At 39.4% G+C, this 144,179-nt stretch overlaps 1 pseudogene; it reads right to left on the reverse strand.

The window, feature by feature from the left end:
- Window positions 1–18,009: 18,009 nt before the first annotated feature.
- LOC113927895 lies at window positions 18,010–74,142 on the reverse strand (annotated as a pseudogene).
- Between the last annotated feature and the right edge of the window lie 70,037 nt (window positions 74,143–144,179).

Below are 144,179 nucleotides of genomic sequence, written 5' to 3' on the forward strand. Positions count from 1 at the left end.
TGTTAATATCAGACAAGAGAGACAAATGACCTTCAAGACAGGCTGTAGAAATTATTCATTCCTTTATATAAGTCTGAAATACAAATATTACAAAGACTAAACTTTGTTCTGATCTCATTCAATAACGTGATTCTTCAACCATAGTTTTAAAAACTGTAGATGCATGCTCTTCCATGCATATCTTTCTTTTAAAATGCTCTTTTCAAGGCTGGAGAGAAAGAGAGAGAGAGCGTGCGTGCAAAGTTGTGTCAAAACAACCACATAAATGCAGGATGAATTCTTAACTCTCCAGCTGATTTGGGGTCAGAAGAAGGGACAGAGGAAGTTTTCTTTCTTTTCTGAGGAGGATCCTTCCACCCCCCCCCCCCCCCCATTTGGAATTGTTGTACCCATGCCTTGAGGTTTCCCTCAAACATATTTAGGCATTCTCATTCCACTTGACAGTAAGTTCACCTCTTCAGTTGCTTGAGGTTAGAGCCTTGGAATCATCTTGAATCTTTTCTTTCACATTCCACATCTTAGTGGTTAGTTTGTTTACTTTACCTTTGAATTACACCTGGACTCTGGTTTCTTATCATCTTCACTGCTATTACCTGGTTTGAGCCACCGGCTTCTCTTCCCTGAGTCACTGCGATAGTCTTTTATATGGATTCTCTGCTTTCACTCCTGCCTCTCAGCAATATGTTTTATCTGTTTAAAATCAAATCATGTCCTCTTCTCTTCAATAACCACCACACCCTACCTTCATCAGCATTCCCTCTTCCTGCAGTATAAAATGTGAGATCCTTACAATGGCCCTTAATGCCCAGAATGATGGGACCCCCCATTAGTTCTCTGCCTGCCTCTTCTGCTCTTCCCTTAGCTCACTCCCTCTGCTCCAAACCACTGGCAGGCTCTATGTTCTTTCAACATGGTGCACACTCCCTCTTTAGGGCTTTGTACTGACTGTACGCTCTCCCTGGGACACTTTCCCCTCAGATATCCTTACGCAGACCTCCTTCAGCTCATTCAGATCTTTGTTCAGGTGTTAACCTCTCCAGGAAGTCTACCCTGACTACCTTATTGAAGTCATAATCATCCTGGATTCAACCTGCCTCTCCACTCTCTGCCTACTCTCCTCTATCTTATTGTAGTTATTATTATTATTATTTTTTTAAGATTTTATTTATTTATTTGAGAGAGAGAGAACGAGAGGGAAGAATGAGAGGGAAGAGGCTCAGAGGGAGAAGCAGACTCCCTGCTGAGCAGGGAGCCCGATGTGGGACTCGATCCCAGGACTCCAGGATCATGACCTGAGCCGAAGGCAGTCACTTAACCAACTGAGCCACCCAGGCGCCCCTGTAGTTATTATTTTTTGAACTACTATATAATCTACTTATTTATTATGTTTATTCTTATTTTTGGTCTCTCTACACTAGCATAGAAGCTCTATGGGAACTGGAACTTTGTCTGCTTTTTTCACTGGTGTATATCCCAATGGCCTTAGAATAGTGCTTAGTAGTACAAAATAAGAGTTTGATATTTATTAGTGATCAAATGGCTATTTGCAGAAAAGCTGAAGAATCTTGTCTGAAGTAATTTCATCTTTTCCACCAAAATGTCTACCACAGTGCCACATGCATCTCAATTTATATTATTGGTTGGCAAACATCTAAAGCTGACATTTTTAACAGATGAGAGGATGACTGAAGATTTTGGCCATATCTGCAATTGTTTTATTTTTGTTACATTCCTGTGGTATAAAGATCTGATTGTTCCTATTTGGGTGTAATTGTTATATAACCCAGCCAAATGATTAACATTATTAGTTGTTAGGCCTGAGGGGGTAGAATTTTACCTGTTTAGTTTTGTCAGTTGTCAATCATGGAGGAAGGAGATATACCTTTCAGAATGGAAAATTTCTCTGGGTTTGTGGATTCTTGAGAATCACTCTTTGGCTTTAGTGGAAGATCTCAATATTTCTTTAGGATCTATATGGTGAGTCTAAAGATAGTACCCTTCACATGGAGAGAGATTTGAAGCAAGAAAATAGGGAGCCAAAGCTTTGATGTACCTGACTATGGGCCTGCTGGACACACACACACACACACACACACACACACACACACACACACACACGCATCCACCCTTCCCATCCCCACCCCTACTCCCTACTCAGGACAGTTGTAGAGCAGGACCAGCATGGTTGAGGATCAAGTCAGCCAAGGAAGGAAGTGACTACCTCCTTTCAAGGTAAATCCTTTCAGGGTTTGAGTTTGTTTAAATGTCTGGTTGACGTTTGCAGTTTGAATTTGCTATGCATTTGGCTAGTAGTCTGTACAAGGTGTTATGTTTAAAGTAGCCAAGATTTATATTTGCCATACCTTGCTGGTTGCTGAAATTGCCGTCCTCTGTTTGACATGGTTGTTATAGCATCCTCTGAGCTGATTGAGGACACGTGTTCTATTTCTTTCCCAGTTTTCCACGGTAATGATGTTACTTACAAATGACCTAGGCTATGACTGTGGTGGCCATAACATCAGGAACAACTAAGTCACCTTCCATTTATTGATCATCTGCTATATGGCAGGAAATACATTAGATATTTTACAAGCTTGTAAGTGTATATTGTTAGTATGCTGTCTTTCATTTTCTGTGGTTTTCTTAGGCCTCGTGACAATCTCTGGAGGAGATGTATTTATTTTTATCTGCCATGTTAATCAGTGTCATTAGAGAAAGGACTGGAAACAGGAATATGGTGATGGTGGTACGGATGTAGAATGTGTAGGGTCACTACCAGCTAATCCACAAGCAGACAGATTAAATCTGTGGCCCAAATAACAGTGAAAGCAATAAACCAAGAGTCCTGTGATGGAAATTCATGGGGGAACTCGCTGGCCAGAGTAAAAAAAAAAAGAAAGATGTAGGGATAGAGCCAAGCCTTATCAACTAACTTTTGATAATCAGCTCTGAATCAGAACTTTAATAAACTGAAAATACTTTTGAACGCTTTAATAAAAGTTTGTCTGTATTTTTTGCATATCTCTTCCTAAGATAAGAGTCAAAACAAAATTTGTCAGTTTTCTATTGTAGTTTCAATTTTATTCTAACAAATCATATATACATGATATATCATCTATCACACACACACACACACACACACACACACACTTAGGAGCAGAATTGTCAGGTTTAGAGTTTGTGGATGTTTAACTTTACAAGGTTATGTTACATTATTTTCTAATAAGTGGTGTTCATTAAAAATTTTTTTTTTAAACTACAGAATTACCCATGATTTATCCCTAACTCCTGCCTGATCACTGTATTCCTGGTTCTTCGCTGCTTATAGGAATCATTTTGATGCATTAATTTTTAACACCAACTAACCTCTCTTTATTGCTGTCTCTAATTATGAGGAAGATCATCTTTAATTTATTCCGGTAAAAAGATCTCAGGCCCTGTGTTGAGTAACTCAGAAGATGAAGGAACATCATAATTCTGAGCTCCTCCTAGGAGGTGGATGTACTGGGAAGCTAATGATGCTTAATCTTCAAGACCTTTGTTTGCCCAGGTTCCTACTCACATCATTGGAGAACATTCAGTTTTGTATACATTTTTCATTCATAATTTAAAATTATTTTTCTAAAAAAGGATTCCAACTCATATAAGCTTAAGGTCCCACAAAACCTGACTTTGTCCCTAGTTTCTTTTATGTTATAATCTTTTTACTTTAGGGTTTAATTTACATTTTATAACCTTTGTCTTCCCAGTTCTCTGCAATAGCTTTTAAGAGACTTTTTAAAAAGATTCAAAACATGTTTCCCCTGAATATTTAAAAAATTACCTCAACCAACAGACTCGTCATTTAACTCAGTAATGGGCTCTTCCTGGGGGACATCATGCCAGTTTTAGTGAAGTTGCTTGGAAATGAGTCAGAATTCTAATAGTTTTCAACACAATGGATTAATTTAATTGATTCAAGTCATTCAGTTTTGTTTGGTTATGCTGTGGCTCTATGTGCCAAATCAGATTTAAGGGTCAGTGTATGGTATTAGTGTTTCATAGACTTGCCCCAGAGTTTCCCTATAATCTCTGTTTGATTTCTCTGAATTAAAATAATGGACGATATAAGGTATAGTAAGTCAATTAACTATTTATGAGAAAGTAGTGTGCCTATGAATAGCTAACAATCTACTGGTGGTTATTAGTACATTTGGTCACTAATTTAAAGATATCTTCATTGACTTCTGACCATTGACATCAAGACACATGACTACAAAAAAGCACTCATTAAGAAAACAGCAAAGTTGAGTTGGAATTTCATCACTGAGTTTCTAAGCAGATTATTTCTTCTGAATGTAACTGTGTGTCAGAGTCCTCTGATTTTTGTTCCAGATCCATGCGGACAATTAGAAAAATCTTTGGTTTCTAACTAATGCCAGAACCTTCTCCTGGGCTTTTATTTTATGGCACTCTTTCCACACTGATAACCAAAATCCTCTATTGTTGTTCACTGAAGGCACCAAAGCTTCCAACCCTTCAACCATTTCTCTTATTTGTTCCCCACAGGGGGAGTGAATCAGGCCAGACCTCTACTGAGTGTTTTGCCCTTTCTGTCCCAATTTAACCAAATGTTATGCTTAACCTTCAAAGCCCCTTACATGCCTGGGCCCTATCTACCTTCATTAAAAAATACTTACTTTTGGGGCACTTGGCTGGTTCAGTAGGAAGAACATGTGACTCTTGATCTTGGGGTTGTAAGTTAGAGCCCCACGCTGGGTGCAGAGATGACTAAAAGAAAGAAATTACAAAAATACTTTTGTAAATAATTTTTGTTCATAGTGTTTTATTCTTTTTCGTAAAAGGGTTCCCAGATGCACACATTTCTTTTTAAAGAATTAGGTAATCTCGGAAGTGGTTTTAGTGTAAGATAATGTTTCTTGAATTTAAAAACTCTTAGGTTCCTTAGAATAGACCCACACGCCGGGCGCCTGGGTGGCTCAGTTGGTTAAGCGACTGCTTTCGGCTCAGGTCATGATCCTGGAGTCTCAGGATCGAGTCCCACATCAGGCTCCCCGCTCAGCAGGGAGTCTGCTTCTCCCTCTGACCCTTCCCCCTCTCATGTGCTCTCTCTCTCTCTCTCAAATAAATAAATAAATAAAATCTTAGAAAAAAAAAGAATATACCCACAGACCTCCATTAAAAAAGCTGGTATAGGGACGCTGGGTGGCTCAGTCCATTAAGCATCTGCCTTTGGTTCAGGTCATGGTTCCAGAGTCCTGAGAGTGGGCCCCACATTGGGGTCCCTCTCAGTGGGGAGCCTGCTTCTCCCTCTCCCCACTTTTCATGCTCTCTCTCTCTCTCAAATAAATAAATAAAATCTTAAGAAAACCCCCAAAACCAAAACTCTACCAAACTATACCAAAAACTGGTATAGAAAATTTGACATTTTAGTCAACTTGGATATCCTCAGACTCATCAGGTGAGGCCTTTTCCCATTTAAGCCTCTGCCATGAGCATCTCCTTTGGATGCTCCTTCCATCCAGACCTATCTTGCTCCCTTCCCCTAAGGACTTCCTGTCCAGGCCTAGCCTCCCTTCAAGTATATCTGCTCTACTCAACTTCTTCCCAGAGCAGGATTTGCCTTTGCATTTCTTAAAAACCCCAGCAGCACCTCAGTCTCCAACAGGGTGTGCTTTGATCTCGCCCCGCACCTCTGAAAGTAGCACTAATCCATCCCCTGACTATCTCAGACTAGATAATGGGATACTCAGCCAGAGGTAGGATGTTTTTAGCCACAGAATAGCAGCCCCAGTTAATTTGCACGGAATATCTTATTCCGATGTCTCTCTTAGGTAACACTTTCCTTCTGGTGAATGTAAGACTCCTCAAGCAATAATAACTTGCATTTATACAGCCTTATGAACATGAACTCACATAAATCACATTCATTAGTGCCTCTTCCCTTCAGAGGTCCCTTTCCCAGGTGACTAGCGCATCTCCAGCCTGCCTCCCAAGCTCTGCCTCGCCTCTATTATTGGTATAATCGTACTTGACTTTCCCAGGGGAGGCCCACCTGCCCAGTCCTTTGCTCACTGTTCCGTGACTCTCTCACCAAAGCAGCTGAGGCCCCTGACTCCCCCTGCCTGTTCTGATGAGCCCTCCCTACTGGCTACTCCACTTACCTGTGTCTCCTCCAGTTGGAGTTACTCTCTTCTGGGTTTTGTCCAGAGGACTGAGGCCCTCTGTCTCCTGCCCTTCCTATCACTCTCGCATCCTTCCTATAATATTGGCCACCTCATCAAATGAATCAATACAGCTTAGCATAGTAGTTAAAAGTACAAGCCGGGGTTGACTCTGGCTTGACTGCCAGTATTCTTAAGAAGTATCCTGTCCTTAAATATTTTAACTAGGGGACAATTAAAAAAATTCTGTAGGCTTTGGTTTTCTCATTTATAAAATGGATTTAATAATAGCACTTCAAGGAGAAAATAAATGGTAAAGTATTTATCGAAGTGCTTGACATACAGTCCACAGACTTAGTTTTCATTACAGACTTATTCAATAAGATTGCTATTTGATCTCTCTGTGCCAAGAAGAGTGAAATGTTTATACTCTGTACAACATATCCAAAAAGTTTCAAATCTGAAATGTTATGCTTTATGCAACATGTTTGATTTATTTTTCATTAGGGATTTTAGTATGACTGTCTCTTCTTTAAGTGTTTGAAAATAGAACATTGTTTGCCCCAATGCTGCGTGGGTAGTATTTTTCTACGTAGGCTGAAACTCATAATAAATAAATATTCATCCATTTTATTCATCTTATTAAAGAAATTCTAGGACAGGAACTGTATTTTATTTTATTTATTTATTTTTATTTATTTTTAAGATTTTATTTATTATTTGACAGAGAGAGAGAGACAGCGAGAGCAGGAACACAAGCAGGGGGAGAGGGAGAGGGAGAAGCAGGCTTCCCGCCGAGCAGGGAGCCCGATGTGGGACTCGATCCCAGGACCCTGGGATCATGACCTGAGCCAAAGGCAGCTGCTTAACGACTGAGCCACCCAGGCACCTCAGGAACTGCATTTTATGATTACCATCCCCATTTCAAAGGTGGGGCAATGAAGGCATTGAGAAAAAAGGTAATATGCCTGAGGTCACAGAATGACTAAGTGGGGAAGACAAGGTATAAGCCTAGACTTAGTTTGCTCTTTGTGTAATTTTGTATCAATATTTTTAAAAATGCACCAAAAAACCTAATCAGAATCTTCTGAATAGCAATCATGTGCTGAAAGATGGTGTATTCTTTTTGCATAAAAGATTTTCTGCATTACAGCAGGGGGCCCTACCCTGATGTGTCAGGAGGAAGAAGAAAATTCATTTCTTATACCAGCCTGTCAGCTGCCCTTTATGATTGAACCATATACCATTAGACAATCACAAACAGTGACAAGAGCTTTTGCTCTGTAGCGATTCTCATGTTTGAATTGGTTTGCTGAAATGCTGCACTATGCTGCATTACTGGAAAAACACCACAAAGAACAGATGTGCAGTACCATGCAGTATTTATCATTTAGATGTTTAATCTGGGTGTTTTAAATACTACTCTGATTTTGTTACACTTGAAGTGTTTTTTTTTTTTAAGAGCCATGTTAAAAGCACAATAAATGACATATTTTTATGGATTAAGTAAATCCTTTGTTGTTGGCATAATCACATCCTCAAAGCAACCAAAAATAAAAATATTCCCAATTTTCATATATACATAATTTTGATGGTGTATTTGTAGCAATTTTATCAGAGTAAATTCACATCCTCTGTAGCTGGTATAATTCTTATACCTACCTTAGGGGAGATTCCTGTAGAAACACAGAAGATCTGTGCTCTGGTATTAACTCCCAGTAGATTACAAAAAGTAATCAGAACCAAATGGAAGATATACTGTCCATCATATATTTTCAGGCTTGAAGTAGTATTTTTTTTTCCTGCATACTAAAGCAAGTAGGGACATTTTACATTATCTCTGGTCCCTTTATAACTCCTTGAGTAAGTGTATTGCAAATAAGCACATTTATCATTGAAGACTGTTAGTAAAGAATATGGTATTTATTCAGATGATTCAGAGACACAGCATTTGAAGAGTTTTTAAATTGCTTATTTGGTTTAGAGCCATATTCACTTCTTGACTAAGATATTGTTAAGTGATGAAAGTTAGAAAGCTTATCATTTCACTGATCTCTGTCATAGTCAATGAAAATATTAATTTTAAAGAATTAAAATGTAAGAATAGGCTATATGAATTTTAATGATGTTTCATGTTTAAATTATCAGAAAATTTAATAGAACATATACTCCTAAGGTTAATTTTAAAGACATTGCATTTCTTGAGTCAACATGAACGCTATGAAGAGATTTCAGGATGAAAAATTAGTACAGAACAAAGCCCACTGTGGAGAATCACTAAGCACCAGCTATGATAATAGCCTATTACAAGGCACCTGGTTATACCATGGATTTGATCACGGAGGTCAAATTGCGTTCTCTGTGTACATAGTGATGCGTGGTGCATCCCTTTTCTTATAACTTGGAAAGCATACAATGAGGGGGTTCTGTGTGTCCTCTGGCTCTTGCATTATAACAGGACTCTGCATAGTAAGGCCATTAAGACATTTATGAATGCATCAATGGAGACTTAGCTGGAGGTTGCAAAATGCATGTGGATGGAAAATTCATGCTTGCATATTTATTTATTTATTATTTATTTATTTATTTATTTAGGATTTTATCCTTACTGCCATAGGATATGGAGTGGCTTCCATACTTAGAGCAATGAAGTAAATATATCAAAACAAATAATAGCCTTTCAGACAAATATTTTCTCATTAGTCTTCTCTCTGTGAAGAGAATGAGGTTAAAAATGGTTTGAAGTTTCTTAAGTCATTATGTTCTGTGGCTTTTCTAAAATTAGAGTGTCATGTTTTCAGTAACTGTGTTTGTATTTACATAATTTTATTAATTTTTATTACAGTTCAAAGCATACAACCATTTTACCAATTGCCTTTTTGTAATTAGAATGTTATATCTTCACTTTGTTTTGGCTCTCAGTGAATACAGTAGCATCACATTTCATTAGCAAATACAGAACGGTATTTCCTGATGTAATTAGACAAGTGTATTTGGTGTTTAACATGATTTTCATCTTCATTAGAGAAAGATATGAAACTTATGAGTCTCTTTTATCACTTAGAAAATTCGTCTGCCTTGAAAGAAAATCTCTGTGTATTTTTTATTATTCCTGTTTGATTTTGTGAGGCAACAAGTCACCTGGATCTGTGGATGTAGCAAATTATCTTAGTTTGTCTGGTGGAAGAAGACAAGAGGGTGTGTGTGTGGAAGATAGAAAGTTACCACGCTTGGAAAAGGTAACATAAAAATGATTGTTTTGCTCAAATTGAGGAAGATTTGTCATTAGACTTGCATATTTGACTGAGACCTTTCTCTTGAATCAAAGAATATTTTTTTAAATTTTATTATGTTATGTTAATCACCATACATGACATCATTAGCTTTTGATGTAGTGTTCCATGATTCATTGTTTGCGTATAACTACCCAGTGCTCCACGCAGAACGTGCCCTCTTTAATACCCATCACCGGGCTAACCCATCCCCCCACCCCCCTCCCCTCTAGAACCCTCAGTTTGTTTCTCTCCTACACTGTTGGTGGGAATGCAAGCTGGTGCAGCCACTCTGGAAAACAGTATGAGGTTCCTCAAAAAGTTGAAAATAGAGCTACCATATGACCCAGCAATTGCACTACTGGGTATTTACCCCAAAGACACAGATGTAGGAATTAAAGACTATTTTTGAATGTGCCAGCATTCAAAGCATTAGGTACTTGGTTACCTACGGCCCACTCTGTGGAGATTGTTGGAGGTTTCCGGTTAAATAGAAGAACATGACGCACTAGTGGACAAACTATTATTTAAGGACACTGGAGAAGCAGCTTCTGTAACAGCCATTTGTCACTATATCTCCTTCTTCTACTAGAATCAGAAATTGTTTAATCATTCTATCTTACCATGCTATAGAATCAACAATGAAAATAGGGTTTTGAGGCATTGGAAGTCTTTTTTTTTCTTTCTTTTTTTTTAACAAAAAAGTCACCTAATCATGTTGATTCTTTCCCCCTCCCCTTTCACTGGCAAAAATACAATTTGTATATTTCTATTTATATCACCACTGCGTGGCCAGTTTTAATTTGGCTTTTATTTCTATACAATATTGTCCTTCATGAAAATGTCACTAACAATGGTGTGGACATACAAATTTTACAGGATTAGGTACTAGTTATGATAATATAAATTGGTATTTGGAAGTACAGAGAGGTTGAATACTTGTGACATTTTTCATCTAGAAAGTTATTTATGACACTTACTTGAATTTAGGATAGTTCTTTTTGGTGAGGTCTTCTCTGCAGTGGTTTTGAATTAAATTCTTAGTTCAGTGGAACAGGTAGATATCAGTGGACCTTTGTGACTCTCTCAGAATTTCAGCATGAAGGGATCAAATATTATACTTTTTCTGTTTGTCATATACATCTTTTAAAATATTATTCATTAGGGAGCCTGTGTGGCTCAGTCGTTAAGCATCTGCCTTCAGCTCAGGTGATGATCCCAGGGTCTTGGGATCGAGTCCCACATGGGGCTCCCTGCTCGGTGGGAAGCCTGCTTCTCCCTCTGCCCACTCTCCCTGCTTGTGTTCCTGCTCTCGCTCTCTCTCTCTCTGTCAAATAAATAAAAATAAAATATTAAAAAATATTATTCATTATACTGTATGTCCTTAAGGGATTTGAATTAATTTATCAAAAAAGGCAAAATATTAAATATTAAAAAAATAGGATTAAGGAAAATCAGAAGTAGAATGAGTGTCAAGATGAGAAACAAAACAGGACACAGGTGAGCTGGCTGTGCTCTGTAGTCCTAAAGGAAGTTTCTCCCACAGAGCTGCATATGAGAAGGTCCTGAAGAGCGTTCTCAACAATGTTCCTATCGTCAATACAAGGAAGCATTTCCAAAAACAAAGCTTTTTTTCCTTTCCATTAATTTGAATGAAAGCTAAAGGCAGGTGATGAAAGAAGAATTTCGTATAAGCAACTCTAAAAGGGGTCTTGACAATATGGTAGTAATGAGAGTGTTTGATATCTACCTCGGTCCCTCTAGAGGAATGGATCACAGCAAGCCCTTTAAATTCTTCTCCCATGGACGGTAAGCAGTTGGAGGCTACATCTCTGGTGAGCTACACGGTGTGGCGCATTGAGGTTATGGGCGCTCGTGGTGCTATGAGTGCACACCACATAACCACAGTCCCTTTATGAGCACGTAGTTCCTTGTATAAACATTTCCTGCTTTGTCGTGTGACCCGGCTCTTCCAGCCACAGCCAGAGTTGGGCCTGCAATAGGTGCTAAGACCCAGGTCAGCGTGTGAGTGCCCTGGGAAGATCTCTCTTTCCACTGTGGTGCTCGAATCTGGATATGCACTGATTATGGAAATAGCATCTTTGCTCCTAGGGAGCGGGACTTTCAAATAAAGAAAAAGATGGAGACCAACAGCATGGCCCTGGGGAAGTGACGACATACCCTGAATGGAGACAAGCAAAAGCCCTGAGCTAGAGAGAGAGGAGGAGAGGGAAACCGAGGCACACAAATGGCAGACTCCTGGCGCTGCCGTTGAGCTTCTGACATTGTAGTGGAATCATGAGTGCTGTTCAGCTTCTTCGAAAGTCTTGCTTGGGGGATTTTTTTCCCTGCTTCCTTGCTCACTTGGGTATCCTTATAATAGAGGCCATTATTCAAGGTAATCTGCATATTTTGTTCTTTGTAACTGAAAAGAGCCAAACACAAGGGTTGACCCATGTAATCTGGAGATTAAATGACAGGATAGTTTATTATTCTTTTATAAAAATTAAAGATTCTAAGAAAATGCTTACCAGGACGAGTCATATATATTTATGTCTTCTTGTCATTAGTGATAGAAACAAAGCATCTAAAATATCTTCTTGGCATAATTATAAGTAACACCTATTGAAGATTACTGAGGCTTATGTTTTTGTTAAATCCATAAAACATCTAAGAATTATACATAGAAACCTGGTAATGCATTTGTTTCAATAATAACTCTGGGATTAAAAGTTGTGATGTTGCACGAGATCTCTTAATACAGTGGTGTAAATGTTAAGAGAGCACTAACCAGACCTCTGGAAAGTAAGGTCTTCTGTGATTTAGCATGTATGGGGCTGATATCTTTGATTATAATCAGAACATACAGGTGGACTGCATTTACTGTGTTATATTTGTGTTTTGGAGAAACAATGTCATGGTCCAATTACCTATCCATTTCCAACAAGAAGAATATGAAATCTGGGACTTCTGAGCCCTCTTACTGTCTCTTCCTGCTGTAAAATCAGAATATTGAGTTACAGTGAGGTAATTCTAACGAAGCAAAGTACGTTCATTCTTTAGCCCCTTGAAGAGCACTCTGCTAACGTGGTCTCTTTTCTTTCACATTTCAACCCAAATAGGTGATGACCTTTCTAATGAAACATAAAGCCGACAATATGCAACCTTATTAATATATTCTAATGTAATTAGGTCACACAAAAAGCTTGTTAAGTTTGCAATGTCGACTTTTGCCTTTACTAGAATTTCTAGTTATACCAAAAGTGTGTCATCCCTCACTGCGTCACTGTAATCCTACTCCAAATAAATAGGAGTCTATTAAATAACACTTCTAAATATTATCACTCTGTAAAATATATTAGAGTGATGATTAAAAAAATCATGAAAGATAGTTAGGAGTAATAAATTAAGTTTTACACATTACTAATAGCCATGCTATATATTATCATTTATATATTTAAAGACTATTATATGTATTCTTTTCTTTTTTATTTATTTATTTTTATTTGAGAGAGAGTGAGAGCAAGAGAGATCACAGAGGGAGAGGAAGAAGCAGACTCGTTGCTGAGTGAGGAGCCCGATGCGGGGCTCGATCCCAGGACCCTGAGGGGATGACCTGAAGCTGAAGGCAGACGCTTAACCGACTGAGCCACCCAGGCGTCCCTATTATATATATTCTTAAAGAGACAGAATTTGATAAATGAATGAAATAGTTCCACATTTAATGGTGTTTTGTAGTTGTCCTCATTAAATGGTTTCCTTATGAGGAATAATTCTTTGTTTAGAGCTGCTTTAGGGATGTTGCCCTCCTAAATAAACATCCACAGGGCCAATGTCCTGTAGTGAACACACTTGTCTGTTTGTTGAGCTGCTTGTTGAAAACTGACATTTCAGAGTCGCCCCTGAGTTCTTCTGAAAAAGTACTAACCATCTGCACTATATAGGATTGTCATATACAGGTATGAAATCACCCAATGACCTCTTAACGTAGAGTTACTATTTTGCACGAGCAAGTATGGGGAGAAGGAAATCAAAGCCCTTTGAATTGCAAGCATATCACTTTTTTCTCTTCTCTGGCTACACATGGCCACTCCTAAGCCCAAGTTTCTGGAACTGCTGCACCCTCAGGACCCTGACTGGCCAATGGCTCTCTAGAGATAGGCGGTTGCTTACTCTCCGTGTGGAATTCACGTACCACAGCTAACTGTCTGCCAGAAGGAAACGGAGCCCACGAAAGTTATTGAAGGTGTGCGATGAGCTCCCGCCTGGTGAAGCGGGTGGCAGAGGGGATCCCGGAGGGGCCTCGGAGGAAGGCGGGGGTGGGGGTGGAGGTGGGGGGCTCGGCGGAGGCGGCACACTCGGCCGGGCTCCGGGCAGGCCAGTCTGGGCTGGCTTCGCTACAGTCGGCCACCTCCGGGGGACGTTGCTGCGGGCACATCAGGATCTCTCAATGCACTGAAGAAGAAGGGCGAGGCGGACAGCCGGAAAGGAAAACCAGAGGAAAAACGTATACAAAATTCGCCACATAAATTAGCTGAACCTCTTGTCGCCCAAACAGACGATTTCATCTGAACATGAATCCCGGGCTGCTGCTTCAAGTGCCTGGAGGAATCGCACCACGTCATCCACAAGGTAATCAGTAAGCATGCATAGATGGTCACGTAGGAACAAAACTCTGGAAACTTGTCTCCAGAAAAACATTAGAAGGTCCGCATATGTCAATGAATTAGAGTCTGTTTTCTTCTAACAGCTGCTATTTTGGGAATTCCTCGGAGGATGTTTAAAGAGCAAGTTTTGTATATTGAGGTGGCTGCTCCATTGTGGCGGACAGTTGAAACCAGAGTAGGCTATTGAGGGGAGCTAACGGTTTTGGCACTGGTTTTGGGTGTTAAGTATCAACTAACATGTTTATGCCCGCCCTTCAGATGTCCACATACAAAGACCCCTTTCTCTCCCTTCTGGCAAGAATCCAGGCCAATCTTGGAATGCTTAGTCCCCCGCCCATCATTAAGGGCACCGTGTTAATCGTGGGGCTTCGTCTGAGAAGCACCCTGGAAAAGAATGCTCACTGACCCACAACATCCACATTTCCGCTGCTGTGGAAATTGCATGCACATGAACATGGGGTTCTGAAGCAGAACTAAGAAACAATCAAGTTCAAGTTCACTTAAAACTACCTAGAGATTTAATATTTTATCCAGGCTAATGGATAGGTCATTGAATTGTTGCAACCAGTTAAAAAAAATTTTGTGTTCTATTAAGGATGTATGATATATGTATATCCATGATAAATATATATCAGATTCTTTCTCACTGTTACTTTCACGAAGAACATAGATACCACATATTTTATTCAGTGAGTTGTAGACCAGTCTTAGGCTGCTCAAAAGATGTTCGCTTGATCTAAAATAATATCTTCAAATTGGGTTTGTTAAATAGGATGATACGCAGGTAGGCAGAGGAAACATTTCATCCTTCCTTATAGCTTTAAGTCCAGCACTAGAACTGTGCCGGTGTAACTAAAACAAAACAAAACAAAACAAAACAAAACAAAACAAAACAAAACATTTTTTTTCTGTGATCTATTTGGCATTAAAATTATCCTGATATGCTGTAGGCTTTGCTGAGACTGAAGATTTTAATGAGTTGTCCATTTCTGAATTTATTAATATAAAATCTATTATCAATGGAGAAGAGAAACTTGAATCATTCTCCTAGTAAACAATTTGCAAGGTATTTTTTGGAAAATATAGAAGAAAGGAGTAAATAGTATCTTTTGTGAATATTGCAAGTTGGGACTTTCAACTTGTTGTTTGGGGGAAGGAGTTAAACACAATCTCACATCTAAATTTTTATGGATTTTTATATTATATAAATGATTACTTATTTACTCAAAATTGTGACTTATCTAGGTTACATATAATTTTTCTCAGATGCTTAATTGTTTTTGATTCAAAACTGAGTCTTGACAACTACCATTCTGTTCTGTCTCTATGAGTTTTGTTTTCTTTTGTTTGTTCATTTGTTTTGTTTTTTAGATTGCACACGTAAGTGAAATCATATGACCTTTGTCTTTCTCTGTCTGACTTCTTTCACTTAGTATAGTATACTCAAGTTTCATCCATGTTGTTGAAAATGGCGGGATTTTGTTTTTTTATGGCTGAGTAGTATTCCATTGTGTATATATAATAATAAATTTAATTTATTATAAATTACAATAATTACAATAATTATAATATTACATTATATAATATATCTTACATATTATTATATATTACATCTTTATCCATTCATCCATCACAGATGGTATCTAGACTTATTGTACTAATCAATCACATTGTATGCAAATATCAAATCATTATGCTGTATACCTGAAGCTAATATAATATTAAATGTCAATTTTACCTCATTAAAAAATATGAGTCTTGAATCTTTAGAAAAGCAGAGAAATTCTCCCCTACATGCCAGATATTTTGCATATTTATGCTGTCCAATTTACATTCTTTCTTTCAAGATATTAGTGCAAGCAAAGAATAGTGAGAACTAGAATAATTTGTTTACTTCTTTAAAAAACCCTCACACATTAGTTTTATTTATTACTTCCCCAGTTACTTTGCCAGCATATTGTCTGGTGTCTTTTTCAGGCTAGCCCAGGCATGATTCTTCACCCTTCAGGCTGGAACTGTGGTTATAAAAATCCTTGGCGACAAGGCCTGAGATCCTTGCCGGGGGGACATCTGTCCTGCTTAGTACCGTATGCCTGGCACATAGCTGGCACCCAGTAAATAATTTTTGAATAAATAATTGGATAAAGACCCAAAGACCTTAGTGATTTATGTGAGTGCAGGAGGGAACATCAGGCCCCGCCCCTGGTCCCCTGTGTGCTCTGCAGACACCACAGCATTTGACAGGCTTACAGCCTGGATGAGGGTCACTTAGGTTTCATGACAACAGGCTACAGCTGCTGGGTCCTTGGAGACCAGACCACTGTCACTCTTTGTGCCATTGTTGGGAGTAGTCAAACTCACCCAGCCTCACGTCCCTGCTCTCCCTGTGGAAGGTAAATGATTTCTACTGGAGAGAACAGGAGAGCAGGGGAGGGGAAGGAGGGTAGATGTTTCCATTGTTTGTTTTCAGTACCCTCTTCCCCATTCACCTCCGTGTCCCCTCTCTGACCCCCCCATTGACTCTAAAGTGACACGCCACCTTTCTTTGATATTTCTCTCCCTTCTACTTCAGTCGCTCTTCACTACTTAATCCTGTTTCCATAGTCTTGTTACTCCTTTGGCATTACTTTAGATTTTTTGCTTCAACTCTGATATTTCAACATCCCATTTTCTGACAGTACGTAATCCATCATTTTTCCTTCCTCACTGACTGCATTTCTTCTGCAGCCAGAGAAGGATCTTCAGTTCCTTGAACCCCTTACGTTCTAACTTCTCTCTCTCTTCTTCCTTACTTAACTTAGATTCTATACTCTATCCCTTTAATTATTCTCTTGCCTACAGCCTTTATCCCCTCGCCGCATTGCCCCCCACACCTGCAGAACCCAGCCCTGGTTCAATCTAGCTCTTGGTCTCGTCCAATCCTACACCAGGCTGCCATGCCCTACGAGAGGAAGACCACTTGACAAACCAGAAATTTAGCCATCGACCTTGACCGCTCGTTTCCCACTCTCGCCTCCTTCCCACCCCCGCCCACCCCAGGTTCTGTGCTTCTTCCCTAAATACCTCTGAAATTTGTCCTAGTCTCATTTTGCTCACTGCCATGCCCCTAGACCAGGCTGCTATTACTTTTCCCCCACATAGCTGAGCTAGTTACCTGGTCTTGCTGTCCTCACTCTTGTCTTCCTACTAGCCAGGCTCCACACAGCAGTTAGAATGTTCTTTACACGTTTCGAATATGATCAAGAAATTTCACTTCTAATACCATTTAATGGCTCCTTGGTTAAAGGCAGAATCCAAAGTTTTAAAGACGGTGTGTCCTTGTGTGATCTCTCGCCTATCCATAGCTCCAATTTGCCCTCTTTCCTCTTGCCTCCCTTCCCTCCAACTCCAGAAGTGCTTTTTTTCTTTTTTCTTTTTAATGTTGTCTATTCCTTTACGGTTATCTTCTCCACTACCACCACCAAAACCAAGTAGGGTCTTGGTTTCCTTTCCCCAAAACTGTGCTACCTCATTCCCAAGCAGATGAGGGAGGATGGGTTCTCGCTCCCCCAGCTTGGAGCCAGGGAGGGGAAGTGACACGTGGTGATGGACGGATGGACGGCAGCACAGACGACAAGAAGGGCCCGAGAAAGTGGGATCAGGAAGGGGCTACTCCAAGCAAAGCCCCACTCCTTCCAGTCTTGCCCCTGGGGGTAGGCGAGGACTGACTGAGCATCAGGGCCAGGGCGGTGCCTAGCAGGCCACAACCCTTCGTGGGGTGGTCCGCCGCTGGTGCCTAGAGTTTCGAGGCTGCTGTGGCCACAGACGCCTCTTGGTCTGCTTGGCCTTGGCTCCCCAGCCAGCCAGTGGTGGCAGGAAGGGGTAGACCGGGAAAGTGGCCCCTGCCCTGGGAGCCTCACAGGCTGTTCAGGAGAGTAGCCAGCCTGGGGTGGAGGCAGCTGGATCTGAGGTGTGGCTGACGCATATGTCACAGATGCTCTTATTGGGTGGCACTCCCTGGAAGAGGGCATCTAGACCCCAGAGCAGTCCAGGGGGCTCATGGGTTTCAGGGGTCACCCCCCAGTAGGTTGGGCTGGTTGAAGGTGGGCACTGGGGACAGAATGTGGGTGGTAGCAGAGCCAAGGGCATTACCACAGTGTAGTAGGTAGGTGGGCAGGAGGAGCTGGGCACCGGTGGGCAGTGTATGTGGGCAGGAGGAGGTGGGCACCGGAGGGCAGTGTATGTGGGCAGGAGGAGGTGGGCACCAGAGGGCAGTGTAGGTGGGCAGGAGGAGCTGGGCACCGGTGGGCAGTGTAGGTGGGCAGGAGGAGCTGGGCACCGGTGGGCAGTGTAGGTGGGCAGGAGGAGCTGGGCACCGGTGGGCAGTGTAGGTGGGCAGGAGGAGCTGGGCACCGGTGGGCAGTGAAGGTGGGCAGGAGGAGCTGGGCACTGGTGGGCAGTGTAGGTGGGCAGGAGGAGCTGGGCACCGGTGGGCAGTGTAGGTGGGCAGGAGGAGCTGGGCACCGGTGGGCAGTGTAGGTGGGCAGGAGGAGCTGGGCACCGGTGGGCAGTGTAGGTGGGCAGGAGGAGCTGGGCACCGGTGGGCAGTGAAGGTGGGCAGGAGGAGCTGGGCACCGGTGGGCAGTGTAGGTGGGCAGGAGGAGCTGGGCACCGGTGGGCAGTGTAGGTGGGCAGGAGGAGCTGGGCACCGGTGGGCAGTGTAGGTGGGCAGGAGGAGCTGGGCACCGGTGGGCAGTGTAGGTGGGTAGGAGGAGCTGGGCACCGGTGGGCAGTGTAGGTGGGCAGGAGGAGCTGGGCACCGGTGGGCAGTGTAGGTGGGCAGGAGGAGCTGGGCACCGGCCCCTGAGGTGAGGCCCTGTGACTCCTGCTAGACAATCGTCCAGGCTCTGCAGTGTCCTGCGGTAAGTAGAGGGGCCAGGCTCTGTGCTCAGGGGAGAGGGGTGGGGGTGAGGGCCTGCTGGTTCTCCCCGAGAAGTCTCCCCCTCTGCTCTCCTGCCCCAGGGAGAGACAGAGGGGCCACAAAGTCCTCTCAGAGGGCAGGGGTGGAGTGGGCACCACCTCCTCCGTACCGTGCCCAGAGCCTGCCCGACCTGGGCTGCTCCTGGTGCCCCCATCCTAAGGTCCCCTAGCAGAGACTTTAGGCTGAGGCCCTCACTGGGCGGCGGCTGGGGACTGGGCCGCCAGTGGGGCCAGCCGGGCAGCACGCAGGGGCCCAGGTCCTTGGCGAAGGCTCCTCTCACGCCCCTGCCCTGCCAGCACTGGCACAGGGCCATGTTCTGCAGCCGCGGCGCGTAGCCAGGGATCCAGCTCACGGCGACCGGCCGCCCACAAGTTGCCCTTGGCCTGGGGCTTCGCAGGGTTTTTTGGCACCCGTGGCAGCATCAGAAGCAGAGGTTGGAGAGGTTGTGGCAGATGGAATCCTTCCAACCCTCGTGGTCGTCCCTGAAATTGGGGACAGGGGCCTGGACCCTACAGATGACCTGGGCCAGTCTTAGCCTACGGGAGGGTGCAGCCCGGATCACCAAGGCAATCATGGCCAAGTAGGTGTGGGGGTCTTTGCATTCCGCAGGTATCTCTTTCCTACTCGCTGGAGGCCGGGAGGACGATTCTGACAGACCCGGAAGCCCCAGGCGTGGGTTGCTGCAGGGCCCCCTGCAGGGGAGGCAAGCAAGGTGCACAGGGGCTGGCCTCCGAGGGCAGGGGGCAAGGCCATGGAGCAGGGCCACGGAGCACTGTGGGGATGCAGGACTGGGGGCCTGAGGGCGCCTCAAGTGCTTTTCAGTTCTGCAAATGCGCCATGCACTCTCTCCCCTTTGGGAATTCTCTTTCACCCTCCTCGTTACCCTCTCACGTCCAGCTTGATTTCTCCGGGTGACCTCCTGCTCATCCTTCCAGGGTTTGCTTACTGCTTCAGGGAATTCTTCTCTGAGATTCCCTCTCCCTCCAAAAATGTCTGACTTGTGCACACTATAGTTCCTCTAGGCTGACTTAGAATACTGTATTTTAATTGCTTATTCATCTATATCTCCCACTATTTCATGAAATCCTCGAGGGCAAAGGCTCTATCTGCCTTGTTCATTGTTGTGCTCCCAGTGCTTAGGACAACGCTTAGACTAGACTAAGTGTTAATCATTATTTGTAGCAGAGAGTGTAGAGTGATGGTAAGGAAATGAACACGAACCAAACTACCTGGGTTCAAATTCTGAGGCTGCCAATTACTTGCTGTATAACCTTGGATAAGTTAGTCAACTCTCTATATTCAGCTTTCTTATCTATAAGACAGAGATTGTAATAGTGCTCACCCGATGTGGTGGTTGTGAGCACTGAATTAATACACGGAAAGTATTCAGAACAACACCTGGCAGTAAACACCCAACTGACTCCTTATTTGTCAACATATTGGATGTGGCCATTAGTAAATAATAGGAGCCTAATCTACCTGTCTGTCACCTATCCATCTGTATCTAGAGATGTATCTTTAGCTGGAAATGGCCATGTCTTTACCCACTTTTATGAACCAGTTGTGCATGTTAAATTGAAACCATGACTCAATTTGTCGAACACTTTCCCCATTTGAATAATATAAACATGCCCTTCTATACGTTGCCCTGTGTTGTTTCATCTTTTTTTCCTGTCTGTTCTTACAGTGATCTCACCCAGCACCACCAGCAGTGAATTCAGCTATCATGCTGACCATGTCTGCCTTTATATCCATCTCTAAAACCTGGCATTATCAGACTCACTGAATTTTCAAATTAGAGCTTTCCTTAATTTTTAGAGGCTTGAAATTGTCCTTCATCTACACAGTGTGACCTGAGACAGAGGTGGTCACATCCCTTTTTCCAAAGAGAAGGAGATTTCCAACCATCTTTTATAAGTAGGAAAATAGAAGCTTAGAAAGGCCTAGTTATTTGTCTGGAGACACATCTCAGTTAATACTAAAACCAGGATAGAGAACCAGCATTCTGTGGCTCTCCTGAGTTCACAATAAAACATTACAATATATTATTAGGAAAAAAAACCCTCAAGTGTGAAAACAGGAAATGTGGTATTCTTTTTGAAACTTTAACCATGAATTCATGGTACACTGTTCCAATTTTCTCATACGGTGAAAAGAATTGCTAAACAGAGGTCCTTCAGTGTGCGTATGTATGTCTGTACGTACATATACGTCTCCCTGTTCCTCTCTCTCTCTTTCCCTACCCCCATTTATCTAGAGATATGTATAGTCTATTGCCCGTGCAGATAAAATGAAGCATTGGGTTAGATAACAGTTGCTAGTTCTTCTAGTTGCTTTGGGGCCAGACTTGTGCCCAGTTTTTACTTTATCTCTTTGGAGAGTGAGGTGAAAATCTTTCATCTGTGTCCTCAATGGCCTGCAGTCTTAAATCCTAGGTTCTGCTATGTGAGCAGCGCTCATTTCCTTCTTTCCTTTTTACCCTGTCAATCTTCTGCTATGATGCGTCCCCCATCCCAGAGGACGCTGCTTCCTAACTGCTTTCTTATTAGTCTTTGGCAATCTAGCTTCTGGTCTTTTCACTGGACATAGAAATAACGAAGGCCACCTGTGGTCTTCTGACATTTTCTTAGCTGTGATTCACCTTGAAATTTCTTTCTAGGTAATGCTGTCCATCAACTCTACACTCTGGAGACACACTGCTGCTGTGGTGGTAAGGAGCCTGAGCTTGTCCAGGTCATGTTACCCTGGTTCTCTCCTGCCTTTTCCTTCTCAGCTTCCTCCATTGGCTCTACTTCCTTCTTGCATGTTCCACCAAGGACTCACCAAATTGAAACCTCTTCCTTTTCTTCTCTAATTTCTGCCCTTGGAGCATTTTATTCTCTTCCACAGTTTGTGCTGAGCCTCATGAAAGGAGGAACTCTCTCTTTGTCATTTTTTTTTTTTTTTTAAGATTTTGTTTATTTGACAGAGAGAGACACAGCGAGAGAGGGAACACAAGCAGGGGGGGTGGGAGAGGGAGAAAACAGGCTTCCCGTGGATTGGGGAGCCCGATGTGGGGCTCGATCCCAGGACCCTGGGATCAAGACCTGAGCTGAAGGCAGACGCTTAATGACTGAGCCACCCAGGTGCCCCTCTCTTTGTCATTCTTATATATCTATTCCTCATATGTGGCACAACGCCTGGGTTCTGGTAGGTGTTCAAAGAGGTCTGTTGCCTTGAACTGGAGCTGTGCAGATGATTCCAGAATTTACATCAATAACTGACTTTTTCAACCTCTAGTTCCAATAACATTACCTACTTTCTGTGCATTTCCAATAACAGTAAAGATAGTTACTGCTATTAAGCACCCATTGTGGATTAGTCAGTCTGCTAGGTGATTGCAATACATTATTTGTACTCTATGCAACCCTCCAAGGTACACATTGTCACCAGTACTTAATGCAAGACAGAATCAACATCCACATGGATATCTGGTAAGCATCTGGTAAGAACCCTTGCCCCAGATCTGCTCAGATCCAGTTTTCCCCATCCCAGCCCTCTATTCATGGTTATTCTCCACTCAGTGCTTTGCTTTCCAACACCCAATCCACTAACATGTCCTGTTGACTACAAAAAAATACTTCTAACCTATCTGATTTTCTTCATTTCCCAGTTTGGGCCATCGTCATCTTTCCCAGACCAGTGCAAGAGCCTCCTAAGTGGGCTTTCCTTTGATTCCCCTGCACGCCGTTCTCCACACAGCAGCCTGTGGTCCTTTAATCAGATCATGTTACAGGAGTCATTACATCCTGCTGCGGCTGCAAAGACTATTTACTGGTTTGATTTGATGGTATCGGCAGTGTGGCCGCACTCGTGCTCTACTTTAGGGCGGATGTTTGAAAGCTTAAGTTAGCTAAAAATATAAACTGAGGATTGATTCATCTATGAAGGGATTAACATCTACATCCATAAGCAAGCCTAAAAAATGATTATTTTATTAGAGAATGCTATACTTTATAGAAACATAGTATTCCTTTACATAGCAGGCACTTAAAATATTAGCTCATTTAGCATAATTTATTTATAAAACACTTGGAAGGAATATATTGAATACATAATGTGAGGGACATTTGTACCCACGTATGGATAATGTATGCTTCTTAAATTTTATTATCCTATTCAAACAAATGCAAAATAATATCTCTTATAATATTTGTATTGCTTATAATTTTGATTTTCACTGAAATCTAACTAGTGGAAGAACAAACAACCAAAGATAGAAGTAAAATAGCCAAAGGAGCTGTCATTCATAGTTCATGGTTCTGGCTTTTAAACCACTATTATTATGCATTTGGGATCAAATAAGCTGGTGCTGGCTGTGAGACTCATCGATGTCACCTGCTCTGGTTGTTTCTGGACTCAAGTACTCTTGTCCAGAAGACAAATGCTTGGATACTAAATATAGGTCCTACTTTTCTTTTTTCTTAAGTAGGCTCCACATCCAGCATGGAACCCACTGTGGGTCTTGAACTCATGACTGTGAGGTCAAGACCTGAGCTGAGATCAAGAGAAGGACGCTCAACCTACTGAGCCATGCAGGGCCCCCAAGTCCTGCTTATCTTGATACAGTGTTACAGTATGTAAAAATTTCTCATACACGTAGATTCATGTTCATATTTTTGAACAAGTATTTCTAAAAAAAATCATTTTTTATTAGAAAAATGTGACTTTTAATGATTATCAGCGATTTATCAGTAATGCAAACATTCATCTCTCTTTTAATTTGTGGAGACAAGTTGCAAGCTGAGAACTGTTGTGTTAATGTCTGCTTAACTGGTGCAGTTTTCACTAAAAATTTTTTACCTATTTGTTAAATGGTCTGAACTTGCTCTCATGGAAAGACAAGGGTGGAAAACGTCAAAACTTTTTCTACATAAAAGCATTTTTTGAGAGGTTTTTTAATGCTCTTGGGTCTTTCCTGAACTTTTGTAAGTTTAAGAAATTATTGACTTGGTGGAGAATTTGTTGCCCAGAAGATTTCCTTGTTGATTATTTGCAAATAATGTAGTTACTATTCATCTATAAAAAAATAATCAAGTTAAAGGAAGGGAAAATGAAATATGAGGAGATTTTAATCCCAATCTCCATTTAGATGGTCAGATTCTAAATTTTTCTCATTTATTCTCCTTTTTGTTTCCCTTCTTCCCTCCTTTGTGGACTGTTCTTCCTCACGTCCGCTCTTACAGCCAAGGTTTACATCCTGGGTGATCTCTTCTTCCCCCCGCATGAAATTTTGCATCACTGCTAGGTTCACTCACTTCCTTGGCTTCAGCTGTGCCTATGGCAATGACAAGCAAATTTATATCTTCATGCTTTACCTCTCCTCAACACCTGAGCTGTTTTTCCAGGAGTAACTCAAACTCAAAATGTCCCAAAGTGAACTTACTAACATCCTAAATCAAACTTCCTTTTCTCACATTTCCATGTTGGTTAATGCTTGACCAAGGGAATCACCATCTCCTCTGTGGCTCAGGCTGGAAACTATGTCATCCCACACTCTAATCTCCATCTCACTCTCTACCTTGTGTTCCCAGAGTCACATTAACCTTGTTAATGCTGCTGCCAAATATCTTTTTGTTCTATTTCTTCCTGTGCAGACCTATCATAATGACTAAAATCCTCACCACCTTTTGCCTGTGGTTTTGCAACAAAATCTTAACAGATCTATTGCCTCCAGTTTTCTTGGCATCCAACCCATTCTTTAGGCTGACATTATGGTAACATTTCCATAGTCAAAATCTGATTGTGTTATTTCTCTGCCTTGAAACCTCTGATGATCATATTCTACCAAGTTCAAACTCTATCGTAGGACATATGAAGCCTGATGGCGGGACTCGATCCCGGGACTCCAGGATCATGACCTGAGCCGAAGGCAGTCGCTTAACCAACTGAGCCACCCAGGCGCCCCATATGAAGTTCTTTACAACTTGTCCTTCCATCCTCATGGGATGCTATGTAATGGTTAGGACCTGTGCTATCACATTGTGATCAGAGACAACAATTTTCTATTATTATTATTATTATTACTTTTTAAAATTGAAGTCAAATTGGTATATAACATTATATTAGTTTCAGATATGCAACCTAAAAATTTGATATTTGCACATAGTACAAAGTGATCACCCCAATACCTTTAGTTACCATTCAACACCATACAAATTTACCTTTTTACCTGCCCCCCAAACCCCTTCCCTTTTGATAACCACCAGAGATATTCTTCTCTGTATCTATGAGTTTTCTTTCTTTTTGTTCATGTGTCTTGTTTTTTAGACTCCATGTATAAGTAAAATCTCAAGGTACTTGTCTTTCTGTCTGACTTATTTCACTTAGCATTATTATTATTTTCAATTCATGAACACCAAATGTCTTTCCATTTATTTGTGTCTTCTTCAATTTCTTTCATTAATGTCTTATAGTTTTCAGCATGTCTGTTGGTCTTTCACCTCCTTGGTTAAATTTATTCCAAGATTTTTTTTGATGCAATTGTGAATGAGGTTGTTTTCTTAATTTCTCTTTCTGATAGTTTGTTATTAGTGTTTGGAAACACAAAGGATCTATGTATATTGATTTTGTATCCTGCAGCTTTACTGAATTCATTTGTAAGTGCTAATCGTTTTTGGTGGAGTCCTTAGGGTTTTCTGTATATAGTAACATGGCATCTGTGAATAGTGACAGTTTTATTTTTTCCTTTCCAGTTTGGATGCCTTTTATTTCTTTTTCTTGACTAATTGACATGGGTAGGACTTCCAATACTATGCTGAATAAAAGTGGCAAGAGTGGACATCCATGTTTTGTTGCTGATCTTTTGTTCCATTGAATATGATGTTAGCCGTGAGCTTGTTATATGTGGCTTTGATTATGTTGATTATGTTCCTCTATACTCACTTGTTGAGTGTTTTTATCATGAATGGATGTTGAATTTTGTCAAATGCTTTTTAGGTATTTATTGAGATGAGATGATCATATAATTTTTAACTTTCATTTTGTCAATGTGGTGTATCACAACAATTAATTTGCAGATATTGAACAATCCTTGTATTCCTGGCATAAATCCCACTTGATCATGTTGTATTGTCTTTTTAATGTATTGTTGAATAATTAGTTTCTTAACATTGTGTTGAGGATTTTTCTTTATGTTCATCAGGATATTGGCCTGTAATTTCCTTCCTTCCTTCTTCCTTCCTACTTCCTTCCTTCCTTTCCTTTCTTTCTTTCTTTCTTTCTTTCTTTCTTTCTTTCTTTCTTTCTTTCTTTCTTTCTTTCTTTCTTTTTTTCTTTCTTTCTTTTCTTTCTTTCTTTCTTTCTTTCTTTCTTTCTTTCTTTCTTTCTTTCTTTCTTTCTTTCTTTCTTTCTTTCTTCTTTTCTTTTCTTTCTTTCTTTCTCCCTTCCTTCCTTCCTCTCTCTCTCTTCCTTCCTTCCTTCCTCTTTCTCTGTCTTCCTTCCTTCCTTCCTTTCTCTCTCTCTCCTTCCTTCCTTCCTTCCTTCCTTCCTTCCTTCCTTCCTTCCTCTCTCTCTCTTCCTCCCTCCCTCCCTCCCTCCCTTCCTTCCTTCCTTCCTTCCTTCCTTCCTTCCTTCCTTCCTTCCTTCCTTCCTTCCTTCCTTCCTTCCTTTTTGTATTGTCCTTATCTGGTTTTGGTGTTAGCGTAAATGCTGACCTTGTAAAAATGAATTTGGAACCATTCCCACCTCTTCAGTTTTTTGGAAGAGTTTGATAAGGACAGCTATTACATCTTTGAATGTTTGGTAGAATTACCCAAGTGAAGCTGTCTGGTCCTAGACTATTATTTATTAAGGTACGTTTTTGATTACTGATCAGTCTTTTTACTAGTAATCAGTTTATTCAGATTTTCTCTTTCTTCATGATTCAGTCTTAGAAGATCGTATGTTTCTAGGAATTTATCCATTTCTTCTGTGTTGTCCAGTTTGTTGGTGTATAATTGTTCCCAGTAGTCTCTTATGATCCTTTGTATTTTTGTGGTATCTGTTGTAACTCCTTCTCTTTCATCCCTGATTTTATTTATTTGAGACTTCTTTTTTTTTTCTTGGTGAGTCTAGCTACAGGTTTGTCAATTTTGTTTATCCTTTTGAAGAACCAGCTCTTAGTTTCATTTATCTTTTCTATTGTCTTTTGTCTTTTTTTCATACATTTCTGCTCTGATCTTTGTTATTTCCTTCCTTCTGCTAACTTGGGCTTCATTTGTTCTTTTCCTAGTTCTTTTGGTTGTGAAGTTGTTAACTTGAAATTTTTCTTGTTTCTTGAGGAAGGATTGTATTTCTTCATTGACCCACCTGTTCTTCAGTAGCCTGTTGTTTAATCTCCCCATAATTGTGTTTTTCCAGGTTTCTTATGATTGAGTTCTGGTTTCATACCACTATGGTTGGGAAGGCTGCTTGATATGATTTCAATCCTCTTAAATTTATTGAGACTTATTTTTGTGGTCTAATATGTGATAGATCCTGGAGAATGCTGCTTGTGCGCTTGAGAAGAATGTGTATTCTGCTGCTTTTGGATGGAATGTTCTATATTTATCTGTTAAGTCCATCTGGTCATGTCATTGAAGGCTGATGTTTCCTTGTTGTTTTTTTGTCTGGATGATCTATCCAGTGATGTAGGTGTTGAGGTGCTAGGGTCCCGTACTATTATTGTATTGCTCTCTACGCTTCCCCTTAGTTCTGTTAATATTTGCTTTATACATTTATGTGCTAACAATTTTGCATTAAGAACTTCAAAGTTGCTAAGAGACTGGATCTTAATTTTTCCCACCACAAAAAAAGAACTGATAAATATGTTATGTGATAGAGGTGTTAGCTAATACTATGGTGGTAATCATGTTGTGATACATAAGTGTATGAAATCAACACATTTTCCTTAAATTTGCACAATGTAATATGTCTATTATATATTAATAACAACAACAACAACAACAAAAAACCATGCTGGAATCTGGCTATCTGAGTTTGTATGTTAGTCTTGCCCAAACGAAAACTTTGGACCTATTATTTAATTTATGTAAATCTCAATTTTCTCATCTGTAAAATTTGGGTTATTTTGAAAGGTATTTTGAGGATCAAATGAGTTAATGCATGTTAAGTGCTTTGAAGAGTTAATGTTGGCTAAATAATGTTAAATAAATAAAATACCCTTCTTCCGTGTGCATATGGAATTTCACTGTTTCCCAAACAGGCCACATATTTTTTTGTCTTGCCTTTGGAAATTTGCATGTGGGGTTGTTCCATTCAAGAAGCAACTTAAATGTCCTTTCTCTGGTGAAATTTCTTTGAGACAGGCTAAATGCATGACTCCTTTCTCTATGTTCCAGTGGGGCCTCATAAAAACCTTTATTACAGCCCCTGTTGAATTGTTTTGCAATTGTTTATGTATGTGTGTCCTCAAATAGACTGTTGGGGTAGATGATCTTATTCATCTTTTTATTTCCCTCAGTGCCTATCACATAAAAAGTGTTCAATAAACATTTGTTAAAGGAATGGATTAATTGTGGCACTCTCTTTTCTTGGACTCATGTTGTTTCAGTACCATAAAAGGTTTTTTTTTTTTCTAAAAGACAGTAGTATTCCAAAGGAGATTTAATAATTTGTGACTTGAAAAAAGTCCACAGTTTGTTTAGGATGAACATTTTTCTTCTCTGGGAACTTTTATCCTGCTGATGTGAGCAAAATGAATACAGTGTTACCCTGATTAAAATGAGCTTAGATTAGGCTTTATTTGATTTTTATTTGAAAAAGAGGAAATATCTAGACAAAAAATGTTAAAGGAGAATTCATTCTCTTCTCTTGCATAATTCTTTTGATGCATTATTGCCTTTTGCACTCAAACCTTGTTCATTACCAGGAAAGTTGTTCAGCACCACAGTTAGATATTGTGAGAATTTTTGAGTTTAATCTTGCAAATATTAGCAGTTTTGCTGAGCCTTTTGCTGAGCAAAAGGTCAAAGTAGGTGAAGTCTGGAGTTCAAAACCTCCACTCCCAGACTCTCCTTTCCTTCTGGGATCCTCTGCTCTCCTGATGACCTCTGCTTTTTCCAGCCTCAACTGCCAACCATCTTCCTCAGGACTCCTTCTACATGCCTTTCCTAGCTCCTCCTGTCTCTGGAAATTCAGTGATTATTGCATTCAATCCAAGATAAACCTCAGTTCTTCTGGTCCCATCTCAGGTAAAGAGTCTGCACTGCAGCATCTAGAATGCAAGTCTTTGACCCAGAGGAGAGACTTCGGTGCCGGTAATAACATAGCCTTTACCAAGACCCTGTAAGAGACACTTTGTTAATGAAGAGCTCCTCCACCTCACTCTGTTATGGGTAAAGGAGCCCTTGAGTGTCAGTGCTCTTAAATGCCACTGGAAACCAGAATGAAAAAGCAACTATTCCTTCATTCATCGTAGTGTTGTAAATGGGGCAGAGACTATGAAGTCAGGAAGACTTGGGTTTGAACCTTCTCCCAAAAAGTCTGGTTATGGTTGTCATTGCATGATTTCTTTCCCAGTTTCAGCTTAAAACGGGAATGTAAGATGGGAATGATGGGAATGATTCCCAGCTGTAAAATGGGAATGATGCCACTATCTAGGAGGAGTTTTTGTAAAGGTTAAATGAGATAACATCAGTCAACTGCTTAGAAATGGGCCTGGCACAAAGAGTATGTCATCAATAAAAGGTATAACTATTAGTATTTTCACCCATTCAAGCTTTAATTGATGGTGGACTTCATCCTAGCTCTTGTCTTAATAACTGAGGCTTCCGGTAACCTCATATCTTTATGGTAGCCTAAACTTTTGTGCTTATCTGTACTCAGACCTTTTAGACACTTTCCCCAAATAGTTTTCCACCTTATGGTTAGGATCAATCCCCCTTGGAAAGAGAGTAAATGTTGAGAATGGAAAAGGACAAGACAGTTATTAGGACACAGAATGGATAACCTGTCCCAGAATGCAGTGTGCCACCATGAAAATGATTTGGAGAGTGGAGAATCTGCCAAAGTTAATCAAGGAGTATTAACAGCTTGTTGAAACCCCTTATAGTTAAGGGGAGAAGAGGAGAAGAAGAGATAGGGGATTAAAAGGATGCCATTTAGTAGGCAAATGTGAAAAGCCCATAATATTTAGTTTGGATTATCAGTTCCAAAATAGTGTGACTTGTGTCTAGGTTCCATTGCTGATCTCTTTTCCTCTTGGACTAGCTTACCTGAATCACTTTTTTTAAAAAAGTAGTAAAGGTTCAAAATGAAGACTAAGATTTTTTTAACCTAGACGACTAACAGTTATTGTGCAACCACACTGGAGAGCGTACTCTTTTTTTTTTTTTTTTAAAGAGTTATTTGAAAGAGAGAGAGAATGAGAGAGAGAGAGAGAGAGAGAGAGCACATGAGAGGGGGGAGGGTCAGAGGGAGAAGCCGACTCCCCGCTGAGCAGGGAGCCTGATGCGGGACTCGATCCCGGGACTCCAGGATCATGACCTGAGCTGAAGGCAGTCGCTTAACCAACTGAGCCACCCAGGCGCCCAGGAGAGCGTACTCTTTTGGAAATACAAAATCAAGATCATTAACATACCACCTTTAAGCACCTTCTCTATAAATTAAGAATATTTGATAACTGAAATTCACTGGAAGAACATTTGCTCCTTTTCCTACACAATTTCAATGGTTTATTCTGCTGTACATGTTAATAGCACATGTTGCTTATATCTCTGCAAGTAGAATCTGTATGATACCCTTTGATAGACCTTTGATTAGTTCTCAGTTGCTTGAAGGCTATACTTCAGGGATCATTCAGGGACATAGTCACCCTTAGAAACCTGAGCAGACTCCTCAAGGGGAATACTGCCAAGTTTCTTTTTTGGGTGAATTTCTTCAGCAAAGATTTCAGTAGTCATATTTATGGAAAATTGCATTACCCTTCTCCATTTATTTCGTTATTGAACCAGTAAGTATCTTTTCCTGAAATGGACTCCGTAATGTAGCTTTTGCTACATCCTTTTACTTTTATAAGTAAATGTGTGCACTAAAGGCTGATATTAATGTTGATGAGATCAGATAAAGTGTAAGTGCAATTTTTAATTTATCACAGTTACTTCATTCAAGTTTAACTGTAACTAGAAAGTTGTAACAAAATGCTAAATAGTATTATGTAAAGCAAAAAGTTGACATCCTTGCACAAACAGAATTTATGTGACAATGTAACAAACTGATGAATAATGAGTTGGTAATGAATATATACAAATTTTCAGGTAAGATTTTAACTTCAATTTAGGCAATTTTGTACTACATGAAATAAACTGTGTATGGCTTAAATCAATTTTTAAATTATTCATCTTTTTTTTAAAAAACAGATTACCTAAAGTAGTGCTTCTCAGACCTAAGTGTGCCTTAGCATTGTTTGGAAGGCTTGTCAGAACATCCCTGGCCCTCCCTTCTAACCCCTACCTCCCTGGGGCCCCCCTGGGGTTTGATTCTGCTGGTTTGGGGTGGGGTCTGAGAATTTACATTTAGAACACGGTCGAGGTGAAGCTGGTGCTGCTAGTTGCGAAGAACCACAATTTGAGAACCACTGATCCAGGGATTGTGGTGTAAGAGAAAGAAAAAAGTCTTAGGAAACAGATTCTAGTATCACTGGCTTCTCCACATACAAGCCGTGTAACTTTAAATGGATCTTCTTTTTGGGGGGCTTATATTTTCATTGATGAAATAGGGATAAGACTGTTTGTCTTGCCCACTTCCCATGGATAGGAGGATCAAAGACCACACTCTGAATAAATACAGGACAGTATTAGCATTGACACAGAGTAGGAATTGCTTGATGGAAGCCTTGGCGCTTCTCAGGCTATTATTTACAAAAGGGTACTTTGAATTAATTGAGAAGACCTGTATTACAGAGTGGGAATTCAAACCTCTCAGTTTTCTAAGAGTTGTCTTAATTTACATGCTGCATAAATAGTAATATTTGTAGAGAACCTCAGGACTCCAATACATAATCAGGTCAGAGGAGCTGATTACAGAGACAGTAAATTAATCTTCTTTTAGTACTAATTAGCATAGAAACTTGGTTCTGAGTCTGCATTTACTTAAGAAGACCTACATCTTTTTCTTCTCATTTTTTTTTTTTACTCATCCAGAAAGCATTTATTGGGGGCCCACTGTGTGTTGGGCACCGTGTTAGAAGTGCCGTTTCAGAGATGCATTCATTGTATTCACAGTCTGTAAAAATACTTATAATTCAAAGTAGTAACTGTTGCATAGCGGACTGTGCTAAGCAGTGCAGGAGCACAGAGCAGGGAAGACCCGATTCTGCCTGAAGGGGTCAGGGAAGGCTTCCAGTTAATGTTGCTTTCTTTCTAAAAAGCAAGTGTACAGATATCTTGGAGGCTGCTCCAAAGTCAGTCAAATATATCACCCTCACAATCTGAAGGAAAGAGGGGAGAAGACAAGAGAGGAATGTAGTATTTATTTAAGGAAAACAAACACCTAAAAGTGATATATGACTCCTTCCGTTTTAAAAATTCTTGTTCCCAAGGATCAAGTAGTTGGAATCATTCATTCACTCATCCACTCATTCACCCAATCTCTAGATCTGAACATTTCAGGGGCTTTTCAAAGCACTTGAAAGAAAATCCCATTGGTTATCATGGCTGGTAAGGTCATGCACAAGTTGGCCATGATACGGCCAAAGACGGTCATTGCCTCCCTCACCTCCTGCCACTTAGCTCCATGCTCTCTTGAGCTACACTGATTGGCTCTCCATTCTTTACCAAACCATACTCTCTGCCATCTCAATGCCTTGACATTTGTTGTTTCTTCCATCTGGCTCTCTGCATGGCAAACTCTTCTCATCCTTCTGTTCTCAAGGTATATGTCTCCTCCTCAAGATGTCTTTCCAGGTCGTCGAATCTGAGATCCATCCCTCCCCTGCCTTCCTATAATCCCTCATCAGACCACTCTGTCCTGCTCCACTGGAGCATTTCACAGGTTTAAATGATATGTTGGTTTGCTACTAATTTGTTATCTACCTTCCCTATTCTGTTTTGTCTCCACTGTCAATCACAATGCTTTCTGTACAAAAGAGGTTTTTAATACCCATTGGTAGAGTGAACAAATATTTTTAGAATGCTTGCCAGGGTTAGAAAAATGATCACCTCAGATAAAGCTGAGAACTTTTTTTGGGCTGGACTGCACAATTAAGAGTAAGCTAACTGGGGTCCACAAACAAGGGTTCTGTTTTCTGAATAGTGAGATTGGGGTTTCCGGGCTTCTTCCCATGTAGCTCCCAGTAGGAGCAAAGGGGAATCTACCTGCTAGGAGCACAGCCATGGAATTTGTGGTCACTCCTTTGCCTCAGTGAGCAACCACTGGCTCTCTTGTAAGGGTTGCTGCTATAGATTTGGGAAAATAGTCTGGAAGGATCATGAGGATTCTACCCAGATTGGGACTTTCGGGTTAGCCAACTAGCAAGAAATTTTTGCACCCACAGGGCATAGTGTTAGAATAAATAGGGAGATAGGCTACGTTACATTTTAATTCATTTCAAGAAGGTTTGTTTTTTTTTTTAAAGAAAATGTCTTGCACTTAGTACTAACCTGGGAGACAAGGAAAAGGAATAAAGGTTTTTGATATGTAGTCCCTGTCCTTAAGAAGCTTCCAGCTTAGTGAGGAGACAGGAAGTGTGGTTAAGTTAACTGTTAAATCAAAATGTGGAGGAATTTGCAACTGCAAAATGAAAGGAACACATTGGACTTTGAATGCTTTAGGACTAAATGTTCTATTCTCATAAAATTGCTTTATCTCTATTGAAAAATAACCATGGTCTCTAACATAAAAGACCTCACGGTTGAAACTAACGCCGTGTTGTCCAGTAGAACTGTCTGCAGTAATGGAAATGTTCTATAATCTGTACTGTCCAATAAGGTAGCCACCAACCACATGTGGCTTTTGAGCACTTGAAATGTGGCTAGTATGACAGAGGAACTGGATTTTTAATTTAACTTATGTTAAATTTATTTATTTATTTATCCAGTTGTATGTCTTTTTTTAAAAATTTTATTATGTTATGTTAATCACCATATATTACATCATTAGTTTTTGATGTAGTGTTCCATGATTCATTGTGTTCATATAACACCCAGTGCTACATTCAGTATGTGCCCTCTTTAAGAGGTGCATATGACTAGTGGCCACTGTATTAAGTAATAGTGCAGATCTATGGGGAAAGACAGAATTTGTGTCCACTGGAAGGTTCAGGAGAACCAATACTAGATATGCCTTCATATAAAACATTTTTTTTTATTATCAGAAAGTAATTTATCAGGGATAGCACTGTGGCACAATATGTGTTTGTTATTATCATAAAATAATAATTCTAAATAATATATTTGGATCATCTCTATCACCTTTAAAATGAGACGGCTTAAAGGAATGTTTGTTTCTATTTTTAAAGCATGTGTACTTGAAAATACTCTATTTCTTGAGTTTGCAAACTTTGGTGCTGAGACTTCTATAATTTTCAAATGATTGTGATGACAGAAGGAAAAAAGTAATTGGAATTGTAGTTGAAGTGGGTTCTCTGCAGAATTTTCTTTCACTAATTTAAATAAATCAACATCTTTCCTTGTATGTAAAATTTTTGAAGTAAATGCAAAATTGTCTTAAGAAAGGGCTCATAAATATCCATGTACTTTTTGGATATCATTTAGTTAAAGGGCATGAGAGAGAGAGAGGGAGAGAAAGAAAAAGAAAGGAAGAGAGAGAGGGAGGGAGAAGGAAGCTGTATAAAGCAAAGCTTTCCGGCAAAATCTGGAAATAGTCTCCAAAGTTAGAGGACTGTCAAAGACATAATTTGCATAATCCATTCATCACAACTCATCCAACAAGTATAATCCAGATCAATCAACCACTAGAATCTAATCAGTCACCGGAAAGACATAATTATTCACCAACTCTGCCCACCTCAAACACCAGTATCTCCTTACCAATCCTGCCTCGACTCTCTCAAAAGAATGAGCAGCCCTGATTCATTCCTGCAAAATATTCCTACCAACCAGCATTGACTCACAACACCAAGGATCTTAGAGTATTAAAAGTTTTCTGCAAATAAAAAACCCAGCCAACCCACCAAACAAAACCTTCCTGGCGTCCCAATTCGAAATAGCCATTTGAGAAAATGGAGGCAGATTTATATGGACAGATAGGAATAACTTTCCTTCTGTTTTGCAAAAAAGAGCAATGGGATTTTGAAGACTGACCCCAATTGTGATAATAACAAATGGTGTGCCTTGCTTGACTTCTCCTGATTGCTGGCTTTTAGATGCTTTTTTGAGATTTGCCTGCGACAAGGGCCTTCATCTGGTCTCATTGCATCAGCTTTGGAAGGAAAACACAGTGAGATTTCATGATCTTGGCAGGATTATTTTGTTTTGGGGTGGAATGGTCTTTCAGTATTCCCTTAAGATTTGCTCCAGAGCATTTATTTAATTTTTAACACTTGTATGGAGTAAGTAGAAGAACTTCATGATTCTGGTGCAGGTGAAAGCCGGCTCTGCCACAACCAGTCAGGACACAATCCCGAAGAAATTAAACATGAACGTTGCTGTAAGCTCCAAAACAGAAGCAGTGCTGAGCATGTCTCTGAGTTCCAAGAGTGTGTCTCAGGGCCTGAGAGATGGGCCCCGTGGCCATGTACCCTGGCTGTCGAGTGCAGGCTGGGCGGTCTGAGAGGGGACACACATAACCAGAACCACCCACATGCCTACTGAATGGACACACTGGGGTTCTAGAAGAAACGTCTCTCCAGAGAACATGCTTATCGGAAAGATGCGTGGGTTTTTTCTTTAATAAAGAACTGGGACCCCAAATAACTTGGATCTGCTTGTCTTTTGTTCCCTACTTATTAGAGTAGAAGTTTCTTAACTTGTGTGCTTGTGTGAGTGCGTTTTTACGGCTGGTGATGGGGAGGGTCAGAATGTGTTCCGAAGCTGTTTAGTGAAGGCTGTTTTCAGGTGGTGATTTTTAAGTGCTTTAGTGGGTATAATAGGGACCAGTTTAGGTGTTTAATTGGGGCCTCTGGACAGCGGTCACAATCCTGCCTGCAACTAGGGAGGAAGAAAATGTAAATAATGAAATTCACATAGAAAATTAAACTAGCCTGTGTGCTGGAGATCATTACTTATATAAATTACAAAATGAATATTTTATGTTTGACAGCTAAATTGGTTCATTTTTTTTTTTTAAATAAAGGGTTTGGATGAGTTAGAGAAGTGTAAATTTCGTCAAAATTTGTCCAGGAGCTTGTTAATACTTCTCACCCTAAATGTATGCAACTCTCATATGTTACAGAAACACTCGGCTATTATTGATGAAGTATAAATGGCCAACTAACCCAGACTTCAATTTTAACTCATCTTTTGGATATTGAATTCACTTATTTTCCCCCAGCCTGAATTGGTGTCCGAAATAAAGATGCTCTTCTAAACACTCCTCAGAGGCTTCTGAAGTTCTTTGATTGTTAAATCAGACTTACACTGTGGTGGGTGGTGGTGGTGTTTAGAGTGTATCTCTCTGGAGACCTCAGGGGGAGGGAAAGGTGAGCCAACTGTTGGAGCAGAATGCCTGAGTGGGCCACTTTGCATGTTGCCAACACATCTGCTGGGTCTCTCTCACGGGAATATAATCAAGGTGCTGCATATGGATGCCAGTGGCAGTTTGTAACAGGGGGTGTAAATGCCTTTTCATGGTTGTTGATATATTTTCAGAGTTTACTTGGGTTGAGGGTCTACCAGATAAAGCAGATGAAAGGACTGTCCAGGATATTGACTTAGTCCTCAGCTCAGGCAGGGCGAGCCAGAAACTTCAGACCAGCAGGTGAAGGACACTTTGAATATGCCTACAACGAAACACTTGGAGGATTATAATGGTCTCCATTTTTGTCATCAAAGCCCCGTGACATGGAGGGCTGTCCAGTGCTGCAACTAGACGTTGGAATTAAAAGTGGGAAGTTGCATGTCATGTCTGTGTCCTTCAGAGTATTACAGCAGTTTAAATAATCTCCCCTGTGGGAAGGTCTGTGGAAGACTTAGGTGGCACAGTGACAAATGTTTTACTAGTTTCGGAGGCCCTGCTTGCTGGTGGCCATTTGTGTTTATCTTAGGTGAAGGGAACATTTGGAAAAGGGAAGGAACAAGAAGCATTCTGTGGGAGACATTTAGAGCTATATATATATATATATATATATATATACACTGAGGGGGGAGCAGTGTCTAGTTTACAAAAGGAAAGGTTGGGATGTGCAGAGACCAGTGTAGTTGTTTATCTTGGAGATTTCTACAGAATACTCCAGCACAGGATCCTTCAGCCAAGGGCAGGGCTAGTAGGGTCCAAAGCACCCAGGGTTTGCAGCCAGACGCCCAAGTTTGAGTTCCCGCACAGCCGGTAGACAGTTACCTAGCATCTCTGTGCCTTAGTTTCCTTGTACTTGGATGGGAGTTTCCTTGTCTGTAAATGGGGATCATAACCGTATCTGACTCATTAGGTTATTATGAAGATGGAATGACCTACTATTAGTAAAATACTTCCAGTAGTACCTGCACATATTAAGTACTGTACATGTTCATTAAATAAAAACATCAATACTTGGGGTGGCAAGACATTCTTAAGAGGTGGACCAAGATTGATGCCAAGGACAGAAGTGAAGAAGATGGATGAAAATCAGTTTTGTATCATGCTGCCTAACATTGCTTGTACACATACCTTTCTCCGGAGCACGGAGACAAGTATAATCAGCTCCTTGTCCCTGGAGCTCCCCCAGGTGGGGGTTGTGGAGATATAGGTCCTCAGAACCTGGTATAGGCTTCCTGAAGAAGCTGCCTTTTGAAATCGGAGAAGAGAGCTGAAAGGCCCTCAGGTTTACATTTGACAAGTGTGACTATAGGACAATTAAGTAACTAGCAGAGTCTGAGTCTAAGAACATTAAGTTCAGGCCAGACATGTAAAGCAAAGTGAAGCCATTCTCTATCTCTGAAATGAAAGTCAATGCTATTTAGAATGGTTGCCATTTTATTATTACACCCTAGCCCTATTTCTAGGAGCACCATGAGAGTCAAGGTGTTGATGAGTCAAGCTCCATTTCCTTCTGATAAACTAGCCAAGTTTAATTCTGTATTCATAGGCTTGGTGAGGATAAATCACCAACCCATCAGAACCATTCTATTCTGATGTTGAGATCTAGCTTTGCCCGAGGGAGAAGGTTTGGACTGGAAGGGTATTATTTTGACAGACTATGTAAAATATCTCTGACTCAGCAACATTTTAGGGCCATGGTGACCATAATGTAGATGGACTAGGGCAGACTTTTACATTTTCACTTTGAGAAAGTAATCCTTAAGTTGCACCTTTGTTCCTAGACAAGAGGAAATCCTTAAAGAAAAAGTATCTTGTGCCCTGAAGCTGTTCAGGGCACACTGTGAGGCCAGGCAGAGCAGAGGTTAACAGGATGTGAGAGTGTCCCCTCAGGATGTGGGGCTGTTTGTGGGGCTGTTTGCTTATGAAGGAGTCTTAGGACTGCGAAGCATCATGGGGTAGCACCATTTTTAAAAATGCCATTGGTGATGGGTGGAGGTCCTGAATGCTATGTTTGGTGAATAACTGGAATGGAAAGGAGTTGGTCCATGGTGTAAAAAAGAGACCATAAAATGGGGATTTCAGGCTTCCTCTAGATCATTTCTCGTGAGCAAACAAAGGAATGGTAAATCAGAAACTGGGCCCCTAGAGATGGTGTGTGTGTGTGTATGAGGCGCTGCTTACCCAGCAGGCGCTGAAACACTGTGTGGTCCACGTGCCCCCTCACGGGCAGCTCGCAGAGCCCCTTCCTCCCCCTCTGTTTGTACTTTACCAGGCATGGAGATGGTCAGAACCAAACTAGCACCCCGCTCTGTGTGTGCTGCAAAGTGGGAGAAAGAATTGGTTTGGGGCCTTGGCAGAAAATCCCGAGAGTTCATCAATTATCCTGTAGTTTTCCTTTACTGCCAGCTTGCTCCGATTCTCTTGTTCTCTCGTTCTGCCGGAGCAGAAAACACGTGGGCCCTCTTCATGGCGACCTTTTAACTTGTTTACAAGACGGCCTGCTCTTTAGCAGCGCCGATGTCTAAATCAAGTTGAAAGTACTCAGGGATGCCTCCTGTGTTCTGGTTTGGTGGATCCCCAGGCCAGGGTGAACTTTCTGCCCTCAGCGTCCCACCTGGGACACTGAGGCAGGTCTCGGTGAATGCTAAGCGCTCTGAGGCCCATATGGGTATAAAAGTGGTCGGTATTACTGGTGTTTAGGGGGTCTTATAAGTGGCTCCCATTCTCCACCACATTCATAAATAACCGAGAGAAAGGCAAAAGAGTCAGGCAGATGAAGATGAAGACTCCAGCTTTATTCCTGTTGGAGATGTTGCAGAGCAACAGGTGAGATAGGCTACCAATGAGGCATGCTTCCTAAACCAAGCTCAGAGTGGGGCCTCTCCAGTCCAGGCAGCAGGAGAGAACCATCCATTGGATGGAGAGGAGGAGCTGAAAGAAAAGTTCTCGAGATGAAGGCAGATCCCAAAAGAAGTGGACCAAGTGGCCAAGCCACGGATACCAGTGTAGGTTTCTCAGAGTATGGTCACCAGTTCCTTGAGGTCAAAAGTATTTGCATTTTCCCTCTCTTTCTCTCAAGGGCGTATGGCAGAGTTTTCCGGAGGCCACATAGGTGTAATATTACAAAAGATTGATAAAAAAAATTCATGTGCTTTCTCTTAAGTCAGACATTAAAGAGATTTGCAAAAGTGTAAAGCAATGGCACTCTTCTCACTACAATCTTGTTTGGCAGATACATTCTTTCATAAAATGTTATTTATGTTGACATATGGGGAATTTATTCTTGTTATTTTAAAATAATCTTTTAAGTTCTCAGTTTTAATTTCGAATGCAGTGAATATTGATAAATATAACCCCCCTAACTAAAAGTTCTTGGGGGTTATTTATGAATTTTTTAAAAAAGATTTTGTTTATTTATTTGACAGAGAGAGACACAGCGAGAGAGAGAACACAAGCAGGGGGATCGGGAGAGGGAGAAGCAGGCTTCCCGCCAAGCAGGGAGCCCGAAGCGGGGCTTGATCCCAGGACCCTGGGATCATGACCTGAGCCGAAGGCAGACGCTTAACGACTGAGCCACCCAGGCGCCCCAGGTTATTTATGAATTTTTTTAAAGATTTTATTTATTTGACAGAGACAGAAACAGCGAGAGAGGGAACACAAGCAGGGAGAGGGAGAGGCAGGCTTCCCGCGGAGCAGGGAGCCCGATGCGGGGCTCGATCCCAGGACCCTGGGACCATGACCTGAGCCGAAGGCAGACGCTTAATGAATGAGCCACCCAGGCGCCCCTTATTTATGAATTTTAAGAGTGCACAGGGATCCTGAGACCTTGAGGATCACTATCTTAAATTAACAATCCCACATACATCCTGCCTCGTTCCCTGAGTAAGAATGAATGAGGGGAGAAGAGACGCCAGAAGGCGTTAGCTTAGTCCATTTCCCTGTGCAGGAGAAGTGCACTAACCGCCCCCCCCCCCCCCCCCCCCCCCCCCCCCGTCCCCTGCCTCCCTAGTAACCCTAGAACAATCAGGGTAGCAGCTGTTGAAGTTCATTGCTCTGATGTTTGTGAATAATGATGCCAGTGGAAAGTAGGGCAAAACCCTTTCAACTTCAAACGTAGTGATATTAAGTTCTTTGGCCTTTCTGTGGATGGGGATAGGCACCACTTAAAAATCTTAAACTGGATTTCAAGACTGGGAATTGTCTCAGAGTTTAGAGAACGTATGGACTCTAGCAGGAAGTTTAAGAAGGAAATGGTAGACCAAGAGAACAGCTGACAGTCTGCAACTTATCTCCTGCTCAAGAATGGCTTAGATGCCCTCAAATGCGTTGTGGCTTTTTATGCATACTTTGATTTGTTACCTATGAAGAGAAGGCCACCTTTAGAGGCAGGAGGGAATAGTGATCAATATCTACTCTTACACCAACTTTGAGAAATTTTTTTTTTTCCACACTGGTTTTCTATTCTCATTTACTATTTCTTTTTAATCTAAGGAGGGTTGAGATAGGGAAAGAACATGCTTTAAACATAGTAAACTAATGCGTATGCTTTGATTAAATATAGATTGGGAGTTGGGACTCACTTGCTGGAGATACGAAGAAAGGTCAAGTTTTATTATATCCAAATAGCCTGATCCTGGAGGTAAGAGCATGCAGACATTGTAAGACTCAGTATTTGTTGAATAAATGATACATTCCAAGCTTTGGTCTCAAAATTTAAATATTTAAGGTGATTTCAAGCTCCCATTCTCCTCAAACATGGATTTACAAGCTGTGAATAGTTGAGTAAGAATGGTTAATTAAATAAATAATAATAATTGAAGGAAATATTTTAAATTAAGTCTTTATTATTATGCTCTCTTAAATGACAAGCTCACAGGATAGTCGCTAACATACTGACCACTTACACTGAGGCAGGGACGATTTTCAGGGTGGTATATTGAGGTTTAATTCTCCCAGCTCTCTCGTATACTAGGTTATATGGTTATGCCTGATCCATGGGTGAAGAAACTGGGAAGAGGATCTGAACCTGGCAACCCATTCAGGCCCATGGTCAGTGGCTGAGCATGTTGGCAACAATTCTCCCACCTACACTGGAGAAAGAAAAATCCAGTCCCTTTACAATTACTAGCTTCACTTAGGAGGTTGTGCTAGCATCGGCTGGTTTTGCCAACAGGAAAGTTTGGAAGAGTTCTTGCCGCTGTTCTGCTTTCTGACATGTCCAAGCCTCACACAAAGCACGTGGGTCCAACTTTCTGCATCAGTCAGTTCCTCTCTAGGCTGGCTACACCTCCACCAGAGGGTCTTGACACAGAGGGATGAGAGTGTTTCAGAGCCAGAACAGAATTGCCGTGATCACAGGAAAGTCGTCTACGTCTTTCTTCTTTTTCATCCACAATGGAAACAGCTGTATTTTGCCCTCTCGATCATTTAGTGGATACCTACCCGCTGAAAAAAAAAAAAATTCAAACTTTATAAAAAAAGCAGTCATCGAGAAAATAGAGATCAACCTGAAACTTACTTCCCTGAGGTGGTAGCAATAACATTTGGGTGAACGTTCTTACATGCACCTCTTTATATATACCTACAAACACTTAATACATCATCTTACACAAAGGAGATCATATCACAGGCTATCTTTTAATCTTGGACTTTAAATCATTTTTTATTTTTTCTTATCTCTCCCTCCTCCTCTTATATTTCTCGCCTACTACACATCATTCTCCTTTACCTAAAGGAACCCATGCTATTAATCTTTTGTATTTTTCCATGTTTTCTTCAAGCTTTTTAAAGAATTCAAAATATAGTTAATATGTAATAAATATATGATCATTGTTTTTGATATATATGCACATATAAAGATTCTTTCAATTTTTTACAAACAGTAAGATCAAATACTTTTTTGGCTGTCTCTTATTTTTCTCACTTAATAAAACCTTGTGACTATTTCTCAAATTGATTGGTATATATCTAATTCATTCTTTTAATTACATTACAGCATTACAGTCCATAAACTGGAGGTAGCTAATACCTTTTCAGCTATACCCTACTGATGGACTTTCATTGTGTTTCTTCTTTTCTAAATTAAAAATTTAAGGTTCTTTTCAGCAACCTAGGGATCTTGAAAATCTTGTCTCTGGTGAAAAACTAGAGGAAGCTATTTCACATCTTACAGTTTTGATGTGGATTGAAAGGATCTTCAATATTATCAATTTAGAGATAAATAATGCAAAATGATTAATATATAGTATTGCATCTAACAAAAAAAATCTTTTTCTTTGACCCTAAAACTATGCAATTTCACAGGAAAGTTTAGTACAATTATTTACTGGAATCCTTTATAAGTCCCACAATTAGAAAAAGCACTCGAATAAAGAAATTACTGCAATAGTAAAAAAAAAAAAAAAGTATGCAAACATCCAAGGGGCCAGTAGTGGTCAGCAGAATTGAATTTCTTATTTCTTAACAGACTGTGTGTTACGAAGCAGACCAGATAAGACAGGCCACGTGCTTGTAGGCTGTGATATAGGATTGCTTTCTCATTCATGGCGGGCGATGGCCAATAAGCAAGAGAAACAATACGAGCCCGGGCATTGTGTGTGATGCATGGGGTCTGATTGCAGGCAGAATGGTTCTGAGGAATCTGGGAAATAGCGATCCCAATCTCACTGTGTATGGGATCAGGATGAAAATGACAGTGAAACAAGACAGAGCGGAATCAAGTGAACTCTGGAATGGCCAGTTTTAACAGAATGCAGAAATTGTTGAGAATAGGTTGGGAACTGATGGAAGAAAAATAAGACATGGCAATAACATTTCTTGGAAAGTCATGACAATGCCTATGTGAATTAGCCAACTAGTAATTTAAGAATTATAGCTGAAACAAGATACAGGGCATAAAGAATAATATGTTAGAGAAAGTAAGATTAAAGGAGACCTAATAAAATTATTAGTGGTCGAAGGCTGCTAGAGGGAGAAATGAAAACATAGTAAAACAAAGCTTAGCTACAAAGGCACCTGGACTTTTCCTGGACACAAAAAGGCAGCTGGGAATAGATGCTGTGTGTCCTTGAGGCTTTCAGTGAGCTTTTTGCTTTGGAAATTGCAGGGGTAGGTGAAGGTTGCATTTTGGAAACTGGGATCTTTTTTTCTCAAAGGAAAGAAGGGGGCAAGCAAAGTACTAAAGATTCTGAGATCAGACTCAAGGAAATTGACCAGAGGGAGAAAAACTGACTTTTTGGATAAGAAAGACAGTGTGTCTTAGGTGTTTTATCAAGAGTAACCTGAGGTCTAACAGAGGAAAGAAATCTGTCTCAAAAGAAGGTCTCCGTCGATGGACATTGAGGCTGCTTCTGTGAATAGTGTTGTAATGAACATAGTGCTAGTATCCCTTTGAGATTCTGATTTCAGTTCTTTTGGATAAATACCTGAAAGTGGGATTGCTGGATCTTTTGGTAGTTCCCTTTTAATTTTTAAAGGAAACTCCATACGGTTTTCTAGTGGCTGCACCGTTTTGCATTCCCACCAGCAGTGTGCAGAAGTTCCTATCTCTCCACATCCTCACCAACACTTATTGTGCTTTGTTTTTCTGATAATAGCCATCTTGACAGGTGTGAGATGATATCTCATGATCATGGGAAACTTACTATTCAGCCTTAAAAAAGAGAAGGAAGTTCGCACCATGGAACAACATGTGAATCTTGAGGCTATTATGTCAAGTGCAATAAGCCAGTCATAGAGAATAAATACTGCATGATTCCACTTATAGGAGGAATCTGAAATAATCAAGCTCATAGAATCAAAGAGAAGGACGGTTGTTGCCTGGGGCTGGGTGGAGGGGAAATGAGGAGTTGCTAATCAACGGATATACAGGGTCTGTGAAGCAAGATGAATACGCTCTAGAAATCTGCTATACAACATTGTACCGATAGTCAACAGTAATATATTGTATACTTAACAGTTTGTTGAGAGGGTAGATATCGTGTTCAGGGTTCTTCCCACAATAAAAAAAAAAAAAAAAGAAATTGTCTGTGTAATGAGAAGGTCATCTAAAGTTTTAGTAGGACTTTCCATCACAAATCTAGAGTTTTGGGCACGAAATTCTAGGTGCTTAAGAGGAACTGGCCTGTCAACAATGCCAATTTGGTTTTGCCAATTCTGAGCCCAAAATACTAGCAAAGTTATCATTTAATAAGTATCAGTTGGTGAAACATTTGCTTTTCAAAATTATGGTGGCTACTTAATGCAGACAAAGACATAACTATTGAAAAAGCTTAATTATGGCAACCTAATTTATATTATAAAATCTGCTTTAATAAATGAACTTATGAATACTTTTCCTTTATGGGACATTAATTATGGTGTTAGTTTCTTAAGGAATGAAAAGATACAGACATAAAAATTTTTAAAAATTGATGTGATATGGATATCTTAGATTCTCTGGCTTTCATTAAGCTAAATAAATAAATAAATAAATACATACATACATAAATAAAATTGAGAGCTATAGCCACACATATAAAATGCAACATTCATAGTCGGTTTTGTTTTACTTGTATGAAATCTGCCTTTATTCCTATTGAAAGTTGAGAAAGGCCTGTAACCGTTTTTAAAGCATTTTAGGAACAGGTAAACAAGGATATACATCTTAAATATAAAACCTGAGGTAGCATTAAAGATGACAGTTGTAGAAAGAAAATGACATAGCTTTTGTGGAGATATTTTAGCGTGTAATTTTCAGCACACAATGCATATAATCAAAAGGCTTGAGATGACCTTGAGAGGCCATCAGGCTCATCCTTCTGCTGGTACAGGGAACAGCTAACATGAAGCACTGTGCAGTGAGCGGCACAAGCCGGTGAGTAAGGGTGATGACAGCCTTATCTAAAAGTAACATTATTTCCAACTGAGTTTCAAAATAATGAATGGTCTTCTAGCAAATACATGACTCTTTTGGAACTTGTCTAAATCCCATATGGTAAATATTTTTTCTCAAATTACACTTGGCTTTATAAATAGCAATCACATCATCACATGGTACAAAGAAATAGTTTAATGTAGCCATCAAGGATATATATTGAAACAAAACCACTTTTTAATGACAAAACTTTCAGAATTCGTGCTATGGTTTAGAAAAGGCTTGCATATAGTTCTCGGTTCCAAATTTGATTATCTTCTGTCCTAACTTTTATTTTAGATCAGGTTGTGAGTCTGTTTTGCAATTTGGGGCAACCTTTCTTCTGACATATTTTTACAGAAGAGTTTCCCTCTGGATACAATAGGTCAGAATTTAGGGATATAGATGGCATAATAGAGAAGGATTACAGAATGTCCCTCCTCCCAAAACTTAAAAACATTGTAAAAAGGCTGGCCCTAAGTTCCCAACATTAGCCAAGTAAGGAAAAGGGTATGCTTTTTATTAATAAACCTTAAAAAGTAGGGGCAAAAGAAAAAAATGGAAGATTATGGTGGAGAGAGGTGTTACTTCTTACTTTGCTCCTGGTTTTCAAGAAACAATGCAGAGGGAAAGAAGGTGAATGGGGAAAAAAAGAAGAAGGAAGGAAGGAAGGGAGAGAGGGAGGGAGGAAGGAAGGAAGGAAAGAAGGAAGGAAGGAAGAGAGAGAGAGAGAAAGAAAGAAAAAGAAAAAGAAAGAAAGAAAAAGAAAGAAAGAAAGAAAGGAAAGAAAAGAAAAGAAAAGAAAGAAAAAGAAAGAAAGAAAGGAAAGAAAGAAAGAAAGAAAGAAAGAAAGAAAGAACAAAGAAAACAAAAACCAATTCTCCCTAATATCCTATTTTGGAGAAAAGTGAACTGAGGGCAGTCTTTTTACATAAAGTTAAGGAAAACCCTCTAGAGCAGAAATCTTATATACCCAGTAGTGATAAGAAGGGTAGTAAGACAATGTTGCCATTTTCCAGGGCACTGAGAGGGCTGGACATTCTCATAACTAAATAGAATGACTATCATACTGGATGTTTAATGGGATTTATCAGAAAATTCCCAGAACCTAGATTCCTCAGCACAAATTACATTCAATCCCAGCCAAGTACTGACCATTCCCCTATGTGATAATTCATTTCATGTCAACTTGGCTAAGCCATGGTATCTAGATATTTGGTCAAATATTCTAGATGTGTCTATGAAGGTATTTTCTTAGCCTGACTATAGCCTGCCAGCCTACCTGCAGATTTTGGACGTGCCACCTTTCACAGTTGTGTGGGCCAATTCCTTAGAATCTCCCCCCACCCCCACCCCACTCTCTCTTTCTGTATATACACTCACATACACATATCCTATTGTTCTGTTTCTCTGGAGAACTCTGACTAATACAGCTTAGTAAGGTAAATCTTATTTCTTGCTCTTGTAAATGCCAACAAAGATGTTTTTGGTTAGCACATGGCCTTCTACTAAGTTAATTAGGGATCCAAGTGCCTTCCATCTGTGGCTTTAGCTAATTCTAGGGCCTTGAAGTTCTCTTCTTAAAGTTCAGGTGAAAACCCCCAGTACCTTGCCAGCAGGCATGGAAAGAGTGAAGAAAGATCATTTGTGGGAGGCTTCTATGGGTTGGGCCCAGCACCAGCACACATCACTTTGCTCACAGTCCATTAGGCTGAACTTAGTTGTGGGCTCACCCACCTGCCAGGGAGGCTGCTGGGGAGGCTGCAAAATATCGTGCATCTGTCTGCCAGGCAAGAAAAGAAAATGCACTTTTGTGAACTTTCAGGGGTCTCTGCCATCCTCTCTTACCTAATTCATATATATGCTCAGATTACCAAATGGGTAAATGCATGAAAACAATCAAGTCTTATCCAAATGTGTGCTATTATGATCATTATCTCAAATATTGAGGTTCTGCAAAAAAGACTAAGTTTTCAATTCCGTGGTGAGCTCAGTATACTATCTGATATAAATAATCAAGAAATATATTCAACGTCGGGCATTTGAATAGACTACTCAAAATAATATTTATTGTTCTTACTGATGATAAAATAACAGGTGTGTTGTAGAAAATATGCCAACTAGAGAAAAATATAAAAAGCAAATCCCAGGCACTCCCAATCTTTGTACACAGTCTGTACAATTAAAACTCTTCAAGTTGTAGCAGCTTTCACCAAAACTGGCTTAAACAGAAGAGAGTTAATTGGCTTGCGGAACCGAACAGGTCAGGGATGGGTCTCTGGCTGTAGGCAGTTGAAGCCAGGCATTCCTGCCTGCCTCGGGACTTTGACTCCGCTGCTGTGGGGTCCTCCCAGCTTGGCCCCCGCTGGGCACTGATTCTGGCCTCAGGCTGCTCTCTCCTGAGAGTAGAAATGGCTGAAGCAGTTCTGGTCATGCGCTTACACTGTACTAACCAGAGGAAGGCAGGATAGCTCTTTCAGTTGCTTTCTCTGAAGAACTAAAAATCTTGTTTTTCCTTCCATCCAGAAGCTTCCTCAAAAATCTTGTGTCTCATGGGTCTGAATTAAGTTGTGTGCCCATCCCTGATCCAAATATGGATGTGGGGGTTTGCTCACGTCAGACAAGACTCAGCCTGTAGCGGAGTGAGAGGGCAACTTCTCTCTCAGCACATGGGCTGCATGGGGGAAGCATGGGTACCTGATGAAAGTGGGAGAATTGTTATCAAAAAGGAAAGGGGGTGGATAGTGGGTATTCTAAAGCAGCGAATGCCTCCCCATGCTCAGGAGCGTGCGCACGGACACACACACACACACTCACACCACTTAACAGAATCCGTACTGCACATACTCTTTTTTTCACAGCCTGTTTTATTCTTTCACTTAAGGACGACGCATCATAACCGTGCACACACAACGTGGAGGACCTCCCATTATAACGTTGAACAAGAGAAGCCAGACACAAAAGATGTACCTATTGTATGACTCTATATGAAGTTCGAATCCAGGCAAAATTAATCCATGGTGGTAGTGGTTGGATTAGTACTTACCTATGGGGGGTATTAACTGGGAGAGGCTACTAGGGAGCTTTCTGGGACACTGGAAATGTCCTATATTTCTATCTGAGTGGTGGTTATACAGATGTATATTTATGAGAAAAATAATTGCACCTTGTACTTAGGATTTATACCCTTTTCTGTTTCAAAGTGATACTTTAACACAAAGTTAAAAATTTAAATTAAGAATATTAAATGAAACTGTAAACATGTAAATATGCAATGCTAAAAAGGAATTTAAGGAGATATAAATAAAAGTTTTGGTGAAGTTGGAAAAACCTAAGTCATCTTCAGAAAACATACCTGTAACGTCATAAAACTTTACTGAAATACAGAAAAAAATAATAGAATATCCATGTTGTAGTTATCAGAATAGAGGCTTAGTATAACTCAATGAGACATCTCATGAGGTACTGGATATAAAGATGTGTTTTAAAATATCATATGCTATATATTTATTAGTTTAAAAATGATTTTGGAGGTAGTGAGTCTGGGCAATGATCATCCACGGCTGCTGAAAATCTGATGTGGAAGCCTAACAGGAAACTTCATCACCCATGCAAAGGCTCTGACAACAGCTGAACTCACCGACTAAGCTTAAATCACAAAAAGAGAAAAGCATTCATTATGAGCTTCCTGATGTGATGTGTGGAACATACATAGCACCTCCTATGAAGTATTCTTTTACTCTAAAGGTTTTATTTATTTATTTGAAGGAGAGAGAGTACATCAGTGGGGGAGGGGCAAAGGGAGAGGGAGGAGCTCCATCCCAGGACCCTGGGATCAGGACCTGAGCCAAAGTCAGACCCTTAACTGACTGAGCCACCCAGGTGCCCCCTCCTATGAAGTATCCTTGCCACAAAACTGAACCTGAGCCTGACCTAGCCTCTGGCTCTACTAGTTTTCAGGAATTATGAAGGAAAAAGGACCATGTTAACAACATGTGGGATGTAATTGGTTAAAATCAGGATGTGGGAAACTATAGGACAAGTGACCTTATTTTTAAACTAATAAACGGCAAGGAAGAAAAAAGAATGGAGAGAGATTGTGCTATCACAAACGGCCTAAGGGATAACTCAACTAAATGCAATATATCAACCTCATTTAGATTCTGATTCCAAGTAAAGCAAAACACATTTATGAGACAATCAAGGATATCAACTCTAATTAAATGTCAGATGATATCAAGAAGCTATTATGACTTTTTAGGTGTGATGATATTGTTGAAGTCATGTGTAAAAAAAAAGAGTCAAAGCCTTATCTTTTCGACATACATATGTAAGTATTTATGAAGGAAATGAGATGAAAACGCAATGTGTGTTGGGAAGGGCACAGGTGAAGCAAGTTTATCCATATGTTGATATCTTTTGAAACTGGATAACAGGTGTATGAGGGCTTATTATGTTGTTCACTATAATCTGAGTTTGTTTAAAAAATTTCAGTAAAAACATTAAAATCATTTGCATCGAATTTAATAATTGAGACTACAATTATTAGGGAATAAATTGGGATGGGAAAGATTTTTGGTTTGATCTTTATTTACTAAAACATGATACATCCAGTGTTTACACTTTTATCTTCATAGGCTATGTACATTATTATGCATTTATATACATATATTATACACCAATATCTTTTATGACATTAGGTATCCTTCAAATTATTCTTACCTTTAACGAATTGGCACCATATAATTTATCAGAGAAAATAAAAATAGGTTCAAATAACATTTTTAAAAAATACTGAATTTCTTTATTACACTCAGAGGGTTATTGCCTCTCTTCATTTGTTTTTATTTTTATAAGCTTCCTTAGTAAGTCAGACATTGATTTGGCCTTTCCTATAGGTACATTCCAAAGGAAAAAATTCTTGTCTTAAATATTCTAATAGAATCCTGTGGCGATTTGTATGGTGGCTTCTCAGTATACAGATGCCAACCTGCTCAATAACATTTCAGTAGGTCCTGGTCTTCGATTTGAAAAATCAATCAATATATCTACAAGGCAAGAAATTAGCTTGACGATTGGATGTGTGCTACGCAGTAACTTTGGTAGGCGCTGGGCAGGAACCTGTTTGGGGCTGGACAGTGTTTATCTGCTTAAGAGAGGTGCTTGGTCTGAGGTGTTGAAATTGAGCCTGTTGACCAGAATGCACCTGCTACCATTGTCTTTCCAACATCCACCCAGCAAAGCTGGGCTAGTGTAGTAGCAGACTTAGCGGTTTCAGGGAGGATGGCGGAGAAATGTTCTTACTTGCCTTCTCCTCCCACCCAGCCACTGGCTCAGGGCTAGAATCTTGCATCTTGTTGTGGAGATGGCCCTATGCCGGGCTGACGCTGATGGGTATGTCGATAAGTAACATAAAACAGTTGCATGCTTCCTTTTGCTGAGAAATGAAATCTTTATTTATATTAATAACAGCTCACTAAACTCTTTCAGGCAGGTGTAAATTTTAAAATGTTCTTTTGCCTCGGGATGCATGACATTCACATGGAAATTTGCGTTTCAGCCCAAATGGTCTATTTTTAGAAATATTTTCTCAAAATTTACATTTTTGGTTTAGTTTTCAGATCACCCAAATATTCAGGAGGAAAATATCATGAACGATATTTCTTTGCTTAATGGATAATTACAGATTGGAATTGTTAGTGAAATTGCATTATTAAATTTATTCTCAAATTACTCTTAAAATATGCAGGACTGGAAGACTAAAGACATAAATAGCTTTGATTATAGGCCAAATTCTGCATAATTTTGTTATTTTGTAACTTGGTATCTTGAAGGGGATAAAATCTTAAGTTCAATGGACCAGGCCAAAAATAATGAGAGTGGTATTTTTTTTATAAGCATGTAAGTTCTTAAATGTTTACCCAAGCATTACTTTCTTCTAAAAAGCCATTTTTGGAAGTTCATGTATTTAATAATGTTTGCTCAAAATATGACTTTTAAAATAGTCATTTTCAAGTCACACACAAAAATTAGTCTAATTCTATATTATTTTTGAACAAAACAGGATTAGTCAGCTCATTCAAGCTTCTTATTCACAAGATTCAGCACTGAATACATTTTAATTCCAAAAATGAAATCCTCTCTTTAACAATAAAGATTTTCCATAGTTGAAAAATACTCAAATGAATGTGCTACTGGCTTTCCACGTCCAAATACTGGGCAGTTTTGCTATATAGTATTGCCTTTGGAGGGGGCAGTGCATAGTTGGATGGAAAACTTTTGATGAGCTTGTTAAAATCCATCTTGTAACTCTGAAGTGACATGTTCTTTGAATTTTATATGAATTAATTTTTTATGCCAAGTTTACTGATTTTTGTAGACTATGTCATACCTCCCTAAAATTCTAGGTTTTAGACTTGAAGGAATCAGCCCTGCACTCACCTTTGTTTTCCTTACATTAGTCCTGTCTGCATTTTTGAAATAATTCCATGCAGTTAGAGACAGAGGTGGTATTTATTTATATGTCTGAGGAAGGAGAGTGTAAAGTCAGAAGACACAGCCAATATGAACAATTAAGCCCGTCACTCTGCCCGTATAGGTGCCAAGTACCAATAAGACAAGTAATAATCAGGAATTTGGATGCTGTGGGGCAATCACATCATTGCCAGGTTTATATAGGTTTGTTGGGTTCCTGGGAGCGAAAGAGAGGACATACACAACATTTCACTTAGGACTCTAGATTGCAAGTGACAGAGAAGTGAGTCTAAGCTGGATTAAACCAAAAAGCTGTCTTACTGACTCATGTAACAAAATCGTCCAAGAACACTGTTTTTTAATCATGGCTCAGAGAAGGTGATCATTATCTGGTTTCTTTCTATTTGTTGGCTTTGCTTTCCTTCTCAGAATTCATGTGAGTAAAGATGACAGTAACGGTTCTATCCCATGCCTCAAGGTGCAGGTGCATCTGGGAAGAATCCTTGCATCTGTCCCCAAAGTCTCAGCAAAAGTTTTATTGGCTCTGATGGATCACGTGCCTGTCCCTAATGTCTTTGAGAGGAATGAGATGTGTGAATTGGTTTAGCCAACTGGGACCTATTCTTGGAGTTGCGGTGGGGCTAATCCTGCCCAAATGCATGGGTTGAGAGCAGAGTTAGGGTGGTTTCTCAAGGCCAGGTTGGAGTATGGATGCTGGCTGGCAAAAACAACAGATGTCCCCCCATGGGCACTTTGGTGATTCTGTCTTAGCTGCAGGATAGTGAAAGAAATGGTGGTGGGGGAGGGGTAGAGAGAAAGGAAGGGATCTTGGCGTGAAGTGGGAAAATCTACTCCTTGGGGAGACCCGGATATGGAGCTCCCAATCTTACCTTATGCTGATTCTCTTTTATAAAATATATATATATATTTTAAAGTTTATTTGTGTGAGTTTGATCCTTAACACTTTGCTTTGTTTTATTTTTTTTAAAGATTTTATTTATTTATTCGAAAGAGCAAGAAAGAGCACATGAGAGGGGGGAGGGTCAGAGGGAGAAGCAGACTCCCCGCCGAGCAGGGAGCCCGATGCGGGACTCGATCCCGGGACTCCAGGATCATGACCTGAGCTGAAGGCAGTCGCCCAACCAACTGAGCCACCTAGGTTCCCCTATAAAATATATTTTTAAAATTTATTTGAGACAGAGAGAGAGAGAGAGAGAGAACAAGAGGGGAGGAGTGTCAGAGAGAGAGGGAGAAGCAGACTCTCTGCTGAGCAGGGAGCTTGATGTGGGGCTCGATCCCAGGACCCTGAGATCAGGACCTGAGCCAAAGGCACACGCTTAACAACTGAGCCACCCAGACGCCTCCACCTTATGCTGATTCTTGATTGTGTTTTCTAATGGAGACGTTTTTGCTTTATAGTAGGATTGTGTGAATTAATGCCAAATAAAACTAAGTAACGTTTGATGTAGGTAAAACTAGACAGCTGACAACTTCTGTACCCTGCCCCTCCTCATCGGTTTCTTGGTACTGCACAGGATGGGTGACACAATTTTGAAGCTATGCATATGTAATATACTATTTCAACGTAAGAGAAAATAGTCATTTTTTGTCCCACCTACTGTCTAACACAGAGCCAGGTACCCGATAGCATGATAATTGTTGATCAATGTTTCAAAATGTAGGTGTAAAATTTTCTGATGCATAAACAAAGTAAAATTCCTCTGACTTCAGGCTGCTACCTAACAGCCTAAATAGAGCTTGTAAGGGATAAAGGAAAGAAGATCTCTGAAGATATGGCCCTTCATGGCTGAGTCAGTCATGGGAGAGGAGAGAGAAAACCAGTTATTGAGTAAAGCCCTTTCCCTTGTAATCTTGACCTTGAAAAACCTGCACTTCCCTCTCCTTCATGTTGGTCTCCATAGGACAGTCAGAAGGAAGTGGGAGAGATGCAAGGGTGTCCCAGTATCTGTAAAGGATTAACCAATAGAATATGAAATTGGGGCTACGGGGGAGTTATATTTTGTTGGACTAAAAAAATCCATTCTATTAAAAACCCATTAGAATATTTTTTATCATCTTGTATCTGCACTCAGGTAAGCTACCTGTTACAGAAAATATTATAGTTTTCACATTTCTACAGTTTTTAATAAAGTTCCACGGTCTCAAAATTATTCTAATGATGCCTGTGCTGTGGTTGGGATGTGGCTTCTGTGAAATCAAGCTCTCTCGGGCACCTGGACACACATTCAATCCAAGAGGTAGTCTCCGAGAGGGGGGAAGTTTTCTTTTGGGGCCATAAACCAGTCAAAATTCACAAAAAGGAAGCTTTAAATTTCCACATTGGGAAGGGAGCTGTGAAAGCTGGCTTTTAGAGGGATGCAACTGTGATTTGGTATTCTGAATACATTCTCTGTTGTCCCCGCCCCTCCCTCCACTCCCTCTGTTGGAGGGCTTGCATTTAGAAACTGGTAGAACTGTTGTCCACATTAACATTGCCTCCTTTCTCCATTGATTTCTGCTGTGAATAGGCTTCCTTGAATTCATGGTCATCTGCATCTTTAGGGTTCCCCTAAGGGATATTGGATTTCCTGCTTGGAGGACTGATCAGAACCATTAATCAGCCATGAAAATAAGCACTGGCCTATAAGCCGAAGGCCTGAAGGAAATCAGGGCTGGCTTATTGAAAATTAGGCAGAAGGTATAGAAGAAATATATTTATTTACGAACACTGTGTAGGCTTATAAGGAATTTGAAGTGACAAAAGTAAAAGATTTTCAATGCTTGTGTGCACCAAGGAGGGTTCAGCGCCTTCTTCCGGGCCAAGTAGAGGCTGCCAGGAGGCCCTCACAGTCCCACAGTCTGAACGGGGCCACAGGGCACAGATGACAGAGCTTGGACCCTGGCCTTAGGCGGCCTGAGTGAGAATCTGTGCATACCATTGACTTGCTGACCTTCATTTCCACATCTGTAATTAAATGATATACTATATAATTCTAATCTTTACCATAGATTTCCTTAGAGAGTTGTTATGGAGATTAAATGATGGACTATAATATGTCACAAAACAGGAACTCAAAGCTGCTTGTTGCTGATTTCATTTGGGTTTTCCCTGAAGCAGGGAACCTACAGACAATGCAGTTATGATTATGATAGACCTAATTATGATATCACAATGCAACGTAAGTATTACCAGCAAAGGTAAAAGTTGGAGAGTGAAAGAAAGCTAAAGGGAAGCATAAGATTATTAATACTGTCCCCTTCCAAAGTGAGGAGTCAAAAGATATCTATGGATGTTGGAACAAGAAAATGAAGACTGTAAATATTTCTCTCTCTCATCTCTTTCTCTTTCTCTGTCTCTGCCTCTATCTATCTCTAGATATACAATGGAGGCCAAAACAATAAATTAAGTCTCAATGGAATTTTGCGAAGTAAATGACTTTTGAAAATATTTTTATGAGGAGGTTAATTATTATTTTATTTGATATAAACGTATGAAATAGATTCACAAAATTTTACTCCCTTAAGAGTCTTAGAGATGATCTAATACAGCCTTCTCACTTTATCACGATGGCAGCCCAGATCGCGAGAGTTGAACTAACCTGCCCACATTTGCATGGCCAGCTAGTCTGTAGAAAAGACAAGCCTGGGGCACAGCTGTGTCTGCTAGTCCTCTGCTCTTTCCCTACCTTGCTGTAGAGTTAGAATCTTGGATGAAGAGCTACTGGGGTATTTAGCAATAAGAAATGACAAAAGCTATTGTGGGAGAGTAATTAACCCCCACCAATATCACATTCTTTTCTGGAATCAAGATAAAAGATACTTCTCAGCTCTCTTGCAGGTAAGCAAGGCCATGTGGCTAGTTTTCCCATTGGGATGAGGCATTTGATGGCTGAGCTATTCTCTTTCTCTCTCCTCCACTTTCCTTGCCAGTGACCCAGGAGGTGGTGTTTCCAACTGATATGGTTATGCCATTGCCAGCCCAGATCTCTAAGCGACTTCAGACCCCACTGTTGAAGTGCTTTGGACATCTAGTGTGAACAAGAAATAGCCCTTGTGATGTTAAGTAACTGAGTTTTGGGGGTTGGTTTTTTTTTGTTTTTACCGTAGCATAGACTTTCCTATCTTAATGCAGACATCAATACTATTTTCACTGGAATTAATTTATAATATTCCATAAAACTGAAATTGGCCTTGAAATAATCCTACAGTATAATGGTTTAGTCCATGTATAATAAGGCAAGAACTACATCTATTTTACTTTAATGTATTCTACGTAGAACATTCCATTTGAAATTGAAAATATACATATTTTTCCAGTGGTCTCAATTAAATTACTACATAATGTCTAAAATGAATTTCTTGTCCTAAACCTTTGTTGGAAATCTAATTTAAAATTTTTGTGTGTTTTTAATTAAAAATAACCTTTCTTTAATATGTGTGTTGACAATATCTTTTTATTGTCTAATAATACATTTATAATTTTCATAACATTGATAGCTAAAAACCCCTGAAGAAAAATAAAGATGACTTTTAATTCATCACTGTTAATAAGAAGTAATATATTTGTTCCTCAATACTTTTAAAACGTACAGAAAAATAGTAACAGTAGAACATTTATAGTTCTATGACCTTAATTTATGTGGACCGTATTTTTTGTACATGTTACTAGGATTTATAAGTTTTACAATTTTCCATTTTCTTCCACAGTATTTGTTTAAAAGTTGACTTACCTAACTATTAATGTCTTGTTCTTGGTGCTGTATCTTATTCCAGCCAGCAGGCAAGAATCGTCCTGGAATCGTCGAAGTGGAGGTAGATTTCATTGCAGCGTTCCCTTTTCCTTGAGGAGACCCTGGAGGTCACATGGGAGGAAAAATCACTGGAAGACATAAGGGCAAGAACTTGCCAACAAACCAGATTTTTTTACTTTCGGGAATTTTGGTGTCACGTATCATTGAATACTTTTCATTTGCCTTTTAAGAGTAATGCATAACCGATATGACAGTCTGTGTCTGATCAAGTGAATGAAAGTAAATTCACAGAGCTACTTTTCATGAGTAACTGACTGAGTCTCTGATATGAATGCTTCTACGCATTAGGAAAATGGGGTCTGGCTTACATTATGTTTATGAGGGCATGTGCGCACGCGCACACCTCTCCCTTTCTCCAGCATCTGCAGTGCTTTTTCATCTGATGATGAACTGTGTCACTGACTTGCCGGTTTGTCCACCATCTCTCCTACGATGCAGTCTCATGGAAAGCCAACATCATGTCTCGCTTTACCTGTCTCAGCTTTCGGGATAATTTTAAGGATTACGGGGGTCAACATACCTTTTTGAATGACTAAATACATTTCTCTTAGCCTGTGCATTGTCCTTTATGCCTATCAACCCAATCCAATATATCCAATTTTCTTTTTGCAATTTATTTATAAACAAAACGCTTCTTCATCCCCAGGGCTTACTTTTTAACGTGGTTTCCTACGCTGCTTCTCCCTGTCTGAGTCCCAAAGGGCTCACCCCGTGGTCACTTCACATGCATTTACACTCCTCCTCCAAGACTCCCTTGTCTGTCTCAATTCTCTCTTTTGCTTCCTGGCAATTTCCTCTGCCTGCTGTAGATTACACTAGTGTCCACTGATTCTGGTTCTTGGGGTTGGTATTGGTGGCCTTGATCTTCAGGGCCATTTCATGTGACATCATTTCTGTGTTACTTTCCATTTGAAGTTCATGACCTCTCACTCTACTTCTGTTGTTGACTGCTCTTTCTTACTCTCTTGTCCTAAGGAGCCTTACTCCAGCCATGGATTTGCGCACCCTTTCTCACCTACCCCCAACCCACATATTTCCTGCCACTATCTTTAGCTTCATCTTCAGCTTTGTCCTTAGCTATGTCTCTACTCTTATTTATCACCCCTTGGATTCTTCTGCCTCGTAGTTGTTTCTCTCCATGATGCTGCACTGTCCTTTGCCACCTGACATCGGCTACTTAGCAGCATATCCAACCTGGATCTCTAGATTCCAAGGCAGTGTTCCACTTCTGCTGTAAGACAACTTCAGCCTGGCAGGCTGAATCTAAGTCTAGAAATTCAACTTTTTCATTAGTCTCGTTCCTGAGCTTAATTTCTATTTTAAGTTCTTATTTCCTAGGTGGTAGAGCCTAATCTTGGTCAGCTCAAGATTCCACCTTTCTCCCTGTTGCGTCTAAGTTCTGGGTTGGGGGAGGACACACTTGTGCAGAGTGATGGGGAGGGTCTGGTCTTCATTGTTAATTGTCCATGTTGCATAGATTGGGTGTTCTTGCTTCTGTTCGATTCAGTAACCAGCCCAAGTTGCTACTGTGCCATCTTTTGCTCCCAGTGACAAGTTCTTTCTGTCCGTAGTGTATCTTATTTCACCTGGCACTATAGATTACTCCATGAGGCTGTCTACACCTCTTTCTGCTTGGGCACAACCCATGGTCTTCCTCTTGGTCTTCCCATGCAACTCAGATATTTACCCTAAAAGGGCCATAGGTTCCTCTCCTCTCAGATTTCCCAAACCCATCTGGGAATTCCACCATCCCTACCCATCTCTCCCTACCCAACAGCACTTTCTCTGTGTAGGGGAATCTTTTCTCTAGCCCCAGGCTGGGATAGTCTAGTTCTTTCTCTTCACGTCTTCTCTCCCAATGTGTATTTATATCCTGAGTTCCATTAGAATCCAGTCTTTTGAAATGCAAAGCCCTTTTCTCTGCTTTCCCTAATGCAATGAACACGCGACAAGGTTGTGTATGTTAGGTGAGGGAAATATAAGAGAGGGCGAAAATTCTAGAAAGAAAAATATAGTTAATATGTAAAAAATTTTTGCTCATCACTCTGGCTTTTATCTCTTTGATCATATCCACCTATCTTTCTCTTCTTTCCCCTCCAACACCCTTGCTCTTTGTTCTTAGCTTCCAGAGGGAACTACAGACACTCACCCCTGCAATTGCACTGAGAGCCTCAAACCCCCAAGGCTACATACACTGAATTCCCCGAGCCTTCCAGTTTTCCAGGAGTCAGCCCCTTCAGTGCCGTGGTAAGGGTGTGGGATTGGAATCGCAAGACCCGTTCCAGTCATGGCTTCAACCCTCACTGACTCTGAGATACTGTGTTAGTGGGCTCGTCCCACTTTCTCTCTTATCATATAAATTCCTTATCTGTAAAATAGCAATAATAGTACCTCTTTCATAGCTTTATTCTGGGAATTTGTTGTTAAAATGTATGTAAAAGTGCTTTATAAATGGAAATATTTACATGAATTATTATTCTTTTCCTATCTCCTTGACTTTTTGCAATTGCCTGACACCCCACTCCCGACTCTGACTCTTAGGATATAAACAATCAAAAATAAGTCGTTAATGAAAAACTTCTAATATTTTCTTGATACAGATAGAAGAATTGAAACCTTGACTCACCTTCAGCTGTGTTCTTTACTCTCAATCCTGAACTGGTAGAGATTTAATAAGCAGGATACAGAATTATGGTGATTGGGTATGCTCCAAGTTCAGGTTATAGTAATTTTTTTTGTCTCCTTCTGACTTCCCAGTAGATCCCCTCTGAATATCTGATTGGTATTCAACTATTTAACTCTCAGCTTCCTTTCCATTTCCAATTGATGACTAAACTACACAGCACCTAGCATACAGTAGATATTCAAGTCTTATTGGTGAATACACGTGTGATATCATTCATTTTCTTGATTTTCCTCCTTTTCTTTTTTTCCTTAAGATTTTATTTATTCATTTGAGACAGAGTGAGAGAGTGAGAGAGGGAGCGAGCATGAGCAGGGGGGAGAGGCAGAAGGAGAGGGAGAAGCAGACTCCCTGAGCCCGACATGGGACTCCATCCCAGGACCCTGGGATCATGGCCTGAGTGGAAGGCAGATGCTTAACCGACTGAGCCCCCCAGGCGCCCCTTTTCCTCCTTTTCTGAATCATCCTGTCCCCTTTCTTTCCAAGTCCAGAGCTTTTAGTTTTTCTGGCTCTTTCATCTTACTCTTGTCGTTTCTCCAGTAGAGAAAATTCCTGAATTTACATATTCAAAGTTAAGTCTTTCTCTTGAGCCCTCAATCTATTGTTCCAACTTTCTACTGAACATCTTGAATGGCCTTCCTTCAATATGTCCCAGACGGATGTTGTGACATTTCCCAGCTCAACTTCCAACAGAGTTGACTCTCTGTTGAACTGGACCACCATGATACCCATGTCACAGACTCGTTTGGTTAGATAGAAATGAGATGTTCACTTTAAAGTCCTCGACACAGTGCCCAACACATTGTACATGCTCAGTAAATGTTTGTTGTTCCTGTTATTATGTAAATGGGTTGAGCGGCTTCTAAACACCTAGATTTGTGAGGTTAAAATTTTTTCCTTTTAATGTATCTTTCATTTTGATTTTTCAAGAACAGTTGTTAATAATAGCACTATTATTATTTAAAATGGAAAGCTGAGGGAAGAAAAAAAGAAAGAAAAGAATGTTTAGGCTAAAGCACAAAATACAACAAGTATACACTATTTTTCTAAAGGTCACTGGAAAATTTTCAGATCTTTGCATTAAGCAAGGCAAATCCTGTTGACTGAGCACACTAGATGAAAGGTAAAAAATCAGGGCATTCATGAGTATCTGAAAGTGTAGAAGGAAGGGATTTTCTTAGGTTGCATCAGTGATTCACTGACAATTAAAACTAGTTGATATTCTGGGATTAAATGAGTGTGGAATATATATAGGGAAATACTAAAAAATTGTTAAAAAGATTTTGGAAATAACATAAAGACTTCAAAATTTTTTCAGTTTTTCCAGATGATTATTGGTTTGGAAAAGATTGGCACCTATTTGGTTGTCTGTTCTAAATAACAAGTAATGAATGAATGAATGAATGAATGAATGAATGAATGTGGGAATGTATGAATAGATAAATAAAGTTGGAAGTTTAAAGGCTAATGATATTGAATTCTGTTGGCATCATTATTGTAACTACTTACTTATTCTAGCCTTGGCAGTTCAATACAGACACATTTTGGTAAAAAAAAAAAAATCTCAAACCATCCCTTTAGTCAATATACTGCAGATTAAATCTAGCATAGGGTAAAGTTACCAGCATTAATTTGAATTTTTAAAGTAAAAATTAGAAAGATGGAAAGCTAGAGCATTCTTCGAATCTTTCATTTGAGATTTGAATCTTGATCTTAAGTTTGCAGAGTGCAGAGAGCATTCTCTAACGCTACTGTCAAGGTCCCTCTTCTCACTCAATTTTATTTATGTAGAATCTTTCATCAAAAGATCACAAAGAGCTGTCTAACCAGCTATAAAGAAACATAAATCAAAAAGAAAATGAAATGCTCAAACAATAAAATTATACATTAGAGGCCCATTTAAAGCAGAGCATTTTAAGATGAGAGAAAAGTCTTGGCTGGAGTATACAGAACATAAGTTATAATGGGAAGCTATTTCATAATTTGGTGAAAAATGAAAAAGGCCCACTTCTAGTAGTGGAGAGCCTATTATTAGGAATGATCACTTGCATACCAGTGCTTTAATGAAGGGGGTGAAGAGCATAATAATTTGAAGTGGATTTGACAAAGTATGGAGGCACTCTTCTTGCTGCTCCAGGGAGAAAAAAATTTTTTTTATTCCATAAACGGGCATTGTGCTCAACTCTCATGCTCTTTGGCATGCCTATTGCTGATTGCTATTGTGTCTTTCTCAGAAGGCTCTATGCTAAAGTCCCACAGTTACATATATACTATACATATCGTATTTATGATATATATCCACCACAGGGGCCTCAAGGAAGCCAAGGTGATCCTTCAATCTCTACTGTCATCTTTACTTCTTCTTCAGCACAGATTAATTCAGTGTCCCCCAAGTCCCAGGATTTCCAATTTACAGTAGGAAAATATTCATTTTAATGTCTCCAAGCATAGGGAAAATATAAGAACGTTGTAATACTATTGCTTTAACAAAAACCAGCAGAAGTCCTTTTAAGCTTGCTTATATAGAGAAGCTAAAGAATCCAGAGACATCAGTCTTTTGTTTTATTGGCATTAAAATAAATATCAAGAAAATGTTCTTTGGCATAAAGTTTATAACATTCAGATTAAAGTCTACATTCTGAGTTTTAGAATTTCAAATATCTCTAAGTTTCCAGTCTCCTTTTGTTCAAACCTGACTCTTCAGATAATTTATCTTATGGCTTGAGGATTATGCCTGACAACTTGTAGTAAGAAAATTTACACAAAGTGTGATATTTATACCTTTGTTAACATTAAATTTCATGTTCAAAATGATGTACACTCTGCATGCAACATATAGTGATTATAAATGATAGTGAAAATGGATATACAATTTTATCTTTTATTCATTTATGATCTCAAGAATATGCAGTCTATTGTTTGTGTGCTTCCCAGAAATTAAGAATTGGCAAGTAATGGACTAATACACATGCAAAGGAAGAAGAAAGAGGCAGAGAAAAAAAGGAGGCAACATGAGCATAGGATCATCTCTACCACATGGGAAGGTATGTTTAGTACCTGAATTCGTGATGTTCAAAGTAAGACCTGGAAGAAGAAAAAGGAAAAAAAAAAAAAAAAGAGCTCTCAGCAGAAGGGAAGGAAAAGATTCAAATATTTGAGGAAATGAAAAAAAGTCCAGTCAGCCTGAATGCAGTCAGCGCTGGAAAAAGTTGGGTAAAAAGGAAGATTCACAGGCCAGGTGTCAGTCAGGTCCTTGGCTGCAAACAAGGGAAGGCAGCCATGGCTATCCTAAACAGAAAGGAAATTATTGTAATATAGTGGAGAGCATCCATGATGGATGGAAAAGATGAACAAACGGGCTTGGAGAATGAGCCAGGAACTAAGGGAGGGTAGGGGGAGAAACTCTCTCTTTAGGATAATGCCAGTGTTTGTGCCTCCATTGGATAGTTCATGCTGCTAATTGACCTCAACAAGGAAGAATTTCCCACCTATCTGTATAGCTTTTTGGCCTTCTCTCAGGATGCAGAATCCCAGCTGGAGGGGTCCAACTGGCCAAACATAGAAATTTGGCTGTGTGCCCCAGCCGGCCAGGGATGCAGTAGTAATGCTTGGACCCTTGGCTTCAGGAAGACTCACCAAATGGGATCTCTTTCCACATAGGTAGGGAATTCTGTTGCTGGGCAGTCAGATGGCCACCAATGTGCAGTAAGAAATTTAGGTTTTATTTAGGTTCTATTTAGGCCAATAACAGTTTTTGGCAGGGAGATCGTATAGTTCTATGTCTCATATAAAGATCACTTCAGTGGCTGCTCTTGAATGTGTCTTGGGATAAATGAAATAACACTGTAATCTTTGACATAAGAAAAATATCAACCCCAGATAGTTGAAATATAATGTCTATAATAGGATAATCCCTTCTTTCAGATAGTGACTAGAATTGAAAACCTGATCAAGTAAGGTATAAGTGCTTTGAATATTTTCTCTCTTACATTTTAACTGCCTCTATCTTCTCATCCTTTAAAGTCAGGAATTGAGGAGGGTTTATTTCGACCTCTACTTTGACTCTGGAGGACTAAAGCAGGAGATCAAAGAACAAAACAGGGACTGTATAAAGCGCTGGACCCTACACCAAAAACTTGGTTAGGTTTCAGTAAAACTCAGAAATGAAACTGGACAGATTTTTCTTTTTTTTTAAACAAAGAATACAAAGCTACAAACAAAACATTTGGCCCTGTGAACGCTGGTATGTTAAAAATTGCTGCTCTTTTCATTGTATCTTCTTTGAAAGCAATTTTGGAAAAGTAGACCTGTTACAAATTCTTAGTGGATGTGTAAAAAACAGGAAAATTCCATTTGAGAAAGGAGTGAAACTTGCTGCCCATTCGTTTCTCAATGTGAGCAATCAGGATCACCTGAAAAGATAACATCCCCGGTGTCATATAGTTAAATGCAAGTACCTAATATATTTTATATATTTAACCTCATAATCTAATGAATTTGCTAAATGATTACTAATTCATAAAACAGTCTTTTCATAACAAGAAAATGAAAAATTTCCTGAATTTACATTTGAGATAAAAATAAGTGGGAGGCATTTCATAAGATCAACTCTTGCCAGAAAGCCAAATTAAATTAGTGTCACATGTAGCTCATCTCAGTGGGCATGCACGCACGTGCACACGCATGCATACACACACGCACACACACCTGATTCATACAACAAATTAGAGACACTTATTTGATCAATTTGTCATTTGCCCTTTGCACTACAGTTTTTAGAGCCAATTTGATTTCCATTTTTTTTAAAAAGAAGAAAGAGGAAAAACAAAATACTCTGTGAATATTTTCTTTTAGGCACTGTGCTTGGTGCTTTGTATGTGTTTTTTATTTAATTCTCATGATAACCTTCCAGGTGGTAATTACTATTTGATACGTGAGGAAATTCAGGGCTCAGAGAAGTTAAGAAGATTTACAAGGTCACAGAGTTAGTATGTATGAAGAATCGAGATTCAAAACAAGGTTGACTAACTTCCTTGTTCATATTCTTTGTGCTGTACTATGCATCCTCCCAGAATTTAAACAAATTAGCAGCTGCAGTTTAAGGCTAGAATGTGTATTTGTATTAGATAGAGCCATATGAAATTCTACATTAGATTGTTTTGACCTACAAAAATGGCAGTATTCATATTTTTATTGAAAGTACAAAACCCTGCAAATGATGGTAAATACTCCATTGCAAATATTGGTGAAATTAATTTTGGCTTCAATCATTATCTGGTGGTAACATGATTTTCATGCAAATAACATAGTGTATACATTCTTAAATGTTAGCATGGCTTTGTACAAACAAGAATGTAAAAAAATGACATAAAAGTCAAAGAAAAACCAGAATCAAAACACCAAAAGAGAGATTAAAACAGATAAATTAAATCTCCCTGATTTACCCATTAAGTGTACTTGTATGAAATTGGTAACTAAATTTCATTCAGACATAAAATATCAAACCCATTAAGTTATTAAAATGATTATTTTAAACACATTTCTCTGGAACTACAAAGGTTGAAAACAAAGGTATTAGATAAATTTTTAAGGTGGAGCTGATTAAAAATTCTAATATAAAAGTACCGGATGATAAACTGGTGAAGTACATTCACTTTTCTGATCAGGTGCATTAACTACAGCAGCTTTGAGTAAATCATTCATCACAACAAGCATGCACTGTATAAAAATTGATGGACAACTCAAATTTTAAAATGCATATTTTATACATATTAAAATCTTTGAACTAATGAACTACATAAGTTATTGGTATCACATTGAAAATTATTGTAATAGAGAAGAAATGGTTTGAATGGTGTGTGAACTAACTCCCCGGTTTATTTGAAAGCATATTGCTTTGATTGTAAATCTCAGTGACTCTAAGTGGGAAATATTGATACATATTTGATTGGGACATCAAGTTTTGAAGAGCTCAGAGAAGATTATTATACTAATTTAAAAAATTAGTTTATCAAAAGCTTATTCAAACCTACTACGTGTCATCAGGGATTCAGGGATTAACAAGGCATTTCAAGGAAGTTTCAAGCTGCTTGATCAAGAAAATGTGAATCCCTTCGTCCTTTAAAGGACACTTGGTTTATACCTTAGTGAGGAAGAGAGCAAAACTATTAGAGGCATTTTCTTGCCACTTAGTAGGAGCTCAGGAAATGATAGCTCTCTGTAATTATAGTGATCAGTTATTATATACGTGTGCGTGCGCACACACACACACATAATCATTTATAAAAGAAAACTCTTTTTTGGTGTTTGGATTCCAGCAAGAATCTCAACATCACCCCCTCCCAAATGACCAGGAAAAACTAGCATTGGGAGGGGCCTTACAATGGAAATAGTTCTCCAGATTTCTGGTTTTTTTCTATGATCAAAGCTCGTGAAAGCATTATTTAAATTGTGAAGTGTTGTGCAAAACAAAGCATTATGACTGTTGTTTTCAGCAAAAGATGTTTTTTTTAAAGATTTTATTTATTTATTTGAGAGAGACAGAGAGAGAGAGAGAGCGAGAGCACATGAGAGTGGGAAGGGTCAGAGGGAGAAGTCCCTCTGGGGCTCCAGGATCATGACCTGAGCCGAAGGCAGTCGCTTAACCAACTGAGCCACCCAGGCGCTCCTCAGCAAAAGATGTTTTTGCATATAGTGAGCCTGAGGCAGGAAGTACTACATTAATTACCTGTTTGGTGGTGGGATAACTTGACGGAGGGCTCATTTAAGGAGACCTGAAGGAAGTCAGAGTTTGGCTTTGAATCAGTGCTCCAGTGATTCTGTCTGGTAAAATTCTTCCATCTGTTATACAAGTCTTAACATTACTGTCTTCAAGTCCACAGCTATGGATACAATTTGCGCACATACTTAAAAAAATATTTGACATGTGGGTAGTTAGGGAGCCACTGCCTGAATTTGTCTCCTCCACGAATGACTTGAAGAATCAGACAGGGCTGGGGATTTGGAGGATACAGCTTTCACTGTGAGCACACGGGTGCCAGGGAGCCCACAGACTCAAAGACTGGGAGGATCAGACCTCCAAGCGTAGCGGTGTGTGTTGAGTGTTCCTATGGGGATCCCAGCCAGGCTCGGGGTGAGTTCTGTTATCCTGAGAATGGAAAAGTGTCCCCGCAGCGAGTATCCCTTTGTCAGAAACTGTCCATAATTCCCAGTTCAGGAACCGCTGTGGAAAATGTTCAGGTCAGTGCTTAAGAAATTCTGGCATCCTCTGTTCTGTCTTCTAGTATGATCCTCTGCCCTGTGAAAGATTTCTCAGAAACCTGGGTCAGAAGTTAATGGCCTTAATGTGGTGGAAAATTGGTTGAGTCCATCCTCTCTTGCTGTTTCAACTTTAGTGGAACAAGATTTCTTTCTTTCTCTTCCTTTTTTTTTTTGATCATAGTCTCTATAGGAAATTTTGAGGGAGTGCTTTCCTGCTTTGTCACACTGTGGCACATAGAATAATGATAATATTTGTATATGACTTTGGGGAGAAGTTCCTGAGGCTGCTCGTGGCAGGAGGTGACTGAAGGCCTTGCCCAGCCTCTCTGAGGACTGAGAGTCTATATTTTCAGTATATCCATTTATAGCTCAGAGGTTGGCAATTTCTGTTCTAGGGGAACTACGTCTATTACACAGTGAACAAATGGGGTACCCTACCTTATAATTTTGATGGCAAATACTATGTACCAAACCCCACTCTATGTGCTCCGTATGTATTAATGTTTAATGCTTCCACAGTCCATGAGGCAGATATTATTGTTATTCCCATAATATGAGAGGAAACTGAGGCGTATGAAGACCAGCGATTGGCTAAGGTCACATAGACTTGTCAGAGGAATTGACCGAGACAACATTTGGGACCTATGCAGTCTGGCTTCAGGATTGTGCTCTTAAACACTCTTATATTGCCTGAAGGAAGCAGTGGCAAGAAGGGTGAACTAATCCAATAATCCATATAATATCAGCACCAAGCCTTTTGGGTCCTGAATCCTTTGAGAAGATTCTAGGCCGCAGAAAAATCCCACCAAAAGCAACCATTGGACCAAGGCCAGGGTTAGGATCTGGAGAAGACGAATTCTTACAACACAAAAGTCACAACTGACTTTGGGTGGTAGGAATATGGGAACTGAATCCTTCAATTTTTGAGCATAAAACCAGTAACCTTCAACAAGTAGGGATATATATATTTTTTAATCTCTAGATAGGAAGGAGGTCCTTAGGAGGTAATTAGGAGATCCAGACCCGGAGGGAGACACGGTAAGGGGCTCCTTGACCACGGAGAGATGGTTCTGTTCCTGGCCCTGCAAAACAGACGCTGCTTAAATTCCACTTGACAATCCAATGTAGAGCTGAAGAGTGAGCGGCAGGAATCCTCAGTGAGGGGCCGGGCTGGGATTTGGGAGATGCAGTAATTATGTGGAGTCCTGGGGCCATTTCCCAGTACTGTATGCAGCTACAACTCAGCCTCAGAGGGCCAGGCCAGACTTGGTTTAGTGCCTCCTATTTTTGTACAGTTCCCTATGACAGAAACACTCAACCTGGAAGTCTAAGGCTCTCTCTCCCTCCCTGCTCCCTGACCCCGAAATCATCCAGCTAGAAGACTTCATTGCTTCATGGTGATACGGATAAGGAAATGAGAGGGAGGACAGCTTATGGCTGATAGGAGATAATATCAACAGTTGATAACTCAAAGTGAGTTAATTAGTGTCTAAATTACTTCAATCTTAAGTTAGCCCTGAGGTTTGTTCAGGAACAATTTCCCTTGAGGGACATGAGGTGGTTGTGGGAGAAACTAAACTCACATAGGATCACCGAAGATTTCTTCCTCCTGGGCACACAGCCAGACTACAGCTCCCCCTCCATTCCATGAGGCCATGTGACTTGAGTGCTAGCCAATGGGATGTACAAGGGGTAGGGCACGTCCTTTCCAGGCCAGGTCCTTCAGCACTGCCCTCACAACCCTCCTTGCACCCTGCCCTCTTTCTTTGCTGATCTGCTGGCCAGAGAAGTTCCAACAGATGGCCAGGGGATGGCACGGACGCAAGATGGAGGGTGCCTGTGCCGTTGAGTCACCACAACTGGACTTTGTGAAGCTAAGAAAGGAATTTCTGTTTTGTTAAACATGCAGGTTTCAATGTTGGCTTATTGCAGTTGCCAGCATTGTCTAATCCAGTGCTGGTAATAGCAGAAACAACCAATGTGGTGGTAGTGCTTCGACGGACCACATAGGCTTTACTTATATCAATTAATCCAAATAAAAAAAAATATAAGGCAAGTATTTTTATTATCTATGCTTACAGTATTTTATTATCTATGCACAGTCAATGTTGACTTGCCCAAGGTCACACAACCTATAGAATACACAGTATTAGAACTCCAGAGACGGTACCGTAGTTTAGCATTTAGAGTTCCCTCTGATGATGTAAGGTTCTTTGAGAAGACAAAATATGTTCCCTTTAATGAAGAGAACATGGTTTGATTTAGGCCCATGCATGAGTTCCCTGATTGCCACGGGTCTCTGACCCACGAACAAAAATGAGAGGGTAGAGGAACGGGTCCGGGGGAGGGAAGCGGATGGTCACAGTGTGGGGAAAAGAGAAAATGAATTAAGGTCTGAGCTTCTGGAGCTTTGAAAGAACTGGAAGTAGGGGCCAGAGGGGTTGGGTGAGCAGTGTGCAGCACCCCAGATGAAGCTTGCTGGAAGAGGGGAAGAGGCTCTTGCACTTACAGGGTCACTGTGGCCCCAGACTGATCGCTTGGAGAGCCTCCCCTGCAGAGAAGAGCAAGGTGCAGAGGGGAGGGAGAGGTGGGGCTGGACAGTCATTGTATCCGGCTGCCCTGCACCCCTACCTATTCCTGACCTTAAAAATGCTGTGTGTCAGGTGTCAAGGTGACCCACGACCCCAGCTCACAGAAAGCATTTCTGAAAAAGCCAAGGGGAGAAGAAAGCATGTTCTTCTCCTTTCCTTTCTGGCCACTATCAAGCAGGTATGGACATCGAGAATCTTGTCAGTACTGGCCCCTCGTTCCAAGAGGACAACGTATGACTTGCTCTTAAGGGATGCCTTGGAAGAACGTCCCAGGGCAACAACCAATGATGGCAAGTTCTGCTTTTCAGGCCATTCCAGCAGAGCCAACTTGTTGCGCACCCGAAAGAACTTGACAGAAATTTTGATAAGGAGTATCTGGATATTACCGAGTACATGGGTTGTTGGAAAGGCTCGTTTCTTTGCACTAACATTAAAAAAAGAAAAGAAAACTCATTCTTGTAATGATCTAGATACAGGTTCTAACAGAACCAAAGATGCAAAATGTAACATTCTTCCTTTTGATGCCTATGTCTTGGAATATGTTTGCTGGATTTATTTAGTCAGCTCTTAGGAGAGCCTGTTACCGGGGTGCACCTAGCCCCGCACAGCTTGGGTAGGTGCTGGAATCCCAGGGCGGCGGTGGAAAGTGGCGGCTATGAAAGCAACAAGACAGGATTTCTTACTATTAACTTGATGTGGAAGACACGCACAGTTCATGAAATGAAATGAATGATAAGAAAATGAGGGCAGGGCAAATGCTGAGTGTGAGCTTAGTACTAAAGCACTCTGGTTGTTCGAAACTGATATTGAGGGGTGTTTGTGTGTCGGGAGGGGCTGGGGACAGTAGGTCAAGCGGTTGTAACGAGTCCTATAGAAAGCCGACCCAGCGGCAATCAGTGGGGCTAGTAAATTTCACCAAGTACACTGATTTCACTTGAGTCATCATCTCACCCCGCGGGAAGTTCCCATGCTAGTTACTGTATCAATGCTTTAAATGAGGAATTTTCTCTTTCTTTACATTAAGTGTGAGTGGAGTTCTGTGACTGACAGCAAGCTGCATATGCAGACACTGTGGTGGGAGGGCCCGCTGGGGACGATCTACTGTATACTTTGTGACATTTCAAGGAGGTGTCTGTGTGAGTTATAGCTGAGCACTCAATGGCTGCCATGTTTGTTTACACCATCCCAGTGTCGAATTCATTGTTTTTAAAGCTCTTTGGGATCATTTGTATATGTAGGGTTCCATATAAAACCAGTGTTTACTTCTTTTTGTGTTACGCGTTTGGAGCCTGACACATAAGGGTGCTTTTAGATGCAGCATGCAGCAAAGTAAGCACTCAACTCTTACAAACACTACCAGGCACTGGGCTCTGGGTGGTCTACCTGGGGGCAGTGGAAAGGGGCTCACAGGTATCCAAGTAAATGGAAACAAAGACAGGGCAAAACCCAGGTATTTATTCAGCTGTTGAAAATTTTATGGGCAACCAGACTACAAATAATGCGAGTTATTTTACTGAGAGTTTGCTGAAGAAATGGAGCTTTAACTACCTCCATTTTATTTGTGAGTGGTGTGTGTGTGTGTGTGTGTGTGTGTGTGTGTGTGTGTGAATATTAAAATGTCTATTCTCAGCATCTTGTTACCTGGAAATTTCCATTAATTGACATAATTGCGGTTCATTGAAGAAATGATGCTATTAATCTATATTATAAGCCTGAGACATGGCAAAATCCTTAAATTGAGTCTTATTGAGACTTGATGTTTATTGCTTTTGAATTCTTTGAGCAGAAATAATTTCTGTGACATGTATGGTGACTTCCTAAGCAAAATATGGAACTACTCAAAAATATTTCACATTTAGAACATGTTGAATAAAAGAGATTGTACTAAAAGGCACACAATAAATCTCTCATGTTCTTTAAAGACACGCAAACTAATAAATTATTCTAGCCTTTATATATATATATAATGTAATATGATCTGTATTATACTCACACACACTCATACAGCTGACCATTGAACAACAGGGGTTTGAATTGCACAGATCCATTTATATGCAGATTTTTTCTATGAATATGATACATACTGTAAATGTATTTTCTCTTCCTTATGATTTTCTTTTTTCTAGCTTTATTGTAAGAATGTAGTATATAATACATATACAAAATATGCGTTAACTGACTATGTTATTGGTAAGTCTTCTGGTCAATGGTAGGCTTAGTAGTTAATTTTTGGGAAAGTCCAAGTTATACTCAAATTTTTGACTGTGTGGGGTGGGAGTCAGTGCCCCTAATCCCCCTTGTTCAAGGGTCAACTGCATATGACAGTTTTGTGGTTCATTTATGACACAGCACATCAAAAGGGTGTTGGTTGAAGCTTGTAAATTGTGGTTGGTCTTTCTTACCTGTAGTCTAATTGTTAGGAAACCCCTTGGTTATAATAAAAAATATTAATACAACAGCTAGATGGTGTCAATGAACTGAACATAGAGACCAAGAGTTATTTAAACTCTGATGTACATGTTGTGATTCCAGAAAAGTCTTCCCGGGCACTCTACCCACTATGGTGGATACTGAAGAATGCACACAGTGTGAGGTTCCCATTTCTCAGTGATTTTAAGGTAATAGATTTTGATTTTTCCATGATGACCTTGGGAAGTGCTGTTTAACTCATATAACCCAAAAGTTCACAGACCTCATCAGCATGTGGATTCGAATGAGGTCACTTATTGATGTTATAATCACAGTACTTGTGTGACTTTGGGAAGTCACTTAACCTTTTAAAGACCTGTTAGCTTATCTGTAAAATGAAGATAATAATAGGAACAACATTATTTTGAATATGGATCAAAGAGGCTGATCCATGTGAAGAATTTAGCAGAGTATCCAGCATATAGGAACTTAAATATTACTAATAAAAATATTATTTTATTTATTGATTGGCTTACATTCTATTTTTAAAAAATGATTTGAGGTGATAAAATAAAAAACAAAGGAAAAGTAGGGATTATATGCCAATTTTATTTTTTTCCAATGAAGTTTCTTCAGAGCAAAATATTTAAAAAGAAAACAGGGGTCATTGGAAGGGCAAGAGTTTTTGGCATTTCAAAAACTCATTTCAAATACATCTTAAAAAGTTGAATCTTAAAAGGTGAACCATTTAATGTATCTTTAAAGTCAGTCGATTTCTAAAATTTGAGGATGATAGATTCAGTTTCATAGTTCTTTCTTGCCTGCAACACAGCTAAAATATAGAGTTTTCATTTTTTTTCTATCTGACTGAATTGCTATCAGATTTTTGTAAACCATTCACTCTGGAAGAATGCTTTGTTCTGGAAAAGGCAAGTGCTGGGAGAAACTCAGCAAGACTGCATAGCTTATTCTTTGAAAACTAGCACTTGATAAGGGTGTTAACTCGACATGTAATTCCACTTAGTAAAGGGATCATTGAACAGAATGGATGCAATGATTAAACCATAATTATACACTGTAGCTATAATTATTTTGCAAAGAAAAGGTACATGTAACAAATAAAGGAAATATTTAAACATAGGCATACAGGAAAAGAAAAATCCATTATTTAGGATGAGAAAGTGTAAATCTGTGTGAAAATCAATGGAAATAAAAAGCAGGTTGGAAATGTTTGCATTGAAATAATCAGAAGAATAAAAAGCATCAGTTACGATTCCCCGATCACAGCAAAACTCTCTTAGACAAGGTATTTTATAATGCAAACATTGAGAAAATGGGAGGGATAAATGTTTGTTGAATGAATGAATCAATGATTGAATGAATCCATGAATTGAAGAGGGGACCTTTAATAAAGTCTGTGCTATCAAGAGAAAATAACCAAATTAAGACATGAAATTTTGTATAAAGCTCATTTTACATTTTACCACATTGAGGGTGTTGAGCTAATTGCTTACATCTTTACTTTAAGAACCAAAAATAGAGGGAATAGTAAGTAATATTGACATTTGGGAAAAAAAAAAAGAACTAGCAAGGAAGACTTTACAAAAATAGCTGTTAGATTGCAGTGAATAAGGGGAAAAGGTAGTTTTCTAGAAGTGGTGATTGCTGTAGTTATCAGGTGCAGCAGGCTTTACGGCAAGAGGCTGGGGCTGTCTTACAGGACTTGGGGACCAGGTAGGGACAGGGCTGGGGTGTGAAGGAGAAGCAGAAGTGCCAACTCTGCAAACACAGTGAAGAGACTACATTAGGGGTCAGGAAGGTACAATATGGAAAAGCGGGGTGTGGGTCTTTGGGGCTGCGACTCAGCACCTGTGGCGGGGTGGGGAAGGATGACCTGCCCAACCAGCTCACTGGTGGGAGGTCGATCTGATCTGAACAAGAAGGTCACGGTTTTTTTAGAATCTTTAATGGTCCAATTCTTTCACGACTATGACCGAGAAATACCAAATACTTTTCAAAATTTGGGGGAGGGGTGGGTCTAAATGGATCTACAAAGTACCTATGACATTTGAGTACTTCCTGGTTTCATCGCTAGGGCTTTGTTTGCACTTAGTTTCATTTTTTTAAAAGATAAGGAATATTAAGCCGGGACAGAATTTTGGTCCAGAGGTGTGAAGGGGTTTTACCAACAGATGATTATTAGCTTCCAGATCCCTCCGGAGTCTTACCCCAGTTTGAAGTTCCACTCTGTAAACAAGCATCACCTTGCCTGATTCACGGCGTAAGCTTGTTCCCCAGGGAGCCATCTAGTCGACGGCGGAGGTCACTTTGGCAGACCCTGTTAATGTTCATAACATGCTGACAGTTACCACATTCGATAAAGCCAACAGGATTTTGTGTCCCTAAAGCAATGACAGAAACGAGTTTACAGACCTCTCCCCCGCCCTGTGCTCTGCGGCCATCACCCTTTAACACGCTGCGACCGAGACCACGCAGCCGACCTCTCGCATCCTATGGTCTGGAAGGTCTGGCCACCCTGGAAGGAGGAAGAGCATCCCTGCTGCCGCTTCTCCTCTTTCTGCTGAGGCTGGAGAGCCCGCAAAATTAGAGTTTCACTGTGACTCCTTCTGCTCGTTTTACAATTTGCCAATTTCTTGCAGTGCTCCGGATTGCTACAATCTTATCATTTTCAAAACCTCATCATTACTTGTTCTCTCGGGGTAGATCATTTGTAGTTATGAGGAAAACCTCCCTCTGCTTTTAATCTCACACTGGGGTAGGGCTTCACGTTTTCCTTTTCAAGTGCACTTCCACAAAAGAGAAGTAAATAGGCATTCTGAGTCTTTCAAGACCAGAATACTATCATAACTTTGTATCTTTTACTGCTCTACACTCAAGGGTGGGTAGAGAGGCATTTTCTTGCTCTCACGTGGAATTACTATTAAATATGAGTGTTAAATTTGGATTGACCAGGGAAAGACGCAAAGAAGCTAAAAAGAGCTCCTGAACAGTCTTTGTCGTTAATAAAGGCTTATATGAAACAGAAATATTTCTGAAAATGTAAAGTTACATTTTCAAAAATCATGTATATCATATATATATACATATCATGTAATCATATATGCATATATATGTTTGTGGGCACATATATATGCAATATATACACACACATATATAATAATGCATATATATGCAATACACACATTATATAAAATATGTAATAACTATTATATATTATATATTATATGTAAGTGTGTGTGTGTATATATATATATATATATATATATATATATACACAGATTATTTTGCAAAGGAAAAAATAGATGTTTTTCTTATTAAACTGAAGGCCTCCTGAGCAGGTAGACATTGTGGAATAAACTATCACAGTTCAGGGAACAACAATGGTGGAGTTAAGGTAAGGCCGACGTGAAGGACTTCACGTATTTGGCACTCTGTTGGAAGTTTCACTCCAGCAAAGCATAGCATGTAACCTGGTGCATTCTTTAGTGGGCTTGCAAAAATTGGGTTCTATTTGTGAGGTTATAACTATTGAGAACCTGAGTGACCTTTTCTTTTCTTGACTATGATCCCAAATATTTGGCCCTACTCAAGAAAATTTGTTTTGGGGTAGTCTAGGGATATCCTGAGAAATGTGTGTGTGTTTGTGTGTGTGTGTGTGTCTGTGTTTGGAGACACCTTTTGCAGGGGGTTGAGGTGGGTGGGTTTAGGAGGAGTCATCTAGGCCTGTTATTTGGAGTAATAAAGAAGAGTAGTCAAGAAGGTGAAAATTAATGGAATTGTAGGAGAAATTACTGTTCATCCTAGAAATTTATTATGACAAAGGGCTGGAAAACTGGACATCATCAGATAAAATTTAGACTTTGGGAAGGTAAATTTCTTAAAGCTCAGAGATAATGTAGGTACGATTCTCTGACCAAAGACTCCAAAGAGTAGCAACTTAGGTAAGATGAGAGATTCTGTTTTTTGTTTGTTTGTCTGTTTGTTTTAAGATTTTATTTATTTATTTGACACAGAGAGGGAAAGAACAGCAGGGGGAGCAGCAGGGGGAGCAGCAGAGGGAGAGGGAGAAGCAGGCTCCCCGCTGAGCAGGGAGCCCGACGTGGGACTCGATCTCAGGACCCTGGAACCATGACCTGAGCTGAAGGCAGACACTTAACTGACTGAGCCACCCAGGTGCCCCAAGAGATTCTGTTAAGGAAAATCTGATGTGATATTAAAAAATTATTTCAATTGAATAAAGGGTGGAGGCCAAATAACTAATGAGGTGGCCCTCAGAGGAGCTCCAGATATGTCCTAAAGATGGGGAGGGGGCCATGTTACTAATGTGAGAATGACATGGTCTTACCCACTATAGCAGCAACTTGTGGAAAACACAAAACAGCAACATAACACACTTGAAGGATAATTGTTTATCTTTTTATGAACATTTGAAGAATGAACAAAGGCAAAATTCCCTTTGCCATCTTCTGCTTTGCATCTCCATTCAGAGGAATAAGTTCCAAAGCAGAGTGGGTGGGAGGTGAGAAGTGGTGGTGGGGGGGTAGGAGATAACCATTCGTCCTTGTGGATAGCTGGTAATTTGGTGTTAAATTGTTAAATCAAGCACTGGCTGCTTTTCCCTCTACAATTCCTCAGTCTTTCTGGTAATAAATTGCATACATCTTTGTATCTGCATTGTTTAGTATATTTCTTTCAAAGGGAGGGTTTTCTATTTTTGTAATCAACAGCCATTTTGTTCAAGCACATCCTGCGATGGACATGGTTTTGAAGACTCTGATTTTCCTTCTGTTCTCACTTCTGTTTGGACAGAAAAGTCTGAAGTTTAATCTTCAAGAATCTGAGATAAAAAGAAATCCGAGACTGGCCATTGAATTGATTTCCTCATCGTAGAGAAGAATTACCCAAGAAGCAAATGAAACTTGGGAAATGATATTCTTCAATTCCTCAGTTTGATAACTAATTGGCTAGGAAGAGCTCCATGTCCAGTTTGACTAAGAAGGGTTGCATGAGTGTACAAAACAATGAACAAAACGGTCCAGAAGATCAGAGGTGATGGAACTTTATGTCCCTGCCCAACTGCGGTATTACTCAGAATTTACGGTTATACTAGCCTTTGCACCCTCAAAACATTTTCCTAAGTATTTTAGGATTCTCACATAAACATTGCTGCAGTAAGTATCATCAACATTTAGTAGCTGTTTTTCAAGAATAGCCAAGTGACATTATTATGGTCTGCCATCAAACCAGGGGAGGTGTGGAGGAGGCAAAAGCTGATCATTGCAGAGAAAGATGATATTTATACAGATGCACAAAGCAGAGTTTATGCCAAAGAATCTGTGTATATTTCCACACATTAGCAGCATACTAGAGTCTTCTGTCTGCTTTTGATACAGTGCTACTCATATGTTTCCAACCAAAATTTTTTTTAGAGAGCGAGAGCGAGAGTGGGGCCAGGGGTGGGGAGGGGGAGGGGGGCAGAAGAGGAGAGAGAGAATCTTAAGCAGGCTCCACACCCAAGATCACACCCTGAGATCGTGACCAGAGCTGAAATCAAGGGTTGGACGCTTAACTAACTTGAGTCAGCCAGGCGCACCTCCATCCAAATAATTTTAATGAGAGAGGAGAGTGAATGTGTATCTACTCACAGTTACATTTCTTGAGGTCTTTATTTTTAAAAGCTTGTGTGGATTTTGAATTAAATTAAAAAGGATTATAAAATACTATTTTGTCCTTGTACATTTCCTAACGGTCTCAGGAAAATTATCAGTGGTTCTCACAGTATAGTGTAAGTAAGGATCACCTGGAGTGTTTGTTAAAAATGTGAATTCCTGGTCTCTACATTCACCTCCTGCTCCCAGATCCTGATTAGGTGAGTGTATGGTAGGCCTGGAAATAAGGACCTCAGGAGACTGGTTCTGTTTTGGTGACCCAAGTAGCACACTAAGAGAAATTTGGCTCTACTAACAGCCTTGGGGTGTCTTGTTACCTCACTTTGAGAAGCACATCTCTAAATGTTCCAGGAGTGTTCACCACAGAAATGGATAATCCAGTCCCAGCTTTGTTGCCTATCCCTACTCTTCACTCATCCTGTGGTCAACCAGCTTTCTTACAAGATCCACATTTCTCTATCTTCAGTATTTTCACTAGAGGGATTCTCCCAGCCAGTCCCCATGCCTGACTGGTGTATCTTCAAATTTTGCTGGTGCTTCCAGGCTCTCAAATGCTGCTGTCCCCTCAGAGCCCATCCTTCTCTACCCACTCAACTTGCCATGACTTTTCTCCTGAGCTCTCTTCACTCCTTGTCTTACTATTTTAAACATGCTTTATTCCTCCTAATTGAGCCCAGGTTCCAGAGAGGGTGTCCATGTCAGATATAGCCCTGAGTCCAGCAGTACCTACCAAGGTCCTCTGAAAGCAACAGATGCTCAATAAATATTGGTTGAATGGATGACTTGATGAGAAAAGGCTGATCTATAGAGTTGAGAAGAACATAAAAACAGAAGAAACCACAGCTGTTCCTTAGCTCTGGTAATGTGGTGATCAATTGGAACATGCCCCTTTTTTGTATGGGTATTTCTCTTAATTAGGTGGAAAGACAATCCAAAAATCATTACAGCAGCGATGCAATGAAAAAAATGGATATTTGGACCCATAGAATGTACAACACGAAGAGTGAACTTTACACTATGGAATTTAGTTAATTATGTGTCACCATTGCAACCAGTAATGGTCCAACACGGATGCAAGATGTTAATGACAGGGAAAACTCAGTGGAAGGGGCTTGAGGGGATATATAAGTCTGTCCTTCAATTTTTCTCTTAACCTGAAACTGCTCCCCAGATAAAGTCTAGTAATTAAAAAAAATAAAAAAAAATGTGTATTTGGTAATGAGAGAAAGAAAGAAACTGGGTAAGGTGAAATGATAAGAAATTAACCTAATCAGTAGATTTCACCCAGTGTTTGTTATGAGTGGCATTTCAAGAGGAGGAAAACAAGGCCTATCTTGATATGGGTTGGGGACACTCTTTCCTGGTTGTTTATATGTAACACTTCTAAAGAATTTTTTGAACTTAGCTTTTTCATTAGTGAAATAAGATTTTTATGTTGAGAAACATATGGTAAAAAAAAAAAGTACCAATAAACAAGCATGAATAATAAACACTGCCTAATAATTCACCTTGTTACAAATTAGAGTAGAATTGGTGAAGTAAGTGTATTTATATAAGGGCAGAGGTGGAACTGAGCTGTAGGGAGGCTGCATTTTACCAAGGAGTTTAAAGAATACTTTCGGTGAAGTGAAAGGACATACTAAACATCAGCCATTCATGGTTTGATATCAAGAGTGATAAGGGGGAGAGAGAGAGAGTGAGAGAGAGAGAAAGCAAGTAAGCTTTATAGAGCTGGACTCACACATATTCAGCAGGTCATTTCAGAAGAAAAAATAACAATTTTCAATTTATGTACATTGTAAGTATCTAAATGATTCAATGTAGAATATCATATTGCAAACTCCTTTAGAATAATACAGTCAGCACAACCTGCAAATTTGAATTGTTTTGTTTTACCCTTTATCAGGTTTCTCCATCCTCTGTTTAGTGTTATAGCAGCCCAGGATCTGTCGCTTTTTTGTTGCTAAGCCATTTTCATGTGCATTAATATATATAAAATTATAGATACTTCATACGCATTTCTCCATAAATAGAAAAGAGATATTTGCACCTAGTAAGTGTTTTTATTTAGCCTTCTCTTCCTCTGTTGATATGAAGAATACCATTTGTAGTTTATGAGGGTGCTTTGTACCTCCAGCAGGCAAGGTGGTTTGCTCTCAGGGCAAAAGTTCTAGATGCAGTTGGCTCTAGCTACATCTTTTCGGAAATATGTACCACAGCACAGTGCAGTGCAGAGCTTCTCAATCTTTCATGTGTAAGCAAACCATCTGGAGATCTTGTCAAAATGCAGATTCTGAATTGGTAGGTGTGGGGAGGAGTCTGAGAGCCCGCATTTCTAACAAATCCCCCGTAAAGCAGGGGTGTGGAAGAGCTGCCTCTTAGCCCCATGATCTGTTCTTTTCTTTTTCTTTCTTTCTTTCTTTCTTTCTTTCTTTCTTTCTTTCTTTCTTTCTTTCTTTCTTTCTTTCTTTCTTTCTTTCTTTCTTTCTTTCTTTCTTTCTTTCTTTCTTTTTCTTTCTTTCTTTCTACGCTTAATTGTAAGCTGTGGACACTCCCGAGAGGAAGTCTGATATATTTCATTGATCCTCTCAGATGCCCTAAGGATTAACATGTTGTTTGTCTCTTTCCTTCTGTCTACGAGGCAGGTGGGTATAGGAAGTTTGCATGAACACCTCCAAACACCATACATGCTACAGCATGTGGCGTGTGTAAGAGAGATTGTATGTAGTCAGATAATAAATGCAATCATCAGGGAAAAGGCTTCTTTCCTTTCTCAGAAAGGCAGATTAAGGGCAGCCAAATTTGTGTTTGGCTATTTTACATAGCAAAAGAGGAATTCTTCACGGTAATTTTTAAAAAAGGTACAGTGATAATGAACTGGTAATTAAAAATAGACATTTTCATGAGTTTAGAGATGATTTCTCAGTGGCCTTTTCCTGAGGGAAACTTCTGCCCTCTGCCAATTTTCACACAGACTCATGACTAAGCTCTACAGAGACAATATGGAACACCATATATCGTATTTCTTGTGTAAATATATTTAGCATAAACAGACTGATCAATGAAACTCCCAAAGATTGTCTGCAACTCCAAGTTTTCCTGCCAGATGAGTGCTTTAACCTGCAGAAGGCACTTTGCAGAGCCGCTGAAGTCAGAGTAGGGGAGGGGTGTGCAGAGGGAAAATAATGGCAAGGAAGAGACAGCTTCAGCCGAGGGAATTCACCCCAGAGGAGGAAAATGTGTTCTGCTCCCCAACCTTGCAGGTAGCATGTTTGGCTGCCACAGGAGCACATTATTTGTTCTTTTTCCCTGACACTGAACTAAAGAATGCATTGTGGGAAAACCCATCGTGACATATGACACAGTGCAAAGGAAGATCACAGCGTGTGGCAGCATCAAGGGGTTGACATGGCCTTGATGCACTCGGGCACAGCACGGGGTCGCTGGGATGAGTGGCTCTTCCAACGGAAGCCCGGGTGCAATTTGCACAATTCTCCTGAGAGCTCCCGGTGAAGCCCCAAGCCCCCGTAAACCGGGCCAAAGAGGAGAGCAAAGACCCTGCCCCCCGCCTGGAGACACACAAAGGGAGGCATTTCAAAAGGAGCTTAGTTAAAAGGAGGAAAAATTATACACAAATATTAGAGGAAAATTGAAATGGATTTAAAAAGAAAGAATCTAACCGTAAGAACGGGAGCAAAGGGGCTGGGAAGAAAATGGGAAAGTACAGGGAACTGGCGGGCAAAGCACATATCAAAGTGATGTGTTAAACTTTCTTCTTTTTCTTCTCTTCAGAGAAAGACGCTTGGGAAAGCTACAAGTGAACCTCATTTGTTTTGGTTAAAGAGTCTTCCCTCCCCTCACTCTCTCCTAACTTTTCTGCGCTGTCTTCCTCCAGATGAAAGTTTGTGGGGAAAGAAAGGGAAACCCACCAGCCCCATCAGTCCTGCTTTCTGTTCCTTTCCCAGCAAAAGACCCTCCTCCACTCATTCTCCCTTGTTGCTCCTGCTTGTCATAATCTGCCACTTTTTGTTCATCAGATTTACATTTCAAAATTTCTGTATGGCTGCCATACATTAATTATTAATCTTCCACCAGCCCCTTCTGTAGAAGCATTTTAAACTTTGATTTTGCTATCCATTCTGAGGAGAATAAGCTTTAATCATGACCCCTTTCTACTGGGTATTTTCGTGTTCTTATCCTATGAAGAATTTACTCTATTGCTAGATAAGTAGGTACTTAGAAAAACCTCATGGATTTCTTTAATTGATTTTTTTAACTAATTTTTTTTTAAAGGAGCATGGAGCCAAGCCGGGGCTGGAACTCACCACCCCGAGATCAAGCTGAGACCAAGAGTGGGAAGCTCAACTGACTGAGCCACGCAGGCACCCCTCTCATCGATTTTTTAAAGCAGCCTAAAAATGCTTGAGATTGAGAATAACCGTTGTTTTCCAGAATCATTGAAAGCTGTTTTGAACAATTTCAGACAAGGATTTTACTAAGATTTAATTGGAATTAGGATAGTAAAAAAATTAACGGATTTTGTTTTAACCAGCTGTCTACTGTTCAAGCCACCACAAACTGTCAGACCAATTGTCTTTGTGGCCCCTGCCTTTGATGGGGTCTTCCCTCTGCTTGTAACCCTAGAGGTTGCTTTAGTGTTGCTTATCGATTTCATTTCACATTTAATCAAAGGAACCAGATCAAACTTAACTGTTTCAAGTTATCTTTCAATATGACTTTTTTTTTTTTTTAAAGATTTTATTTATTGATTTGACACAGGAAGGGAGAGTACAAGCAGGGGGAGTGGCAGGTGGAGGGAGAAGGAGAAGCAGACTCCCTATGGAGCAGGGAGCCCGATGAGGGGCTCAATGAGGGGCTCGAACCCAGGACCTGAGATCATGACCTGAGCTGAAGGCAGATGCACAACCGACTGAGCCACCCAGGCGCCTCTCAATATGACTTCATGATGGTTATGAATTTTTGTAACATTTCTGTCTGTAAAATCAGCTTATTGCCTATAATAGCTATTCTTAATATTTTAAGAGGATCCCTTACCTTTAAGAGTTTTATAAAAGCTATAAAGATGAAGTATGTATGTATAGGAATATATATGTGTGTGTGTATGCATATACTTTTTCCATACTACTTCAAGAGGTCCATAGGGCCCTGAAAGATCACTCATGAACCCTTTAAGTTTCTTTTTTTTTTTTAAGATTTTATTTATTTATTTGAGAGAGAGGATGAGATAGAGAGAGCATGAGAGGGGGGAGGGTCAGAGGGAGAAGCAGACTTCCCACTGAGCAGGGCGCCTGATGCGGGACTCGATCCCGGGACTCCAGTATCGTGACCTGAGCCGAAGGCAGTTGCTTAACCAACTGAGCCACCCAGGCGCCCCCCCCCCCCTTTAAGTTTCTTGAAACTTAGATCAAGAATTCATGATGCGACATAGAAGTTCCTGAGTTTTACTGCCCCACTTTCTGACCTCTACCCACCAAAAATCCCAGCTGAAAGCTGGGTTGTATTTAGTATCACATATAAATGGTCCTAACATGATGTGTGTCAGTTGCATGGGTTTAGTGGTTGTGCAGAATTTTGGATATCAACTCTATTAGTCTTTGGCATTGCAGCTGGGTTTTTACTTGGTGTTATATTCTACTGGTGGTCCTCTTGATGTCACTTTTGCTTTCGAGCAATATGTTTGATGTTGCAAAATACCAGTTGAAGGATCACAGCTCATGGAGGAACAGCCATGTGACAGGAGGCAAGTGAGATGGCTTTAGGGTTCTTGCTATGACATAACTGTGTGACTTTGGATAAGTCACTTCATCTTCCTGGGCTTTAGGTTCCTAATAATAGCTACAGATTATAGGGTACATGCTATGTGTTGGTTAATTGGTTTACATATATTATCAAGTTTCATACTCACAGGGACCATAAGAGACAACTTCTGTTAGCCTCAGTTGAGAGTTGAGAAAACTTGGGTTTGGAAAGGTGGAAACAGCAGAGCCTGGATTTGAACTGAAATGAGTCTGATTGAAGTCCAAGCTTAGTGACTTTTGTCCTCTGTTTTGCACACAGCTTACTCTGTAAAATGAGGCACTGGGACTAAACCAACTCAAATGTCCTATAGTTCTAAAAGAGGCCACCGGGGAGCCATACTGACTAGTATATATTCTAGTCCTTTTTTTTTTTTTTAGATTATTTATTTATTTATTTGAGAGAGAGAAAGCATGCTCGCGAGCAGGAGTGGGGGAGGGGCCGAGGTACAAGCAGACTCCCCCTTCCCCCCACAACATGGAGCCTGATGCCAGGTTGGATCCCATGACCCTGAGATCAAGACCTGAGCTGAAATCAAGAGTTGGCTGCTTAACCGACTGAACCACCCAGGTGTCCCTCTAATCCTTTAAAAAAAAAGATTTTAAAAACAGCTTTGCTAAAAAAAAGATATTAAAAACAACTGGCAAACAATAAACTGTTTATATTAAAGGTGTATCTTTTGTTGAGTTTTAACCTACATATCCATCTGTGAAACCATCATCACAATCAAGATAAGGAACGTATCCATTTCTCCTTAAAGTTTCACTTGCCCTTTGGTAATCTCTCTTTCCCAAACTTCCCTCTACCTCCTCCCACAGGCTAATCTACCTTCTGTAACTATAAACTAGTTTCCATTTTCTAGAAATTTTTTAAAAATAAATCTAAGCCTTTTGTGATTTAATATTCATTTCCCCAGTGAATAGTGATGCTCAGCATATTTTTATGTGCTTATTTGCCATTGTGTATTTTCCTTGACATTCCTTGGTGAAATGTCTGTTCCAATCTTTTGCCCTATTTTTGAATTGAATTGTTTCTTGAATTTTGAAAGATCTTTACATATTCCGGCTCTAAGTCCTCTATTAGCTCTATGATTTGAAAATATTTTATCCCAGTCTGGTTCTTAGAGTCTTTCGTAGAGCAGATGTTTTAAACTTTTTGGAGTCCATTTATCAATTTGTTCTTCTATGGATCATGTAATAGTTGTATCTAAGAACTCTCTACCTAAGCTAAGGATGCAAAAGTTTTCTTCTAGAAGTTTTATAACTTTAATTTTTACATTTAGGTCTGTGGTCCTTTTGAGTCAATTTTTGTGTATGATGTGAAGTATGGATCAAAGTTAGTTTTTTTTTTTTTTTTTGCACACGATATCCAATTTTTCCAACAATATTTGTTGAAGGGTCTATCAGTTCTTTACTGAATTACCTTTTTACATTTGTCAAAAATCAGTGGTATATAAATATGTAGGGGTTTATTTCTGGACTCTCTTTTTTACCAATCTATTGTATCTATACCACATTGTCTTAATTATAAGAGCTATAAAACAAATTTTGAGATGAAATAATGTTACCTTGGTTGTTAAAAATAATAATAGTAAATAAATAAATAAGGGGAAATTATACCAATCTACTCAAGCTCTTCTAGCATATTGAGGAGGAGCAAATACTTCCCAAATTTTTCTTATTCAAAGTTGTTTTGGTTATTTTTAGGTCCACAGAATTTCCGTATGAGTTTTATAACCATTTCATCAATTTCTATAAAAATGCGTGCGGAGATTTTGATTGGGAATGTGTTGAATCCTTAGATCAATTTGGGAAAAATTGACCTCTTAACAATATTGAGTCTTCTGACCCATGAACATGGTCTATTTCTGCATTTACTTAGCTGTTCCTTACTTTTCTCAGCCATGTTTCATGTTTCCTAATTTTTAGTGTATAAAATGTCACACATCTTTTGTGAGATTTATCTTTAAGTATTTCAAAATTTTGTTGCTGTTGTAACAGTTACTGATATTTATTTATTTATTTAAAGATTTTATTTATTTATTTGAGAGAGTGAGTGAGAGGGAGAGAGAGAGGGAGAGAGAATCTGAAGTAGACTCTGCACTGAGTGCAGAGCCTAGACATAGGGCTTGATCCCACAGCCCCGAGATCATGACCTGAACTGAAACCAAGAGTCGGATGCTTAACTGACTAAGCCACCCAGGCACCCCGTATATGTTACTGATTTTTAATTTTGATTTCTGATTATTTAATGCTAGTGTATAGAAACAATTGATTTTTCTATATTGATCTTGTATCTGCAATCTTGCTAGACCCACTTTTTAGTATTTATGTGTTTTTTTGTAAATTCCATCGTTTATTTAGACATCTCTTATATAGGCAATTATGCTGTATATGAATAAAGATGGTTTTATGACTTCCTTTCCAATACCATGTCTTTATTTCTTTTTCTTACTTTATTGCACTGGGTGGACTCTACTACAATTTTGAATAGAAGTGGTAAGATCAAAGTTTTGCCTTGTTTCTGACCTTAGGGGAAAGATCATTTGGTCTTTCACCATCAAGTATGATATTGCTATAGTTTATATATATATATATCTATATATATATATATCAGATAATAGTCTTTAGACCTTTTATCAGATTAAGGAAGTCTCTCAATAGATTTCTAGTTTGTTAAGAGTTTCTATAAGAAACTATATAATGAGAGTTTTCAAATACCTATTTTGTTGTTTTCTAATATTAAAAAATCTTTTTTGCATGGGGCCTGGGTGGCTTAGTTGGTCAAGTGTCTGGCTCTTGATTTCAGCTCCGGTCATGATCTCAGGGTCCTGGGATTGAGCCCCTAGTCAGGCTCCCTGCTTAGCTGGGAGTTTGCTTGTCTAAAATAAAGAAATAAATCCTTAAAGATCTTTTCTGTTGCTTTATAATATTAAAATGAAAACCACTAAAAACAAAAGTATTTTTAATAATATTAATATTATGCTTTGTTTTTTAATTGCATTAGCTGATTGTTGATTGTTCAAGCAACCTTGCATCGTAAGGGGAATTACTTCTTGGTCATGATGTATTCTTTTTATATATTGTTGGATTTGATTTTATAAAATTTCATTTAGAATTTTTGAATCCATTGTTCATGAGGGATATTGTTGATATTGTTCTGTAGTTTTTTTTTTTTTTTATTGTGGATATCTTTGGTTTTGCTGTCAGGATATTAATGTTGGCTCCATAGAATGAATTGGGAAGTATTTGCTGCTCCTCTTCAATATTCTGGAAGAGTTTGTGTAGATTTGGTATAGTTTCTCTTTATTTATTTACATGGTATGTGTTTAAGGTGAACAATGTGTTGATTTGAAATACTTATCTATTATAATTTGATTCCCACCATAGCATTAACCAACACCTCTGTCACATCACATAATTAGTATTTCTTTTTAATGGTGACATTTAGAATCTAGTCTCTTAACATCTTTGAAGTATCTAATATAGCATTGTTGACTATGATCACAGTGCTGTGCATTAGTTCCCCAGAACTTACTCATCTTCTAACTGCAAGTTTGTACCCTTTGACCAATATTTCCCTGACACCCTCCTCCCCTGACACATACCTAGCCACGATTCTACTCTCTGTTTCTATGAGTTCAGCTTTTTTAGATCCCACATTCAAGTGATATCATACATTATTTCTCTCTGTGTGTGACTTATCTCACTTAGCATGATACCCTCAGGGCCCACCCATGTTGTAGCAAATGGCAGAATTTCTTTCTTCTCATGGCTGACTAATATTCTATTGTATATATACCACATCTTCTTTATCCATGCATCCATTGATGGCCAGTTATGTTGTTTCCAAATCTTGGCCATTGTAAGTGTTTTTAAGTAATTTGTTTATGACATGTTTTGGTGAAATTATCTTTCTGTTTCTTGTACTTGGAGTTCTGTGAGTTGCTTTGATCTGTGGGCTTACAATTTTCATCAAGTGCATAAAAATTTTGGCCATTATTTCTCTAAAAAAATTTTTTTTTGCTCTTTTTCAATTATACTATGTATATAGTGCTCTGCTCATTGTTTTTTCTCTCTGCATTTCATTTTGGGTAGTTTTAATTACTATTTCTTCAAGTTCATCTATCTTTTCTTCTGCAATGTCTAATCTAGCTAATACTACTCCCAGTGTATTTTTTATTGAACACATCCTAGTTTCTGTTTTCTGAGTTCAACTTAAATCTTTTCATTTCCAATGTCTTTGTATATTAATCCTAATATCTGTATCAGATTTATTGATTTATGGGTCATATTTTTCTGCTGCTTTGCATACCTGCTGATTTTTTATTAGATATATGATCTTGTGAATTTAAACTTATTCAGTGTTAGATATTTTTCTATTCCTGAAAATAGCCTTATGTTTATATTCTGGGATGCAGTTATATTATGTGGAAACAGTTTGATCCTTTTGAATTTTGCTTTTTTTCTTTTCACTTGTTAGATGGGTCTGGAGCAGTGTTCACTCCAGGGCTAATCATTCTCCACTACTGAGGCAAGACCTCTACCAAACATAGACTCTACCAAACACACTGTGAGCTGTAAGGTTTTCCAGGCTGGCTGTGGGAACAGGCATTGTTCCTAGCCCCATATGAGCTCTGGGCACTATTAATTCTAATTCTTCCATGTCATTCTTTCCTGGACAGGATGTAGTTTTCTCATACACATTCATGGACAGGAACTCAGGTGAATACTTGGGGGGAGCCCCCTGCCAATCTCAGAAGCTCTTGCTCTGCTTTGATTCAGAGGCTGTAATTACTCAGGAAGGTGGGACTTGAAGGATGGGTATGCTGTCTATGGGTGGAGAGGATATTGCAAGGCATCTAAGCAGGAGAATTCCCAGAAAACAGGAATGTAGAGGCCTAGAAGAACCATCTCAATAAAAATTCTTGAGGAGGTAGGGAGAAGATGCATTCAGTTTAAACTGAAATTTCTTGTGTGAAAGAATGCGGTCCTTTTGGAAAGGTGGGTTCCTTCCTCTTCTAAGGACATTTAGTTTAAAGCAATGAAGGCAGAGACCAGGTGTATCTCTTTAACTAGAGTATCTCAAGGGCCTAACTGTGCTGGAGAGTGCTAGACAGTGGGTAGACACCAGAACCTGGGTTTCTGTCCCAAGGAGCTCATCTGTCCCAAGGAGTGTGGGCACTATAGGTGGAGCAAAACCCAAATTGAGGAGTTTTTACTCTATTCCTTAGAGACTGGGGATCTAATGACTGACTTTGCAACAGACCTGATGAAATGAAAGCCATGTTCAGTGAGGAGCTGGCAGTTGTGTGTTATATGTCCAGGCCACGGAAGAGCCTAGGGAAATCAGCAAGAAGATTTCACAATTGGACGCGAAAGGCTTGGATGGAGGCAGAGAGGTTGAGCAAGGAAGGGGCAAGGGTGGAAAAAGAAGAGTTGTCGTCATTCAGAAACCAGCTTGTTATGCGAGGTAGGGGCAGGAGGCTGCCCAGGATGACTTGTAGGCTTTGAGGAGGCTTGATTGATAGAAGGCTGGTACCAGGAATAGAAGTAGGCATGACAGAAGAGGAACTTGTTTCAGAGTGAAAATGACAAATTTATTTTTAGGTGTTTGAATTTTGAGGTGACAGTGGGATACCAAAGTAGATATGTACAGCTTTTGGTTGAAAATATAGGACTGTAAGGGGAGTTCAGGGCTCAGGATATAGATTTGGAGGGTCATTTGATGAGATTGTAGGTCAATTCATTCACTTATTTATTCATTTACCAAGTGATCGGCATCAGCGGTTTGCCAGATGCTGGGCTTGGAATTGGGAGGCAAAGACACAGAAGTGTGGTCTCTGTCCTTGAAGAGCAGGTAGGGAGATGATGTAATGCAGTTTGCTAAGGGCGCAGAGACTCATGTCTGTGGTAGACTGTCAGCACAGTGGAGTGACACTCAAGTCAGAGTAGGGGCGCTGGAAGAGCCTCCTGGAGGTGGTGTCACCTGAGCTGTGTCTTAGAACAAGTAAAGGTTAATCAAGAAGAGGAGGTAAAGGGTATGAAAGACCAAGGAAATCACACATGAAAAAATACAGAGGCAAAAGGGAGCATAGACTATTTGGGATCTGGTTGGAGAAATGGATACATGTGAGGGAGAAGAAAAAGATAAGCCGGGAGAGGCGGGCAGAGGTTAAGCTATGGAGGGCCTTGCAGGGCTCTTGCTGACTTGGAGCTGCTTTGCAGAACATCCAAATGGCATGTCCAAAAGCACCGGACTCCATCCTGTGGGTTATGGGTTTCTCTGACTAATTTAGGCTTGGAAGCAATGTGCTAAGATTAACAATTTATGCACCTGGGAAGACATTATGTTAAGTGACATAAGCCAGACACAGAAGGGAAAAACCTGCGTGATTTTCCTTATATGTGGAATCAAACAAAAAGTCAAATACATCGAGGCAGAGTAAACCAATGGTTACCAGGGCGAAGAGGTGGGGAAAATGGGGAGATATTGGGTACAAAGTTGCAGGTATGTAGGATAAATAAATCTAGAGATTTAAGGTACAGAAGGATGACCATATTGAATAATACTGTATTGAGTATTGGAAATATGCTAGGACAGTAGATTTCAGGTGCTCTCGTTTGAGGAGAAGATCTATTCATTAGTTTGACTGTAATCACCATTTCACTATATTTGTTTATCAAATAATCATATTGTATGTCTTAAATATATACAATTCTTGTTTTAAAAATGAAAGAAATAGGAAGACTGCTCTGCAGCAGTGTGATGAATTGATTGGAAGGACCAAAGGCTGAAGTCAGGGGTGCTCCTTCTTCTACTACTTCAGTTAGGAAGGAGAAATGAAGAGGGTCCATTTTAAGACAGTGTCAGCGAGAATATGGGGACAAAGGGATAGTCAAAAAGATTGAAGAGGTATAATAGGCAGGATTTCATGACAGATTGGAGAGAAGAGTTTCGAATATGGGGTTTACTAGCATACAAGAGATGTTCAAGGCATTTGAAGGGAAGCACTACCAAGGAGTGTAGTGAAAAAAAAAAAAGAGGAGTCTAGTTTGAAACCTCAGATACCCCGCAAATCCTGGGATTCCTGTGACTTGATGGGTTTTCTGAGGAAGATGGGATGAAGAAAGACCTGAAGATAGAGAAAGGACACTGGCTGAGTATCACCACCTATGGGAACAGAAAGAAGACAGGAATTAGCAGAAGAAGAGAGAGGGGGAAGGAGGGTGTCATGTTGAAAGCTCAGCGAGTGGCTCAGGAGAGCAAGTGTGGTCAGCAGCACTCTCAAAGGGAAGAGGAGCACCTTTTGGAAGTTAGGAGGTCCCAGGTGGCCTCAAGCAAAGCTGTTTCAGTAGAATGGTGAGGGAAGAAGTCAAATAACTGCACGTGGGACTCAGGAGATTTTGAGGAAGTGGATTTGGTTAAGTGATCGAGATGACACCAGTTCCTGGATGCGGGGCCTCCAGCCTACCTCGTCATGTGAATTATAACAGAATCTCACATTTTAAATTTAGTTCCAATAGTCTGTGAGAAATAGGCAAAATCTGAAATAGAACCAATTATGAGTACTCCAGTAGAAGATGAGCATAATGGTGTTTCCCGAAGTAGGTGTCTTCTGCAGTATTAAGCATATATGCCAAAACACTTTTATGGGAAATAATCATAGAAAATAAGAATAAACTTCTTTGAGGAACTGAATAGAGTTTAACTCAGACTTTGCATCAGCAGCCTTAGTTTTTGAACTATTGATGGTCCACTGTTCCTAGTTTCTTTTAATACTACATTTTAGCTTCTCATCGCCTTTCCAACAGAGACTTTCCTAGACTGAAAAAAAAAAAAAAAACCCTTCTGTGCTCTTTATCACTTTGGTTTATTTCCTGACTTGTTGGAAAGCCTGTTCCTTCTGTGTGAAGCAGCAGATGGCAGAGTCCCAGACTGGAGAGAGGCAGGTGGGATGGGTGGCCATGTGGTGTCAAGGCTATGGCCCCGTGTTGTAGCTGGGGGGGACCTGGCAGCCATGCAGGCTGTGCCAGCCCAAACACCTGAAGAAACTCTCTCTGTCCACCGTTAGGTCCAAGGGGTGTCTGTTCTGATATCTACTGTCATGTAGAAAATCTTTTTTTCCCCCACTTTTCTTTCCTCCTTCCAACCTTATATTCTGAGATCTGCAGTGATAAGAATTCGCTGATGATATTGATGATAAAAAATTATGTACGTGGACCATTTTGTAATTTAAAGTAGTCTCTAACATACCTGATCTCATTTGATCTTCAAACAAAAAATAACCTGCGAAGAAATCACTTCATGTTGCATAATGAGTGGAAAATACATCTTTTTTTTTTTTTTAAGCTATTGGTTTTTATCAAGACGACTCAGTTAAGAAATATCTGACCAAAAGTGCATCGTCTGATTCCAGTGATGGTGATTAGGAAAGATACAGAACAAATTTTTATACTGCAAACTCTTGAGAAATTATTTTGGAGAAATCAAGGCTTTGTGGCAAAAGGTAAACACAATCGACTGCTTTTAAGACATTTTTATACTGTAAAAATATTTAAGAATTTACACAAGTATAGGAAAAAAAGCAAATATTTCAAAACTTAATTTTTCTCACTCCGGTTTTTGGTTTAGAATTTAATTTTTTAGTGGTGGTAACAAGTTTAGATATTCACTCTTTCTCAGTCCTTATAATCAGGACTAAATTTTCATACCTAAAATAAATCGGGATATATGTCTGGCAAGTTCAGACATTTACAGGAGTTGTGGAGCAGCTATTGGAAAGCACATTTAGAACATGATTTAAGTGGAGTGTATGTTTGGGGAACCCAGTTTTTCTCCTTGGACAAAATGAGCATAATGGGAACTGGGGTCTTGCTGATGTTATTAGTTAAAAGGCGTTCCACTTAAGGGGTAGAATGGCTTAAAAATGGTGCTAAATTAGAAAAAGTAGAGTTAATGCATTATGGCCATTAACAAGCAGAAAACCAGCTGAACCAAAAGGTAAGAGGCATTGGTGGATGGCATTTTTGTTCCATCATCAAAATATCATATATCTTTTTAAAAAATCATCATATCATTAGCTTGTTATTGTGATAAGTCTAACCTCTACCCAACTGCAATGGGTCTGTGTTAAATAGATGTATTATTTCTTTTTTCTTTGTTTTCTTCTTTTTTGGAATTCCAAGTGTGGTCACAATTTGCTAATAGTTTAAGAATACCAAATTCAAATCCAATGTTTACTGCTTTTCTGGTATAGATATCTTTGTCGTTTTTTCCTATCGATTACAAAAATATAAATGAGTTGTTTTAGACACGAATTACAAACATACATAATATTCCTGGAATGTGTTTCAGTCTCTAGTTTATGTGCTCTTATAATTAACTAGATATCTTCAAAAGAAAGAATTCTAGTTCAGGGCTCAAATTAAGAGCAAGTTACTATAAACAGAGTGCTTGATTCATAAAAATAAACAGCACATATGGGCTTCTGATGCAGATGTTATACCCTAGAGTGTGCCCTGATTTCCTTCTAGCTAAATAAGAATAGCAAAATCACATAGATGTGTAGAAATATATGAGTGTCGGTTACATTAGAATGCACTCCATATATAAATCAGACAAGAGCATTTGTAAGTAGACTTCTCTAACCTCTGAAGCTACAAAATGTTGGTCCTATTACATTCGGCTTTATAGAGAGCAGCCTCCCCCAAACCTGCTGGTTCCCTTTCTCTCCCACCACTCGGTCCGCGGGTTGTTCCGTGTTTGTATAGAGCACCCACATGTATAAGCCCTTTCTGGTAGGAAAGATAAAGAAGGAACATTTTATTGAATACCTAATATGTGCTGCTTTCATTTTGCCTACATTCAACTACTATTTTTAAGAGATTCCCTGAAGCCCCAAGATTGGCATCGTTTCTAAGATAGACAGCTTTGCTCTGTCCAGATTTCAGTGACTAATTTGCAAAGTTAATTTAACCCGTACTACAGCCCTTCCTTCTACAAACCCTCATTGAACGCCCACTCTGTGCCGGATGAGTGAGTATCATTACCTTTATTGTTCCAGAGGAGCGGACCCCAAGAGGCCGGTTGGTACGCTTGGCAGCATGGTGAAGATTTAAATCCAGGCCTGTCTGACCACCAAGCCTAATCTCTTTGCTGAGCACAAATGATGGGATGACCGCATACGCCCATCAAGCTGCCCCTGCCTGCACCACCGCTGTCCTCTCCTCCTCCCACACTCCACCACAAACTAGGGGGTAAAAGGAGATCATGCGGAGTAAAGTGATGCAGGAGTTCTCATCACTGACACTGTTTCTAACCTGTGATTGGCCTCATAGGTCTAATTCTCCACAGAAGTATTCACATTTTAAAAAAGGAACTCTGTTAGCTATAAATGTGCGGGGGATACCTTTGGCCTTTAAAAGATGGTTTTGTCTGAAAAAGGTTGTTTGACCATTAGGGCCACACAGGATGGAAATGGACTCCCTGGCTGTGGCTGTATGGGTCTAGATTTGGTGGGCATCCCGAGGACATTATCAACAGTCAGGGGCCCAGAAATGTACATCTAGCACTGGTCCTGGTACACACACTGTCAACATTTTTAGGTGGTTCAGTTTTGCTGATGAGTTGGTAGCTACAGCCTACTGAATTTATTAAACATTGGACATTGTCCTACTTTTGAAAATGCTTGAGATAATTTACAGGTTAAACTTGGTATGATGTTTCAGGATAAAATCAACTCTCTGAAGGAAGGAGAAGCCATCAGGGGTTTCGGGCATCACATCGATTCTGTTTTCTAGAAGCAAAGGCAAACAAAGACATTGGTTTATAGAAGTCTCACTTTCTGACAACTCACAATATACACATTTATTCACAGAGATAATTACTATATGAAAAATATCTTCTTTTTTACAATTAGATTTGAGCAAGAATTTATGCAGTCCTGGGTGTAGAGCACACTACAAAGATGCTGTTTAGAAATAGTATCTTTAATCAGGTCATCTTAGATTTCTTTCCTCCCTGCAGATCTCCTTTCACTCCCTACTACAAGTGGGATTAGAAGATATATTCAACCTGCTTTATCAAGGACACCTGGAGGGTTCACAACTTGACCCTCTATGAGGGCAGAAGGTCCAAAATGGTGAATGACTTGCAGTTATCAGCTGTCCCAAATGAACATCTGTCATTCCATTCCTGATGATAATGCATTCGGAAAGCAATCTCGAGTGTGGGTGCAAATGAGAGTTATAAATCCTGGATTGAGAAAAGTTTGGGTATCGTGAATGCTCTCTATTGCTCTGTTTTTCTCAAATTCTTTCACTTACTTTTTGAAATTTTGATATATACTCTTTCTCAGGCTCCTGGTTTAGACCCTGGTTAAAGAAAATAAGGATCACACCAGTGAGGCCACTTACTATCTTACAACTGTCCTCTTTGGACCTTTTATGTCTCTTGCTATAGAGCAGTTCTATAGGGCTCTTTCTTACTGCTCAGTGTGGAACTTGATATGCTATGAATCCTCTGGAGATTGAAAGGAGATCTTGGGGATTATTTATTATTATCTCTCACGGTTCTTTAGATGGACTGGGCTCGGCGTCTCATGCAAGTACAACTGGACGGAGGCTGGGACTGAGTCACCTGAAGGCTCTGGATGTCTAAGACGGCATCTTCACTTACATGTCTGGCACCTCCAGGGCCAGAACAGGTAGGACTGGCTGGGCATGCCTCTCTCACCACAGAGCCTCGCCATCTGGGTAGCCTGTGGTGATCTGAGTAGTCAGCTTTCTTACCTAGTGGCTGGCCTTCCTCAGAATGAGAATTCCAAGAGACCCAGATGAAGCTGCAAGTTCTTCTATGACCTGATTGCTGAGGCCACGTGGCATCACTTCTGCTGCATCCTACTGGCCAAAGTGAGTCTCAGCAGCCAGTCCAGATTCAAGGGGAGGGGATGGACAGATTATACATGGCAGGAGGTGTGGGTCACTGGGTAACCAACTTTAAAGACTAAAACCATAGCAGGACAAGGATTTATTTTTTTTAAAGAATTTCTGACTAACCTGTGTTCTTGGCCTTTACTAAATAGCCACAATGATCGTGAGGGGATCGCCAGCCTGAAAACAGTCATGGTGAACCCATCCTACAGGCACAAACCACTAATTATCCCTGAAGTACCTGTAAAAAAAAAGGCATAGAAGTCTGGTTCTGTGAAGAGGAAAGGTTTGGTTCTTTCTCAGAATTTATTATTTAAAAACTGGCCAAGGCAATCATCTAGGGGCATAATCCCAGACATACTTTGAAGCCCGGACCTATAAACAAGGGAATTGGGCTTCTGAGGTCCTACACATGCATAAATTCCTGTCCTCACGGACACTCTTACTTGGCATTACTTAATAAAGCCAAGTAGAATACGGAGGACTGAGGGCTATTTCTCTGCCCCACGCTCCCTTTGTGACATTCATTCCTATCTCAACGTGGAGGAGTTTATTTATGAAATCAGCTTGTTGGCGCCTTGGATCACCCTTCATGCTCTGAGTGTGTGGGGTGTCGGACAGCTGGCTCGTGTGTGGGGCAGGGGATAGTGAGCAAAGCCAAGGCCATGCAGTGCTGCCTGAGAGACTGTCCTCCCCACCCCCCAACATTCACTGAATCTCATCTCTTCATAAACCTCCTCCTCATTTCCCCTCCCTCTTTCCAATTTGAATTATAATAATAATTATGAGAAGAAAAACAAACATAACAACAAAAATAACAGCAATGGAGAAAGAGGGAATGAAGCCACTCAGAGAGAATTCTGGATTATAGGAAATGTACTTAAAGAAAGGAGAACCCTATAGATGTACAGTTTCTGGATACCTTAACCCTGGCGAATTTCATGCCAGGAATGTAATTTCAAAATCAAAGAAACAGACACCCTAGGATGGTCACAGGAGAGTGGGTAGAATAAAGATCAACTTAATGAATGCATTGTGTATATAGTCTCTGAGGGTCATGATTTCAGGAGAGTGAAATAAGGGAAAGAGCAAGGAACAGAGTGTGGCAGAGAAGATAATAAAGGGAGAAGGGGGTAGGGAGCATCTGAGAAAAGCAGAGAGAAATCTAGGAAGAAAGAGACTGCTCTTGGGGAAGAAAATACAATCGCTACCAAACATGTTCCTCTCCATTTAAATGTTGAACATGAAACGATAGGTAAAGTTCACAATAGTAATTTTTCTGAGAGATAGAAGTAGCAGAAGTTGTCAGAAGAGAGGACTGTGGGATAAATATGCATAGTCGCAGTGATATAGGGAGAAGGTCAAGGGCAACTGATTGTCCTATGGTGGCTTAAAAGCAAAAATCTTATGGATCGGGCTCATTTCCCCACTTTTCTAGCCAACAGTTTCGCTAATAGGTTTGCAATAAATGCTCCTGCCTGAAGAATTTTTCACTGAAAGAGACACGTTTCTGCAAACTCCCTCTGAGTGAAGATGTAACCAAGGAAATAAGGGGTAGTGATTCATCGCGTCGTTTCCAGTCGATCCTGGCTCTGCCCCTTAGCAGTTCTGTGACCCCAGCGAGTTACTCATCCTCTCTCAGCTTCGGGTTCCTTATCTGTAAGACGGGGGGTCGCCGCGGAACACGCCTCGTAGGGCTGCGAGCAGGACTCGGTGGAATGTGTGTGCAGACTGAGCGCGATAATCCAAGACCGCAGTGCACACGGGCTGCTGTTATTATGACTCCCTTGCTGTGAGGAACAAGGCATTTCCGTGTTCTCGCTTCCGCAAGGGCTGAAGCCCTCCCGGAGAATGTACTCTCCCACCGTAGAATCAAAGCGCAGTTCTCTCCACGGTACCCTGATGTTAACGAAGAACTTCTTCTTCTTCTTTTTTTTTTTTTTTAAAGATTTTATTTATTTATTTGACAGAGAAAGAGACAGCGAGAGAGGGAACACAAGCAGGGGCAGTGGGAGAGGGAGAAGCAGGCTTCCCGAGGAGCAGAGAGCCTGATGTGGGACTCGATTCCAGGACCCTGGGATCATGACCTGAGCCAAAGGCAGACGCCTAACGACTGAGCCACCCAGGTGCTCCTAACGAAGAACTTCTGAGAGGCCACGAATGAGAATGTTTTGGCTGAGAGTTGGTGTTTACTCAGATATACTTGTTAAGCCATATAAAACTTTTCCATTTTCCTGCCTCTCGATTAGCTCCAATTCTTGACTCCGCTGCTCCTATGGTCCACTGGGCCACAGAATTAAGCTGTACTTAAGTTACTTCTATGTGGAAATAAACTCATCTTCTTTCCTCTTACCCTTTCCGTACAATGGCACATTCCTACTAATTACACCATTCTCCGTGATCCTCCAGGGTCCTCCGGATAACAAGGAGAAGCAATGTTATAGGACATATACTTTTTTATTATTATGTTAATCACCATGCATTATATCATTAGTTTTTTATGTAGTGTTCCATGATTCATTGTTTGCGTATAACACTCAGAGTCCATAGTCTCTCATGGTTCATCTCCCCTTCCCATTTCCCCCCCTTTATTTTTCCCTTCCTACTATCTTCTTCTTCTTCTTCTTCTTCTTTTTTTAACATACAATGTATTATTTGTTTCAGAGGTACAGGTCTGTGACTCATTAGTCTTACACAATTCACAGCGCTCTCCATAGCACATACCCTCCCCAATGTCTATCACCCAGCCACCCCATCCCTCCCACCCCCCACCACTCCAGCAACCCTCAGTTTGTTTCCTGAAATTAAGAATTCCTCGTATCAGTGACATCATATGATACATGTCTTTCTCTGAGTGACTTATATCGCTCAGCATAATACCATATACTTTTATGCTTTATTGGCCTCTGTTATCCATGGGCCTACCACTGAATCTGAGCAAGCAGTCCAGATCCAAACATGAAAACCCACTAATTGCCAATCGCACAGTCTGAATTCGATTAGAGTGCCAATTTCCTGCCCTTTCCTTTGTGCTCACAGAGAAAGGAACAGCTCTGAAGTCCCTAAGAGATGCTGCTTGATTTAAGCCCTGTGAAATTCTAACCAAAAGGTAATGGAAAGGAGAAACCAAGCTTATCAAATTTTCCTTAGGAGAGTCGGTCGGCCTTGCCTGTGATAATTGGCCAAGTTCAGGCCGGCACTCCGACAAGCGAAAGGAAGTTGCCAGAAAGAACTACCAATAAATAACCCAGTGCTTCGGAAAACAACTTTTATGCTCTCTGGTATTGATTTAGAGGAGGTCTAAGAAAAGTGTACGATTGCACAGGGCTGGTAAATGAATTGGGGTGACTTTTTGGGTAAGTCATAGTTACTGGGTAATTAGGAGAAGAATTTTGATGCCGCGAGGCTGTTAATTGGGGGAGGGACAATGTATGAAATGAAGATTGGTTTCTATTACAGCAGTGTCATAGAGAAAGAAGCCAATGAGAGAGAGAGAGCACTGGCTTCTCCTTCAGATACAGATAATTTTACCTATTTATTGGAGCATTTCATAAGAAACAAAGGAGAGAAAAAAAAGAACCTCACAGGTGTCCTTTTAATTTAATCAGTGCATTTGATATTGTGACTAAAACTGCTTAGGCTGCAGGGCCTTCTGCTAAAAGGGCACCACATAGAACCAGCCTCTGGAAAGGTTTCAGGAATGAAAGTGTTTATGGCATAAATAGGGAGATGAATCTTAAATAGCTTACTCTGAAAATCTGATATGAAAAATAAGAAAAGCCATCAGAGCGTTGCAGGTGGGTTTCACGGGCATATCCCCGGCCACGTCCGCTCTGCCAGGTCTGATGTACACACGCACATGACAGCCCACTATGGCTCGGTGAGTTCCGGGGAAATTGAAAATCGGGGTTGAGGGTCACCGGATCCGTAGAGGACCAAGAGATCAAAGCGTTTCTGTCTTCAGTGGCCAGGATGAACTTGGCTGCTCTGGAGGACAGAGAGCAGTGTGGAGAAGACGCAAGCAGGCACGTGTCCTGACAGCTTTGCTGGCCCAGCACAGGGAGCGAGGCAGAAATTAGCACTGGTTCTTGCCCTTCCATCAAAGGGCAGATGACTCTTTGGGATCATCAGCTCAGTTTTTCTTTTGGTTTTTCTCATGCCCCAGGTGCGTTTCACATCAAAGTAAGAAAGAAATTCTAGAAATGAGTTTTAATTCAATGCTACCAGTATTTATTGAGCACCTAAGCACCAGACACCGCTTCTGTGCCTGGCCATGTGGGCAGGTGGAGATGCAAAGCAGAGCCCAATCTAGAGCAGACCATCCCATGCCTCTGGGAGGGAACATCCCATTCCAAGTTGTCTTATGCCTGAGGCTTGAGAAATGTTCACAAATGGAGCTGTTTCTCTGGCGTCGTGTTAATTGAGGCACAGCCGAAAGGCCCCCCTTGACAGCATTTGGTACACGGGCGAGTCATTTCAAACTCAGTGAATATGAGGGGGAAATGATTTCCTTTTATTGCAGGAAGCGGCACTGTAAGGAGATGGAGGGAATAGACAAGCAGCAGACATGCTATTAGGAGAGCCAGCTCCTCCTGCTGTCCAAGACTAAAGCCTGGCAAGGGCCAGCCTCCACAACCAGGAGCTCTGGCCGTTGTCAGCCGCAGTGACTCTATGATTCCTTTGAGGACCGGGAGAACGTGCCCGGGATAACAAAGATACACATGTAAATAAGAAGCTACTGGCGTTTGCAGGGTTTTGACAGTTCACCAGTGTCCATTTGTTGAATTCTGCATTAGTGAGGCAATAAGAACAGCCTCTGACCTTTTGTTATGAGCAAGAGGACCAACTGGGGACCTGAAATGTACATAATGACAAATTGGCAATAATATTAACAATAAAACTTTTGAGAAATGAGCTTTTTCCCCCCTTTTTTGTCTCTCCCTGGCCTGTTTCCATCCTTAGCCTGGTCTCCCTGGGTTGGAAAAGCACACATCCCGGTTTTCTCTCTCTTGGGAGCCACGTGGTGTGTGAGCTGCTGATTGGCCATCTTTCTTCTGGTTCTTCCTGCAGTTTGCCTGAGGAGCTGCTTCCCTGGGAAGGCGCAGGGCCCAGTTCTTGGCTTCTGAGCACTTTCCGATTGAATAGGGATCACAGTCCTGAATGGGGAGAACTGCGTCAACATTTTAGCATTTTTAACACTGGAATCCGGAGAGCACAGAAGACGATGCCTCTCTTTCTTGAATTATGCCATTCATTTGACACTGACCACATAATAATTTGTGCTGTTACTTACCTGTCTGGGAACAGCTTTATTCTTTTATGATTATAAAAAGAATCCAGGCTTACCGAAAAATCTTAGACCAACAGAAATAAAAATGTAAGCGATAAATTAAAAATCATTAGTGATTTCATTACCCAGAGGTAGCCATTGTTGATATTTTTGTATTCATTAAGACTTAGCTTAATGTTGCTACACAGATATTCATTTGTTAAGAATTCAGTGGTACTATGCAAACTGTTTAGCGAACTTTTTTTTCTAAATCAACAAATATAGTTCTCAATTACTTTCTTATGTCCTCATAGTATTCCATAATGTAAATGAATCAACTGACTCAAGTAATTCATTGCTGGGGACTATGTGGGTTGTTTCTGATTTTTAAAAAAATCTTTGGTCTTATATAAACACAGCTGCAGCGAACATCTACATAAATTCTATGGGAGTTTCCCATTACCATTTTTGTCTACCTCCTGTAGATAGGAGCTCTTTATATGTTAATGAATTATTTGAAATATGTATATATACATATATTTTTCTCAGTTTGTTGCCTGTCTTGTGACTTTATTCATGAAGTTGTTATCACTGTTTTTGGCTCTTAATAAGGTGTTAGATATTTATTTCTTTATTTTTAAAATTATTTATGTATTTATTTGAGAGAGAGATTGAGTATGAGAGAGAGCAAGAGAGAGAGAGAGCACTAGTTGGGGAAGAGCAGAGGGAGAAGCAGACTCCCTGCTGAGCACAGAGTTCAATGCAGGGCTGGATCCCAGGACCCCTAGCCTAGATCATGACCTAAGCCCAAGTCAGACGCTTAACCTACTGAGCCATCCAAGTGCCCCTAAGGTGTTAGATATTTATATAATTTTAGTTATCAGCAGTTTCCTTAATGTACAGTGCAGTGTTTAAGAACTCAGGTTTTCAAATCACACAGCCTAAGTTTGAATCCTGTCTCTGCTGCTTATTACCTGTGTGGTCTTGGCCACGTTGTTTACTATATTTGTGTGTCAATTTCCTTACCTGTAATGTGGAGATGACAGTGTTACTTACCTCTTGATGGACATTGAATACATAAAGAAAAGTGCCTGAAACAGTAATTATATGAATCAATAAGTATTAACAATTATTTTTGTTATTATTTGAGAGTAAATATGACAAAGAAAATTGCAAATTAAATATATTTGTAAGTTCAAGTTCAAATAGTATTTTAGAAAAAAGTAAAATGAACCATTTTGGGGAAAACCAGTTGTGCAAATTACCAAGCCCAAAAGTACAAGGAGAGTGGAAAAAAGTCTGTTTAATACTATCTATAAGCTGTAACAGAAAAGAAACCTCTGGTTCTTTGAGCATTCTAAGCACAGGAACAAAATACGGTTTGCACTCACTTGGAAGAAAAAAAAAATCTCAGCATTGTCTTCCAAAAAGAAGTCTCTAGGCTTCCTATAAGAAAATCTGGGACATCAAAACATCCCCCATATTAGGAGAAAAAGGTGATACATGGAGGTATCTGTATGATACAACTTGGGGCAAGGTAACTGGTAGTACTTGGGGGCTGCCCGGGATGGTCAAGGTCACCTCAAGGGTGATACTCCAAGGTAGAAATGGCGTGGAATCAAAAGTAAGAACAGAGGAGGTGGGCTTGGTTTTGAATAAATATGTAAATCAAGCAGGCATAGTTGAGCATTTCCGGGGTGCTGATGCTCCCTGCTCATTTCTTGCCCTGTTGACATCGTAACATCAGAAACTCTAAGCAGGATGAGGGTGAAGGTGATTGACTCCTCTCATCGCTCAGTTGCTCTCCTTCCCTTGGCTATCACTGGAAGGGCTGTGTCAGTTCAATTCCAGAGTGGGGATAGAACTGGTAGTCTACGATTTTTATTATTGTCATCACTAGTATCTAATCATCATGAAAAATACTATTAGTAAGGGTTTCTGTCATTGGTGCCACCCTGAGATTGAAAAATATTCATCTATGTTTTCTTTCTTGTACTTCTGTAATGGCATTGCTTTACTTTAGATTTTCCATGCTGATCATTTTCACATATGTGTTCTATCTCCCTGACTTCCTTTCTAAGCAACTGGAGGTCAGGAAAAATGTCCTTGTTACTCTGTGGCTGGCTTTGCACAGAGCCAATCCTGGTGGACCTTCAAAATACATCTGTTGATAATGAGGGTAATGTGACATTGATTACAAAAGGCTTTTTCCTTTGTGATTTTATGTTTGGTAAGGTTTTGGTTGGAGTTTTCAGATGGTGCTCACAGTGACTGAGGAAGCTTGGATTGGGCCCTCTCAGGAAGTGGTCAGTGCCCTCCACACTTGCGGGGTGGGCTCTCGAGGATGCTCTGAGGAGGGGCCTGTCAGGTAATGAACAGACATCAGAACTCTAAACCACATGACAGGCAGGAGTCCCTAAATCGTTGCCTCCTTGTAAGCATATGAAGTGTATGTGTGTGTGTGTACGTGTGCATGGCCCATCACTTTTATCACTTCTTAGGGCACTCAGGGATGAACAAATGAAAACTACCCCAGGTAGTTGCTGGGTTCCCATGAACTCTGAGGACTCCATTGCTCCTTGTCCTTTCCCCAGCTTGTCTACTCTGCAGGGAGTGGAGAAGACTCAGGCAGAGGCCCTGAGTGAAGCTGGCTCCAGGGGCCACTGTGGACACTTACCGGCTCCAAAAGCAGATAAATGCTCTGGCTTCATTCTGACCCTTGTTTTACACCACAGACTCATGGGAGGAGAGAGAAAAAAGAGAACTCAGAGAAGCGTCAGACCAAGATGGATTTCCCAGACCCTCTTTTCCTCCTTTGTTCTTATCCCTGCCTGAAATAATGATTTATTTTTCCACGCATATGTTTAAATATGTCTCCTTATACCAGGTTGCAGATTATGTGGGAGCAATGGCCTCATCTATCTTGTTCTCCATTTTATCCCCAGCGAGAAAAATAATCTCTGGCACATAGTAGGTATTCGATAAAGGCACATTTTAATTAAGAAGTGGACAAATACATGTTGAATTATTTTTGACAGCATTAAATATGTCCACTTAGCTAAAGTCTTCAAAAAGTGCCAGAAATCATCAAGGACAGGTAGTGTTGATTGCCCATTCACACCCACACAGCATCTGGATACATGCATAGAACATACTAGGGGCCCAAGACTTAGAAGAGGCAGAGCCTATATCCCCCGTGTACTTCCTGAAATACTGTTTCCAGGGAAGTGCAGTTCATTGTACAGATATAGAATAAATATTTATAGGTGATTAATTGAAGTTACGAGCACACTGTTTATGCTAATCTAATCATTACTCAAGTTGGGATCTGCTTTGATATTCTCACTGTCACCTAGTAGCAATTCCAGTAACCATTGTCCTACACACAACACCCTCGCTCATTCAGAAGGCTCAGATTCATGCCATGTGGAAGTGAAGGCTCCTCATTTCATCTCTCGGTGAAGTCTTCCTGATAATTTGTGCTTGCAGATTCCATGGAGTTCTGGAGTCCTGTTAGAGCTCCTACTCCTGGGGGTGGAGGGATGAGGGGAAGGGAAGGAAGAAAAGATTGACATTTGTTTATGTAAGAGATATTTATTAAGTGGTTCTCAGTGCCAGAGACTGTACTGGCTCAATGTGGGAACCTGGAAGAACTGAAGTCGTCTAGCTAGAGAGGGAAAGCTGAAGGAGGGAGTCAGCATGAGCTTTCAAGCATAAGGTGACGTAGAGGACGGCTTTCTTCATCTCAGCCAAGGGTAAAGCAAAAGCCTTAACAACAACCCAGCGACATTTGGATTAGAACTGACTGTAAATGGATTGAGGTAAGTACAGGGGCCATATTTTCTAAACTAGAAATTGAGACACATGGTCTGACACACGATTGGACAGATGGATGGAATATTTTGGCTTATGACTGTCCCAGAAAAATCTCTTACAGATGGCTTAGGTGTAATACACAACCATCGACATGTTATGACTTGAGGGGCATGGAGAAAATGTTATGCCCTTCTTCAAAATATCTTTTCTGGTGCCGTGCATTCCACCATTAGAGATTTATTTCTGTGTCCTGTGGAGACCTTTAGATATTCCATCTTGTATGTAAGATCTTAAACACTTGTCAAGTTATGGATTTGGGGGGGGGTTCAACTTTGAAAGTAAAAGTATGCAGGAATGGGAAACCTGTGGGAAAGAGTGGTGGGGTAGTAGGGAAGAGAAATGTTCTTATGTTGCCTAGACCTGGCTTCCTCCACAAGAGTTGCCAGACAGTGTCACAAATACCCAGAGAAGTTGCAAATTTCCTTCATGGAGATTTGAAAGGAGAGATGGCTGGCCAAGGGGCAGCCTTGCCTGGCAGGCCCAAAGCCCCAAGCCAGCAGTGCTTAGCTCATAGTTGAGCAAAGGATATGATGCATAAACATGTACTGGACCCCTGCCATCCTGGGCATATCCAATTCTGTGACTCCTGAAAGCACGTTCATATTATTGTCATCTCAATAACGCAAACTCTGGCCTTTAAACTGGCAGAATTTGGGGGGGAGGGCAAAATTTTGTGTGAGCTCATGGCAGAATTTCACATTCTTATTTATGCCTCACGCCTGCTATGATTAAATTTAAAAACTATCATCTCTTATAGAAAAAAGAATGAAGAAAAAAGACCTTGAAAGATGTCAAGTTTGGAAATAATTACTTCATAAATACACCGGGGTGGAGAGTAGCTGAATAATCAGAATGTTCCCGTCCTGCCCCATTCACGCACTGGCCACAAGCTACTCACTATGGACGTGGCATCTCAGCAGACATTTCATAGGGAGACATTTCTTAATGAGCTTTGTGTGATTGTCCGTCTTGACCGTATGCCATTTTGTTATCATACAAAGGCAAACAAATGCAAGAGTCAAAGGTATACTGTGCATAAAAGCTATTGGGGTAGGTTCCTCTGCTAGAAAAGAAGCTGCTTGAAAGAAGGGTTCAGGTTTTATTTCTTTTTGTGTTCCAACCCCTCCTCCAAACACAAAGTGATTTTTAACATGGTAGGCAATTATCTCATGCATCAGTGAATGGCTCCATAAGGCAGAAGACCTTTTTAATCAAGGGATTTTCCTAATGCCATCTCATGACTCCTGAGATTTTTTTTTTTTTGACTTCTACCTACACTAACACTCGGACAACTCATGAAAGAAATATCTCAAAGATGGGCCAGAAAAGGCCATATTAAAAAATAAAAAGAGGAGGCCTCACAATGTTCTCACCCCCCGTATAATTTCTTCTGTAGCCATCAATGACTGTTGAGTATATGGCCGTTTCCAGGCCCGTGAATCTGTGAAATCTCATCCTGCAATACAACTTCAGCTGGAGAAATAAAATCAAATCCTCCTTTTCTTTACCTAGACTGGGAGCAACCGGCAGACAGAGAATGTACCCATCTCCTGGGTACTCAGTCTGGTGCCTGGCATCTAGTGGGTGCTCCATATTTGTTTGTGAAATAAACAGAAGAATGAAACTTTTCTAGTGGTTTTAGCATGGATTAAGAATCCTTATTTAACTGCCTTGTGGAAAACTTTGAATAAATCACTATCCCTATTATACATGCTCATCACTTTTGGCACCTCTGAAAAGCAGATCGTGATTTCATTTTAGGGGATGCTAGTGCAGGAGGAGATACAGAGACATGACAATGTGGAACATCCCAGGGCCTGGCAGCTTTCTGACTCATAGTACAGGCTTATAAATATGCTTTAAGTTAATGTGTGTGTGTGTGTGTGTGTGTGTGTGTGTGTGTGTGTGTGTGTGTGTTATATGTTTCTTCTTAACTGGTATCTTTAATATAACCTCTGAAACTTCAAGCTTGATAAGCACAAAGATGGTGCTATTATCTAAGTGCTCAATAGTGGGCTTTCAGAAACTAGTAATACATATTTTAAAAATTATGGTTCTTTGGTTAGCCATGCTTTTGTGTAGATGCTTTCTGTGATAGAGGTGAGCCCTTGCGAGCTCCTTCAGGGGCAGAAGAGGTCTGGAGTGCTGGGACCTGTGAGCCAGAAGTCATTCAACACACACAGCAGTGGTGGGGAGCAGGTGTTTAAGAAGGCACGTGACAGCTGAGTGAAGCAGCTCGTCTTTGGTGGGGAGGTCCCAAAGGCATGGACTCTGACTGGGGTTTCTAGCTCCTCTATATCAGAGGGAGGCCAAAAGGCCATTTCTCTTATTTTCCTAATACAGAAAATAAGTTACTGTGTAAATCAAAGTCTTCAGGTGATAACTATAGAGTAAGTGGTAAGGGATTCAGAATAATTTGACAGCATTTAAGTTGATGTGCAGGGGATAGGTTCGATCCTTGCTGTGGCCTGTTCTTTATGGGTGAAAAACACACTGGTTCTACTGCCGAGACGTGAGCTGCAAAGCAATGCAAACCAGGGTGTGTCTGTCGCGTGCGTGTGTGTGTGGTGTGTGCATGTGCATGTGTATTCTTGGTCTGGAGGAATGTGTGGGGTGATTTTTCTGGTGGTAAGTTAATCCTTTCCCACATAAACAAAGGAGTTTGATAGAAGATATAAATACTCTCCTAGCTTAAGAAAAAACAGACAGCGTGCTGCATTGTACGAAGTATATAACTGAAGAAAATTAGAAGTAAAATAAGGAAAGAAGAAAGAGACAAGAGAGATGCTTATTTAAGTGTGTGTTAGTCAGGATTCTCCAGGGAAACAAACAATGGGATGTCTGTTTCTCTCTCTCTCTCTCTATCTAGAAACTTATTTTCAGATTTATTCTGAGGAATTGGCTCACATGATTGCAGAGTCTAGCAAGTCCGAAATCTGTAGGGTGGGTCAGCGGGCTGGAGATGTTCGGAAAAGTTGATGTCTTAATTTGAATCCAATGTAGTCTGTTTGCAAAATTCCTTCTTCCCCAAGGGAGGTCAGTCCCTGGGGACTATTCTATTAAGACCTTCAACTGATTGGATGAGGCCCAGCCAAATTATGGAGAGTAAGCTTTCCTCAAAGTCTACTGATTTAAATGTTAATCTAGTCTTAAAAAGCCTTCACAGAAAGATCTAGAATAATGTTTGGCCAAATATTTGGATACCTTCGTCTAGCCAAGTTCACACAAAATTAACCCTCACAGAATGCATCTACATACAGCTCAAATGAGGTTTCTTGGCCACACATATAGTATGCATTTGTGAGCCTCCTGAAAGACATGTGGGAAAAGATGTTTCCACCTCTCCAGAAGAGGGAACTAGAGAGATTCTGCAACTCTGCAGGCAAGTATAAATCAGTCCAAGATCTAGGACAGCTGAGATATGGGCCAGTAATAGGCCTAAGCAGTCCCAAATAAAACTTATATTTGTATTTAGCTTGTTAATGATATCGTATCATGATATATCACACTTTTGTAGTTACTTGTCTATATGTAATTTAGATTTTTTTAAACTTTTACTTGTAATGTCGTCTAAAATGTGCATTAAGTTTCACATAATCCTCAATATACTTTTGTACAGATTAAGAAACTCAGAGCGAATGGGCTATATCTAAGTTAAATCAGGGTGGAGATTCCAACAACTCATATGGTCCTAAACTCTGCTCAGGTGGAATTGGACTAACTCTGGCACAGCAGAGAAACCACAAGGTTTGATGCAAGCTCTGCATGAAAGATGTGCCATTTAAATGATAAAACCATCACTTACAGTTTCAGAAACTCAGTGTTCCCATCTGTTAAATGGGGATCATGATATTTCCCTGGAGGGTTATTTAGAGTATGAAATGAGATCATGCAACCAAAGCATCTAGTATGGTTCCTGGGAAAAAAATGTTGGTGCTCAATAGTTATTGCTTACCTTCCTCCTGGGTCAGTCCGGTTAGATTATATGGCAAATATTGTTAGTTGCCTACCTAATTTCCCTTCTTCCCTTCTTTCTTTGTTCAAGCCAAATCCAGTTAAAGAAACCCATTTCCCAGCCTTCCTTGTGGTTATGAGTGCCATTTAACATGTTCTGTCCAATAAGACATAAGTGGAAGCCATCTCCTTTGCTGATAAAGATGCCACTTCTTTCTCTCTGTCACTTCCTTCTTCTCCCTACCTGGTATGCAAATATGATGGCTGGAACTTTGGCAACCATTTTGTGACTATGAGAAAACAAACAAGAAATCCAGAGGTCTCAGCAGCACTGATCTGTGCAACACTGAACCAATACCAGAAACTATTTTATCAGGACAACTTCTACTTGAGTAAATATAAGCTTCTATTTCGATTAATCTACTATTTAATTGGATTTTCTGTGAGTAAAATTTGACTGCAATTCAGCTTATGTGGGGGTTAATCTTAGCAATATTAAATACGATTTTTAAAAAGTTCTGTTAGGAATATTATTGACTACCCAGGTAAAGCTTCACTGTAAATATCTATTACTGGTGTTAGTAAACTATGCCATAAGATCCAAAGCATCTTCTCCCACACCCTGCTTCCCATGCCCTGCTACTCTAAATACTTGCCAAAACCCAGTGGATTCCCCTCCTTATGTTTTGCTTCTTCCAAATCCTACCCACCTTAATTTTTACTCAAATCACCCAGAAGGAATTATCTCTCAACCATTAATCTCTATCATTACATGCCAAAAAGAAAAAAAAAAATGATCGATAGTTTTCTGCTTTCACAAAAATAAATTTAAGTATTTCTATAACATTTAAATTGGCTTTCTAAAAACAGAATTCTATGCCTTTCATTTGAGGAAGACTTAGAAGTTGTCTCATAGGTGCAAGGTACCAAGTCTAAAGCACTACTACTCTTGGTCGCTGGTCTGCAATGAGATGAAACAGACATTGACAACAAGCATTTAGAAGCATTCATAATGATTACACGCAACTGAAAATTCATTGTTTTTTGTATTTTAACAGAAGTCATAGTCCATTATGAATTGGAAACTTGAAAAAAGATTTCTTCCTTTCTTCCTCCCTCTCTTCCTTCTTTTAAAATCATAGTTTGAGAAACACTGCTGTAATGGGTTAGTACCAGGTAGTATAAAAAGTCACTATGGAGTTTATAATTATTTTCAAAATTAACCTTTTTAAGATGATAGTATTCTCATTGTGTGAGAAATAAACTTACTGAGGGTTTAGAAAGTGAGGATTTGTCAGTTACTTAGTTTAAACATGCATGCACACATGTACACATGCACACCTTCTGTGGGTAGGAACCCAAATGAATACTCACTAGAACAATAGCTTCTTATTTTTCTTAACTAAATGTTATTGCCCCTTTGCTTATATAAATTAATACTTCAATACACAGAAAGGTAATGAATTATTCTCAGAAGTAGGACATAATAGTATATACAACACATCAAGAGAAATTTAGAAATAGGACTATCTAAGATAATGAGAGGTAATTGGGAATCTGGGGAAGAGGGGAATTTGACATATAGAAGTAATTATTATGAATTTTAAATTATTTACTAAGTATAGCAACATCGAGGTGCTTTTGTTAACCAACTTAGACCTTTTTTTAGAGAGAATACCAAAATGTGAAGCAACTACAGTTATTTTGTATTCTAAAAAAAATAAAAAATCTTCAACCCTGTAACACTTTTGAGAAAATCTAGGACTGATCTGGAAGGATGCATTGGTTTGTTTTGCTGTGATACAATCATTGTCCCGAGAAAAACTATAAACCATGTCAGCTGGATGATATAGAGTATTTTGGCTTGTAACTTCTTGGCCAAAGCTTTCTTGTTTCCTTTAAAAAGAAAAATATTTGTGTGCTGTTTACAAAGACTTCGGGGTGCTGCTTGCCATTTTAGCTACTAACACAAACAACCTTGACAATCATAATCTATTTTTTTATCCTTTTTTGCCTCAGACAAGTAAGCAGTCATCAATTATAGGTCCTCACATGAAATACAAATTTAGAACCATGGAAATGAAAACTAAAGCAATTTGTACCTTTACTATTCCAAGGGGAACCATTCTTGGTCTATTTACTATGAAATATTCCCTCTATCTTATACTCTTCTAAGTTATATCAATGTCATCGACCATAACTTGAATCATAATGAGTAGATGATACCCTTGCATGACTAGAATCATGTCATCATTATTAGATGACCTAGTTAGCATATGTGGTTAAAACGCCATTGCCTTTTTATTTATTGACTTATCTCAGAATGCCATAGGTTATATCAGGACTGGGCTCCTGATGTGTTCTTATGAAATGGTATAGTGTTTTGTTGATTTTTTTTTAACCTATATCCACTAAGTATATACACTGAGCCATCCACACTGTTTTAAAATATTTCTTTGCACACCATATTTTTTCCCTTATGACTTTTATTATCAATGCCCCTGGAAAAAAAATGTAAAACATGGGCAAAGAAATGTGATAGCTTGGTTTCAAAAGCAGTGGTAGACTTTAGGAGGGACTTCAAATCAGGAAAGATGTCAGTGAGAGAAACAAACCTTTCTTCCTGAACCTATGGGGGTCATATGGATGCATAGTATGCTTGTCTTCCCTGAGGTCTGTGTACATTTGTGAGAGAAGGACTAGGTGGTTAGTACTCCCTGAGGATGGGTCTGATAACACCATATCCAAGGTCGGAAATCTTGGCATGATACCTGGTCTTATGCTGACAAATGAGAATGTATAAGGGAAGAAAGAAGCATTTGCTTAGGAACGATGCTAGAATGCATTCTTACTTGGACTCTTCCACTACTGAAATCTCTATTTGTTCTTGATCATTAATTCTTGCTATTGCAGTTCCCCTGTCCCTAATTTCCCCAGGCTATTGTTCTCTGCTCTTCAGGATGGATCAAAATGCCCCAGACAATTTATTCTCTCCATTTTGGAAGAACTCACTGTCTTGGGTCCTTTGATTTCTTCTCTGGCTCTTTGTTTCTTTTCAAATTCCATTCAAGTCTCACCTTCTTTTTCCCAAATGTTCTGTGGAAATTGTTCTTAGTGTTTGTGGGTCTGTTTACTTACTTGCTAAGTCTGCCTGCACCGTTTCCCAGGACTTAAAAGAAACTGGGGTAGATTTTTAAAAAAAATTAAGCAGCATACCTAATGAACAATTGAATATTTGAATAAGCTTTGTCCTCTTGTAGATGGTTATTACAGAATTTGGGTTTGTAAGGACATTTTGAGGTTTTCTATCTATAATATGATAACATCAGTGATTCTACAACATACTTATTTTCTGACTTGCTTAATGATCATACTAGAATAGTTGCACAATACCTAATTAGAGATATAGGTGGGAGTCTTACCAGTTAACATAATGATAAATTAACTAGAAACTGCTCAGGTTAGCTGAGCCATCCTTGTATGGCCTGAGTTATCTTTATAGACCATACCGTGGGTAGCAAGAGAAGGTGAGAATATTTGAGTGGGTAGTATTTCTTAAGGTAAGGAGATGATGCATAGACTATAAGTTAGGTTAAATGAATCTGCTCTTTACTTTTATTATATAATTGGAAGAAAATACTTCACCCTCTGAACCATATTCTCATTGTAATGCTCATTAGCTCATGATTAAGTTTTACTGTAAGATGCCACAACTTGTTTTTCAGACTAAAACCTTAGTTTACTGAGACATGACTTATCCTTGATCGACAATAATCTGGCTATTCTAGTTAATGCCCCCTTTCTTCCTATTTTCCTCAGTAGCTTCTTCTTTCTTCAAAGTAGTAGTGTTTGTGAATGTGGCTGTGATGCTCATTCCAAAATCAAAGTCAGATCTATTACCAGGAAAATCATATAACTCTGATTCCTAACTGTATGCCCTTTGACTAGTGTGTTTTATTGCAAACTTTTTTATATATGTTAGTCATTGGACCAAATTTGTTGTTTTTATTCTTGAGCATGTGGCACAGTGAGTTGCAGAGATCTCTAAGATGATTTCACTATCCTGTGCAGAAGGACTTGCATTTCTGAATAGAGCATACACCAGAAATAAAGGTCTGGATTGCAGCTTTGATATCAAAGCAATATGTTTCAATTGACTAAGCAGGGCCTAACCATTTGGATAAAAGCATGCAATATAACAATTAATGAACTATAAAAAACCCCTCATTGAGCATTAACCCTTTGGAGCACATAGGTATGTATGTGCATCATCAGTATTTATTTAGGTGGTAATATGAAAGCTTTCAGGGCCACATTCTGTTATTAAAGTTTATGATTAGCTGTTTATACATACATAGGTAGAAAGCAAGAAATCTGATTCTAAACTCCATTGCTCTGATCATGAAACGTTCTTTAAAGAGAAATTAGGAACTGAGATAGAAACTGGAATGTAGGATAAGAGTCACTCCATCAAACAATAAATGTTTAATAAATAGCTTTCTTGTGTGTAGGCCTATGTTAGGTATGGTAGACATATTGAAAAGAGTCCAAGTCGTGGTCCCATGCCTCAGAAATGACAATAATAGACGATAAGACTCGTAGTTGTGAAGCAATTTAAGAGTTAATGGTGTGACTTTGAAAGCACTGAGCTCAGAGTGGGGAGAGAGAGCATAACCGTCTGGGTTAGTTGGGGAAGGCTTTATGGGACAGATGGTTCTTGATCTAGACTTTAAAGAAAAGGCTGCATTGAGATCAAGGGAAACAAAACTGAGCCGAAGCCCGGTAAAAGGAGTGAATACGGTGTGTTCATGGGGGAGACCAACAGGGCTGGAGCTGAGGAATCAAAGCATGGGGGAGACCAACAGGGCTGGAGCTGAAGAATCACAGCACACGAACACAGTAAAACCTGATTTAGTGCCCTGACATGGCACTAGCTAGAAGAGCTGTGGATTGAATGACAGACTCTGATTCCTGTTGCTGCTGATGCAGAGAAGGTTAAAAATTAGCCTCCGTTGGCAAAGCAGATGGGGAACCATTAACGTCATAGAAGTGGAGCCCAGGCTCCAGAGCTTGAGAGTTGAAGAGAATGTCAGGTCTACAGAGGGAAAGGCACGTCCTTTGGGCACAGAGGGCTGGCTCTAGGCTAATGAGTGAAATACAGATGTTTTTCTTTGGGATCTCTCCTTTATCCCTCTCTGTGCTTCTCCCATAGTCCCGGTGTCCTGCTCTGACTTCAACTGCAAAAGCCTTTTTTGCTTTGCCTTATTTCAGACTGGCAGGAGTTTCACTTTCCTTAGCCTTTCATCCTGAATCTCTGCGGTTCTGCCAACTATTTAGTGTACACAAAAGAAGGATAGCATCCTGTGCCTATTGACCTTGGTAACAATCTCTCTTCCCCTCTTTTTGGTGAACATTTTAATATTCTTTCCTTAAGGAAGTCTTTCCATGTCCCTAACATCCAATCATGTTGCTCTCCCCCGACTTAGTGTTTGTATAGCACTCATGCTTCATAGATTCTGTTTTACCTAATTAAATACAATTACCAAGCCCTTATTAAAAGATATAATTTTTTGGTGTTGGCTAACTAATTGAGTTATTTAAATCATGGTATTAAAGCACATTTTCCCTGTATAGGCCATTTAACCTCACAGAGATAAAATTGTTGTTCTGTGCACCCAGATTTTATTCCTAGCCTTAAAAAAAAAAACAACCCTATATGAGCCTTGTAAAGGGATTCTGGGTGGTCTATTGCCCCAGCTCTCACCAGTACTCCGTGTGGGTATCACGGTGTCATTTCAGAGGTGGCAGAATAGAGTGGTGGCCAGTAACATCAGATGTATATATATAAAACTGCCTTTCTTTTTGGTCCTAGACTTTAAGTGTTTCATCACAGAAAATGATTTTCTCCATGAGTTCTGCATTGGTTATTTTTTAAAAATGACACAGCAGGTCAGCAGTCTGAATGATTATGACCAGATTTCAGACCTGAACTTTCCTCTAAGATTTAGCTTTTGGGAAGGAAAATGGAGAGAAACAAGCATATGAAATCGAGTTTCGAGAGTGCGGGGTTATAAGAGGAAAATAGCAACTGCATTCAGTTTCACAAACTGTTAAATTTCTCAGTTGAACTTTGGTAGTAATGATTAAAAAATGTGAGTGAACAGTTTTAGGCATCATACAGCTGTGAGTTGCCCAATGCCAAACTCTGGCTTGGTGGTGTTCATCATTGCCTCATCCGGTGTTCTGCAATACTGGTACCCAATGAAGATTGGTTTACTGAATAATTGAATGATTGAAAAGTGAACTTTTTATTCTAGTTGATGATTTGGCATTTATAATTATTTAACATTTGACATAAAGAAAATTGAAAACAAGGCAAGTCAAATACAAATCTAAATGTTAGTCATTAGCAATCTCTCTTCCCTCATGTCACCAGAATTAAAGGACATTTCTTATGATTAACTAGAATTAGCTTTTTTCTATTTTTCAAAGTTGAAAAGTCTATATAAAACTATGTTTAATACTTTAAAATTAATAGACTAATGTATTAACCTATTTTAAAATGACTTATAATTAGTCCATGTGAAGTGCAAAATTGTTTGTTTAAATATTATATGTTATGTTAGAAAAGCCATATAATTTAGAAGACTTTGTAGATATGGTTTCATTTTTAATTGACCTTTTCTAAAACATGTTACTATGTGTTTCTGTACTATGTATAGAAGTTTGATCAGTTACTTTTTCCTTAGATAAAGCCTGGTCATTTCTGGAAGACATTTATTGCAGAAATTTAGTCAGTTCATTCTTTGAAAGATTATTGTCAATTCATGATACATGTCATTGTTGACATAAGAGGTGGGCACAAAAATGGCATCTATCATTTACCATTTTAAGACTCCTCACTAGACATTCCAGCACAATTTTTAAAAATCCATCCTCTTAAAGTTAAACTAATATAAATGTTACACAGGCAAAATCATTAATTCAATGAATTTGGAATTGCTTCTTTATGGTAAAATATCTCCAAACATCACATTCTCTGTCATAATCTAAGGCCAATGCCATCTGAGTATTTTTGTTTAGTGAGAGTACTTTCTGTAACTCATGGGATAAAGCATCACTTCATACCATATTGTGTTCTTAGTTTAGGTAGGACCACTCCAGCACATCAGGAGCAATCTTGAAGGAACCTGGTTTAAATATGAATTTCAGAAAATGGCAGGCAAAAACATGTACATAAAATTTAATCTCCTATTTCATACTAGTTCTTTTTGAAATCCAAACTGACATTCCTTTTTAGATAGGCAGAGGAGGCACTATTCTTACCTAATACAATAAAAATCCATTTCCTTTTTGAAATTCCTGTCATAGTAGATGGTAATAATCATGGCCTCTGATGAATCATGCCACCCCGCATCCATGCAACTCGTACTGTAATGTTGCCGCTCATCCTGTTGAGAAGTAGAGTCTATTTCTCCCCACTGTTCAATCTGGGCTGCCCTTGACTTGCTTTGATGGATTGAATGTAGCAGAAGTTACAATAGCAAGAGCTCCAGAGATATTTTGAAGACTTAGCTTCACCTCCTTGGAACCCTGAGACCATCAGTCTGTGTAGAACCCCCGGAATGAGAGATCATATAGTGACAGAGTTCTGGTCGTCCCAGCCAGCAGTCAGCACTAACCATCAGATATGGGAGTGAGGCCACTTTGCGATATCCAGCCCAGACCAGCTCTAACTGCACACGTGAGCCCCGCCAAAACAGCAGAAGAACCATCCAATCGACCCGCAGAAAGATGAGAAATGATAAACTGTTCTGGTGGTAAAGCTCCTAAGTGCTGGGGTTACAGAGATGCCTGAAACACCAATGAAATACTAAAATTTGTCACATCAGAAACACCCGACCTCTGTAACAGCCTAAATAACATTTTACACTATTTTTCCAATCAAGTCATGCTGACTGTTGCCAAAATCATCTAGCTGGCTGGAAACCTTCAACATTTCATGAAGGATTGTTGAAGTTTAATTTGCTGCAGAGATCATTCCAGGACTCTGTATTTTTTGTTGGGTCTTTGGCCGCACAGTGGAATGTGCTACAATTGAACTGTCTTTCATATCCAAGGTAACCCAAATTACTTCACAAAGGAATGTACTAGAGGGTAGTGTCTATGCAGGTCATAAAAGGACGATTACATAATAGCTCATACACCACTTAGGATTTTAGAACTTGTCTTACTGAGAGGAAGTGTGAAGAAAAGAGAGAATAATAAATGAAAACTGAACCAAAAATATAGAGAGGAAGTAATATATTAATTACAATAGTACCCAAACTTCCCATGCAATCTTTATACTTTTGCAACTCATTTTTAATTGACATCAATGAAATGCTAGTTAAGTGAGTCATAATTCAGTTCTGGAAGAGTCCTGCATAATTACATGCATTCCTTATTTCCATGTAGCAGGAAATAATAGGGAATAACATTCCTTATATTATTATTTTGAATTAGTTCATGCTACATTTCTTTAACGTCTTTAATTTACATTACAATGAAATTTACCTACATTCAAAGTACCTTCTGATAGAGCCCACATATATTGGTGCCATAGAAAATAAAACCACCTGCGTCATGCACACACCTAATTCATATTGCAGCAAAAATCACAAAAATGTCATTAGCGGATTATATATTTCCCCTCTTATCACCCTTTTAAGTAAATTCTATAAAAAATGTAGAAAAACAACAGCTTATATGACTTATAGCAGACTGAAGTGGAGAAGGATCCTACTACCAAGCGCTCTAGATTCTTACTGTTATCCCAGGCACTGAAGAAGGACAAAAACTATTTCATCTGAGCTAGTTTGTTGTCACCTCTGACACAAAGTATTAGGTCTACGTCAGACAAATTAGTTTGGGGTCAAGGTTTTATTTTTTAGAGCTCAAATCCTGCCTCCTTCCGTTTTGCTCAAATAATACTCGTTCTAAACATGTATGGATTCCTTAATGTCATTCAGTGTGTTGTGCCTGTGCATCAAAGATAAAGGCTGCCAGAAAGTTTTGTAGTTAAGCTCCAACTGGGAGGTTGAAGGAAACATCTGCACCACAAAACCCAGGGACTCAATCAATAGCCTATGTTCTGCATTAGGCAAATCTGAGAACCCTAAAATGCCAAACAGCTCAGTTCCTCACTGTTCCTTGAAGAACTGTATTCCACAATCTTCAGAAAATCTTTTCATCCTACTCTTCCTCATTAAATGTTTCCCCAAAGTTTGCCACAGCTTGGTGTCCTTCAAAGGGCTCGGGGGCAGCAGAGGGGAGAGACTTAACTACTTAAACAGTAAGTGTGGTAAGGCAGATAATAGAGACACAGATAGAGTGCTGACGGTGCAGGAAAAGGGAGATTCAGGGGCGCCTGGATGGCTCAGTTGGTTAAGCATCTGCCTTCGGCTCAGGTCATGATCCCAGGGTCCTGGGATCGAGTTCCACATCAGGCTCCCTGCTCAATGGGGAGCCTGCTTCTCCCTCTCCTTCTGCCCTTCTCCCCCACTTGTGCTCGCTCTTTCTCTCACTCTCAAATAAATAAGCAAAATCTTTGAAAAAAAAAAAAAAAGAGGGAGATTCACAGAAGCATCAATGTCAAAGCCCCAGTACAAGTTTACAGTGAAGAGAGCTGTCCAAGTAGAGGGGAAGACACACGCTGAAGCACAGAGCCGGACGCAAGCATGAGTTGTTTAGAAAACAGAGAGAAGCTTCTTGTTAGAGACTTGTGCGACTTCAGATTCTCCGGGGACAGGGGACTGGTGGATGGTAGGGCGTGTGAGGTACACCAGGGCCAGACTGTGAAGGGACTTTCGTGCTATAACGAGAAAGAGAAAACTTAGTTTTGAACCCAACTTGTTAATGGCTGTGCAACAAAAACTTGACCCCTGAGTATTGAGCTGGCTGTAGTTCTTTCCAGGAGATGCTGCTTCATTATGCATAAGACTCAGGCAATAAACAGGCAATTAGTTGACATAAAATTATTTATTGTTCTATTATGTGAAATCATGGTGGTAAGTATTGAAGAATTTGGCTTTCAAAAAACGGAAACCCTAATGGTTAGAATGATATATAATATATATAGAAGCAAATTAAGAGGTTGTGGCTAATAGATCTGGCACTATTATTAATTAAGGGTAATTAAAGAATAGGGTCACTCTATTGAAGTGAAGGATTGAGATCAGTGTCTGGATAATTGACACCCAGAACCCTCGTTGACCTGAATTACCTGAGGTTTTTGGCTTTAATTATGCGATTAGTTGCTTCCAATTCCGCATTTTGCTTTGCCAGCATGCTACAACATCATGACTAACTAGGCCACCAAAAGGAAATGAAGTTCTCGGCAGAGATGATCAGAAACAATTTCAAAGGGCTCCTGACAAGCAAGGGAACGGTAGTTATGGGGTGAACTCCAAAAGAAAATAGCACTTTATTCTCCATGCTGTCACCCTGAGAGAGAAGATTACCTCTTATTTTAAGGAAAATTGACTATCTTAATTTTGCTTCAGTTGTTGCAAAATTTTAAATTATTCCATACCACATGAGGACAGTTCCCTTCCCTCTCAGTTCCACTCCTTGATATGGTTTTGCACGTGGGTACTTCTACTTATGCATGCTGTCTTTGCCTAAACATTTCGTTTCCGCTGTCCTCTCTGGAGAACAAATTCTTGTTCTTGTGTAAGATTCCGTAGAGGGCAGTGATCACGTGACTCTTACTCAACTGCTTGTACACAAAGAGCCATGTAAAGAAAGGATCAAATGGTGACAACATATGGCGCAGACAGGTTTAAAATATATGTACCTGTACTTTAATACTTGGCTGTTATTCAGACAAGTAGAGACCGAAATAAAATCTAGTCTCTGCTTTTTTCTCCTTGGTGTATCAGAGTTAGGAATCGAATCGATATCATTTCGTTATGAGATAGTGAAGACAGCATGCGGACATCAGCAGAGTAATTAAAAAACCAATGAATTTACTTGGTAAGATGTAATTTAGCTATAGTCAGTGACTGCTTCCAAGAAATCTATTTACACCCAAGTATCCTCAGGCATGTATGGGAGAGTGTAAAATGATTGAGTTTTAGTTATCCTTGTAGTAGCAAATTTCAATTATAATTTCTACTGTAAAAAATTGTTCTAGTAATATTACCTTGAAGTTCCCCAAGCTTACAGGCACCAGAGACTTAAGAGAAAGAACATTTCTGTTTTACTAAAAACCTGTAGTTTCTCAAAACTTCACTTTGTAGATTTCCCCTCCCCCCACCCATTGGTTACAGATTCCTTGATCCAACTCACAATTGCTGCTGTTTCCAGAGCTTAGATGGGGTCCCTCCTTAGAAACAATTTGTAGAAAACAACAACAAAACTTTGCTTTTGAAGTTTTTTGCTAAAGTGTATGGGTTCTCCAGGGAGCTTTTCACCCCCGGTTTAACACATAATGAGACCTTGCGACTTGTTTCGCAATTTTATGACACACTTCAGAAAGACCAAGGTATGCACAGCAGCCCAGGACTCAGAAAATAGGTTTCAGCTCAAGTGCGGACCCCAGTAGACTGCTAGCAGGGTCCCGTGTTGAGACGGCCACCAGGGAGACAGGCACAATTCATTAACAATGTCTGCGCGCGTGCACGAGCCGGGGAGGCCGCCGCTCTCCTTGCTTGGCTCAATTAGGAGAGGCTTCTAGGGAAGCATTTTAAAGCGAGCCCATAGATTCACATCACTCTGTCTTTCTTCTAGCCTTCAAGAGTCGTGTTCCTCTACTTTACCTACAACGCCTAGGACAGTACTTTGAACACGAAGACCTGTGATAAACACTGCTCCGATTCTTCGGCGTCTCTAGGTAGGAAGCAGTATTGTCGCCAGTGATTTGCCATAAACGCCCCAGGCCCTAGCTAGGCTTATCTGCCATGTTACAATCCATCCTTTTATTTTAGGAGTTCTATATTGTTGTGGCAGAAATGTTCAGAATAGGTATGGTTTTCAAGAAAATATTTTCTCATGGGTAACTGATTGTAACCACGTTTCATATTCTCGTCTGCTTGATGTGTTTTAAATTAAAAAATAAAGTTTTATTTTCTTCAACAAAGAACCTGTAAAATCATGAGTACCTTTGGAAAAAGTTTAATTATTAGCTAGTTTGCTTTAACATTTCCCACCTGAAAAATAGAACATTAATATTTACCATTCTACTTTTAGAGTCACGTGGATACACTTCATAGGTACTTGATAGGGGGGATTTTTGAGACTATTTTCTGAGAAATTCTAGAGCTGTGCCCTTTTCAGAGCCTCCTCCAGTGTTATCGACCTTCTAGCACGAGAGCTGCCAGTGCAATGTCTTGCTCAAATGATACCAAACCCATCTTGTGGAACTGCGCTGTCCAATGTGAAAGCCACAAGCCGAATGTGGTTATTTAAGTCAGAAAATTAATTAAAATTAAGTAAAATTTAAAATCCATTTCTTCAGTTATAGTTGCCACATTTCAAGTGCTTAGGAGCCACAGGTGGAGATGGCTACCCACATGGGACAAGGCAGCACAGATATAGAGCATTGTCTTCGTCATAGAAAGTTCTATCACAAGTCCTGTTCCAGAAGCTCCCCTGTTGGCAAAAGATGGTGGTGATTTAATTCCCACACTGCTCCCTTCACATGATGTGAGCATCCATAGAGTAGAGATGTAGATGGAAAGCAGATTTTCCTAGTACATTCATTTTGCAGACTGACCTTCCTCCATTGATTGTCCTTTTGCCTCACATTGTTGTCTGTGTCTTCCCTTACCAAGGAGACTTCGAGTTAATGAAGGAAGGGGCTGTGTCATTTTTTCCCCCTTTTTCAGCATTAGTGGCAAATAGACATTTCTTGAATCAGACTGCTTTTCTGACTAAAGATTCTAAGTTCTAGACTGGGATATTCAAACAATAGTGATTCCCCCCCCCCATGATTATATTTGGGGGTAGATACCAAATATAGTGGCTTAAATTTTATATGTGAAAATTTTTATTTTTTAATTGGAGTGTAGTTGACATCCAATATTGTATGTTTCAGGTGTATAACAATGATTTGACAATTATAAACATTATAAAATGTTTACCACATAAGTGTAGTTACTGTCACCATATAAAATTATTGCGATATCTTAAATATATATGTATTTTTTAAAGATTTATTTATTTATTTGAGAGAGAGAATGAGATAGAGAGAGAGCACATGAGAGGGGGAAGGGTCAGAGGGAGAAGCAGACTCCACGCTGAGCAGGGAGTCCGATGCAGGACTCGATCCGGGGACTCCAGGATCATGACCTGAGTCGAAGGCAGTCGCTTAACCAACTGAGCCACCCAGGTGCCCTTAAATATATATATATATATATATTTTTTTTTAAAGATTTTATTTATTTATTTGAGAGCGCGAGAGAGAAACAGTATGAGAGGGGAGAAGGTCAGAGGGAGAAGCAGGCTCCCCGCTGAGCCGGGAGGCTGATGTGGGACTCGATCCCAGGACTCCGGGATCATGACCTGAGCCGAAGGCAGTTGTTTAACCAACTGAGCCACCCAGGCGCCCCTAAATATATTTTTTGAAGATAATGTTTTCGGGCATATTGTTAAAGAGTCTCATTAGTATCAAGGGGAATAAAAAGGATCAAAATTTGTTTTTGGAATTCTCTATATTTTTGAAGGATAATGGATACACACATATTTTTATACACCATTTAGACAGTAAATAAATCTGGGGAAAAGAGTGCAGTAAGATCATCACATACACTATATTTGTGCCTTAATTGAACAATTTAACACTCTGAAGCTGGTTTAAAAAAAAAGAATAGAGGCAATTCTTTGAAGTGTTTGTATGTGCATAAGCTTCTTGTCCCCTTGAGCAAAAGAGAAGAAAAAAAGGTTACATTTATTAGGGATTGGAAAATACTTGTACTGTGGGACAATTGCTTGTTTGCAGCATTAAATAAGAGTGTTTTATTTGCAGTTTTTAATGGGATGGGGGTTATTTCTGACTTTTATAGTCAATCCTGCAGTTGCGATGGTCCTGCATCCAAGGAGCACCAGCTGCATAAATGAGAAGTCTGGGTCTTTGCCTGGCTGCTCGCTCGGTGGCCTCTTTCTGCTGCTGGAGCACATGTTCCACATCTCCCCTGTCTAGAGACTTCTGTGAAGTCTACAGATTAGCAGCGGCCGGAAAGTCAAAGGCTGAAAGGATGGTTGACTTACTCAGTGAATAAAGCTCTGGACATTACATTACCCCTGGCTTGGAGCATACGGAGTCAGTCCTGCAGCTCTCAGAGGGGCGGAGAAAGCGCCTTCCGCAGCCTTGGCTCGTCCAGTCCGTGTGTATTGAACCAAAAAGCAGACTGAACAAAGACATCTAAATTTACGGCTTGGGTTAAAGAGCTGAGAGGCTAATCCAGTACAGAAAAAGCAACATGCAAATTGCAGCTCTTTTTGTATTTCAATATGTGCTTATCCCGGGGCGCAAGGAAATATTATACACATATTTTTAATTGGGGCAGAATAAGGAAAATATATAAATATATATAGCTAATGTACGTATTAAATCTATACTTGAATGAATACTTCAAATATATATATTTCATTCCTCTGCCCCAATTGTGGTGGGTCTCCGAGATCAACTGATTGCTGAAAAAAGTGATATACATCAGTAAGACAGTACTGCTTTTTAAAAATAGACTCTTCACACATGACTTGTAAATAAAAATCTACATTTGTTTTAAGATAGCACTTTAATATTCTAGGGACACTGAATTTTTAGTATCTAATTTGACCCCTTGATAGCTAGCACGTCATGTAAATCTGAAGTTACAGATTTCTCACACACTTATTATCAATCCTTTGTTGACAATGCTATTTAAAAACAAAAAAGACTACTTAGAGGTTGCTAAATGAACCTAGGTGAATATGAAGACTAGCCATTTGATTTCTGAAATCAAATAAGTCCATTTGATAACAAAGAAAACAATATGCAGTCGTGACAATCAAGAACTATGGATCTAGACTGCCTAGATTCATTTCTTATAGATTCAGACCCTGGTCTTCTGTTTACTAGGTTAGTGACATCAGTCAAGTTACTGAACCTCTCTGTGCCTCAGTTTCCTGTGAATTGGGGATAATGATAGTACCTATCTTATAGAGTTGTTGAGAGTGTTAAATGAATTAATATGTGGAAAACTTTCGAATAATACTTAACACATAGTAAGCACCATATAAATGTTGGCTATTATAATAGTTACGGTAAGTTATACTTTTTAAAGTAGACATTGTGTTATGAAAAAATAGGCTTTACTATAATTCAGGTGGTGACTCTTATTCCCAAACACTTGCCCGAATTAAGTTTGCTGTCCGAGAGATAAGCACATCAAAGTTTTTTCCAAAGACTCTTTACCAAAAAAAAAAAAAGAGCCTATAAAAATTACGGTATAAATATGTATTTCTTTTGTTGTAGTCCCACTTGTTGATTTTTGCTTTTATTTGCATGTACTTTTGGTGTTATATACAAAACTCATGAGCTGTTACCTCACATAAAGCTGTTAGAATGGCTATTATTAAAAAAGACAGAAGAAGTGGTGATGAGGATATGGAGAAAAGAGAACCCTTATGCACTGTTGATGGGAATGTAAATTGGTGTAACCACTATGGGAAATGGTATAGAGGTTCCTCAAAAAATGGAAAATAGAATTACCATGTGATCTAGCAATTCCACTTCTGGTTATATATTCAAGGGAAACAAAATCACAATCTCGAAAAGATATCTGTTCTCCCATGTTCACTGCAGCATCATTCACAATAGCCAAAACACAGAAACTATCTGTTTCCATCAATTGATGAACAGACAAAGAAGATGTGGTATATATGTACCCTGGAATATTATTCAGCTATGAGAAAGAAGGAAATCTTGTCATTTGTGACAACATGGATGGACGTTGAAGGCATTATGGTAAGCGAGGTAAGTCAGGCAGAGAAAGACAAATACTGTATGGTATCAATTGTATGTGGAATCTAAAAAAGCTAAACTCATAGAAACAGAGAGTAGAATGGCAGGCATCAGGGGCTGGTGGGGGGTGGGTGTGGGGGAGAATTGGGGAGATGTTGGTCAAAGGGTACAAACTTGAAGTTGGAAGATAAGTTCTGGAGATCTGATGCACAGCATTGTGATTATAGTTAGGAATACTGTATTGTATACTTCAAAGTTGCTAGGAAATTTGATCTTAAATGTTCTTACCACAAAAAAGAAATGATAATTATAGGATGTCAAAGGTGTTAGCCTCTAGTAATCACATTGCAATATATAAATGTATCAAAACATTACATCACATACCTTAAACTTACACCATGTTGTATGTCAAATATATCTCAATAAAAATATGTATTTCAATATATGTAAATTTATAATGTGTTTTCCCCATCTCTCCAATTTCCAGATAATATATAATTATTCTCAGTTTGTAAATACATTTTTGGCAAGTCTTGAGTTTAATTTTATGTTTTATGTAATAATTTTTAAAACCTATCATTTCAAAGTTATAAAAAGTTAACTTTATTCAAAATGTCTTTTTCTCTTAAATATGAACCTTTCATCTGACATTCACATTTTTTAGGTAACATTTCATCTGACTTGTTATTTAATATAAAAGTTATATCTGTGTATTATAGAATATCTGGAAAAATAAAGCAAAGCTCAAAGAATCAAATGAAAATCACCCACAATCTCAATACCCATAGATGACTATTTCCCTCAAATTTCAGTGTGTTTACTTCCTGTCATTTATTCCATGCCTATATGTGCATCTATATAGGTGTAATATCCATAAAGCAAAAACAGGATCATACCACACCTACTTTTAGAGATATATGGTAGAGTGCGAGACAGGATGCCCAGAGGTAATGAAGGGAGTCAGGGACAGACTGCCAGAGGTCAAATCCTCAATCCACCATTTACTAGTGGTCTGAACCCAAGCAAATCCCTTATCCTCCTTCAATCTTATTTTTCTCATCTATAAATACAGGGATGATATTGTAAAGATTCTGTAACATGCTTCAAAAGAGCTTTCTTAAAAAATTTGTTAACATATCATAAAGATATATTGCTAAATAACTTTTTAAAAAAGATTTGTTGATTTGTTTTAGAGAGAGAGAGAGAGCACGAGAGTGCACAGGTGGCGGGAGGGGCAGAGGGAGAGGGACAAGCAGACTCCCTGTTGAGCAGGGAGCCCAACACAGGGCTCAATCTCACAACCCATGAGATCATGACATGAGTCCAAAGCGAGTCAGAGGCTTACCTGACCGAGCCACCCAGGCTCCCCTAAATAACTTTTGAAACAGATTTTAATGAGCATAATTTTTTTAATGGTTATACTACAACTTATGTAAACATTTGTTTCAATTAGTTTATTTTGACTCAAGGTCAAACAGAAACACCAATTAAAAGTGGCCTTAACAATAAGGATACTTCTTATTTCACATACCAAGGGGTCTTGTGGACTTGTTCCAAAGTGGATTAATCCAGCAACTCAACAACAGCATCAAAGTTCTCTCCATTTCCCTGTTCTTCTATTCTCAGCATATGGGCTTATTGTGTTAGACTGGATGTTCTCATGGTTCCAAGACATTGGCATGGTTTTAGGCATTGCATGTAGACACATCAATGCCAACTAGAAGAAAACAGAAAATCTCTAATGATTTTTATAAGAGCAAGGGAAACCGCAGCAGACTAGTTCTCATGTTTCATTGGTCAGAAACCTGTCACATGTTCATTTAAAATCGCTCAATAGAAATGGCATCATTCTGACAAGCTTCGCAAATCTGACTAGAGAGGGCTCATCCTCACAGAAGCTCCTGGATGCCCCATACCTGAATCAAATTGGGGTTCTACTTAGCATGAAAGAAGGATAGAATGTCTGCTCAATAAACATCCAAAAATTTCTAATACATTGTTATCATATTTTTGATAATTTTTGTTAGTTGTACCTTTCTTATTATAAATATGACCATAATCAACAACCTTGAACAAACTTATTTGTGCACATCTTTAACTTTTAAAGAATTCAAATGTCCATAAATGGAGTTCTTGTGTAAAATATTATTTGGTTTAAGTCTTCTAATGTATGTTTTAATGTAATGTATGTATGTAACAAGAAAAAGGTGTAGCATGTATTCTTGAATTTATCCATTCTTTTATACTCAAGCTAATATAAAGTGTGATCATTAGTTAGATCTCTACAAGGTGGAAATTAGTATCATTTATTTTGATTAGTATTTCCTTGATTATTCGCCACCTTGCTAAACTTTTATTCTAATAATCAGGTTATTAGACAACTAAATGACAATTAAATTGGTGGCAAATAATGAGACTCGAGGTTGGGCTTCCAGGAATAACTCTTAAGACACACTGTAGAACTGGTCACCAAGGGCAAGCCACTGACCTGATATGTCAAAGTGGGATGATGCTGCACTTGGAGTTAACTCTAGAATCTTGTCACTTTTGCTGTGTCACTAGTGATTTACTTGTGGATGCCTCAAGCTTATTTTCTCTACTAGTTCTGAATTCAAGAACTGATAGCAGAATATGGATAATATCTAGAACTCTAGCTGACTTGGGTTCCAGAAAAGTAAGTTACAGCTTTTCAGCTTTTGCAGTATCAGGAGGCATTCAGGAAAGAGGTTGGATTAGATATTGATGAGCCAACTTCAATTTCTGCCACACTCAGGAATTCTACTTCTAGGAATTAATTTTAAAAAAATAGTTATGGAATAATTTTAAAGAAATAATAATTTTAAAGAAATAATAATAAATAATTAAAGAAATAATTATTTATTTTAAAGAAATAAACAAAAATATAGCAAAAGAGATACTTGTCACAGCATTACCTATAACAGTGAAAGATTGGAAACAATTTATATGACCAAAAATAGAGGATAAATATTAGTTTTTGGAATATTATGGAACCATTAAAAATAAGCCTCTAGGAGAAAATCTAGGTGACCTTGAGTTTGGCAATGAGTTTTTAGATACAATACCAAAGGCACAATCCATGAAAGAAAAAATTGATGAATTGGATTCTATTACACTAAAAACTTCTGTGGTGTGAAGGAAGTATTAAGAGAATGAGAAGAGGGGGCACTTGGGTGGCTCAGTTGGTTAAGCGACTGCCTTCGGCTCAGGTCATGATCCTGGAGTCCCCGGATCGAGTCCCGCATTGGGCTCCCTGCTCAGCAGGGAGTCTGCTTCTCCTTCTTACCCTCCTCCCTCTCATGCTCTTTGTCTCTCATTCTCTCTCTCAAATAAATAAATAAAATCTTTAAAAAAAAGAGAATGAGAAGACATGACATAGAGTGGGAGACAATATTTCTAAAATACATATCTGATAAAGGAATTGTATCCAAATTATACAAAGAACTATTAAAATTTAGGAATAAGAGAACAAACAACCCAATTAAAAACTAAGTAAAGAATTTGAATGTGCACCCTCATCAAATAAGACATACAGCTGGCAAATAAGCATATGAAAAGATGCCCCACATCCTATGTTATCAGGAAAATACAAGTTAAAACAACAACGAAATACAACCACATACCTATTAGAATGCTTAAAATCCAAAAACACTGACAATTCCGAGTGCTGATGAGGATATAAAGCTACAGGAACTCTCATTTATTGCTGAGAAGACTATAAAATGGTACAGCAACATGGAAGACAGTTTGGCAGTTTCCTACAAAGCTAAACATAGTGTTGTCATAGGATATTACAATCATACTTCTAGGTATTTACCCAAATGAATTGAAAACTTATGTCCACACAAAAACTTATGTACAGATGTTCATAACAACTTTATTCAATAATTGCCAAAATTAGAATTAACCAAGATGTGTTTACATAGATGAATAAATAAACAGTGGTACATCCATACAATGGAGTATTATTCAGTAATAAAAAGAAATAAACTATCAAGCCACAAGAAGACATGGAGGAAACTTAAATACATATTGTTACATGGAAGAAACCAGTCTGAAAAGCGTATATACTTTCAACTACCTAACATTCTGGAAAGGGCAAAACTATAGATATAGTGAAAAGTTTTAGGGGAGAGGAGAGAAGGATAAATAGGTGGAACGTAGGGGACTTTTAGGACAGTGAAACTGTTCTGTATAATACTATAATGGTGGATACATGACATTATGCATTTTTCAAAATCCATAGAACACAAAGAGTGCACCTTAGGGTAAACTATAGACTTTAGTTAATGATAATGTATCACTATTGGTCCATCAATTATAAAAATGTACCACATTAATGAAAGATAACAATAGGGGAAACTAAATATGTGGGGGAACTGGGGGTGTATGGGAACTCTGTTCTTCCTGCCCAACTTCTCTGTAAATCTAAAACTTCCCCTAAAAAGTCTATTAATTTTTAAAAATAGGCTACAAAAGATAATTTAATGACATGAAAAAATACCATAATGTGTTAAGTGAATAAAGCAGATCACAAAATTCTACAACCCTATTTTTATTTAAAATACATGTACATGTGCGTTCATACACACACACACACACACACACACACACACACACACACACATTTATCCATGGCCAGATATTTGAACACACAAACCAAAAGATCAGTCAGCAGTCATTGTCTCTGAGCTCTGGAATGAAGTGAATTTTTTTGTTTATTTTTTAATATGAATTTCCAAAAATTTTACAATAGAGCTTGCATCACTTTTCTGAAAAGAAAAAAAAAGTGATTTTTTTTATAAAAAGCTTCTATCAAAATATCCAGTACCAATAATTATTTTTAATTGGTAAACTCTATGGGTAATTTCCAAAAATGGCGCAAACTTGTTTTTTCTTAAGAAACAAACAAATTTATCTAAAAAATATTTCCGATAAATTATTTTCCCCTGGAGATAATTATTTTATAATGCCCACTAGTTGTTTCTGCAGAAGTGTTAGGCTGCAGTTTGAACCCCACAAAGTCTGAAATTGAAGTCATCATCTTCTTATCTATACCCGTTCTTCTGGCATTTCTTACATCTGAAAATTGCCCTCTACAATATTTTACAAAATCACAGGCGCTTTTAAAACTTCTCTTTCAGCTTCCACATCGAAATTCTCTCCTGCCTCCTCAATTCATGCCATGCTAGGCTTATTTTTATCAAAAGTTCCTTCAAAAACCACTGGCAACTGCATTGTTTAGAGAATAGGACTCAAACTCTAATTGAGTGTTCAAAGTTTTCCCTTGTCTGGTCCAATTTACCTCCTCAGGTGTATCTTCTAGGATAGTCAGGTTCCCACCCAGTGTGCCTTACACAAGATGACTTACTGTTTCCTCCACATTCTGTATACTATTGTTTCTGCACCTTCATGCCATATATCAGACGTGGAATCTGTTTCTTCTAATTTCCCTACCCCCAATATCTGTGGCTATTGAAATCTTATTTTTCCTTTAAATCTTTAGCTTCTTAAAACTTCTCCTGTTTTTTTTTTAAATCCCCATCAGAATCCATCCATTTCCTTTGTGCTCCCCTAGAACTATGGTGAGTCTCCTTTATAGCACTTTAAAAATATCTCCATTATGTAATGTGAGGGAGGCCTACATCCATTTTCCTCGATAGACCAAAATATTCTTTAGGATAAGGAACAACCTTTTGTATCACCTAAAACACACAAAGTGCAGATCTTTGCACAATAAATGGCTGTTAAATTGAATTGATTTAAATTACATTAGAAGTCATTTGAAAGTGCTAGCAAAATACCATTAATGGTGTCTGTGTAAGATGCTTTGAATTAAGTGTGAGGACAAATACATTAATGCTAACTTGCTCTCAAGCAAACACCACCAGCTCTGCCGTGAAGATTATCAAACATCAGCTTCTCTACCCAGGACCTGTGATTAGAATACCTGATTCTGTAAGTTCAGAACAAGTTCACTTTTTTTTTTTCAATTTGAACCAAGATCAGAAGACCGCATCATAAGATCAATGCAAGAAAAAGTGTAATAGATGTACAATTTGAAAAGAAGTAATCTGAAATCATTTTATGTATATGAACCTGTTTGTGTTCCTACAAATAAAGGGTGGTGAAAGAAGCAGAGGAAATAATGTGTGACACCCTTCTTCTCACACCTCCCCCCCAAAACCAAATTAGAAAACACTTGATGACCCAGATCTTTCTTTTGTTGAAAATCAAATAATCTTCCTCTAAAAGTGGTTATTTGATCATTCTTATGTATGGGAACATGGAAAATGTGGTTTGATATCCCTTCAAGAAAGAAACTGTTACGTTAGTACTTCAAGGTCCTCTGAATGTGTGAGGGATTTTATAATAATAACTCATTTTTAATTTATTGGTAACAGAGCAAAGATCAAATAACATTGCTTATAATGCATTTTTAAGGATCCACTATTAATTTCTATTATAGAAACATGCATTCATATGCAACCCAAGATGCTGTCCATGGTCCTGATGCTCACGTAACCCTTACTACAGCAGCAAAATTCTAGATATAAAAAGAACCATAGGGAAACCTTCATTGTGCAGTATTTTCTTATAATCATTTAATTTTCCACTTGATTCAAGAAGGAATATTTTCTTTAATTTCTTATTTATTCATTTGCATACAAAGTTGTGGCCTATATAGACTATAAACCACTGATCTCTCTTATATCAACTGTTTAATGTCATATATATTGCTGTCTAGTTTTTATAGCTCAAAAATAAGCTTTGTGTAACAGTAAAACAATGAAACAAATCATTAACTCCTCAGAAGATCATAATAACCTGGTAAATATGTGGTGTGTGTGTTCATTTTTTGTCCAGCTTTTGCATTTAGATGGATTTTGTTACTCTGTTGTGTACAGGGAGTCAAAGAAATAAACAAAGAGCCCTTACTCACAATATACACACCAACTTTGTTTAAAAGACTTCTTTTAGTAAAAATCAAAACAAATTTCTTTCTAGATATTTCAAAAACTGAAGTATCCCAATCTATAGTTATAAATAAGTTATGGTTCTCTTAGAGTACAGTTGCTTAGACCAATTATTTTTACTGCTATTATATCATTAATCCTGATAAAATTCCTCAATACAATGAAAATAATACATCAAGTAAATAAAATAATTTTAAATCCAGAAATAAAGCTCAGAGCTTAATTTGTTCCCGTGGCCAGATATGCAGGGCAAGGTTGGACTGGACAGGTGATGTGGTACAGTAAGCACTAAAATTTAGAGGCATGATAGCATCAGCTATAAGAGTGCTATGTTAAGTTTGAATTCTTTCCATTTATCATCTTATGTCACACCTGAAATACTACCCAAATTCAGTGTCTATTTTGTATGTGTAGTAATCTAACTTTATAGGGAATAGTCTAGTGATCCTCGTTTACTATCAAGATGTAATGCTCGTGATTAAATTACAGATGACACACCACATCAATTCTTATTAGAGATGTGCAGGCAGTAAAATATTTACATTTCAGTAGATGATTTGAGCCATCTCTCTTACCCATTTTTCATTATATTAAACTTGGTGATTATCACTGGGTACTTCAAACTACACTTGCCCAAGTTACACATTTGGCATCATATTAAGGCAAGTTTTTTTTAAATATATATACATTCACATGCTAGTACTTCTGTAAGTGGTTGTAAATATTAAATGAGAAGATGTATCTCAGAAGGGTTTGTAGATTTTAAAGCCCTATAAAAATAAAAACAGTGCACTATATTTATGCAACAAATATTTATTTAGCATCCATTATGTATCGGACATTCTTGTAGGTACTGGGAATAAATTAGTTGAAAAAAAACATGCCTTCATGAAGCTTATATTCTAGTGAGGGGAGACACATTGTAAGGAAGTAAAATAAATAGCATTTCATGATGGTAAGTCCTTTAGAAAAAAATAAAGAAGAGAAAATGGATAGAGAGCAATGGGGGGAGATATAAAGAGCTGAAATGTACAACAGAATAGTAAGGAAAGGCCTTGTGAGAAGGCAACTTTGAACAAAGACCTGAACAAGCTGGGGAAGGGATTGTTGGAAGAAGATGGTGCCAAGCAGAAGGCACAGCAAGTTCTAAGTCAGGAGCTCATGTGGTATGTTTGAGGAACATCAGTTAGACTAGTGCAACTGGAGCAGGGTGAGTGAGGGCAAGAATAGTAAGATAGCATGAGAGAAGCTAAAGTGATGCAGGAGGAGGACAATGCAGAGTGTTGTAGACCATATAAGTTTTGGATTGCCAAGGGACTGGATTTAGCCAGTGGAGTGTGAACAGCAATGACATCATTACTCTGGGTAGCTCATGTGTGCCTCGCCTTCCTTTTTTTTTCCTCTAAACAGTGCCTGAAGATGTTACAGTTAGTAGCTCCTATAATGACCTAGTCCTGGGGTATCTAAGATGAAATGATATGAAGTAGAGTGTTCATCTCACCTATAATAAGTAGGTACTATGAATAAGAAATAAGCCTTTGTTGTTTAAGGTACTGAGATTTGGGGGTTGGTTGTCACTATAGAATAATGGAGCTCCTTCTCATTTATACAGGAAATCTTTGGAGGTTTTTGAGCAGAGAAGTTACACAATCTGACTTCTGTATCAAGTGGGTTATTCTAGCTTCTGTAATGAAAAGAGTCCATTGAGGGCAAGGGCAGATATAAGAGATGAGAAGGGGGCTATTGCACTTATATAAGCAAGAGAGGATTGCAGCTCAGACCAATAGCAATGAAGGCAGCAAAACATGGTAGGATTATAGGTATATTCTGAAAGAAAGCAAATAGAATGTTCTGATGTATTTGATATGGGGTATGAAAGGAAGAGATTTAAGAATGATTTTAGTTTCGGCTTGGACAGTTGGAAAGATGGAGTTGTTATTTACTGAAATGGGAATGACTAGGGAAGAAATAAGTTTTGAGTGATAGAATCGGGAGGTTTATTTTGTACATGTTAGGTTTGAAATATGTATTAGTCATTTAACAGAAGATGTGAAGTAGATAGTTCTCTATATAAGTCTGGAGCCCAAGAGAGATATACAGGCTGATGATATAAATTTAAGAATAATCAGTAGAGATGGTATTTAGTTATTTAAAAATCATTTTTCATCTAACTTCAATATCTAGATCCTGTAAAGGTTGGTTTCTAATGGCTGCCTTTTATTTTTCTCTTTCTTTAAATGATGTGCTACTTTCTTTTGGCATTTCTAGAAATGTTTGGTTGAATGCTAGATATTGTAAATTTTTTGAAAACACACACATTATGGTAGCTGCAGATATTGTTATATCCTCCAGAGAGGATTCACCTCACCCCTGCTTAGGCTAATAGCATGGTGACCGGTCAGGCTGTTTGACAGCCCAAGTAAGGCTCAATCTATCTCTAGCCCACCCCTCCGTCCCCACTGGCAGGTCTCAAACTCTAATCTTTGCCTTGTGAGGCTGCTGAAAGCTCTGCTCTGTTTTTTTTTAAAGGCTTTCTGCTTAAGTATTGGGTCTCTTGCTCCATTCAGCACTAGAATTTGAAAAATATCTTGAACATCAAAGACCCCCATGTGACTGGAGCAGTGCCTGTGCATGAAGTTTCCTCAAGTCTCTGCCAAATCACTGCTAATTTCCTTTTCTTCTAGAAATGGCCCCCTATGCATACAAAGGCTTAATTCTAAGCCTCTTACTTGCTCAGAATTGACAAGTGGGCCAAAGTAAATGGCTAAGGAAGTCAGCTCACTTCTAGGAAGTTCTTACCTCTTCCAGGTTTTAGCACCTTCAGTTCCTGTTGCCTCAGCAGCAATTTGCTGGCCTCAGAAAGATGATTATTGATGTCTTTTCTTTGGTTTCCTAGTTGTTCTTGGTGGAATTCTGGTCTTCTGCTACCCACTCCATGCTATCCAGAAGTAAGAGTTCAGATAATATTTAAAGTCAGGAGACTGGTTGAAATATCAAAAAGAATGAATGAAATAGAGAAGAGGATTGAGTACAAAAGTCTGGAGCATCTCAAAATTGAGAAATTAAATGATATTCTATATGATGTTGAATTGTATTTAAGAATATCATATCTTACAATTTAATTGTCTATTCTCAACTTTGCTTTTTTTCAGTATGGGTGCATTTTGTGCCTAAACAATTAGCTGATTAATAGTTAAGTATGGGACTTCAGTTGGCACAAATTTGTTTGGGATTCTTCTAATAATTCCCCTTTCTCCTCAAGATGAACTGACAAGGGGCATTTTGTTAGCAATTTTACTCATAGGTTAAAGCCCCCAAAACTTTGAATATATGTGTAATTTTAATATAAATAAAATTGGAAAAGCTCTTGAAACCAATACATTCCATCTCTAATGACTACTGTATAGATTAGTGTCCTGATAGGAGTGGGATAGTATAGTTAAATGGGGATAATTCAAGAAGGGTTTAATGAAGAGACAGTTTATAAAGAAACAGTGTTTACAAGGGGTAGTGGCTAGGACTAAATATTCAAGGACTAGATTGCCCTAGGACTAGAAACTAGAAAGGCATCATTCTCACCCCTAAGCCTGAAGGGGAAAAAGAAGTTACTAGAACCTAGGACAAAGAGGGCCAGGTGGTGACAGAAAGCCCTCAGTAACCTCAAGGGAAAGCTACCTCAGTATTTCCCCTTGTCTTTTGCCTGTGCTTTTCAATGGGAAGCCAGAAAACAATGTAACCTATGAATTCATTCTTACAGATCATCTTGTAACACAACACAGATCTCTCCCTCTCTCTCTCTCCCCTCCTTCTCTCTCTCCTTTCTCAGAATTGACATATGACTACAGAGTGAACACAGCTACAGTACTTCCAGACCCTGAAAAATATAGATGCCTTAGCATTACTCATACAACGTTGTAAGTTCATTTAATAGAGCTCTGATACCAAAGCTGATAAAACTGTAAAGATACAAATTGGACTTAAAAACATACTTAATGAACCTGTCCTGAATACAAAGTATCAAGTGTTTTCTCTTATAAACATTCTTCATATTCTTTTAAAAAATCTATCCTGACATGTAGCACACACACACACAAAACAGTTTGGGAGTAGTTTGCTGAAAATACACAACATTAGAAAACTAGATGACATGGAGGGTTGAGAACCAAATTGTTTTAATTTAGTCTGCATTTATAAAAACTAAATCTAGAACCTCTGAGGCTGAATGATTTTCCCTTCATTTTTGCTATTGAAACCTAAATTTTTAGAACCTTAGATGCATGTTTTTATCTCAACTCACTCTTCACATCCAATTGATACTATGATGTAATTTCACTGTAAATATCAATAGAGAATTACAATGCCAATGGACATGGAGATTGAGCTAGATATCTCAGGGTAATGTGTTACTAGAATACATACATACGTTATGTTACATACATACGTACTATACATATATTAATGCATAATTGATTTTGTAAATAATCTAAAAACTTGACTCAAAAAGCTGCTTTGAGGTCTCATGATGACTCTGGGATTCTGATGTGAGAGGAGAGGTCTAGAACTGAACTCATAGCTCTTGACCAACCTGCCCCTCTTCCTGTGTGTTTTTTATTTTATCAATGATGTCATAATTCTCCAGTAAGCCAGAAACAAATCACTGAAATGATGTAGTCATCCATCCATTTAATCAATAATCATTTATCAAGCATATACCATCCTGGAGATAAAGACAAATAATGAAGGAGCTCAGTCTAGATGGCATGATGGAAAAGTTAACAATGTCATGAGTCCAATAATAGATCTTTGCTCAGTGAGCTGTTGAAGTCCTGGAAAGACATCAAATGATTCTGTGTTCCTACATGTGTGCAGGGGAGTGTACTTCAGGGAAGTTTTACTCCCCTTTTCTAAATAAAAATCACATTTATTTCATCTCTGAGATATCTCTTGGAAATCATTTTCTCTCTTTCATTGTGGCTGCAATGACCCTAGTTGAGAGCTTATTACCTTCTCTTCTGCCTATTGTAGTTGTCTCTTATTTGGGCTCTTCACCTCTAATTTCTCCTGCTTAAAAAGCATCCTACCAATTATCAGTGCATTATTTTTCCTGGAGCACAGTGTCCACATCACATCTAACACTTGACCTCCTTACCTACCCTTTGCTCTAAGTTACACTCCTAAGGGTTTACCTATTCTCTCCTGGAACGCCCTTCCTTGCTCATTCTACGTTTCCATCTTTGAAAATAGAGCCATATCCTTAAAGTCTAGCTGGAAGTGAGTACTCTCTTCTAAGCTCCTATAAATTTTTCTGTTTTTTGATAGTACTTATGGCAGTCTGCTTTGTTTTATGTTTTATTTTTCTTGTTAGACTGTAAGCATTTCAAGAGCCTCAATCACATCATTTATTTTTCTGTGTCTGTCATAGCAACTGATATGATGTCTTTATATGAGAGGGAGAAGCACTCAAATTTTTCAAAATTGAATTATGCCAACATACCATAAATATTAGTGCAGCCTAGAGAAAAACTCTAATTTGATCTGGTATGAACAAATTTTGGTGCTAGGGGAAGTGACACTGGAAAGGCATTCAACTTCTCTCTTTTTGGATACATTTAGTGATTAAAGAGCCATTTAACGGAAAGTAGAAAAGTTAGACCTTCTATATACATCAAAATCTCATTGAAAACATTTAACAGCCTCATATGTTTCTAGATCCCTGTTGAATTGTCATAAACAGGCCCCCTTGTAGCCTAGACATTACACGTTGAAATTAGAGTCTTGAAATAAAGTACTTCCTTTACAAAAATTGATAATTTAGCAGTTTTGTTTTCATGTAAAAAAATTCATGTGGAGTATATTTTATATTTCGAAACATAAACTCCCCAACTTAAAAACGATCCATTTCTTTCCCATGTAGAGCTGTCAGAAAGAAGGAGAGATTCGGTAAACTGCATGTCACTATCAGCCATTGATAGCCAGTGATTTGTTCCGAATCCAAAGGCTAAACCAAACCTCATGCTGCTGTATGTCAGATGCAATTGGTCCACAGTCGAAGTTTTACAGCTCAGACAGGGCACTTTATCCTTCAGGCTGCTACTTAAGATAGCCACGACCCTGAGGAGAACCAGTCAACAAAACAGACAGACAAGAGGATGTGATTTGTATGCATCCCTGAGCCAAGCTCACATCACCCCTGACCTACAGGTCAGGCTGCAAATGACAGCAGGGTGCATGCACCTGATCAGACAGAATATTCTCATTATAAAGCCTGGAAAGAGGGGGCAACTCCTGGGTGTTTATCCACAGACCAGATGCAATCTACCTAGGAAATGAGCAAAAAATACTGATTTAGATCAACAAGAAGATGTGACCGACATGTAAATACCTTATAAAATTTTAAATCAATCATTTATCCTAATAAACTTGGCTGAACACAAAATGATTATACAAAGGGGAGTTTATCAAAGGGAAAAAACAGTTTGTTTAATCACGGATAAGCCATCCAAGGAAAGCTAACCTGAAATGAGTAACCCTTATTGAACAGCAATAGGGCAACTTTATCAAATACACTTGGCCATGATCATTTGTTTTAGAATAGATTTCAGTAAAACAAGAGTCTGAAATGGTAGTGCAAACCTACAAACATAGTTTCAAGTTATTGGGTGTGGTGAAAGCTTTTATACCTTTAAAAGGAATCTGGATTTCCAAAATAATTTGTATTAAAATGGGAACTACTATGGAAGAGGTAGATCAAATTGCTACACATGGTAATTCTTTAGAACATGGGGGAGAACTCTGTCTTGGATTATTGGAAGTAACTCTTCCTGAGGCTAGTAGAATAGAGGAGATGACCTCTGGAGGTCCCCATGAGAGCTCTGATTCTGAACAGCAGTATCTTACAGTAGAGATTCATCACAAAACTAATTAGATGTACCATGAGTGGAATTTCACTGTCCAAATCGTAATAGTTACATACACAAAATCCATCATTATGCAGTTGGTAGGTAAAGTGGGTATTGATCTTGTTTCTGAAATATTTGAGTAATAAAGTAGCTTTTATAGGTATACATATACATGTGTATGTAACTGTGTATATATAAAAATGTACATATATGTATTTCATCATACACAATGTCTTGAATGATATCCACAAGAATCCTGAGATGATGAATGAAGTAATGCACACAGGATCCCTCAGAAAGCTTACATGCAACACTAGTCAACAACGACCAGTTCACGTCTCTTTAGCAACATGTGGTAGAAGGGTTGAGTGAGTCAACTTTCTATCAATGAGCATTATCTTCCTCCTAGACTGTAATTTCACAATTTCACAGACAATGGCTTGTTTATCTTTGTGTCTTCAATTTGTAGAGCATTGCCTGTTGGCTCTGTAAAAGACTGAGGCTTGAAGGTGTGCCAATGAGTAAGCACTAACCTACTACTACTACCACCACCACCACCACCACCACTACTACTACTACTACTACTACCACCACCACCACCACCACTACTACTACTACTACTACTACTACCACCACCACCACCACCACCACTACTACTACTACTACTACCACCACCACCACCACTACTACTACTACTACTACTACCACCACCACCACCACTACTACTACTACTACTACTACTACCACCACCACCACCACCACTACTACTACTACTACTACTACTACCACCACCACCACCACCACTACTACTACTACTACTAGTATACCACCACCACCACCACCACCACTACTACTACTACTACTACCACCACCACCACCACTACTACTACTACTACTACTACCACCACCACCACCACTACTACTACTACTACTACTACTACCACCACCACCACCACCACTACTACTACTACTACTACTACCACCACCACCACCACCACTACTACTACTACTACTAGTATACCACCACCACCACCACCACTACTACTACTACTACTACCACCACCACCACCACTACTACTACTACTACTACTACCACCACCACCACTACTACTACTACTACTACTACCACCACCACCACCACTACTACTACTACTACTACTACCACCACCACCACCACCACTACTACTACTACTACTACTACCACCACCACCACCACCACCACTACTACTACTACTACTACCACCACCACCACCACTACTACTACTACTACTACTACCACCACCACCACCACCACTACTACTACTACTACTACCACCACCACCACCACCACTACTACTACTACTACTACTACCACCACCACCACCACCACTACTACTACTACTACTACCACCACCACCACCACCACCACTACTACTACTACTACTACTACTAAAACCTACTACTGTTTTTTTATGAATGCAAAGCTTGCCAAATTCCCTCTCTTCCCCTTAATGTGCACTTTGTCCTCCCCGAAGAGGACATGAAATCCACCCCCCATTTTATACTGTCGTCTATGCTGCTGGGGTTGGAAGTCTGCAAACTGTATGTTCCCAGTTCCTTTGACATAGCTTGCTATTGGGTTTTTGGCAGTGAGATTGGACAGCTCCTCACTGGACAGTTGAGGGGAAGGGAAAGGCTATTTTTCCTTTCCTTCAGTCTCAAACAGGAGCAGTTGTTGGTTACTGGGAGTGAATGCAAATGGCTATGAGCTTCAACAGCAACAACATTAACCACAGCAGCCACGATAGGAGTTCAGATTCTAGACTTCTTGCCCTGTGGCGGCAATGTGATTCCAACAGCTTTGGCAGCTGCAGAAGCCATGCCTGGACCTGAGCAGTGATGTGGGCCAATGGCCATCACCTTGGAGATGGTAGCAGCTTCCTGATCTTCTGGTAGAAATTTCCTCATGCCTTACCATATGATCCTCTCAATAGATGCAAAGCATTTGACAAAGTACAACATTCTTTCTTGATCAAAACTCTTCAGAGTATAAGGATAGAGGGTACATACCTCAATATCATAAAAGCCATCTATGAAAAACCCACAGCGAATATCATTCTCAATGGGGAAAAACTGAAAGCTTTCCCCCTAAGGTCAGGAACACGGCAGGGATGTCCACTATCACCACTGCTATTCAACACAGTATTAGAAGTCCTAGCCACAGTAATCAACAGAAAGAAATAAAAGGCATCCAAATTGGCAAAGAAGAAGTCAAATTCTCACTCTTTGCAGGTGATATGATATTTAATGTGGAAAACCCAAAAGACTCCACCCGAAAACTGCTAAAACTCATAGAGGAATTCAGTAAAGTGGCAGGATATAAAATCAATGCACAGAAATCAGTGGCATTCCTAGACACCAACAACAAGACAGAAGAAAGAGAAATTAAGGAGTCAATCCCATTTACAATTGCACCTAAAACCATAAGATACCTAGGAATAAATCTGACCAAAGAGGCAAAGAATCGGTACTCAGAACTATAAAATACTCATGAAAGAAATTGAGGAAGACACAAAGAAATGGAAAAATGTTCCATGCTCATGGATTGGAAGAACAAATATTGTGAAGATGTCAATGCTACCTAGAGCAATCTACATATTTAATGCACTCCCTATCAAAATACCATATACTTTTTTCAAAGAAATGGAACTAATAATTCTAAAATTTGTATGGAACCAGAAAAGACCCCGAATAGCCAGAGGAATGTTGAAAAAGAAAAGCAAAAGCTGGTGGCATCACAATCCCAGACTTTAAGCTCTATTACAAAGCTGTAATCATCAAGATAGTGTGGTACTGGCACAAAAACAGACACATAGGTCAATGGAACAGAATAGAGAACCCAGAAATGGACCCTCAGCTCTATGGTCAACTAATCTTCGACAAAGCAGGAAAGAATGTCCAATGGAAAAAAGACAATCTCTTCAACAAATGGTGTTGGGAAAATTGGACAGCCACATGCAGAAGAATGAAACTGGACTGTTTCCTGACACCACACACAAAAATAGACTCCAAATGGTTGGAAGACCTAAATGTGAGACAGGAGTCCATCAAAATCCTAAAGGAGAACACAGGCAGGAACCTCCTCGACGTCAGCCGCAGCAAATTCTTCCTAGAAACATCGCCAAAGGCAAGGGAAGCAAGGGCAAAAATGAACTATTGGCACTTCACCAAGATAAAAACCTTTTGCACAGCAAAAGAAACAGTCAACAAAACCAAAAGACAACCGACAGAATGGGAGAAGATATTTGCAAATGACATATCAGATAAAGGGCTAGCATCCAAAATCTATAAAGAACTTATGAAACTCAACACCCAAAGAACAAATGATCCAATCAGAAATGGGCAGAAGACATGAACAGACATTTTTCCAAAGAAGACATCCAAATGGCCAACAGACACATGAAAAAGTGCTCAACATCGCTCAGCATCAGGGAAATCCAAATCAAAACCTCAATGAGATACCACCTCACACAAGTCAGGATGGCTAAAATGAACAAGTCAGGAAACGACAGATGTTGGTGGGGATGTGGAGAAAGGGGAACCCTCCTACACGGTTGGTGGGAATGCAAGTTGGTGCAACCACTCTGGAAAACAGTATGGAAGTTCCTCAAAAAGTTGAAAATAGAGCTACCCTACGACCCAGCAATTGCACTACTGGGTATTTACCCCACAGATACAAATGTAGGGATCTGAAGGGGTATGTGCACCCCGATGTTTATAGCAGCAATGTCCACAATAACCAAACTATGGAAAGAACCAAGATGTCCATCGACAGATGAATGGATAAAGAAGAAGTGGTGTATATATATATATATATATTCCTATATATATATAATGGAATATTATGCAGCCATGAAAAGGAATGAAATCTTGCCATTTGCGATGACGTGGATGGAACTGGAAGGTATTATGCTGAGCAAAATAAGCCAATCAGAGAAAGACATGTATCATATGACCTCACTGATATGAGGAATTCTTAATCTCAGGAAACAAACTGAGGGTTGCTAGAGTGGTGGGGGGTGGGAGGGGTGGGGTGGCTGGGAGATAGACATTAGGGAGGGTATCTGCTAAGGTGAGCGCTGTGAATTGTGTGAGACTGATGACTCATAGACCTGTACCTCTGAAACAAATAATACATTATATGTTAAAAAAAAAAAAAGAAGAGGAAGATAGCAGGAAGGGGAAAATGAAGGGGGGGAAATAGGAGGGGGAGACGAATGAACCATGAGAGACTGTGGACTCTGAGAATCAAACCGAGGGTTCTAGAGGGGAGGAGAGTGGGGGGATGGGTTAGCCTGGTGATGGGTATTAAAGAGGGCACGTTCTGCATGGAGCACCGGGTGTTATATGCAACCAATGAATCATGGAACACTACATCAAAAACTAATGATGTAATGTATGGTGATTAACATAACATAATAAATTTAAAAAAAGAAAAAATAATGGAAAAAGTTTTTTCTCATGCCTTGTACCTCTCTAGTTTCTTCTCATATTCTTCTCATTCTTCCAATTTGTTTGTGATCCCCTCCCTGAATTAAAATGCTGATGTTTGAAATACCTAGACTGGTTTCTGTTTTATTCACTAAACTTCGACTGATATAAGAGGTCATGGCTCTTTTTAACCACAGAGACCTTTCAGTGGGAATTTGGGAGAGGAGTCTACAATTACTGATAATCTAAATAAAAATCAGATCCACATCAGAGGAGTCTCCACTTAATATGACAAACAGGAAAGTAAACATTTAAGGTGGAATTTGTGGCCTTAGCCACCCATAAATAACAGTAACATATGTAATATGAGAGGGAAAAATAGGCCTGTAGATATCATTAATATAAAATAAAAGAGATCCTAGAAGAAGGGGAATTTATTTGTGGGGAATTTGTATTTTACGTGATTATTTTGTTGAATTGAGTTTGTCTGGTTCACTTCTCAGCTCCTAGATGGATTAAAGCCTTAACTAATAGAGAGTTTTCAAAATACCTTTTTTATTTAATCTGTTACAGTATTTCCTTATCTTAGCATCAAGACATTATATCTTATTTCTAATTAAATTTTCTCTTCTTAAAATTTCAGTCTATTTACTCTTTATCTTTTCTTTACTTGAAAAGAAGAAGGTATCTGGATTCTTCCTGAATACCCTGCATATTCCTGAAGATAATTAATCATTAGCCTTCTTTCCCAGTATTCTCCTTTTTCTAGGTGAAGAAATCTCAATTCCATTGACCTTTAGGTGTGGTTGTTTCCAACATGTTATGTGGTCTTTCTCTCCATGTAATTGATGTAAGCCTGCCCATCTTTTAACTGTCAAAATTACAGCTAAGATCTCTCTAATCCTGTTAAAGAATGCTATCTAAGAAGTTATTTCAAGGAAAAATATTTGTTTTGCTCTTATAAGAACCACAAAAAAATTTGTATGGAGAATATCTGACCAAAATATGGATGGAATTAAAGATAACACAGGACTGCTGGTCTGACTTTCATAAAATGCTTTCTAAATGTATAACATTGTGGGTCAGATGTTCTTAAATGATCTCAGTTCTTTTATAAGGGAACATTCTAAACTAAGTCTATAAGGCCAAGTAAATTAAGTGTTCTTAATAAGAAAACTTTGTGAAAAATCTGGCTTGAGATAAAGCCTGAACTGAAACAAATGATAAAGGATTGGTCACTGGTTTTGTCATTGTCTCTTTACATCACTATAAACCTAAAATATTTAAAACTTTAAGACCCAGAAAATAGACTCCCAAAGGTGGGGAGAAAAAAGCCGTATGTTCATTCCTGTATTCAACTATATTATACTTCCTTCCTCAGGGTCATGCACATAGTAGGTACTTAATGTAAGGAATATAACTAATTATTAAATAATGGCAATAATAGTGTAA

The sequence above is a fragment of the Zalophus californianus genome, chromosome 7, assembly GCF_009762305.2.
Source record: "Zalophus californianus isolate mZalCal1 chromosome 7, mZalCal1.pri.v2, whole genome shotgun sequence".
Lineage (NCBI taxonomy): Eukaryota > Metazoa > Chordata > Mammalia > Carnivora > Otariidae > Zalophus > Zalophus californianus.